Source organism: Trachurus japonicus, chromosome 19 (assembly GCF_045865225.1).
Source record: "Trachurus japonicus isolate A0001 chromosome 19, Traja_1.0".
NCBI classification, from domain to species: Eukaryota; Metazoa; Chordata; class Actinopteri; order Carangiformes; family Carangidae; genus Trachurus; species Trachurus japonicus.
In genome coordinates, this window is record NC_140925.1 from 25847708 (window position 1) to 25991886 (window position 144179).

At 41.6% G+C, this 144179-nt stretch overlaps 3 protein-coding genes across 5 annotated transcripts in view; all 3 read right to left on the reverse strand.

Moving 5' to 3' along the window:
- aclyb (ATP citrate lyase b) overlaps positions 1–4282 on the reverse strand; it is a 22510-nt gene extending 18228 nt beyond the window's left edge. For all 3 annotated transcript variants that reach the window (XM_085761979.1, XM_085761978.1, XM_085761977.1), the window contains exons 1-3: positions 4110–4282; positions 925–1106; positions 354–476 (exon numbers count right to left, since the gene is read on the reverse strand). In XM_085761979.1, the coding sequence (XP_085618105.1) occupies positions 354–476; positions 925–1083 (282 nt within the window). In that variant the 5' untranslated portion in view covers positions 1084–1106; positions 4110–4282. The remainder of the gene's footprint in view (positions 1–353; positions 477–924; positions 1107–4109) is intronic.
- An 869-nt stretch (positions 4283–5151) lies between these two features.
- LOC146968203 (dnaJ homolog subfamily C member 7-like) lies at positions 5152–14998 on the reverse strand. The gene is made up of 14 exons (XM_085762319.1): positions 14902–14998; positions 11967–12055; positions 11504–11628; positions 10276–10389; positions 10038–10112; positions 9639–9757; positions 9354–9507; positions 8909–9073; positions 8646–8737; positions 8470–8543; positions 8228–8374; positions 7971–8126; positions 6679–6768; positions 5152–6564 (listed from the first exon to the last, which is right to left on the reverse strand). Exons 1-14 carry the CDS (start codon positions 14970–14972, stop codon positions 6527–6529), a joined length of 1509 nt encoding a protein of 502 aa, XP_085618445.1. The 5' UTR covers positions 14973–14998; the 3' UTR covers positions 5152–6526.
- Positions 14999–16558: 1560 nt separating this feature from the next.
- LOC146968204 (zinc finger protein 385B-like) lies at positions 16559–106769 on the reverse strand. Its single transcript, XM_085761461.1, has 8 exons — positions 106478–106769; positions 32644–32798; positions 31014–31121; positions 26243–26426; positions 21253–21618; positions 20919–21121; positions 20695–20793; positions 16559–17016 (listed from the first exon to the last, which is right to left on the reverse strand). The coding sequence occupies exons 1-8, from the start codon at positions 106767–106769 to the stop codon at positions 16786–16788; spliced, it is 1638 nt and encodes a 545-aa protein (XP_085617587.1). The 3' UTR covers positions 16559–16785.
- Between the last annotated feature and the right edge of the window lie 37410 nt (positions 106770–144179).

Here is a 144179-nt window from a genome sequence, read left to right on the forward strand (position 1 = left end):
GGAGAATTAAAAATTAACATCCATAGTTTAGTAAATACTGCAATAAAATGTAATTATTCAAAAAAGACTAGCGGTTCTGTGCAAAATACAGCAACTCATTTCACTAAGTCACTTCACTAAATCTGCCAAATAAAAAAAATTAACCAACTTTTACAATATTCCTGTTAGATATAACAACAACCTGATTAGGGATCAAACTGGAACACTTCCTTATAAGCATCATAAACCTCTTGCTTGCATTGATGTCTGATTAACATTCAAGCTGTACTGACTTCTGGGATCATATTTCATCAAAGTACTGCTGTATCGTTTTGGGTCTAAACGGTCACTCAGAGAGATTACAGTCGACTCACAGTGGTCTCCCTCATGAGGTGGGCTTTGAGCCACTCCTGGACTCCCTGCAGGTCCACGTTGATGCCCACCAGCCCCTGCTTCCCACGCCGCTTGATCAGCTGATCTGGTTTGACCACCAGCTTCTGCAGGCGGAGCAAGTTGCAGACAGATGAATTACAAAAGCTGATTTGCACCAGCACTTGGTTTAACAAGTCAAACTAAAAAAAATATGACAACTTTCTATGCGCAGGTTTTAGTTTCTGGTGAAGTTTTTTTTTAACTTAATTTTTTTTTTTTTTCACACTGGTAACATGACAAATCCGTAATCAAGACTTGTGTAATAAAGCAGTACGATAAAATAATAATAGAACATAGGATCAATGACATAGATTTAAGTGAGAAAAAGACAAGAAAAATAAAGGAAAATAAATAATTGAATATAATAATGACATGAAATAATGGTAATATTGTTAATAATAATTGTAATAATTTGAATAAATGAATGAATGAATAAATAAATAAGTAAATCAAATAAAAAAAGAGAGAGAGAGATCTTTCTGGTGAGTTTTAATAGGGACAGAGTAGCTATACCTCTGTGAGCAGCCACGGATGCTCCTGGGTGAGGCGGTCCCAGTCGGTCTCCGGGGTAACAGTGGCATAGCGGAAGCGGTTCTGCACGGCCGCTGTGGTGCAGATAAACTTATACAAGAACTCCTTCCCTGTCTGCTCTGAGATGGCTTTCGCCGACATGGCAGCGCTGGCTGGAACAGGACCTGCAGGAGATGGAGTCAGTGTGTTTACTTCAGAGTCAGCAGCACATGATCAAAACAAAAAAAAGGCTAATGGTTAGGTTAGCATGTGTGTTTTGACCAAGTAGAAACTGCAGTCTACTGATTTTGAGTGGCAGTGGGGATTGAGCTCTAGTCTGGTCCAGATTTTTTTTTTTTTTAAAAGCATGCATACTCCATGATGTGATATACTATCATCATCATCAGACCAGTGTTTTGTGTTATCCAATCTAAAAAAAGAAAAACATCTGGTTTCTGTACAGGATTTGTATCACTGGGTACAAGTAATTGATTAAATGTGTTTTAAATCAATACTTCAAAACCGTCACACAGTAATATCAGACCAATTGCTGCTAATCTAATGCTGGACACGTTTTACTGAATTCTTTTACTTTGTGATGTCTTGCCAGCTAATCTGCATCTGAGATTTTGACAGTGACAAATCCATTGCTGCAAAGTACTCTAAGATAAACTTTAAAGCCCCAGTGTGTAACTTATTTGGCTTTTTATTAGCAAAAATCAAATATTGCTTTCATAAAGACGTATTTCACTGAAATGGAATCACACCCGCATACAAATGAAAGCACTTGTTTACATAGACGCTTGTTTATCCTGTTACATGCAGCGTCTGTTGTCTGCCTGACGTCTGCCCCATTTCACATGAACACAACATCAAGAATACACGTACTGATATGCAACCACACCACTAGATGGGGGGAATTCCTACATATTATACCTTTAAAAGCAAAGCATTCACCATCAGTTGCATTGGCCACATATTTATCCAGTACACTTGACAGTCAATAACATTTGCTATGGTTAGTGGCCATGCTGTGCTACAGTACTTCTACACAATAGGCTTGTTAGAAATTCAAAACAGACAAAGAAAGAGATTATTATTATGCTTTTGAAACCTGAAAATGGCCCCATCTTAAAACTTCAACATCCTTTGGGGGATAATATAGTGTGCACTATGCATCCACATCCTTGACTTGTTTCTCTGTTCTGACTGACAAACCTAGCCACTGGAAAATGTACAGATTAAACCGTGATACTGAGGTTTGAGGTTTGTGTACATGACAAGACGACAGCTCAATCTTTGTTCCAAACCCTAGAAACCTGAGATCCACATTAAAAATAAACCCATTTGTACCAGCTGTAACACTCATGTTTATCAATTGAGCTGTGGATTGGTGTCACCTGTTACGCTTTAATAGAGGAGGAGGTGGAAATCCTTTTGAAACATGTTTCATCTTAAAATATCTTAAACATCCTGTCAATCACAGGGCCCCACCTTACATCTTTAGGTTGTGTACACACACTCCTTCAGTCAACAAACATTTGTTGAACAGGTGGGAAAAAAAAGCAGAGCAGAGAAAAAGGCCAATCCCATAATGTGTATTCAGAGCAAATATGTAGCTAGATTGATGATTGAGTTTTATGGAAGATTATTCTACAGCTTGTAATAATGGCTAATTATTTGAGTTGTGTTATGTAAAATATGCCAAGTTTGCGCTTTAGCTTTTCTTCTTTTCTGACATTCTACACTTGAGAGAGTCTTTGTTTTTCTCAGGGTTGTGAAAATACACAGCTTAGTAATATATAGGAAACAAGATATGATCCACAGACAAGAATCTCTCCTAGAGTCCTACTACGATATCTATCCTCCTAATGCAGTGACTCCGATATAAAAAACAGTAAAAGTATCAAAGCTAAGAATCTCACAACACATGCATCTGAGACAAGTGTCAACATAAAGACAACCGGTTGAGCCAATAGCTGTGACATTCCTGTTTTAAACATTGCAGCATGTGGTCAGACCTGCTCAGCTAACCATGGACTGCCAATGATGCATCGCCAACACAGGAATACACCCACTTGGTTGTCAGTCATATCTCTTTTGGCCAGGTGATGAAAGAGTACTGACTGGTTGGTAATATGGGACCCAGACCGTACAGGTGAATGAAATACCTTTACGGCCGTCTAACACAAGCCAAACAGAGATAACAGTCAGCTTGGATAACTGCATCTTATCTACTGCTGATAACATTATGGTTTTCTCTCCAGCTTCTGAAATGAAAACAGTGACTTTTTTTGTTATCGGCATCACTTCTGCAAGAGGTCCGTGATCTCCCCTGGTTGTTTGGCTTATCCTGCAGCCTAGCCTATACCCTGTCATGCTTTCAGAGGCAGATGTCCCAGCATTTATCCTGCCATAATCCACGGGTCCAGTCCATTGTTTGAGGCCATCAAGCCGTGAAAATTTGTGTCACTACACGGCTCTCGGAGATGAAGGAAGCTGGATTTAGAGGCTGGAGCTCCACAGGGGCCCAGTAAAGGGGAGGGAGGAGGTGGTTGGGTGGGCACTGCTTCAGACACAGCGGCTGTTTGATGAACTCAGCACGCTACATCTACATCATGTGCGTCAGGGCCGAGGTCAAGTCAAATCAAGTCAAGTCAATGAAGCTCCTGTACCAGCCACCAACCACCACACCCACTCCTCCTGCACGCTGCAGCCTCAACTAGCCTGTCAGGCAAGTTCAATAATAACTTCAGCTTTGCTTTCGATAGGTTAAATAAAAGTACACTGTGTCACACACAGATGCAGGAGGTACAGTATAAGCAAGAAGGGAGGGAGGGGGGAGACACACACGAGGGGACGCACGCCGAGTCAGACGTTGCTTTTTGCGGATGATGTGCGGCGAAATTAGCCTGTAGGTGCTGGAGCTTTGCCAGTCAGTTAGTCATTATCTCATTGGTCATTAATATTTCAAAGACTTAACGGCTGAAAAAGCAGTCAGTAGTTATTATTATTGTTATTATTACATACTCTTGACTCTAGCAGGGGCAGCAGCATCTCATATCCGCTAACCTGACTGGCTGTGGCGGCTAGCTGCTGTAGCCTAGCTAACCTAACTGACTGGGAACCAGAGAGAGAGAAAAGCTGAATAACGCTCATGTCAACGGTAACTAGGGGAAAGCTGTTACCTTTCGTCAGTGAATGCAGCGGCCCTCTTCAAATACGGAGGGAGTCGGTCCTGGTAAGAAGTGACACGGCTTAATAAATAGGAGCAACTTCTTCTGCTGCTTCTTCTTGTCTTTTTACCGGAGTCTACTCCTGCCAGTCGCCACCTCACTCTCCTCCTGTCGCACCATAATCTGACGACCGATTACACGTCTATGCAGTTCGCTGATTGGCTGCCGGACGGTCACGTGTTAGTTAACGCCCACTGCTGATTTATAATAAGAAGCCACATACAATAAATCATCACCAAACCCTTAAAATCTGGGACATTAAAAAGCGTTGACACATTGTAATAAATAAAAAAAATAAACATAAAAATAAACAAACAAATAAAATGTCCTTAACCTGTTAGCCATTTCATTTAAAAACATGTATTTTAGACGATTTACTTTGAATAAAGCCTTGAAAAAAAAAAACATAAATTCAAGGAAACAATGAAAAATGCTAAAAATTGTTGAAACATTACTCTTACATTTATGCAGTGGAAAAAGTAGTCAATGCCTTGATTTAAGTTCCTCAAGTAGTCTAGTAGTATGTGTTAAAAGTACCTCAACCTCATGTGTTAAAAGTACCTCAAAAAGTGAGCAAAAAGTCATATGCTTGAGTAAATGTACATCAGTCTCATAAACACCCAACATGGATTTTCTTCAATTTTGTATTTTTCTGATTCTTCAAGAAGTCAGAAAAATACAAACAAATAAAAACAAAATTATAATTTTATGATGAAGTGCTGCTTTCAAATAATCTATAAGTCATCCTATATTTCTTTAGTGGTTTATTTTACAGGTAATGCATCAGAGCTATGGAATAGCAATGCATTTTGTATAGAGAGAACTTTAAAATAACTAGTAACTATGGGTGTCAAACAAAGGCAACTGAGTATAAAATCCAAAATCTTACTCTGGTTATAAAGTATAATAAATAGAAACACTTGAAGTGCACTTAAGTACAGTCTACTACTAAATCCACTTTTTCCACAAAGAATTTAAGAGAAAAGTCCGACAGTACAGTAAAAGACGAGCCTTTATTTACGCAATAAGAAAAGCATGTCTTGTTAATACTGTGACAAGTTCTTAAAAATGATACACAGATCAGTGACAAAACAATGAACAGAAACTTCCAACCAACTATCAGTACCCCTTTGAACAGGTAGAATAAGAAGGAGAAGGGCTGTACTGACTCAACGTGCATGACAAGTACTGGTGGGTGACAGCTGGGTGTGACGCAATGATGACATGAAACTGAATTTCTCTGATGGCAGATGGGATGAAGAATTTACTTGCAATTTACTGGCCTTGCATTAAAAAGAGTTTCATATGAAAATGAAAAGTGGCTATACAAGGTTGACTGTTGCCATTTCGCAATAGGATGTGGCTTGCTCTATAGCTCGTTACGCAGGTTTCACTGTGAGGTGTTAGCTGATCTGCTCACTCTGGTAAGGCACCACTTTGAATTTGAAAGGGACAGTAGGACAGATGAGTGATTGGTGCTTTCAACAGAGGACAATCTGTAGGTGTGTGTGTGCTGATTTTGGCCTGTTTCATAAAAATTAAACTTGTACAATCTGAGAGATGCAGATGCAGAAAACATGTACGAATGGGTTTCTTAAAAAAAAAAAAAACGAGGAAGACGAAGACAATGGCAAAAATCTGCTGCATACAATCCAGAATACACAGTACAATAAATATAAATAGACTGAGGGAAGACCGAGGAAATAAAAGTTATGGACACAAAATGCTGTACATTCTAATCAAATATATAACGCAGCATGGAGAAGAGGAGAAGAAACAAAAGCCCAGCAAGTTGATTCTATATTTGGCAAGTGAGCCAATAAAACCTGGACACACATTTGCAAGAGACCAGTGTTGTCCTCAACAGGCTGTCCTGAGGTCAGTTATGACATTGAACTACTACAGTACATTGACTCGTGCTCAATAGACCTGCTGTCCCTGGAGAACCTTAAACTATATGTTTGAGTTATGTATTCCTTAAGATAGTCAACCATGATGCTTATGTTACTTCTGATCATATTTAGGAAGTCTGAGGCAGTTTGACAAGATTTTGATTTGAATTGAATTAGAAATAAGGTTTTTGGCAACAAGGTCATGCGCTGAATCAGCTGTTCCAAACCTATTTCAAAGTATTTCCTATACGCTATCTTCATTGTTATTCATAACAAAAGCCTCTGAATTATCCTTCCCGGTGTTTGTTAGCATCAACGTAAGGAGTAAATTTAGTAGTGGGTGTGATCATCAGAAATCTCTTGAAAGAAAATTTGTTGGGAGATTTTGCAGGGAGTATGAGCATCACAAGGTGACTGTGGGTCCAACTTGATTTTGTCCTCTGCAGGGCTGCCATTTTCCCACGTGGTCCTCGGGTTTTAGCCAAATTGAAAGAAGAAATTTCCAGGTCCGGAGTCTTGAAAAAAGCGAGAGAAAAATAAATTAATATGATGCACGTTCTCAGGTTGATTCCACCATGTATAAAACAACAAACTTTAAGGTGTCTGAAAGTGAGATAATTCAAACACACCTCCTGGGCTGTTATCAAAGCTAAATCCTCCTCCTCCACCACCACCATGACCGCCGAAGAAAGCCCTGAAGATGTTGTTAGCATCAAAATCTAGAGAGAAAGCAAAGAAAACCAAACATCATGGGATTAGCAGGTGATGGGAAAAAAAACAAGCAGCAAATCTCACGCATGTGCACAAACATCAACAGAGCCACTGGGAGCTACTGCTACAACAAGGCTAAAAACAGAGATCAAATTCATTTTTTCTGAACAACTTTTCATGTGGCGGCTTCAGGACACTTGGGTCAGTACAGACGAGCAGTATGGAGGTATCTGGATGTTTCATAGTCTGTGTTTTGGACGATTCAAAAGTGAGCTCTATCCGCTGCCATTATATGAAAATCCATTCCCCCTGGAACTCCAAAAGCGTTTTGATAACTCTGTAAGTTCGCCAAACCCTTCCTTGGCATGACGGTGATTAGATGATTGGTGAATTATCGATTTTGGGTGAAGTATCCCTTTAACTTCTAAAACACAAGTGTTTATACAAAGAAAAAAAGAAAGAGCTCATTAACTTTAATATAGTGTGTAACACTGATAAACCACTATGTCACAGTAAAGATAGAAAACAGATAATATTAGGTTTGTACTGTTTTCACAGGCCAAATTAAATCTTGTGAGATGCAGAGACTGTAAATGGAGCAGCAAGTTTGATTTGTTTTTTTAATCAGTTGCTTATAATAAAGTAAAACATTTTGCAGTCAAGAAGTTTTTTTTAAACTTTGGCGCCCCCTGGAGACAGAAGATCTTCTGATTTTGTACAGACTGTCAGAGGTTGCATGGGGACAAGGGCCACATTCAGTTCCAACGCGCTTGTTTTTACAGCAGAAATTCTTGACTTGTCATCGTAGGAGAGGCTCAGGTGCTAGTAACAACATTTACTATGGCCCTGTGTCCCTGAAAACTAAAATGAAACTAAGCCAGCATGTGCACTACCATCACCATGAAACTGTGATGTTTTGTTTTCATGTGTTTTCCCAACTTTGACATATAAAAACTAAATAATACAGCGTGTTAAAAAACAACTTTCACCATGCTTAAGGCATACTTCTCATGTGTGACTAGATTCAGTTCGAAGGCTGTAAATCTGCTATGACAAATGTTAATGTGTTAATAATTATGAGGTTTCAAGAAAAACACATGATCAAGCTGGCCACAGTTCCTACCATAATCTGCTCTCTTCTGTCCCACTAATGATCTGCGGGCTGAACGTAAAGACAGCCGAGGACAAAAAAACACTCAAAAGTGTTTACCTCCACCATCGAAGCAGCTGTCATCTTCCAGGTCGTGCCCGCTGTCATAACGCATCTTCTTCTTTGGGTCAGAGAGGACAGTGAACGCCTCTCCCACCTCCTTAAATTTCTTTTCCTCCTCTTTCTGCACTTCTGGAGTCGCTGCACTGTGGCGATCTGCAACATAATGATACAATACAGAGAGAGATCTTAAGTTTTACAAGCCATCAAATATAATCAAAACTTGTGTTGTGTTTAAAAAAAACAAAAAGGGTTACCTGGGTGATGCATGAGGGCTCGTTTGCGGTACGCTTTTTTGATCTCATCCTCTGTTGCGTTCTTGCCGACCCCGAGCACTTTGTAGTAATCTTTCCTCTTGCTCTTCTTCAGCTGCAGCTGTGCGTTTTTCAGCAAATGCTTGTGATCTTAAGAAACAAAAACAAAACCCGAGCCACCTGAGTGTGTGTGTAAAAATGACCAGCTAATGAATCAACTCAATAATATAAAGACAGCAGCTTACCCGACGTTTTTTCTGTCTGGTAAACTTTTTCATAATCCCGTACTGCCTCTTCATACTGCTCTGTGTCCATGTAACTGCACGGGGTCACACAAAGTCAGGTCACACACTGCACAGCGCTGAACAATAAAAACACTCACATTAGGGGGAATTGTTCTCATGATGCGTGCGGAGCGTACCACTGAGCTCTTCTTAAGTAGGCCTTGATGTACGTGTCATCTAGTTTGATTGCACTGGTGCAGTCTTCAATGGCTTGATTCAGTTTCTTCAGCTGTTGATGAGGGAGAATCAATGACAGAGAAATGAGTGGAGACAATGAGCTGGAGGATCCAAGTGCAATGCACGGCTGCTATTTTTAAGCAAGTAATCAGACTGTATTATTGTTTGTGTGACACTTTGCTCACTGAGCCCATTTCAGAATATAGCAGCATGTAGCTTTTACCTTTGCTCCTGCTGTAGCTCTGTTGCAGTAGAGTTTAGCGTTGGTCTTGATGTTGTTGGGGTCTATCGTCAGGGCCTCAGTGTACAGCTGGTAGGCAGCTTCATAGTTGTTGTTCTTGAAAGCCTGGTTGCCCTCATCCTTCTTGGCTTTTAAGGCTTTAGCATTCTGATTTAGGAAGAGACCAAACCCCAGTGTCACTTTTTAAACATTTAGTCAAGCTTGAAAGTAAAATGTAAACCAAAAAGATAAGCATTTATATCTATTATATTAGAGCATGTCTCGAACCATTGGTTTATCGACTGTGACCTTGAACTGTGACACGATTTGGCAAGTAAGTCGAGTTATTTTACATGTTTTATTTCAAATCACAAGGAACTGCTATACAAAAATCCTGTTTGTCAATCTGAAGCTTAGTCAACCACACTAGATAGGCAGAAAGGCTTACCCTGCAGGCTAGCCGGGCCTTTTCATGGTCAGGTGCCATGCGCAGAGCTTGTACAAAGAACTGCACAGCTTTATCAATGCAGTCCTCATAGTACAGGCAGAGACCCCGGACGTACAGCGCGTCTGCGTTAGTGGAATCCATACGCAGGATATCACTGCAAGAGAAAATGTTGTTTTAAGATCTGGTGTGAAAATCTCTTCTTCTTGATACGCATTAATGATAGAGGGGAGAGTTATAACATAATCATAATCAGTTACTTCATAATAAAAGCTCAACTCTCTCTACCTTGCCACAGACTGAGCTTCAGGGTAACGTCCCAGCAGAGCCAGACACTCCGCCTTGAGGATTTTGAAGCGGTGGCAGGCAGAAGCCACACCTAAGGCTCGGTCCATACAGTACACCACCTGGATCAGGAAAAGAGTCACATGTTGACTATACACTCCAGCTACACTCCATCATTACACTTAGGCATGAGAGAAACAAAAATAATTGCAGTTTGTGGCTGATTTCATTGATAATTTTCCTCTCAAAATATTTTGTATTCACTGATGATTTCTACAAATGGCTAATGACTAACAGCCACGAAAACTATCCCAGCCAGACATGACTCATAGATGAGCTAAGACAGGGAGTGCCTATTGTATTGCAGGTTGGTGGAAAAAAAAGAGAATGGTTGTACAATACCTTTCTGAAATCCCGCTTTTCAAAGCCGAAATCTGCCATTCGCTCGTATTCCAGCAGAGTCGATGCGTTCTTATTCTAAAAAGGAAACAACAGTCATTTCTAAGTATCGTCTTTTGAATGCAGCACAACGAGTATGAAGTTACTGTCATGTAAATTATGTTCTGAGACTTCGCTCACTAAATAACTCAAATATTTATTTTAAAAAACAGAATTTAAAAAATGTTTGGGTGGTTCTCACCTCCTGCTGGGCCTCTCTGTTGCTGGGCTCCAGCTCCAAAACCTTCAGAAAGCAGCGACTGGCCGCCATGGCGTTTCCCAAAGAAAGGTGGCATTTACCCTCACGCAGATGCCCCTGTGGGACGGACAGAGCACCAATCCATGTGTAAAAAACATTGTTTAACTCTACATTGTTAAAGGGATAGTTCAACATTTTGGCAAATTGGCCCATTGCCATAATCGCTATAGTCATAGCAGTAGGTTCATTACCTTTAATTGTAGGTGTAAGCTATTTTCAGTACGGCGGAGCGCAGCAGCTGGCTGCTCAGAGCTACGCTATGGAGGCTAACGGAATTTCTTGGTTTCCCTCATTAAACTCATCAAATTCAACATCCCAAAACTCCACAGCGCTTTTGTAGACAAGTTGTGACCTGCACAACCACCACGCTATGAGATAATGACGGAACGATACGAAACGGAGCCGTTTTCGAGGTAAATTCATACAAAACCGCTGATGCGCGTTGCGTTCAGGGACAGTTTTTCAGCAAGCAGTCTCCGTATTTACCCTGTATTTACCTCAAAAACGGCTCCGTTTCGTATCGTTCCGTCATTATCTCATAGCGTGGTGGTTGTGCAGGTCACAACTTGTCTACAAAAGCGCTGTGGAGTTTTGGGATGTTGAATTTGATGAGTTTAATGAGGGAAACCAAGAAATTCCGTTAGCCTCCATAGCGTAGCTCTGAGCAGCCAGCTGCTGCGCTCCGCCGTACTGAAAATAGCTTACACCTACAATTAAAGGTAATGAACCTACTGCTATGACTATAGCGATTATGGCAATGGGCCAATTTGCCAAAATGTTGAACTATCCCTTTAAGCTCTACGTGTCAAATTCTATTCTGCAAGTACAACCAGGGTTTGAGGACAAGTATGCAGGGCTGAGAATGAAGACAGTGTTTCCCACAGGTTTGCAAGGATACTGTGGCGGTAGCGGATCGTCCAACGGGGGTAGGGTGGGGATCGTGCACTGCTGTTATGCATGCGTGCTTCTCTGTGTGTGTGAGAGAGAATGCCAAAACGGAGCGGCACTACGCGGAGATGAATGGATGGAACGATATTGCGTTGATAGAAAAAAAAGCAGAATCAATTTGTGGCGCTTGGTCTTGGTTCTGTGGCGCTGCACCACACATTGGTCTATGAATGGGAAACACTGGAAGATGATGCTCTTGATTTGAGGATCTCTCCAAACTGACCTTCATGAAACAGTCATCCAGCCGCACAGCCTGCTGGGAGTCTTCGAGGGCCTCTCGGAAGCGACAGAGCATCATGAGGGTGGCTGCCCTGTTGCCATAATAACTTGCGTTTTTGGGGCAAGCATCTTTAGATGAAAGGAAAAAAAACAGACACATGCAAACTGAGGTGTGGGTAGAAACTACAGAGGATAGTATCAACAGTACAGATGTGCTTCCAATATACTGCAAATGTACAGTTATTTATTGGAAAATGCATTGGTTTGGGAGGGAATGGCTCAATTACTAATGGAAATTTCACTTTAATTTCATTAGTTAAGTCATTTGTTTTGCTGATTTGTTGGGAGATGTACAGCAGGTTAACATTCCCCAGCAGAAGAAAATGAACAGACTGTTCACTGAGTGTTGTGTAAAACCATAAAACCACAGAGAAAAATAAAATAAAATCACTGAGTGGCTGTCTCACCGATGGCCTTGGTGTAGTAGTTGAAAGCCTCAGAGTAATCTTTCTTGCTGTAGAGTGCATTTCCTTGCTCTTTGAAGCCTTCAGCCTGACTGGAAAGAGGGAAAAACACAAAGCAGTGTCAAAGTGGAGGGAGTACTTTACAAAAGATAAAGCAAATGAACTGATTCTGGGAATAAGAGTATGTCTGAAGGCCGTGGTATGTTACACCTGGAACTGGGACAGCCCAGCAGGGTACACACAGTCCTGAGAGCTCCAGGACTAAACATAGCAGTGAAATTCACCTGCTGCAGTGTAGACATGCCAAGAGCTAAAGGGTACATCATCCTCCTTCACGTAAGGAAGACACGACTGTTGTGCTGCTCTCGGTAGGAAGTGTCTACATTCATGCCACACCCAGAACAGAAACTCAGTAGGAATCTCTTCCTTTAATGTCACTAACTAGTAAGAAGAAGAAAAAAACTTGCCCAGGTAAGTCAGTGATAAAAAAGGGTGTGTGTGTGGGGGGGGGTACAGTAGAGGCTTATGTGTCCTTCACCAGAACTTCTCAAACTTTTTTACATCAAGGACCCTAAACTGACACATATTCACTGGACAAAGTTTTGAAACAAAAACCAGAAATACACAAATATTTAAGACTGAATAACATTACTTTGTTTTAGTTTACTTTTTTATGATTGTTCAAATTAGGGCCAATGGCGTGAATTTTTGGAAAAAAATTGAGAAAATTCTAGAAAAAAGGGGTAAAATTTCAAGAAAAAGTTGGGGACCCCCTTGAACCGTCTCACCCCAGACCCACTTTGAGAACCACTGTCCTACAGTACACCATGATGCAAAAACCAAACTAGACTAAACCATGACACACTGCCTGATTAATACACAGCATCTCTGATAAGGCCGCCACAGCTGAGCTAATCGTTTGTCTGCGGGCTGATCGATATCTAAACTTTGCCACCCTCTTCAGCTTTAAGCAAACCAACACTTCTTAATCAGCAGATGCCTCTTGTAAGCAACAAACTCAAATTGTTTAAGTGTTTTTAAATGGGCTGAAGTAGCTCTAACCTGCATCTCCAATGTGCTTTCATCGATTAGACTCCATTACACAAGGGGTTCAAATACTTTACCTTGCAGAGATTTGTTCCTGCCTATGGTGTTTTCAATATGAACAAGTAAAACACAATGATTTGAATGTTATTCACCTAGGCTATAATATTGAACTTATAAGAAATAAAATGTCTAAAAAACAGGCTATCTGTCCCCCCTTGAATGCGTCAGCACTGTAGTTTACCAGAAGTAGTAAAAAGGATTTGATCCAGTTTCGTGCCAAGTTTTTGGGATATGACCTTAGTCATCTTCAATCATGTCTTAAGTTATAAAACAAAACAAAAGTGACAGCCCCTCCGAAACTCGCTGTGTCTGCAAAACAATGTCAGAAAAACACTGATTTTGAACATGGTCCTATGTGATCACCTCATTCGATCACCTGACTTGTTTCTTTTCTGAGCTATCAAGCTGTCTGAGAAACATGCTCACCCTCCTTTCCCATCCTTTCTATGGTGTTGTGTACAAAGATGTGGTAATTCAGATTTCTGAATCAGCTCGTCTGCGTGACAGAACATATCTCTGTTGTGTACAGTAAATCTACATCTACATCAGTGTTTCAGGTATCCACATTCTTGAAACACTGCATCAGGGCAAAAATAAACAAAAGATGATGAAAATTCCTGAAATCATCATTTCATTCTCCATTATGTCAGATTTCAGGACCTTATTATCTCTGATGATGAATTTGAATCTCTCTTGAATATGATTTAAACATTGTTCAGGTCACCAAACTTCAGAATTATGATTCTTCTGCAACGGATGATGATGACACCATGAATTTTCAGATCTATTTTAGCACAGACACAATAACTGCATTCCTCTGTAATCCCATTGTGATCCTATTGAGACATTAACAACGCCCTTTACTCTGCTATATTGAATAAATGAGATGCCAAAAAATAAAGTATCTTCTTAGGGACCTGGAAGGCTCTAATATTAATCTATATTGATTATAGACACTAAGATTTTAGCCAAGTGACTATTAAAATTATGTTTTACATATCCAATGATATTACATTCCTTTGGACCATGTCTGTTAAAATTTCATTTATACGATGACGTGATACCGAGCTGTTTCATTTACATTAGCTACTGCAGCTAGCTATATCCGCTGGACGTTCATCTGTTTTTGGCTTAAATAATTGAAAATATCGTGTCTTGCCAGGAACTCATCATTTAAAACGGATAGGATTTATTTATTTATTTAGATGTTTGGGAAGTTGTAACTTCACCCGAGAGCCGTGTCTCCAGGCTGGTTCAGGGTTGTTAGCTGCCTTGTCTCTGTCTTTATGGAAGTTTCTCGAAAAGAGGGACAAGAGACATTGACCGCTGAAAATACAGAAATACACTGTTGTGATGGTTTATTCAGAAATGTAATAATAATAATATTTTTTTTTAAAGTGTACGTACACAAACAGATAAATTAACCCATGGCTATCTGACTGCGTTTCAAGATATAACAGTTTTAGGATATCCGTAACGGAGCATGTGTCGGTGCCGCAAGATATCACTTGTTTCGAAAAGCGATACTGTTCCGTTCGTTTTTTAAGGTCCACAATAAACTATTTAATTAAAACATATAACACCCTAAATAACCCCATCGCCTGCCGTTTATGTAAATCACTACAATAAAAGAATTAACAGATGGGTAACTAACACGCTGCTGCTGCCGTTTCTCTCCCGGTAAAGCTAAGCTAGCCCGTTAGCTCGTCTCCGGGCTGACCCGTGTTGTCGTTTCCGAGCCGTGTCAGCGAGCCAAAGGTCCAATTCAGTCGGTTTATTTTCGATATATACGCGCAGCACAATTAAACCAAACAGAAAATCATGTGTTTACCGCTCCAGGTCATCCTGATCGTGGATTTGAGGCTCTGTTTCCACCGGCACGTCGATGTCAACAGCTGCCATTTTTCTGGGAAAGGACGAACGCGGACGGACGTCACATCCGGAAGCAGTATTTATTTATTTATTTATTTGTTTGTTACTAGGTCACTGGGGAAATTAATCAGTGAGGCTTTTCTACATCTGTGACATTTTACTCGATTTATTTATGTCAACCTCAATTTAAATTAATGTCTAAGAATAACTTACATTATCATTTCATCGTGATTGTTATGAAAAGATGATCATTAATGATCATTCATTTTATTCCTTTTTTCCTCTTTTTTTTTTTTTTGCTATACTGTTATAAAATGCGTGCAAGTGTAATAAAAATACTGGCATCATCCCTTTTCATCTTTCATCTTGTGTTATGAATACCTTATTCTTGTTTGAAAACTGTCTCTAGAGGGCACCAGAGTATCACAACTTAGGCCTTATATCTTCTGTGAGGGGCGTTAAGCACTGACTTTATTTTTTTATTTAGGCTACCCCTGGTTTGTCACATCCCTTGGGCAGCTGTTGGTGGTTATTAGTGCTATGGAGGCTTCAGATAAACTCAGTGTTTCATCACTCACACATAGAACTCATAGACATGATAACTAGAGAAAAAAACACCACAATCGTGTAAAAAAGACAGTACTATTTATAAGCTCATGTAGAATACAGTATTGACATTTTAGCACATAATAATTTACATTATTGCAGTTGATGCACAGTTACACTAATCATTAATTTTTACCAGATGACACTTCAAAAATACATATTGCTTAGGATGAGACAGCACGATCAGGTGGGAGAAGGATTTCTCAAAGAAAGAATAGGTTTTTTTTTAAATAGAACTCTATAAAAAAGAAACATGTATTATAAAGACACATTTGAAAATGTAGTTTCATTTTTTTTTAAACTTTGAACAACAGCACAAATCCGCCTGTCTCTTCATATTGCACAAACAGCATCAAGCTGTCTTAACTTATTTATCTAACCATCACCTGAAGATGTTACAATGGCTCATGTCAAACAAATGCAAGTTTCATAACGTTAAATGAACTCACTCATTGTATGTAAATCTGTCAACATATAGCAAGTATTCTTGGCATCATTGTCATAGTGGTGGTTGATTGTCACCTCATAACACAGAGAGCAAGAGATAATAAACAATAAGAGAAAAGGCATCTACATAAGACAGTAGTTGATGAACCATGTTTGTTAAGATGTTACATTGTCGACAATCCAAAGTTATGGATCTTCTTTGTCTTTTCACAGGTGGAGGGCATGATATGGATGTAGCTATTCTCACTGGAGATTAACATGATCTGTATTTTCCTCATTTTGATTTGGTTATGAAAACAAACACAGGGGTGAAGTTTTGTGCTTGTTCTCCCAGAGTACAACTAGAAAGCTCTCAAACTTAAAAAAAAAAGATTTTGGCAACAAACACTTAAGTAACATTTTCACACCCTAGTGTATTTAGTCTATTATTGTCTTAAATTAAACTAAAGATGCTTGTCCTTATGGCTTCCAGAGGGGTCCTGACCCCAGGGAACATGCACTCAACAGTTTGTTGAGAGGAAACAGCTGAGCGATGGTCTGTCTGTCTTTTATTTTTATTTTTTTAGGGAGTAAGACACTGGTCAGTCAGCGCTGATATCTCAATCCACACCAGGGGATTGTGCGTACTGTTCTCATGTCTTGAACCTGCCAAGCTTAACATGCCGATATGCTTCCCTTGCTGTTGCTGCATAGTGTCCTGTTGTCACTGAGGGGTTCCCCTGCTTTTGTCCAGCTTTGGCTAGGTTAGGTCCACTCTACTGTGAGTCCTCCAGCCTCGTTTGGCTCATTGCTAGTAAGGAGAGAAGATAATGGGTGCATGTGTGGCCCTCAGAGGCCCCGGGGCGGGCCTGAAGAGCGTGGGGCTGATCAGAGGACCCTGGATGATGGCCGTGGGACCGGGCGGGAGGCGGAGCGCCAGTGGTCCGGGTGCCATGGTGCACAAGGCAGCTGGATTGAGGGGGCTGGTCAGGAAACCTGCTGGCAGGGCCTTGGACAGCTGCTTCTGCAGGGCCATCTTAGTCTGACACACAAAAACAAAATATCTACTCATTCAAAATCTACCAAAAACAAGAGATGAATAGTTTCTTAGAGACCAGGCACAGCTTACCATTTGCATCTACTGAGTATGTACATATGCTCTGTTTGTAGGTGTTCTTTAATGACAATGTACAACATGGACAAAAATAAAAGCGCTCAAGAGTGTGTGTGTGTGTGTGTGTGTGTGTGTGTGTGTGTGTGTGTGTGTGTGTGTGTGTGTATGCCGGTACAATCGTGTCATATTACGTGCGCACCTATCAACTGGACGTGTCACACCCGCGTGCTTTGACGCCTGTGCAGCAGACAGCGCCTGACGTGTAATGTAGTTTCCTCATTGACTTATAATGGCCCCCCGTTCACGCGCACGTTCACGCGTGATGACTGCTGCACGCCTGTAATCACACTACGCGTAGTGACCACGTGTTATGACGAGTGGATTGTGCCAAATCAAGGATTACCTATGACGAGTAGATTGTGCCAAATCAAGGATTACCAGGAGAAGGAGAAGGAGCAACCTCCCCTCCCGTCGCCGTCAGAACGTGTGGATTTTTGAATGGGAGTGGATGGGACAGCAGATGAGAGACCAGCGGCGACGTCACGGCGAGTGCACTGAAGGCGTATGTTAGAATTACCAACAAATTTACGCCTGCTCTGGACGTCTGAACTAAGTACGTCGTCACCACTAACGTGTGAAACGACGTGTGAAACTAACGTCGCCACCATTGACGTGTGAAACACACGTCGTCGCTACTACGCCGTCGTCAGACTGCAGTGAAGTTAGTTTTAAGTTGGATATTTGACAGACATTCGCTCCTTCTCAATACATTAAAAATTCATAGAAAATATAAGATGTGTTCAAATACAATAAAAACAGGTGTGTGTCATAGAGGAGGCTTAGCTCTACCATCCTGTGTTGATTTTGAGTCAACAGGTCACATGACCTGGGAGTTATTGAGCTCTAATGCTCATATTTACAGTATAAAATAAATCAAAAATCCATATAAAATATTAAATGTGTTTAAATGCAATAAAAACAGGTGTGTGTCATAGAGGAGGCTTAGCTCTACCATCCTGTGTTGATTTTGAGCCAACAGGTCACATGACCTGGGAGTTATTGAGCTCTAATGCTCATTACTGTATAAAATATATTAAAAATTCATTTAAAATAGTAAATATGTTTAAATGCAATAAAAACAGGTGTGTGTCATAGAGGAGGCTCACCTCTGCCATTCTGTGTTGATTTTGAGCCAACAGGTCACATGAATTTTTTATATATTTTATACAGTAAATATTAGGGGTGTCAACAATAATCGATTCGGCGATGCATTGCAATGCGGGACATGCACGATTCAGCATCGATGCGGCAACGTGCCATAATCGATTATGTCACTGTTTATTTTCTGGCCTCAAATAAAGTTGTGAAGTTTCAATTACCTCCGGGGGCGTTTCCGGAGCAACGACATGCGCAGCCTGTAGCTACCATAATACATCCATGGTAGCTACATGCTAAGCGGCAGCACCAGCAGTAAGTGTTGCCGCTGGCTTTCTTTTTCCTTTTTTTTTTTTCACCCGCGGTCGGGTTGAGAATTAATTAATTAACGCTCGTGAGTCCGGCCGTGTTGGGTCCGAGATTCAACAAGCCGGTCGGGTTTTACCGTTACTACAGGTAGTATGCCCGTTTATCACCAATTAACACAGTAGAGGAGGGGGAGTGACTGAGCTCAGGCTGGGTGGGGGGGTCTCTGATGCAGAGAGAGAGAGACCTGCCGTGCCGTGTAAAAACCATAGACTGTAAAAAGAATGGACGTAGCGTCCGTGACGTCACCCATTGGTTTGGGGGAGTCTGTTTTGTGCCGCTACTACGGGGGTTTGAACCGCGCCATGTTGGATTCTACTTGCCATATTTGGAGCGGTGCGGCCGTTGGCCGGCCGAGAGCCCGCCCACTGGCCTCGAAGCAGCGGCCTCCGGACCTGTCACTCAACGGTTCTGCGCCCTAATTGGCCAGAACTTTAAACCTAATAATAGTAAAACGGTAGAGTTTAAAAAAAATTCACCCCCCTCAGAGTGTGTGCGGGGGTAGAAACTATCGGTTGAGACCAAAAAAATGAAATGTACCAGGCTGTAAATATGTTTTTTTAAGCTGTAAAATCGGCTATTTTAACATGGGGCTCAGTTGGAGTTGCTCCCTTCTGGAGCCAGCCCCCAGCGACAGCCGAGGGGATTGCAGCTTTTTGAACGCGGAAGTGAGCTTCACTTCTCAGACCGACAACTGCCCCCTTGGTAAAAACAACCACAACAGAAAGTGTCACGACTTCCTGTATTGGGCCCTTCAAAATAAAAGCCCCGTAGTCTTTCATAGAGTTAAGTCATTGATTTTGAGTTAAAGACACAGCTCCAAAGGTTTGTTTGTTTTTTCCTGCGACCAATCGACCAATGAAATTTTGGTCGGCTAATTTTTGGGGGCAGCCCTAGAAGTGATTTATGTTTTCTTTTTCAGGTTTGAAAATCCCATATCCAATACCTGTACCATTCAATTTTATTTTATTTTATGACATTTATGTCAAAGATACAGGAGAGTGATAATACATAGCAGCCGATAAAATCTGTTGTTCAATATTTCATGACTGATGAAAAATTTGCCGTGTTGTGTGCAGTAGAATTTTGATGCATTGCAATGCATCGCAATGCATCGTAGAATCGAGTCGAATCGAATCGTTACCTGCTGAATCGTAATCGAATCGAATCGTGAGGGCAGTGCCAATGCACACCCCTAGTAAATATGGGCGTTAGAGCTCAATAACTCCTAGGTCATGTGACCTGTTGACTCAAAATCAACACAGGACAGAAGATCCAAGTCTCCTCTATGACACTCACCTGTTTTAATAGCATTTAAACACAAATAATATTTTATATGAATTTTGTATGTATTTTATACAGTAAATATGAGCATTATAGCACAATAACTCCTAGGTCATATGACCTGTTGACTCAAAATCAACACAGGATTGTAGAGCTAAGCCTCCTCTATGACACACACCTGTTTTTATTGTATTTGAACACATCTTATATTTTCTATGAATTTTTAATGTATTGAGAAAGGGCGAATGTCTGTCAAATATCCAACTTAAAACTAACTTCACTGCAGTCTGACGACGGCGTAGTAGCGACGACGTGTGTTTCACACGTTTGTGGTGGCGACGTACTTAGTTCAGACGTCCAGAGCAGGCGTAAATTTGTTGGTAATTCTAACATACGCCGCCGTCACGTCGCCGCCGTCACACGTTCCTTCAGTGCACTCGCCGTGACGTCGCCGCCGGTCTCTCATCTGCTGTCCCATCCACTCCCATTCAAAAATCCACACGTTCTGACGGCGACGGGAGGGGAGGTTGCTCCTTCTCCTTCTCCTGGTAATCCTTGATTTGGCACAATACACTCGCCATAGTCACGCGTGAAATACAACCTGCGCGTAACAACGCACGCACGCACGCACGCGTAACAAAGTAACCATGCGTGCACACACACGTCGCTGCGCGTCTTTCCGGTTGTTTTGGCTTTGATTTCACCTCATAGTATGTGTGTGTGTGTGTGTGTGTGTGTGTGTGTGTGGGTGTGTGTGTGTGTGTGTGTGTGTGTGTGTGTGTGTGTGACACAAATTCTTACCGCTAAGATAGCACTGGGCTGTAGTTTATTATAGGGGGTGAACTTTGCCTTGACAGGCTTCCCAGCCAAACGCTCCTTGTGTCTCCTGCTGTTCATGTGCTGAGAGAACAGATAGGAACAGACAGATCAGCTCTACAGTCAGGACATATTCTACTCTCTACAACATAAAATTTGTGTGGCAGTAAAATAAGTCGCATTCATTTTATTTGCATAAACCTGCACACCTGCTTGAGCTGTGTCTCTGAGTTGACGGACACTTGGCACAATTCACAGCGAAAGGGCTGGCTGGACACGCCAACCACCGCTCTGGTCTTGCTGCCCATTCGCTGCTTAATCCTGCAGGTGGTTCTGGGCAACGATGTCATCTTGACCCTGCGCTGTGAGTGGCTGCATTTCTGACCGTCCAGCATCTGTTTGTGCTTTGAGCCTGATCCAGCCAATCAGAGAAAAGGGGGAAAATGTCAAAAAGTTGTAGTATAATTTCTAAAAATTCCAGCAAGGATCAAAGTGGCACATAAATGTAAACTTTAGTCATATGGTATCAAATAGTATACATACCACTACAATGAGCCTCCAACTGGGAACTGGAGTTGACCGTCACTTTGCACGTAGGACAATGGAGATGTTGTTTTTTGTTGCTCTTTGCCGCCTTGGCCTCGTCCACTTTCACTACGTCCTCCTCGCCTCCTATGGAGCTTTCCTGGTGATGGGAGCACGGGGCTGGACCGGTGGCCGTGCTGCACCCTTCGACGGGCGGACTCTCTGAGGCCAGATCAGAGCCAGGGGAGACCTGTGGGGACAGCTGAGGGGAGCAAAGCAAGGACGAGTCGGTGGAGGAAGGCTGCAAGGAAGGGGTGGCTGCCAGTGAACTCCCCTGGGCGTTGTCAGTCTGCTGCTGTGCAGGTTGAGAAGAGGTGCTTGGTCCTGAGGAGAGAGATAACACAGAGATTTATACATGACACTGTGGCACTACATTATATAATATTAGAATATGGTGTATATCTTATATGAATAAGGACATATACCTGTTAGGGACCGTTCGTTATTTATGGAATGGGCCACCGGAGGAAAATGGGGGGGGGGTCATGTCATAATATTCTTTGTTGAGGGGTGGGTCCACAAAAAAAAAAAGGTCAGTGAGGGGGGGTCATTCAACATTTTGTCTGGAGGACACTGCAATGCCCGCAGAAAACAAAAACAAAACAAAAACGGGACATTTCAAAGCTGCAAGCACTGATGACAATGAGAGCAACGGCCCCCGAATCACAACGTTATTTTATATTGCCCTGATCTGCCCTGAGTTGGTTTCGAACCCGGGTCTCCCGCACCGCAGGCGACGATGCTAACCGCTTCGCCAAGAACTCAATGAGGATTCTGCCCGCGGCTTAGCACATGTTTTATGGCTGAGTGAGTTTAACTTCAGTACCATACAGAGGCTACGCTGCCTGCCTGCCTCATTGCGTAACTCTACATAGTCTGAGCAGCACGTACGTTCACGTTGCTTTTGTGAATTGTAAACAAACAGACGGCCCCTCGGTTTTAGCGTCCAGCAGTTTAGCGGCTAATTCAACTGCAGTGATGGATAACTGTACCAGAGACAACTTCATGAACTACATTTGAGGAATAAACGGCAGCTTTTACCTGACGGGAGACCGACGCCTGAGCTACGGTAGCTAACAGCTAGCTGGTTTTACGTACTTTCGCTCTCTCTCTCTTTCCCTCTCTTTCTTACACACACACACACACACACACACACACACACACACACACACACACACACACACACACACACACACACACACACACACACACAGTTGTCTGTCATATCTGTCGTAAACCTTGTAATAATACGTTGTTGTTGAGTACGGTTCACATTATTGTTGCTTCGGTTTGAGTGTGGATTAATTGTTAATGGCTTGTTGTGTAATGTGAGCTGGTCCAAAATCGCGATTCTGTTATTGATGAGTTGGGTTTTAATAACAGCTGATAAATGGCATGGATTGATGAGAAGGTGTTGCACATAGTTGTCAAAATGAAATAATGTAGTGTCACGCGCTACGTGATGCTATGTCACGTGTCGATGGCTGGGGGGGGGCGGGTCATGTATCTTTTGATAAGGCTTAATGCAGGGTCATGTTAAAATTTACTGACTCCGACAGGGGGGTCATGTAAAAAAAAAAAAGTCCTGTGAATCCCTCCGGTGGCACTGATGATAAATAACGAACAGTCCCTTAATGGAAAGTTTTCTTATTTTCAGACAGAAACGTATAGAAAAAAAAAAAAAAAACCCTAACCCACCTAAAGTAATGATCCAGCAGCTGTTATCTCATCTTAGCATAAAAACTACTTTAAGCCTGGTTTTATGTAAATATAGGAGTTAGGGTTGCTGGGTGTAGCACCTCTGTTTTCTTACTGTATGTTAGTGATGTTATTTCTTTTGGCCACTTAGGTCAAGCCTCCACTTATGGGTGCCAACAGGGGGCGTACTTCCTTTTACCATAATTACATTACATCTACATCATAGTGTGTAATATAGTGTTATATGTTATTAAATGTTTATGCCCTGATCATAAATGTGAAATAGTGGGACTATTTGGGAAGTTATTTTTTAGATATCCACATATAGTTGTTAGGTAAGGTTTGATTGTTTTTTAGCTTTCTTTCTCCTTACTTTTGACATGCGTGGTCAACTGCAACATATAATTGCCAGTAGCCTAAAAATACATCTGTAAACACACTTTTATGATATCATCATGGCAGCATAAGGTTTCTATACAGTCAAGTTAAAAAAAAACTGCAGTGACAAATGCAAGAGAAGGAATGTCACTTATTTCCCCCTCTGCTCCTGACCTACCTGTCTTGTTTTTTTGTTCAGTTTCTGCGAAATAACCTTTTTTTTTTCTCTCATCATCAACATATTATTCTTTTCTGCTCTATAATCTCTCTTTAATTTTCATATCTTTTCTTTCTTTTTTCTGCCATCTCAATCATTTCTCCTCCATCTTTCTTTCCCTCTGTCATTTGTTCGCTCCCTCTGCTGAAGCTCCCTCTGTCACCATCAATCAACAACCATGGCAACTGCCGAATGTAACAAGCTTATCATTATGTGGTTAGAGGGAAATTGATAGGTGCTGGAGGAAAATGGGAGGGGGAGATCAATAATGAAAAGGAAAGCTAGACAGAATAGAGAAAAGGAAAATGGCAACATTTTTTAGTCAGGCAGAATGAGACGCTGAGTGACAAATGACTGGAGGAGAGTAAAAGAGACCAAAGTCATCAAAGTTTTACAGCAGTTCCTTTGAAGGAAGGGTTGCTTAAGAATATGGAAAAGATTCAGGGCCAAGGGTGTGTGTGTCCTTGATTTTTGTCTGGAAATTTGGATATTTTTCTAAGCTGAAGTAGTGGATGGTGTAGGTTTTATATATGTTGGGTTCTCTAGGCTTTCTCCTGATAATTAAAGCAGAAGTAAGTGGCATGTTTGTGTTAATATAAGTCTTAAATAGCTCTATCTTCTGACAGCAATCACTTATATAGTAGAGTGTTTGGTCTGAAACACGGGTCTGTCAGTCACTCTGCTCTGCTGTAAGCCGAGGAGAAAACTTTCCTTGTATCCTACAACCTTTATCCAATGAGGAGAGAGAACGGCATAAAGGGGCGGTCCTCTCTGTGTGCAGCCAAGGGATGCGCGTGAATGTGGTGACGTAGGGACGAGGGCGGGGACTGCTAACTCCATCGGCTGACAAAGCCAAAACCACCGGATCGCTTACTTCTGCTTTAATAATAGTAGTGTGAATATGGTCAATGGCATATCCTAATCCTAGAGCATATCTTTGTTTTTGTATATTAATAAATAATTGCTGTTAATGTACACTTGCACAAAAGGGTTGAATAAGATGGATAAGATATGAATTCAGGCCTGAGGGGATCTTTTATCATGGGTTTAATTTCACTTCATATAAAAAGAACATTTAATATGAGCAATTATGGATGGCGATAAACATTAAGGACAGCCATGTTGTGTTGTGACACTAATTACTCCATAAGAGTGAACCTGAACTGTTTACATCTATAATTTAATTTTAAACTATTATTAAACTACTGAGCTCATCAACACGTTCCTAAACCCTCAGAGCTCCGGGGGGGGGGCGTGACTGAGATGCCAAGGCGGATGCCAGGCTGCGTCAGGTGGCAGATTCTGGGAAGTCGAAGTCACCTTTCTCCAAAATTAACCCTGAATATTAATTTTATTTTAATGTCAGCTACATGACCTTTTAAAATAAACATCAAATTCCCTTTCAAAGTGATAGATTTCTTAAATTAAATCCTGCAATTCTGTGAATATTTTGCACGTAGTTTTGTACAAAAGCAAGCTGCAGTGAACACAACTGTGCTGAGGACCCTGACCCTGTCTGAAGTCTCTTTTGTCTTGTGCAGCACCAAAGTAAGCCACTTGGAAAGCTTCTGTCACACTTGGCTCAAAGAAGAGAAAAATAATTGGCATCAATTTTGTTGATTGATTAGTATTGAAGGAGAACAAATATCCGCTTGTTCCAACATTTCAATTGCTAGGAAATGAAGTTTAACATCTTGTACTGAAAATCTAAAGACATTTTAACATTACTTTGTTTTTATTTTTCATAGTCTAAACATTTAATTGAAATTATTTGTTTATATCATGTATGTAGAACTATAAAAACTTGGAGATAAATTCTAGTACTACCAACATTTAAAGTTCAATATCTATGCTTACTATGAATCTATAAAAAAAATTGCAACTGGAAACAAAATGGGTTGGATTCATGTGTTTCTGTGTTATTCTTAGCTGCTGTCATAATAGCCACTGCTAATGGCTACACTAAGGCTCTCCTCTGGTCGTCTGTGCTTCCACCCCTTCTCTCCTTTAATCTGCTGCTGTCAAGTCTCAGTTTGACGTGAATCAAGAAGGCACACACGACTTCTGCCCCTTTCCTATAATTTCATACACTCTCTGGCATGTCGATTAGCAAAGTGACGGGGTGGTGCGTGGCGCAGTGGTTAAAGCGGCCGCCCCATGTAGAGGCTACAGTCCTCAACGCAGACCTTTCCTGCATGTCATTCCCCCTCTCTCTGCCTCCCCCTTTCCTGTCTATCTATACTGTGGACTATCAAATTAAAAAAAAGGCAAAAAAAAAAAATTTGCCAAGTGACAACATATCTCATGGTAGGAACATGGAGCTGCAAGTGGGGTTTGCGTTGAGCTGCTGTTGATTTACAAGCAATGTCTAAATCAAAGGAAGCAACCCCTCCACGTCCATCATCAGATTTCAGACTTCAGATATCAGACTTCTCTTTTTTTAAGTGTTTTAAGGCTTCTCATCTTGCAGAAAGTCTTTGCTTGATGGGAGTAATTACCTATCTGACAGAGCCAATGATAGCAGGACAGGTAATGGCTGGTAATTAGTCATCTGAGTGACAGCAACCAAGCCTTAGTGCTTATGTCTCTCCAATTACCACTAATTACTCAGAGGATAGAGAGAGAGGCTGCTTTTAAAATAAGAAAGATTTATACCTTTTTTGTCTTTCACATGCGAGTCAGCTGGCACTGCTCCTCCTCCCATCATCCCTCTCTCCCTCTCTCTGTCTTTTCCTGCTGTGGACGGACTGGGTCCATTCTTCTGCCGGTTCCTCTGGGTCTCCAAGGCCTTTAGCTTGCGAGCGTGCTTGTGACCTTTGTAGTGGGCCTCAGCCTGGGTCTGCCCATCACATGCACACACACATACACAAATATGTACAAGCAGGCAGAACAAGCAGAGAGGAAAGTCAATGTTGACTATATGCTCTCGATAAATGATTAGATTAAAGTGATTAAATGGACAGCATGAAATCAGTTAACTGTAATCTTTCCGTCTGTTCTATCTCTCTGGCTTCTCATGCTTCTATGGAGTTGGGGAAAAATTATGAGACTGAGCATTTGACTCGCAGGAAGAGTCACCATTTCAATCATCATTGCCATCGTCATGGCTGTGCACAAATGAGCATCAGTCGGACTCATGGCATCTCGTGACCATCCTCTGAGCTCGCTGGCTCATCTTTCCACTGATTTGTTCTGACACAAAATGGCCCGTGTCCATTCTGCTGTAACACAAAATGACCTCTGTGCCTTCCTCTGCGAGAGCAAACACATTTGTGGCAGCATGACGGCAGATGCATCCAGATTTGGATTCCAAAAAAGAAAAAAAAAAGGCCTCTGAAAGACTGGAGATAAAGCAAGACGTGCTCTACAGTGGAAGATAAGCTTCCAGCGAAAACAAGTGCACCACCAGTGAAACAAAACAGCTGAAGCACAACACCATTATCTGTGAATCCATACACACACTGGGTTTTTTTTTTCCATTAAAAAAAACATAAAATCTTTACATTTTGTATGCACCACATAGCTTTTGGACACAAACAGCAATACAATAAATAATACTGATTGATTTGTTTCTCATTTTCCACAATTTTTCATATTTAATATGCTACAACAGTTGTTTTCACTCATTATCTTTATAATTATTTATTCTGTAACCTGTAACTTGCGTTAGCTATCATGTAACATGTATCATGTATCATGTCTGCTTTGACAAAAAAATGTTTGAAAGACTGATTAGACCTCACAGACATGAGGGTAAATAGTCCTTGATCACAACCACCTTTTTGACCTACCATAGTAGGAAAGGCACTGGTGTTATTAATAAGACTAACTAAGGACCCTAAATGTAATTCAGCCTTCATTAATTTTATTCATTACACCTGTGCTTCTCCTACTGTGACATGTCGCAGTGTCCTCTGTAAAAAGTTCTTTAGAGCTTCAGCAAACTACTCACCACATCAAGAACAGGCAGAAATCATAAAGGACATAAGGCTGCTGATATTCTGTATTTTTCTTATTGTCAACAAATACCATGAAAAGACCAAATGTGTAGCTAAACCCTTACAGAGCTGACTCCTCTGAGATGTAGACTGTCATTATTTTCCAGATATTAGTACAAATACATACAGTAAGTGACCCATGTTGCATTGGGTGACATGCTTTTGCAGTGGCTAATTGGTGTTCAAATGGACATGCACTGCACTGGTGTGGTAAATACTCACTAGAGCACTAAATGAGTATTATTCTGCACCAGGAATAGACCCTGATGAATGGTGTTCTTACTTACGTTTAATCTAAAAACATGACAGTGATGAAGTTATTTAGCCCCTTTTAAAAATCCAATTGAGAACAGTATTTGTGAGACATTTTTAATCTTCAGCAGGCATGAATGGGCTCGAGGCTGGAAGAACTGACACTTCACTGGATTTGTTCGTTTCATGGGATTTATTAAAAAACAAGAAAAATCTAAAAACATCACCAGCCTTATTCTTTAACAGCACACATTTCTGCCTTTCTGTACATATAAGATACAAGTGCACTCCCTAAATCAACAGATAGTCTGTGTTTGGAACAGTGTAACAAGACGTTAAGTGTCTGGCTTCACACGAGGCTGTTAGATAATTTGTCACTGCTCAAATTATCCATTCCAGTTTCCTGGCACACACTGTACAGCCCCTGCTAATGCACATAAAACATGTGTGTGTGTGTGTGTGTGTGTGTGTGTGTGTGTGTGTGTGTGTAGCGGTGATCTTTTAGTGGCTGTGCGCATCAAGTGGAGCGGATAAAAGTCTCTCCGTAGTCACTTTGCATAAAGCACGGCCTGCCACACAAACAGAACGTGCCCACTGGGTCAGAGTGGTGGAGGGGCGCGACCCCTTTGGCTACGTTGAATGTCAGTGCACACCAACCATTCAGCGTGATTTGTAACTGCTATCATCTGCATACTACCAAACTATCTGGCATGCCAGTGTAGTATGGGTTTACTATGTTCCACCATAGTAACTTAAAAAAAAAACAGACAAACAGAACAAGAACAAAAAAAAACCCTCAGTTAAAGACGCCTGAAGGCGACTGACCTCTGCTGACCTCTGTTCAAGCAGCTTTATGCATCCTCTCACCACTGATGCCCCAACGCTTCAGCGACTGCCCTCCACAAAAGGGCAATAGAATTAGAATATCAGGAGTGACAACCCCCTTCAGGGTCGACTTTCATGCTTTATCAGTGAGTTTACAGCCTTAAAGGAATAATTGGGAATTTTTGTAGTCTATTTTTCTCTGATGCACAACTTACTGTAGCAGTATATATGTTCCAGTTACGGAAACCTATATATCAATATACAGTATCGAGTAACTGTCAAGTCATCAAGTTTTGTCTTTATACTGAACAAACAGCTTCAGCTTTCCATCAGAGTCAGATTCACAACCTCATACACTTCTCCAGCCACAGCTCAGAAAATGTTACAGCACTATATCACTGCTGACTTTAGTGTAGGGGGCAGTGAAAGTGACTTATTATAACTATATTTAGTTGTTACATCTAATGCATTACATCCAGCAGATATGAATCTCCATCAGCTTTTAATTTGAGCTATGACTTGGGCCACATGATAAATGTAAATCCAACATTCACTCTCCTTTTCTCTGTCTCTGTTAAAGGGATAGTTCACCCAAAATTCAAATTTCTCATTATCTACTCACCCTCATGTCGACTAAGAGCTGTGAGAATTTTCAGAGTCCTCCGTGCCTTCTCTGAGTTACGGGGGGGTCCGCGCAGCAGTATTTGTCCATATAATGGTTGTCAATGGATACCAACTTTCTTCGTCCAAAAAGACACACCAAAAAACATCCAAATACCTCCATACTGCTCGTATGTAATGTCCCTCTGGTATTGAAGCCCCAACATGAGAAATTGTTCCGCCGGTCATTGCACTGACACAGGAAGAGCAGTGAACCAAGACAATGGGAGCTTCCGCTACAACCAAGCTTGAAATATAGACTTACTTAATTTTTTTCGGAACAATTTCTCATGTCGGGGCTTCAATACAAGAGGGACATTACAGACGAGCACTATGGAGGTATTTTGTGTCTTTTTGTGTCTTTTTGGACAAAGAAAGTTGAAATTTGAATTTTGGGTGAACTATCCCTTTAACTGTATAATCAAGCAGATTACAGTCTTTTCAGTGGAATCAGCTGCCTGTGGCTGAAATGATGCTGAGAAAGCAGAGAGACTGAAACTAAAATAGTTAAAGTTATGGACTGTATTTCATCAAAACATTGAGATGAAAGATGCTAAAACATTCATTTTTTTTGGAGGAATATTGATTTGGACAGATTACTTATGCTCATGGCATCAATTCATAATAATCCTTCACTGATGGACTCAACATAAACAACTGTAAACTAAAATAACTAGTTACAATAAACGGTTATCAAAGAGTTTTAGCTGAAGCTGCATTTCCAGTCCGTGACACTGAAACCCACACACCGCACAAGCAGTGAGAAGAAAACACAAATAGACTTCAAACTTTCTGAACTATTCCTTTAACCAAATTTCTTTGTGGGGTGCAAATTCCAGTGGCTCAGTGCTGCCCCCTGTTGGGACCTGATACCTGCCTCCAACCTGGCATCCACCTCCTGGGTCAAGCAGCTCTCAGCTCAGCTGCAGGCACAGAGAGGGAGGAGGAGAGAAGCTGTTAGCTAAGAACCAGACTCATACGTCCACCAGAGCAGAAGAAGAGAAAGAGACAGATGAGGAAGTCAAAGTAGGATAATGGTTGTGCACCAGTGTCCTGCCTCCTTTAGGTTTCACAACTCACACAAAGAAGAGTCATTGTCATTCTGCAAGGTTCCTCCTGACAATATAAATGCAAATATGTATAAACAAACTCCATGGGAACGGGAGCCAAAATGAATATGAAGAGAGAGGTGTGATAAGGAGAAAAAAAACCCAGAGAATTAGCTGACTGGTTTCCTTTTAAGAGGCCAGTGGTCGATTAAAAAAACAGAGGTGGTGGAAGTATACTGACTGGACTGATAAGAAGAATAGCCTGTCCAAGGTTGATTTGAGACCAGCAGTATTTAAACATTTTAAATGTGGTTCAAATAGCCTATAGGGTGTCTGACTGCAGAAATAACGATAAGACCATCAGGCAGAAATGGCTTTAAGCAAGCATCAAGAGGCTGTGTGAGGGTCAGAGTGTTTAACACTTGGTAAAGAGAGACAATGTTGATTCATTATTTCTTTCACTTTGTTGTATGAAAACGTCTCATGAGTTGATTTAATTACATTCTGGTGACAAAAACATATAAATGTAGTTTCCCTCCTTTCATAAAAAAACACAAATCCAGGCCAGTTTTTGAGATTGTGTTCAGTCCAGTAGCCTACTACAGACAATATGACGTCAGTTGTTGAAAGTGTCTGACTTACAGTGGAGTTGAAGCGCAGGTGACAGATGTTACAGGAGATGATGGGTTTCTTCTTGGGCGGGGCCATGCCAAAGGTGTGGTTGATCACCGCCTTCTGCACTGGGTCCATCTACGAGGAGAAACACACACACACAGGAATATGTGAGTCTCTCTTGTTTCCTTGGGTTGACCTCGCAGAATATTCAGAATTAAGTTTGTGATACATTGTGGATTATAGTGTAAATAGGTAATTTATTCAAGCACAAATGCCATAAGAGAAAATGGCATGTAACACAAATGCTCTCCCTCGGTAAATCCATATACATACATATCATACACATATTGATGTTTTTGACATTATTTCCCTCATAAAGTTCAAGGCAGATATATTTGACCCCACAAAACCATATGTGCACTGGTTAGAACATGTGTGTGATTTCCCATTAGATCATTAAAGTGTTATAAAGTCCTGCTATAGTTTCTGAGTGGTGTGTTTAAATATTTTGCTAAATTCCACGCTGAAAGAAAACATGTTAACTATTCACCCAATAAAAGGACTGAAGTAAAATCATGTTGTTTCAGTATAGAGACACTTATTTCATGCACAATTATATTTAAGGCAAATTGCTCCCTGTAACTGCTCCTTACCAGAATCTATTGTTCATGCAGACCAGGTTTTATTAATTCACTGAATTGCAAAATTCATTTTGCTTTGTTGCATTGTATTGGATTAGCAGAGACTCATCTGAATAGTCATCTTCAAGTTAGTGAGTTGGCCCCGAATCAGCACAGATACACAAACTAATTATCCAAACTTCACCCCCCATGTTCAAGTCAGTGAGGAACAACTTCTAAGAGCTGATTACTTGATTAAATAAGCTTTGAGTCATCCTATGATGGAACAGATCATCACATCGAGGTCTTTGCTGATGAGGAAATTGCAGCTCATTTCACACTTTTTAAAAGCACATTTTTCTGGTCATTTTTTTAATTCATATTTCTAATCCCTACAGTGCAGCAGTGTTAGCTGACTCATATTCTTAGCTTTAGGTGTCAGACAGGATTTTTTCCCCCCCCAGCCTCCCACATACCATGATGCATCGAGTATCTCCAATTCGTCCCATTAAGGGTTAAAGTTAAAAGTAGATTATGAGTGTCTGCTGCTTCACCATTTAGAGACCATATATATACAGAGAAGTGTTATATTTGGGATGCCATGATCATATGTTTTACCGCTGATCAGAGATAAGCAATATAGAGATTCTGCCAATGGAGTTGTGAAATGTTTTCCTAAACAACACGACTGCCAAGTGCACATACCGAGAATAGTAAAGTTGTTTATATAACACATGCTTCACAGTTTATTATTCCCCCCTCAGTTTATCTTTGACTGTTTGACTCTTTTTTTCTTCAGAAAACTATTTTTTATTATCTATTTCCTGCCTCATCATTTTGATCAAGTTGACAGCCACTGGTTTTGAAGACATCATAAGAGACTTCTAGTTGATTTGAACTTATATTACTTTTAACACACATTTGCCAACTTTAGTTCAACCTTGCATTGCCTTAAGACAGAAAAATGTTCCGTTTCTGTTTGGGGGTTGGAGATATTTTCCCGCTGTAGCCTCCTCCTGATGTGTGTGGCATCTCACCGTGTTGAAATTGGGGAAGAGGCTGAGCGGCGAGGAGCCATTGACTCGGAGCGACAGGAAATGCTCCAGCTGGGCGTGGGTCTGCGGCTGGAGGGCTCGGCCCGGCAGAGGCAGGGACCCCAGGAGCGGGTGGACTTGACTCTGGGACAGTGCACCTACAGCAGAGACAATCACAAGCACATAAACACATCTATGTGACAACTGTTTCCTCAGTTGTCTTAAATCGAAAGAAGCTAAAAAATATTTTGTGGAAAGCCACCGAAGCCACACATGCTCACACAGAAACATGAATACAAGAAGACTCCAGCACATATGAAATGAAGACTTGCTCCTACAGCGAATGATTCACTCAGAAAAGCTTTAATTTCTTTGCTAATAGCAGGAGATAAATGATGAGAGCCTTTGTGTGGCCTTTTCCTGCTTCACAAGGCCATAGTTTATCTTGACAAATGTCTCTGGCCTTCAAACACAGCACCACTTACACAGTGTGTAACTGTGTTGTTCGATTTTCTCACTCAGATGAAGAGTGACGGAAATTTCACTGAGGGTTGAGGTGAGTTGATGGTACCCTTACCAGTATTTATTTATTCCTTTTTGCACCAATTTTCTACCGCATGCATAATAATTTTGGTTGCTCTGAATGCTTTCAGACCACTCATGCTTTAAAAAGCAGCCATGGCACTGACCTTTGTCTAGACCCAAAGTAAACATTAGTGTGCTCACATTAAAATTTGCACTGTCTTACGTACGTAAATGGAGATTAGAGAATATCTGTAATGCCTGCACTGAAAGTCCTGAGGTTAAGTGTAAAAGGTCAGAATACAATAATAAAATAAGTAATAATCAAATAATAGCTCTGGATCAGGTTTATATGTGCATGCTACCTCACTTTAAACACACACTGACTTTTTTAAATCAGACTTATATTTATAATCGGTTGCATATCAGCAGTTGTTTATTTATGAGTGCTTTTGTTAATAAGGAAGTTATAGTTAAAGCTGTAGCACTATGATTTATCTGATGTTAATACTTATGAGACCTGTAGTAATAGTTTTCATCAGTATTTTCATTTGATGGGTTGTGGCTGTGCTGACTTTTCCTCTGTTTAATATAATTACCTTTTCTTTTGTTTCTGCAGGTGATTCTACATTTCCCTGAATGACAAAGAAAGCCTTGAAAATGAAAATCCACTTTTCATATTCATTTCAGTTGTGCCCGTACAGCTGGAAGGCTGCACGCTGCAGTAAAAATCATGAATGTGTACATGTCTGTTGAATGTCTAAATTATGAGCAGCTGACTTCAAAGAAGAAAAACGTAATTCAAAGTTAAGTATTTTTCAGTTTTTTGCTGCCGACACACCATTTTCGCTGTGGTTTGAATATCTTGAGGTAAAATATAACAAAGTCAGGGATGTTACATTAAAAACAGCCATCTGTGTTTATGTAATGTAATATCAGGAGTTTGTCATTCAAGTGAAAGACAGAGTTAGACTTGGTATGGATTAAAAATGCGCGACTGGAGAGGGTGGAGGGAGGTTTGGCCTGAGCTGGGTGGAAATTGTCACGAGGAGGTTGATGAAATGGCTGAAGGGAGAACTGGCTGGTAGGTGGCTTCTCCTGGATAGAAAAACTGAATGAAATGAACTGATGATGGAGGATAAAGAGAGATGATTCACTAACTGGCTTCAGGAGAGAAAGGCTATGTGGGTCATATTCAAAAGTTATCTCTTTTGGATTAAGATAACAAATAACATTGCATACAAATTGCAATTATCAAAACATATAGAGTGAAGGACTGTGGCAGCATATAGTGGCAAAATATACCATGAAGTGTAACACTGGACAGAGAGTGAATCATTACTGATGTTATGACTTCACCAACAAGAGAACCATTTTCCCTCAAATTTTCTGCTTTTATGTTGTGGATTTCATGTTTTATCTCTGAGGAAGAGGCAGGTTTGAAAGCCCTTGAGCAGCAGCATGTTTTTACTAATCTTGTTCCTTATTCAAAATGGTTGTTGAAGCCTGAGCAGAGGAGAGAGACAGAACAGAGAGGAGGGAATTGAAAAGAAACAACAATCTTTTCAGATTCAAAACATGCTCAAAGATGTTTGATTGACAGCGCTAAATGTAATTTTACCAACAACACAATAAGATGTCAGAGAGATTTGTTTAATTCTTCACATGCAGGTGACCCAGTGTTTACTACAGGAGAGAGTCAGCAGAGCAGCAACAGTGTAACACACCACAGCACATCTTGTTTTACTTTGCCTACAGCTACAAAATGCCTCGAGGTACTTTTTTTTCTGACAGTGAATGTAACAAAAATGTAAAAGCTTGGTATTATTTCTTTTAAACCTCTGTTAGAGTAATCCAAGCATCCAATGCCTCACACGGAAGTGAAAAATGGAAATTAATTTTGGATTATCAAACACAAGTCTACAGCCGCATTATAGCAGCTCTGTGAGGCTGAGTGTTATTGCTAATTTCCAGTCCGCCAACAAGACAACGCTGCCTCAAATAGATGAACTACTAAAATAAAATTAGTTCAACAAGCAAACAAACACTGAAAATCCTAACACTTTAGAAAACTGCTAAAGGCCTGAATATGAAAAGGAATGAAAATAAAGAGTCCTCTGTAGTTGAGGAATAAAAACATTTTAAAATAGGTGGCAGCCAGCACTAAAAGCGAATAATTTTTTAGCTTAATAAAACCACATTATTGAAGATTTCATAATTTATTGTCTTGTCTTTTTTAGCAGAGTTTATTCTATTTATTCAAAGAATTTACACCTACTCCAGTTTACTCCACAAGTGTTTAGATTAGCATTTGCAATGAGAAGCAGTGATTATAATTATTACTGTTTATTTAATCCTGCATGTGTAATGTGCTCAGACCTCCCTGGTAAACACACAAACGCAAAAACACACACACAAGTAACACGTGTTCACTGATTGAATTTGTTTTTGATGAATTTCATTCTCATTTAAACGCCCAACCAGGACTGTTGATGTACTACTGATGCCAATACAGTCTATTGAAATTGTGTTACACTGAATCAAGAGCCAACGACAGAGTAGCGAGAAATGAAAGTGAGAGAGACATTGAGAGACATTTGCAGGCTGATGAGTTTTTTTTTTTTTTTACCCTCTACTAGGCTGATGTGCTTAATCTGCTGTCAGTATGACTTTTGGGGACATTGATTCCCTCTTCTACACAAATCTGAAATTGATCTCATTAATCTCCTACGCACATATTCACAAAACACATCAGGGTGAGACGTTTAATTAACTGCATTTTGCTCTGAACAAACTGGAAACTGACATCGTCTGTGAAAATGTATCCAACATCTGGAGACAAGAGGAACCCGGGTCTGACACGACTGTACCTTTCAAGTTACCACTTTCTACATCTATTCTTTAAGCGTTACTAAAGCTTCAGTCAAAAGAAGACTGGCTAAATCTGTAGTTATATTAGTTTCACCCAACCATGCTAGGAATGTGTTAACAAGCAGGCTTTGATTAGTTTTTATAAATAGTCACTCATCACTTTAAAACTTCATCAGCTCACAGTCATGAACTCGATTAGAGCATCCACAAGCCAAAAGGAAAAAACATTCAACTCAGAGATTAAGTTAACCATCTAAAATCTACAGTAAACCCAGAGAGCATTTTTCTAATAGACCACCATTTCAAAAACTGTTTACAAGCTACACCAGACTTTAAATTACTTTTTGTGAAGATACTCTATTAGGCGATATGCATATTTTGCATTTGTAAGTTTTTACCAGAGCCTAGAAGATTGAGACCTTTTTTTTCTCCCATAGAAAACTTTCTTTGTTTTATGTGCCAGCCAGATGAGCAATTTTCATTCAAATGATACCTTGTACATCCATGGCAGCAAAAATCATTTCAATGCAGTGGCTACGCCAGGTAGGTACCTCTGCATTCATCATGTGATCCACATTACATCCACGGATGGAAAGTAGCTAGTAAGCTAAATCCGGTACAAGGCATCTCTTCTCATTTCGAGACTAATGTTATTTTGCACATTGTCCCTGATACAAATTAAGGCCTATCCGAAAAAACAATTAAACCATCCACAATCTATTTTGAAAAGGATGAGCTCTAAAAGTGATTGGTTTGGTCCAGTAACACTGTGTTTGATTATTTGATCCATTCATGTGTGTGGGAAACCGGCTCAGCCAGTGGAAATCTGATGTAAATGTTCTCAACTGGCTCCTCTGAGCGCGGCCCTTCATTGTGCATCCTCAGGGCTGTGGAGGCTTTTTGGTAAATGCACCATATGAGCAGCTTTTCCCACCGTCCCCCCCCACTTCCCCATAATGAATCCGAGGCCCTGTCCGTGAACGCATCCTGTCAAGCTTCATGTTCTTGCCCTGCACAAATGTTGTAAAATGTTTTTGTTTTTTTTTTACTTTCTTTTTAATTTTCATTTTGCGACAGCAAGACAAGCCCATCAAAGAAATAGCACAAACTCACAGCCTTCCGCTGTCACAAAGCACGACATACAGAGAGAGAAAAAAAAGGAATGTGGGTGTGGGGGGCGGGGGGCATTATCTTAATTTACACCAATACTTATTATTGATGGCCACTCGCAACCAAAAATCATACTCAGGGGGGTCCACTCTTTAACAAATTCAACAACAGGAACAATTGATAACAGTTTCTCATACCACATTGCTAATGTAGGCGGGTGCACCTCAAGCCAAACATGCAGAATTGAAAGGTGTGCGGCATACAACATAATGTTCAACAATTTGACAGTTTGAACAGACAAAGACAAAAGATCGATACCAAGAATACACTGTTTAGGATCCATTACCATTTTAATGCCAAGGAACTTCTCTGTCTCTGTTTGGACAGTAGATCAGAATATTTTAATCAATGGACATGACCACATTAAATGAAAATAAGTGCCCGATTGTTTTTGACACTTCCTGCATGCTCCAGAACATGAGTCATCATATTTGCTACGTATTTCAGGAGTCACATGCAGTTTATTAATTATCTTATATTGTGTTTCATGTGATTTGTCTGATCTAGTAATTTTCTTGGCATTATATAAAACCTTACGCCAGGTCTGATCATCTAGGTGGACACCAAAGTCTTTTTCCCAACTGTTTTTGATATTAATTATAGTCCCATCATTCATAAGCAACTGATTGTATATATAAGTAATCACTTTCTTATTCATTGTTGCTGCTTTCATGATGAGGCTATCAAGAACATTCAGCTTACTACCACTTTTGTAATATGAAATTGAGTTTAAATAACTCCTCATTTGTAGGTAATGATAAAATTGAGTTAAACTCTTCTTGTAGTTGCTGAAAAGACTTTAGTGCATCACCTGTATACATGCGACCAATTTTTGTAATACCAGTGGTCTTCCAATCTCTGTATCCCACATCTGCACAAGAATTTTCAAAGTCAGGGTTATTCGCAATGGGTGCTAAGAATGAATATTGATTTACTCCAAAGTATTTACGTATGCTAATCAAAGACTTGCATATATGTGTAGCTATTTAATTTTCCTTCATCTTAGTTTGCAACTTCCTAGTACATACAAATGGAAGGTCTGCTATTGACACATTATCTAATCCTATACTACTTTCCAGATCTATAAAGGAAAACTGACTATCTTTTACCCAATCTGTGAGAAATCTTAAAGCAGAAGTAAGCGGAATATTTGTGTTAATATAAGTCTTAAATAGTTCTATCTTCCGACGGCAATCACTTATATAGAGTGTTTGGTCCGAAACACGGGTCTCTCAGTCACTCTGCTCTGCTGTAAGCCGAGGAGAAAACTTCTTGTATACTTCCTTGTATCCTACAACCTTTATCCAATGAGGAGAGAGAACGGCATGAAGGGCTGTGTGTGCAGCCAAGGGATGCGCGTGAATGTGGTGACGTAGGGACGAGGACCAATAGATCCATGACGAGGACGGGGGCTGCTAACTAATGAAGTTAGCCAAAACGACCGGATCGCTTACTTCTGCTTCAATTGTGAGGCCCAATGATAATAAATCAAATTAGGTAAGGCTAAGCCACCATTTTTTTATGGGAGATTGTAGCTTTTGCAGCTTCAACCTAGGACGCTTATTTTTCCAAACAAATCTACGAATTGCATTGTGTATTGATTTAAACAGTTTTAACGGAATATAGGTAGGTAGCATCTGGATTGGATACAATAATCGTGGCAAAACATTCATTTTAATAATTGCAATTCGACCTAGTAAAGACACTGGTAAATTCACCCATCTTTGAAGGTCTGATTTGATTTTAGTAACTAGAGGTAAAAAAATTAAATTTAGTTAAATCAGAGAGATTGGGCTGAAAGAAAATCCCAAAATATTTAAATCCGTTATTGGTCACCTTAAAAGGCAAATATTCTTAAACACTAGTGGTAAGAGGTAAGGCCAGGGACTTATCATAATTTATTTTATATCCAGAAATGGTACTAAATTGATCTATGATCTTAATTAAAGCTGGTATGGATTTAGATGGTTCCTTCATAATTAAAAGTACAGTATCATCTGCATATAACGGAATTGTATGTGTTCTGATATTAGTTTGGATGCCCTTCACCTGATCACTTACTCTTACAGTCTCAGCTAAAGACTCTATGACCAGAGCATAAAGTAAGGGAGACAGTGGACAGCCTTGTTTTGTGCCTCTCTCTAAGGAAAACATCTGGGAGGACAATACAGCAGCTTGTGGAGTTGCATAGGGCAATTTGACCCAATGTGTCTGAAGTGCTACCAAAAGAGAATTCATTGAGTGTTCTAAATAGATAATTCCATTCTACTCGATCATAAGCTTTTTCAGCATCTCGTGTAACTATTACCACATTGTTCATGTTAAATCTTGAATACTACATAATGCCCAGTAATCGTCTAATATTTGTGTATGAATGAAGATTTTGGACAAAACCAGTTTGGCCTGTGTCCACTCATTTGGGCAGTACTAACTTAGGTCTTACTGCCAAAATATTGGCCAATATTTTAGAATCTATATGTAACCGGGTGGTTATTTGTTGTGTGAATATATATGTTGTGTTCTCCTTCTGTGTCCCTCAGTCTTTGATGCTGCAGCAGGTCTGGCGCCTTGCGTCAGGTGTGTGGTCACGCCCCTTACCGGCACCTGTAGTGCGGAGTCGCTCATTGGCTGTTAATGCGGACCTGTTTAAATAGCCCCCGTTGTTGTTCAGTTGCCCTCTTGTAATGGTAAATTTCAATATTCCTTTGGTTTAATCACTTGTGACGTCCCTACCCCCTGCTTTCCTCCCAAGGTATCAGAACTCCTTTGTTTGTTACCCATTTGTGTATTCTAATGTCTAGCCCTCTAAACATGTAACCCTGCAGGATGCCCCAGGTGTGAAAATACACCCTCGGGGGTCGGTGCCAATACCTCCAACAGACAAAGAGCATTGAAAACACACTGTCTGAGTATTGGACCGGCCCCTGCAGCAGACAAAGGGGTGTGGCATACCTGAGGAGGTGTTTCCTCAGGTATAAGTGTTTCCGTTGCCCCATTGTCTTGTTCTTTTCATCAACATCACCCACTCGGGTCGAATGGACCTTTCCTTGCAAGGAAATAAAATCATGATGGCCGGCCAAGTCTCTATTTCATTTTTCACCAGCAACAGCAACAGAAAATTTCCACGACAATTTGGGGGCTCGGTCCGGGATTCCTCGTGCAATCGTCTGGGATGGACGGCTGGCAGCGACAGGCCAGCCTGGAAAGAGAAAAGTTTTCCAGCCTCCAAACCTCAAAAAGAGGGGAGGGCTGCTACTGTCGTCCTGGATCGTTGCCGCTGGAATTCTGCGAACTAAGTCAGGGAAATTTATCTGGTGAGCACTGAAATATTGACATTCTTTATTCTTTTCCTTTAAATTTGGGTTTTAATTTGACATAATATTTCTAACTTTCATTTTATCCACAATTGTGTCTAATCGGTGATCCAGGGTCAAAGTTTAAATACTTTGGGTACTTTTTTTATTGCTGATATAGCATAAATTAAGGGGTTTCGCTTTTATCACTTGTGCGGGCTATACAATATTTTATTATATTGATATACACATCGAAGTGGTCCTTACAGAGACGTCTGTATTGAGTGTTTATCGTGCACGAGCTCCACTGGTATGGGGAGTAAAGTCTCGGTTGAGACAGGGCCTCCGGAGAGTCCGGTTGTGGATATTATGAGAACAAAAGAAATGTGGGAACTAAAATTTTAAATATTTGAATGTTTGTACAGCTGAGATTCCCAGTAGGGGGATCCCTTGGTTTTTAGAAGAATACTGCTATTGAAGAAAATATTAACGGTAACAAAAAGTGAAATGAGGAAAAAGTCTGTAAATCATGAAGTGTTAAAAGAATGTTTACAGATGGCGAAAGCAACACAAGAATTGCTTTAAAAAAAAAAAAAATAATAAAAAAGGGAAAATTTTGAAAAAGAAAGAAAAATGCAACTCACACTAACACTACAGCACCAAGCTCGTAGAGTTCCTTTTCTTTGTTTCCACAGTTGACAGCTTTGAAGCTGGATCCAGACCTCAACGGCCATCCACCATCATCCCTCAGCTCCACCGTCATACAACTCTGCAACACCCAGCAAGGGAAACGGACTCCACCACGCCACAACAAAGAAGCTCAACAAGCTCAGGAGCAGCCCATTCTGATGTGCCTGTTCCATCATCTTCTCCAATTGCACACAGACTACACCATTCCAATCAAGATATAGCCTTCAACATGCCCATGGTTGAAGAGTCAGGACCAGAAGGTACAACAATGGTTTTCTGTGTATGGACTATGGACATCAACACAGTCTGGAAACATGGACAACTCAGTCATGGACACAAAAAGAAAGGACACAGGAACTCAGGAAGAAAAGTTCCCAGTGACGCCTGTATCATTGTCGCCAACATGGACATTGGATACGTAACTGTCCCCTAAGAACATCATCAACTCCAGCAAACAAACATAGACTGAGGATGATCGGGGATGGTCGGAGGGGAATGGATCCTTGCTGACAAGCTTAACCAACCTGTGAAATCTGAGAAAGGTACTGCACCACATTCACACACACCATAGAGTGTATAGATTATACACATAGCTACAAATTGTGTTTGAACACTGACACTAGTTATGAAAGAACTGAGCAAAAATTATGTGTTGTGTTCATCAGGTCAAAATAGTTAGAGATACTATGGGCCAAAGTCAAATTTCAAACATGCATTCATGCCCTCTGAAAACTACCCAATTAACCTGATGGGGAGATACTTGATGTGCAAATTAGGCCTTTGTCTGGTCTCAACCCCAGATGTAGCAAAACAAACTGATCTAATTTGGAGCCAAATGTTTTTCACACTACTTTGTTCACCACACCCTAGACCTGCAGTATGCATATCAATGGAAATTGCAACCCTTAACGGCCTTTTCCAAGCTTGTTACAGAAGCCAGAAAAACAGTTTTGACACCAGAGGAACTGCATTGAACCTCTTGTGTCACCAGGACCTGATGAGACATTTGAAAAAGGTTGGTTGGGAAAGAGAGTTGATACTGGAGCACACATCTACCGGACAACACAGATGTGTTTTATCATTCTCTCTCACACCAATTCAATTTTGACATGTACACCACAGACCATTTGATTCTATACATTTTGCAATTAGAGAGAAGATTGGGACCCATTTAAGAAAAACAATGTAAGCGCGCAGCCAATTGGCAAGAAAACATCTGATCAATCTAGAGCTATTCTTAAGAATTTAACATCTGTTGTGCACACTCAAAGAAAATCCAGCTGGTACCTAAAACACTTTTTAGGTTTGTTTGTTTGTTTGTATGTTTGTTTGTTTGTTTGTTTGCATGTTTGTGTGTTTGTATGTTTGTTTTTGTCTGAAACAAGTTAAAACTATTTCAGCCCTACAGGAGGTCCTTAAGACACTGTGGGTTGTCAGTCACTATGATGTTTGGCCTCATATGAACCTATTGTGATCACTCCAAAATCAAGAAGCTATCGATTTACATAATGCCAGTCTTTGAGTCTTTTAAAGCAGTAGGAGTAATTGTTCCCTGTAAAGACTCCCCAGTTGGCACACCTTTGTTCACCTCTCCACAACACGATGACTAAAATTTGACACTGTACTTTTAGAAATGTCCAACATTACTGTCATAAGATGCAATATTTTTAACCCTATCACTCTTTCCCCCGCAAGAACATAACTGAATTGCTATCTTCCAACAGGTTGACTCCTGACTGGACCGACAAGAATAACCATTAACAAACTAACAAACTAACTAACTATCTAACCTGATTTGGTTCTTTCTTTTGGATAGATCTGTTTAAGTTCACTCTCCTCTTACTATTTTACTCCCACTTTGCTAATGTGACACATGGGTAAAACCATGTGTCAAAAGGGGGGATATTGGATGTGTATGTTTTGTTTTATACAACAGATGCAGCAAGTGAAAATCAGCCTTTTCACGACCAGCGTCCACACCACTCCATGATTTCCAGCTGTGAAGATGGTCACTGCAGGAAGGAGCCAACAAAGGAACCAGCTGTGAACCAGAGCAACACAAAGAGGAACTCCATGGAATCAACAAGGACCATCCAGACGCATAGGTCCTTCTCCATCACACCTAAGACCCATCCAGCACATCTGAGGAGCAACACAGGCCTGATGGCCCAGAAGACGAAGAACCTCATTGAAGCAACTTCACCTACCAACAGAGCTGAGGAGCAATGCAGAACCAACGGCCGATAAGAAAATGACAGACTTCCTTTAGAACACAACCATCAAGAGATCAGAAGAACAGTGCAAGCATAGATATGATGCCCAAAGAATACATCCAAGAGGATTACATCAAAATTTTACTGCACCAAGAGACACACAACCCCAACTCATGAACCATTGTCCTCAACAACCAAAATCCCACTGTCATGTGTGCAGAAGAACTCCTACCTTTACCATACTTCAACTCCATCCATGAACATTCTGCCAGCCCAAACTCACCACAATTAAGAAATTGTACCCAACCTGAACCATGGTCAGGCACTGTTCCATATTTCTACCTTAAAGACATTTGTTCGGTGGAGGAACCAGCAACAACTCTCCTTGCCCCTTTCCACTCCCTTTTTCACTCCTCTCTGAAGAACACCTAGACAAGATTTGTTGGTGCCCTCAGACACCAAACTACAGAGCCGCATAGACAATTGAGAATCTTGAGAACTCTACAGAAGGCATGCCCCTGCTTTCACAAGCAATGACTGCAATAAAGTTCAAGATGTTACAGAATCGTGTTACACATAACTACGTTCTGACTACATCAGGAAACATCACTATCATCAATGGACTGAATATTACATGTTTATTCAAGTTAACAATGTAACTTGACATGAGACAACATATGACGTGTGACAATATTACAGTCGATTACATAACTTAGACACCACAAATTCATTTGGAAGGTTGACAAGTCAAGTTTCAGTAGACTGTCTAACATTTTGAATTTGTACTGCTTGTTTTGGTAATTACTTGTTTTGTCAGTACGAATTTCAAATCTTTACATTTGAGAACCACATTTTAGATAACCTTCTATTATAGACAACCCTACCCCTCAATGTAGAACAACTTGTTTAGAACATGTTTAGAATTGACATAATTGTTTTCTTTACCCTAATCGTTTTATTGTAACTGATACCTGTTTTTCCTGACTATGATTTCTTACTTTTTCAACTTTTTCCTTTTTCTAGCAACTGTAATGACGATTAAGTTGTGACTTTTTCTTGTGTGATTAATGAATAATCAAAAGGAGGAATTGTAATGGTAAATTTCAATATTCCTTTGGTTTAATCACTTGTGACGTCCCTACCCCCTGCTTTCCTCCCAAGGTATCAGAACTCCTTTGTTTGTTACCCATTTGTGTATTCTAATGTCTAGACCTCTAAACATGTAACCCTGCAGGATGCCCCAGGTGTGAAAATACACCCTCGGGGGTCGGTGCCAATACCTCCAACAGACAAAGAGCATTGAAAACACACTGTCTGAGTATTGGACCGGCCCCTGCAGCAGACAAAGGGGTGTGGCATACCTGAGGAGGTGTTTCCTCAGGTATAAGTGTTTCCGTTGCCCCATTGTCTTGTTCTTTTCATCAACATCACCCACTCGGGTCGAATGGACCTTTCCTTGCAAGGAAATAAAATCATGATGGCCGGCCAAGTCTCTATTTCATTTTTCACCAGCAACAGCAACAGAAAATTTCCACGACACTCTCTCTCCTCGCCTGCGTAGGCCCGACAAACGGCTCCTCCGAGCCGCGGTCTACCGGCGCCATATGTGCCGGGGTGTTGGTTCTCCAAGTATATAGCGCAGTCTCAGAATGCTGAATTAAGCAATATCACACGAGAGGGAGTGCTGTTGTACTGTATATCAGCACGGGTGTGATTCGGTCGCAGGCCGCTGTAGTAGCAGCAGAGAGATGGGGCAGCTCCTGTATGGGGAGCGTGGCTCTGACTTAGCTCCTGTCCAGCTGAACAGCGGAGTGATACAGATGTAGCCACCTAGAAGTTCCCCCTGGTCCCTGGTGGGACCACTGTGGGACCGTGATGGGTCCGTGGCGGGTCCGTGACAGGCTCCCGCTTGGCCCGTGGCGATAATGTAATCCCCCGCGATGACGTAGCGAACGCAGCCACGACTGTTAACGCCCCTCTGCAGCCCGTGTGAAAATCAGCTGCAGTACTCATTTGTCCACGGGGAGGAGCAGTGATTTTGACCCGAGTTAATCTGTCAATCACTTTTCCTCCTCCTTTCTTTTTTCCCTCAGATGAATTGCTATAATTGCCTCCAAAACAGGCGATCTATAAGTAGCTTCAAAGATTAATAAACACCGACAGAGCACAAATAAAATATCATTCGCAGTTTACCTGTCTACAGATTTTGCATTCTAGTAAATGTTTGCCTTTTGGTGGTTTTAATGTTAACACTGAAGCATACGGTGCGCAAATAAACCCTAACCAATAAATAAACAACATGCCAACGTGTCTGTGAATATACACGCATGAGATTGTGTATAAAATTAAAGTGTGGTCCTAAGTTACCGTCCTTACTTGCCCTATTCAAATAAGAGTAAAGAGGAATAATTGTGAGGATTTTTGTGTAATAAATTAATCTTAGTAAATATTTACAAGCCCCTCTTTCAGTTTTTGCCAGTCGGCAACCATGAAATCTGCTGTGCTCACTCACTCCCGATCCGCAAATAAAGTTGGTAATCTTATATGAAAAATAAAAACTAGTGAAGAAAATATACAGATGTGGAAAAACGAATTAAAATACTGTAGCCTAATAATTTCTAGTGACCACAGCGCGTCACGCCTCAGAACAAAACAGGCCACAGGACTGAATTTGATTGTAATATTTAAAGCAGATGTAGCAGCCGATTGTCAAACAAATAAAAGTATCAAATCAAACTTCAAATTATACTAATCAAAGGGCCACTGTTGCACCATGGGTTGTGGTGTACGCGGATGGGAAAAACATAATGTCCAAACAAATGTCCAGTTTCAACAAAAAACGTGGTTTATTTAACCAAACAGCGAGCAAACAAAGAACAAAGAAAATTCCTGTGCCTCTCCCGCTCCGGTAAAAAACCATTTGCCCACCCAGGTGCATGCTGATCCCTTACCGACAGCCTACCTATATAACTTCAGGTGCCCCCCCTACCGTGCCCAAATGAAACAAAACACAACTAATAAACAAGAAACACCTAAAGTAAACAAATAATAAACTAGAATACTAATAGAAATGTAATCATAATGAAATCAAGCAAATTGATTGAGAATAACCAAAACTAAATACTCACTAAACAAAATAATAAACTAAACAGCACTAAATACTACAAATAAATAAATAGCTCCAACACTCCGGCTCCTAATTGTGCATTAAATCACAATTACTTTAATTTATCAAAGGAGCTATTCCCTCCACCCAATCTATGACTAGAAATAGTTCATGCATTAGCTTCAGTTCACTTTCTTCTTTATGATGAACCTGAAACAACAAAAAGAGAGAGAGAGAGAAAGAGGGAGAGAGTGAGAGGGAGAGAGAGAAAGAGAGTCCATGGTGTCACATTCCTGCTTCCAATAGCAGGCAGAGCTTCGTCACTGGCCTCTCCAGAATGCTGGTCCTGGTCTGAAGGCGCACAGAGCGTACCAGGCCCTTTGCATCTGCTCTCACATCCAAGATTTTCCCCATCAGCCAAGATCCTCTTGGAGCTGCAGCGTCTGCAATGAGGACGATGTCTCCAGGAATGAGATTTCTCCTTGGTCTTGTCCATTTCTGTCTCTCTTGCATCATTGGTAAGTATTCAGAAATCCATCTCTTCCAAAACAGTTCTGCCATGTATTGTATTTGCTTCCACCTTTTCCTGATGTACAAATCACTGCGATCAAACAGTCCTGGTGGCATGATTGGCTTGCCCTTTAACATCAGAATGTGGTTAGGTGTGAGTGCCTCCAGGTCGTCCGGGTCATCAGAGACTTTAGTGATGGGTCTGTCATTCAATATGGCCTCAGCCTCACAAAAAACAGTTTGGAGCCCTTCATCATCCAGAATTTGCTGTTTGAGAACTGAAGTCAGAACACTTTTCACAGAACGAATCAGGCGCTCCCAAACACCACCATGATGGGAGGCTGCTGGTGTGTTAAAGCTCCATTTTATGCCATCCTGGACCAGCGCTCTCTGAATTTTGCCATGATTTAAACCAGCCAGACTTTCCTTCAGCTCCCGGTTAGCTCCAACAAAGTTTGTGCCGTTATCAGACCTGATGGTGGAGACTGGGCCTCGTCTACAGATGAACCTCCGGACAGCATTTATACAGGAATCTGTATCCAACGTATGTGCCACCTCCAAATGCACAGCACGGCTAGTCAGACAGGTGAAAAGCACTCCATACCTTTTGAGAAGACTTCTGCCTCTTTTAACCTCAATGGGCCCGAAATAGTCAACTCCAACATCTGTGAAAGGGGCTCTATCAGGCACCACTCTTTCCTCAGGCAAGTCCGCCATCTTCTGTTCAATGAGTTTCCCTCTGTTGCGTCTGCAAACAACACAGTCAGATATAACTTTCCTTGCAGCAGAGTTTGCATTGATGATCCAGTACCTCTGCCGCAGCCTGGACAGCATGTGATTTCTTCTTGCATGTCCCAGTTGATGATGAATATGACGCAGAATCAGTACGGATACATGCAAATCTTTGGACAAAATGACTGGATGTTTGGACTCTGTTGGTAATGCTGCTTTATCCAGCCGACCACCTACTCTGAGGATTCCATTATCCATCACCGGATCCAGTCTGTACAGAGGACTCCCCTTTGCAACATTTTTACAGCCATTCTTCAGTGAGGAAATTTCAGCTTTAAATTTGTGTTCTTGTACATACTGAATGACTGACTGTTCTGCTTTTTCCAGATCTTCAGGAGTCAAGATTTGTCTTTTGAGTGTGGCTTTAAAGCTCTTAATTTTCCTTTTCACTTCCTGTTCTTTTGGCTCCAGCTTGTCCTGGCGGAGATCTTTAGAGGCACACAGCTCCTTTCTCTTCTGTCCCAATAACACAAGAGTTCTCTTGACCTTCAGCAACCAGGCAACAGACCTTTTTAGTCTCGTCCAGGATGAAAAGTAACAGAGCAGGCGATCTGTGGCACTTTCAGAATCCACAACAACAGAATTTACAGTCAACTCCCTTTTGACCTCTGGGTCATCTGCAGGAATCATATGAAGATCAGCATCCAATTTAGGCCAAACCTCCTTTGGCTCACAGAGAAACTTCGGCCCATTTATCCATCTCCTGCCTGTCAGGAAATTCTCTGCCGTCATTCCTCTTGATGCATCATCTGCCGGATTCTCCTTAGAACAAACATATCTCCACTGATCAGTATCTGATGCTCCTCTGATGAAGGAAACTCTGTTTGCCACGAAAGTTTGGAATCGTCTGGTTTCATTACAGATGTATTTAAGAACAGTTGTGCTGTCGGTCCAGAAAACTGACTTTTCCAGCTTAAGTTGCAACTCCTTCTGAAGCATCTTGTCAACTCGAACTGCAAGAACTGCTGCTGTGAGTTCCAGTCGAGGAATTGTTGTCTGCTTAAGTGGAGCAACTCTGGCCTTTCCCAACAGAAATGAAACCTGAACGCTGTCATCCTTTTCCAGTCTCAAATAGGACACTGTTCCATATCCAACTTGGCTGGCATCAGAGAAGTGGTGAAGCTGTGCAGTGGCAGGGTCTCCAAAGTCTCTGGGTTTCATACAGCGATCCACATTGAATTCAGCCACCTTCTGAAGATCCTCCAACCACTCAAACCACTTCTTGGAGAGAGAATGGGGAATAGCTTCATCCCACCCCAAGCTTCTCCTACAAAGCTCCTGTAACAACAGCTTGGCTGGAATGGTGAATGGGGACAAAAAACCTAAGGGGTCATAAAGTGAGCTGACCACTGACAAAATACCTCTTCTAGTCTGTGGCTGTTCTTGCACTGAGGTTCTAAACTTGAATTTGTCAGTTTCAATGCACCACTGTAGCCCCAAAGCTCGCTCCATCGGAAGCTGGTCCACATCCAAATCCAGCTCCATCACTTCCTTTGCTCTGCAGTCTTCAGCAATTGACAGCAGCACTGTTCGGCTGTTGCTGATCCATTTGGAAAGATTAAATCCTCCTTTGTGACAAAGCGCAGTCACATCCTTGACCACTTGCACTGCCTCCTCCTCTGAGGCCACTGATTTCAAGCAATCATCGACATAAAAATTACACTTTACTGTATTGACCACTTCATGAGGGAAATGTTCGGCATTGTCATCTGCTGTTCTCCTCAATGCGTAATTTGCACAGCTAGGTGACGACACAGCTCCAAACAAATGAACTTTCATACGATGTTCCACTGGAGCCTGTGAAACGTCTCCCCCAGGCCACCAGAGAAAGCGGAGAAAGTTGATGTGCTTTTCAGAAACATGAACTTGGTGATACATAGCTTGGATGTCGGCCATTACTGCAACGGGCTCTTGTCTAAATCGAACAAGGACTCCAACTAGAGAGTTGGTCAAGTCAGGGCCCTGTAAAAGCTGACAGTTCAGTGACGTCCCTTTGTATGCTGCTCCACAGTCAAAAACAACTCGCAGCTTGCCTTTTCTGGGATGATAAACCCCGTGATGAGGGATATACCATACATTTCCATCACTCTGTTTAAGTTGATCAGAAGGCACCACTTCAGCATATCCTTGAGCCACCATGTTGTTTAAAAATGTGATGTACTCTCCTTTAAATTGACCATTCTTGGCAAACTTTCTTTTCAGGCTCTGGAGGCGCTGTTCTGCAACATGACGATTATTTGGCAAGAGAGGGTTTTCCTGCCTGAAGGGTAAGTCAATGCAGTAATGGCTTCCAATTAACTTTGTGGTGTTATTCATAACATTCATAAACTTGACATCCTCTCTGGACATTTCAATCTGTTCATCTGATGACCTCTCATTAAAATCATGGTTAAACTGTTTAACCAGCATTTCTTGAAGATGTTCAACAGAGATCCGGTTGGATGTTACAGCAGAGCAGTCACTTTTATTCTTGTTGCTCCCACCACGAAGTGGACCATTAATGACCCAACCGACCCTGGTTCTGACAGCATAAGGTCCTTCATCCTGGCTGTTTATGAGCTCCCAAGGCTCCATCACTTTTGGTGCATCAGTTCCAATGAGCAGATCAACACCTTCGTCAATGTCATGAAGTTGAACATCCTTGAGATACGACCACTGATCAACGTCCTCTTGTCGTGGAATATTGAGTGATGAGACAGGCATATCCTTTTGTGTCAAAACATCAGGTAACTCAATAAAGTCATTCATATTCAGACCAGACACTTCCAGACCTGACAACACATGAGCATTTACTATCTTCCTTTGACCCATTGTTCTTAACAGAATACTTGTCCTTTTCCCTCTTACATTCAATTTTCTTGCCAAGCTCTCCGTACAAAATGTTCCTGAGCTCCCAGGATCCAAAAAGGCATACGTCTGCACAGTTTTGTTGCTCCTCTGACTCTTGGCTTTGACTGCAACAATAGAAAAAATGGAGACATCTTCATGACCGGCCCCAATATGGCCACAGGTCTGAAACACTGCAGGTGAAACATTTGAAGAGCTCACAGACTGTTGATCAGAGGGTGTTCCTTTATCCTGCCGCTCTATGTGAAGGACACTTGGGTGCTTTTGGTGACACACGTTGCAATCCAAACGACTCCTGCAGTATTTGCTAGTGTGGCCTTTTTTCAGGCAACCAAAACAGATTCCTTTTTCTTTAATGAAATTAATCTTGTCCCTGTGTACTTTCATCTTGAACTGTGAGCATTGGTCCATTGAATGATTAACTTGTGAACAGAACAGGCAGTTGAGAGTGGAGGACTTGATCTTGTTTCCTGTATGTTGAGTTATGACATGGAGTCATAACTCAACAACAACATTTACTGTAGTGACGTTAGTAGCAAAGCTGCTTCCCTTTTTCCTTTGTTTGAAGTGACTAACAGTGGAAGCTTTGGAGTTGGTGAGCTGTGGGTCTTGAATGTTGCCAAAAACTGGATCTGAAGCAATTTTGACTTGTCTTTCAATAAAACCTACAAGATCAGCGAACATTGCTCTGTTACCTCTTCGTTCTTGCAGATCACACGCAACGTTTCTCCATCTTTCCCTTAACTTGTAAGGAAGTTTCAAAATGATGCTCCTCATGTTAGATGGTAAGTCCAGCTCTTTCATGTGCATCAGTTGCTCTGTTAAATTTGAACATCCACGTAGAAACAAAGAAAATGATTGCAACCCTTTAATGTCCTCACTTTTTACAGGTGTCCAGGTAAGTATTTTTTCCATGTATGCAGCTGCAATTTTGTGTTCATTTCCAAAGTGCTCTGCAAGAAGACTCTTGGCTCGGTGGTATCCCTGCTCTGAAGGCAAATGCTGACAACTGTGCACCAGGTCTTTTGGCTGCCCCCTGGTGTACTGTTCAAGAAAGTGCAAACAGTCACTCCAATTGTCTGTTTTCTCCTCCACTCCATTTTCAAAAGCTCTGATGAAAGACCTGTATTGGAGTGGGTCTCCATCAAAAACAGGGATATTCCTAGATGGGAGGTTAGAGCACAGATTTTGTTGGACAAGCAACGCAGCAATGTCATTTTGTCTTTGCATGATGTTAACAATGTCATTTTGATAATTGTCAGTCAGAGCAGTTTGATGGTGAGCATGTCCCATTTGAGTTCCATTTACATTTTGCATCACATGAACTGGAGCTTCAACCTTTAATGTCATTTCATCCATTTGTTTCATCTGTTTTTGTTTAGGCTTAACAACTGGTGGTTGGAGTTCAGGAGCAGACAAACCAAGAGCATGATATTTTTTATTCATTTTTTCAGGCACAAAGGTGTTGGCATGGGGATTTAATTCACTCGCACCATGAGATTTGTTCCTTTCAACATAAGAGTTCATGCCGTTTGAATGTTTTGAGCCACACTGTGAACTGATTTCCAAGACTTGAAGCTTTGCCTTTGTTGCTGCCAGTTCCGTTTCAAGCTCAAGTTGCTCCTTTTCTCTCCTCAGTTTTTCCTGTTGCGCTTCTATTTGATGTTTCCTTTTTTGCGCAGCGATGCGCTCCACAAGCGCTGCCTTATCGGCCTCAGCTTTGATGCGTGCAGATGATGTTGATGAACTCCGTGATAGTCGGGAGTGTGATCTTAGAGAACTTGCTTTTACACTTGCAACATTGGAGGCACTATCTTCAGGATGTATTTCATCAGCAACACATTGATAATCAGGATCGTCTTTATTTGTTTCAACATATGGATGACCCACATCAAAGAGCCAGCCTTTTACGTTGTCAGTGAAATCACAAAACATTGTCATTTTTTCCAAGAAGTATTTACTTTGCCTTTCAACTTCATCTTTGGGCAAAGGTAGACTCATAAAAGATGTATGGGTTTCATTTGCGTCTTGGTAACATTGCATGAACACAGCAAGCTCATTCTTTACTGAATCAACGTTTTGTATTGATGCCATCAACGCACTTATATGTTCCATGCATCTTTTAGCTTGTTTGCATTTTGCACTCCTTTTTTCCTGGTACCTTGTCACACTGTATTCCATTCCTTTAGAAGACATTTTAACAACTCTTTTTGATGACGGCTCTTCAGCCTCCGTTGCAACAACATCAGACATTTTTCCGTTTCTTTTAATTGCTTTCTTTCCTTTTTGTTTATTACACCAATGACAGTCCACAAACGCACACAAGAGCAGGTTGCAAACACACGATGCTTATTGACCAACAGATCCTCTTCATCAAACAAACACACACTGCGGCCGGCTTTTTATGAATGAATGAATGCGCCGTGGCCGTGCGTAAAAGTAGACATGTAGCGATTCAACCATGCACTCATTGAACTCCATGTATTGTGAGATACTGTGTCAAACTCCACTCGTTTGGCCGTTTTCCATTACAGCTTTTTACAGTTTTATCACATACCAGTTTCTTTGAGAAGGTTGAACGTCTTGTCGATCTGGGCCAGAAGCAGCATGCGCGCCGTGGCTGAGTCCAAAAGGTGATTAAAGCAGATATCAGTGGAATGTTTTTGTTAATATAAGTCCTAAATAGTCCTATTTTCCGTCAGCAATCACTTACATGAAGTATTTCAGCCTAAACACGAGTCTCTCCGTCACTCTGCTCTGCTGTAACCCGAGGAGAAAATTTTCCTTGTGGGATACAAGTGTTATCCAATGAGGGGAGAGAACGGCATGAAGGGCTGTGTGTGCAGCCAAGGGATGCGCGTGAATGTGGTGACGTAGCACGAGGACCAATTGATGCCTGACAAGGGCGGGGGCTGCTAACTCATGGTGCGTTCAAGGAAACTCGTACTTTGTGTTTTTCCTTCCTGTGAAGTCATACCAGTTCGATCTGGTACGAGTTCACGGGTCGGAAGTTACGAGTGGCCGTTATAGGGAACTTTCACAGACAACAGGACGGTAAAAACACGAGCTACGGGTTACCTGGAACGCTACCAAGTCGTAGTTGTGACTTGAAGCTGTAACTTACGGTTTCAAAAGCCTGCCTTGAACACAGCATTAGCCGAAACGGCCGTGCCGATGATATCTGCTTTAAACAATCTCTGCTTTCCATTCGTCCATAATGCGCACAATGCAACAAGTCCAGTGTTGAAGCTTATTTCCTTTGAGTCCAAGGGCAGGTTTTTTACTTATGTAGCAGCCGATTGTCAAACAAATAAAAGTATCAAATCAAACTTCAAATTATACTAATCAAAGGGCCACTGTTGCACCATGGGTTGTGGTGTACGCGGATGGGAAAAACATAATGTCCAAACAAATGTCCAGTTTCAACAAAAAACGTGGTTTATTTAACCAAACAGCGAGCAAACAAAGAACAAAGAAAATTCCTGTGCCTCTCCCGCTCCGGTAAAAAACCATTTGCCCACCCAGGTGCATGCTGGTCCCTTACCGACAGCCTACCTATATAACTTCAGGTGCCCCCCCTACCGTGCCCAAATGAAACAAAACACAACTAATAAACAAGAAACACCTAAAGTAAACAAATAATAAACTAGAATACTAATAGAAATGTAATCATAATGAAATCAAGCAAATTGATTGAGAATAACCTAAACTAAATACTCTCTAAACAAAATAATAAACTAAGCCTTTTAAAATCCAGCCTATTTTTTAGGCCTTTTCTCGAAAATTGCATATCCATAATAAAATGAGTATATCTCTGCAACCACAAGGTCTATTTGAATACTTTTGGTGTCATAGTAAAGGGAAAAAAATGAGGAATTGCTGAAATGTGTAAATTTCAGTATATCTGTTACTGGTGAAGAGTAAATGAAGATGACACACAGAAAAAAATTAATAAAATTAATATTCGCCTAAAAAAAAAATCATATTTTTGATGAGTGCCCTTTAGAATAATGCTGATGAACCTCAAACTCTCTATAAAATCATTGTACAACATGTGAACATTGTCTCTGCAGTGGTTGATTCTGATTAATTGAAGCAGGACAAAATTATTGAGATTTTACTACAAAATATCCAGGCAAACTTTCCAAAATGTCCATTTTTGGCACAGCTTGGAACCACCTGCTACTATAAACTATTGTTTAATCTTTATTTTCACACAATTTGGATAAACTAACTGAAAATAAATCTACTGGAACCGATTGGAAATAACTAACATAAGTGGATTCAGTCTCTCTGCGTACTGCTGCACTCTCAGAGCAGCTTCTGGGTGGGTTTGGCTTTCAGCCTCTATCTCTGCAGCGCAGTGGTCGATTCGAGTGAGGGGCGGCTCATTTTAACCAATAGAGAGAGAGGAATGACGCTAGACCCAGGTCGATGTGATTGGCCGCACTGGCAGCCATGTGACAGCCATGAACCAGTCAGATCAGCAGATCCACGTGCAGGCCAACGTGGGGTTGTATGCGCGCGCACCAGGCTTCCGTGTAGGGTCCTAGCGCCGTCGGGTTTCGGCCCGGCTAGTTCAGATGTACACACTAGGCAGAGTTCAACTGGAAATATTGTGGATTTACCCATAACACAACCTTTTCACGGCAAAACAGCAAAGGTAAGAGCAAATGTACGACCATGTTTTGGCCACGCAGTGTCTGTTTTTGCTCGACTTTGCTGGTTGTTGTCTTCTCCCTCTGCCGTGCTGCTGCTAGCTGCTGTGTTAGCTGCTGTTGCTGGGGGACGCCCCGATGTTCACGTTCAGATGAGAGGTCGCTGATGTGTTTTGCATTATGTACAGTTGTATACGAGCCAGAAATGTGGCGACTGGGTCCACATAGAGGTGCTTTATGAAGTTTGATGTCTAGTTGTTTGTTTGAGTAGTGTTTGGGCTGTGTTTGGGTCATATAAACATGGTTTTTACACGTTGTAGCCCAGCTTCTGCTGTTTAATTTGACGTATAATATGACCATATTCTTTCATAATCAGTGCAGTGGGGGCTTTGTTATTGTTATGCATGTCTTCAAGTCCCCCATATGGGGGACTCTGGATTACAGGAGGCTAAACAGCACTAAATACTACAAATAAATAAATAGCTCCAACAGCAGATATCAGTGGAATGTTTTTGTTAATATAAGTCCTAAATAGTCCTATTTTCCGTCAGCAATCACTTACATGAAGTATTTCAGCCTAAACACGAGTCTCTCCGTCACTCTGCTCTGCTGTAACCCGAGGAGAAAATTTTCCTTGTGGGATACAAGTGTTATCCAATGAGGGGAGAGAACGGCATGAAGGGCTGTGTGTGCAGCCAAGGGATGCGCGTGAATGTGGTGACGTAGCACGAGGACCAATTGATGCCTGACAAGGGCGGGGGCTGCTAACTCATGGTGCGTTCAAGGAAACTCGTACTTTGTGTTTTTCCTTCCTGTGAAGTCATACCAGTTCGATCTGGTACGAGTTCACGGGTCGGAAGTTACGAGTGGCCGTTATAGGGAACTTTCACAGACAACAGGACGGTAAAAACACGAGCTACGGGTTACCTGGAACGCTACCAAGTCGTAGTTGTGACTTGAAGCTGTAACTTACGGTTTCAAAAGCCTGCCTTGAACACAGCATTAGCCGAAACGGCCGTGCCACTGATATCTGCTTTAATCTGTCGAGTTTACGTGACCCGGAAGTTTGGCGATATCAAAGAGACGCAGTCAGAAGGATCATTAACTTTTTATAATATTAATCTATATGCGGATCGAGAGTATACAATATATGTCCAAAAGACTTTGTCCCGTCGTCACGACGTGAGGGAGGAAGGTTCGGGTGGTGTCAGCTCCACATCTGTCAGCAGCTGCTCCAAACAGACACGTCACTAACTTTAATTTGAAGTGACAGATTAGAAATTGATTTTGTTAACAGTGACACCCTGGGGTGCCGTCTGACTGCATCAAGGGTGCCGTGAAAAAATACCTCTTCTGACATTAATAGAATAGCCTACATTCTCTTTACATAAATGCAAAGGGTCCGTGTCCCACCGGGGGAACTGCCCATTGGTCCGACCTCCCATTGGTTCGACCTCCCGTTACTCCGACAAAATCAACCACAAGTCGGACCAATAGGAGGTCGAACCAATGGGTGGTCCCGTTAGTTCGAACTGTCATCGCTACTTTGTGACAAGCTCTTCCATTGATAGGAGCATGCAGCTTTCTCTCTCTCTCTCTCTACGCACATCACACACATACGGCCCAGAATATCACCATATTCAGTCAGAGAGCCAGCCAGATCATGTCAGATCGCGCACAACCATCATAAATGCTGATCAAGATGTGTAAACTGATAATCAAAGCCCCCCCTCCCAGAGCACAGAGTAAAAGAAATACACTTTTTTTTCTCTCCCCCCCTCCGCTCGAGCGTGGCTGAACCTGACCGGCTTGAGCTCACTTCACGGGCGCGAGCCTGCTGCAGCCGCCGCTCCTGCTGACAGCAGACTGAGAGAGAGAGAGAGAAAAAAAGTAAATTTCGCTTTGGTTAGGTTCAGGCAATGAAGAAAGGAGTTGGTTAAGTTTAGTAAAAACAGCAGGTAGAGGCTAGACAGGCTGGAAGCATAATGGGGTCATTCTATGAAAATGGTAGCTTTTTGAACAGCAATTTCATGTTTCATTTGTATTATTTTTTTAACAACTTAAACATGGTCACATAACAGTTAACCACTTGCCATTATAAATCAACATAAATTACAGCTTAATGTATTTTAATATTTCTATTATATTATATTAAAAAAAATGCTAATGGTGGTTGGTGTTAATGATCGTCACTGGTGTTACCCACTGGTCACTGGTGTTACTAACGAAAACTGGTGTTACTAACTAGAACAGTAACACCAGTGACAGTAACACCAGTGACAAATGGACAGACAAGATGGCCTATTCAAGATGGTGGACATTGCAGGCAAAACCACACTTCTTAACTTGTAAATATATCAGCTTATCATACAATTTTATCAATTATTTTAATAAAATTTCCTTTCCCCTTACTATAAACACTGTAACACCAGTGACGCATCTTAAGTCCTCACATGAAATTACTCGTTAAATCTTAACATTATCAACATATGAAGAGAAGGTGCTGACTAACTATGTGCTCTTCAAAATGGACACACCTCCAATTAACTCTTGACCCCAGAAGATGTTTGCAGAGATGAAGTAGTTTTTCAAAATAAAGGGTTTTACAAATAGTAACACCAGTGACATGAAATCAAGGGACAGCTATTTTTTGTAAATTATTTAAATTATTTATTGATATTTTCATTATTTTAAGTATTATACTAAATAGCTATAACACTTTCCTTTGTATTATAATCTTTAAAACAGGAGAAAAACATTTATTTAAATTCAAAATATGTCACTGAACCATGACTCCTTACCCGAGGGACAAGCCAAATTCATGTCACTAACAAGATTTTCAAGATATATTTTAAAATAAATGTGCATTATAACTGTCTTATGCATGGTTTAATAACAAGAAAACACTTTAATTACAAAAAAACATGTATATTTTGTGTCATTGTTGAACACTTTTGAGCGCTTTTCCTGGTGAATAATGTAGGGACAGGAAAGCGACCATTTCTATAGAATGACCCAATGAGCGTTATATGTTATTAATATGAAGTGCTTGTTTTGCAGTTAATTATGCACATGATCCGTTTGATCCCAGAAAGGAAAAAAGGATCAATGCGCAGCCTCCGTTTCCTTTCTGATTGCGTCCGTCTGTCTGTTCGGAGTGGGAGAGAGAGACAGAGAACCCAATCCACCTGTCTGTAATGTAAGTTTGATTTGATATGAGTGTCAAGGTTTAATTACGGACACTAATGAGCGTGCAGCAGTGCGTAAAAGTCGTGCGTAATGACAGCTCCTCGTTGGTGAAACACAATAAACTGCACCTCTTCTTCCACGTGTGTCTTATTGACAGGTGGAGCCTATATGAATAATGATAGAAATGCATAGTGAACGGTAAGAATGGAGAGTTTGACTAATAACTAGTCCAGTTCGATCTAATGAGGACCTCCCATTAGTTCCAACTCTCATTACTCCGATTGTCGGACCAATGGGAGTTCGAACCAATGGGAGGTCGAACTAATGGGAGGTCGGACTAATGGGAGGTCGGAAAGGTTTTTCTAATTTAATGAGAAACAATGCCCAGGTCAGCAATGCATGACAATAAACATGTGGTTCATTTGTCCCCTCAAGTTACATAAACCAACACAGCGTGGACACACACAACTCCGGTGGCGCCGGTGACGTGTAGAAAAGCGAAAAAAGTGTTTCCATTACACTTTTGCGATACACGTTTGAATCGATACGTCTCAAAAACCACCTCATGAGAGCGTAAAAACTTTGTAGCGATATTTGAGAGTTTTTTCGAAATGTAGGTGTTTCCATTACCAGTTTTTAATTTCGATATTTAGGTTTTGCGCATTTCAATGGGTAATGGATGCAAGTGATGCAGAGCCAGGTGACAATACATGTGGACAAAGCCACTTATTGCCCAGACAGGGTGAACATTGAGTCCCAACCAAAAAACACGCCATTCTCCATGACTGGTATCACTAGTAGTAATAGTAGGCCTATACATATTGGTCCCAATAATATTCTCTCCGGTCCAGCTCTCACAGAAGATGTAATTTCCCTCCTTACACAATTGGAATACTTCTGGAAGTTTGTGTCTGAACATATGATTTAAGCTCTGACGACAAACACAAATGATGTTCAAAGTTGAACAGCCAGCTGCATTGCAGGATTGCATGATTTGTGTGACAATAGGTGACCAATAGATGGCCCATTAGTGCGAACAAAGGACTGGGCAATGATGATGCTAATTCCCTAGTCGAAGGCATGCACTGAATACTTGCAACTGCAAACATCTTCCAAAAGGCTTTCATCACTCCCTTAGTTTTTCCTCTTTAAATGTAGATTCACAGTAAATAAATTGTGATTTAAAAAAATTGACAGTATGTATTATTAGCTACAAGTTTACAACAGTTTATTTCCCGATTAAACAGTGGCCAGCGCATCTCCAGTAGCTAGGTCTGTTATAATTTCACTTCTTAAATCAAACATGTACTCGTGGTTCTATGACTTATGTGACTTTCCACTCACCGCCAGAGGCAGTGCTTTAAATGCCGCCTCTGGCGATATGTACTGTATTCTGTGAGAGAAGCGCCATCTCCTGGTCATGTCATGTATTTCATTGAATGGGTGGAGTTCCAGTAAAAACTAGTCACACCCAGGAAAAGGAGGGGGTCACTCCAGCTGCTGGGACTTTGCTGGAGCTCAGCTGGAACTCTCATGGGAACTGCATAGCAGCTGCATGGCAGCTGCATGGACTTTGATGTGGCTCCCACTGTAATGTCTGTGAAAAGTCGCAGTGCTGTTATACTGTATATCAGCACTCATGGAACGTCTCTTGTCCAATCAAATTGCTCGGTTGGGACCGGTCGGAACTAACTGTTGTATAAAGTGTTATAAGGTGCAGTGTTGACAATTATCTGTTGTAGGTTGGCGTGTATGCTGAGATGGTGGATGTGTGTGTGTCCCCTTCGGTTAGCCACCGCTGCCGCCTCTAGCTTCTGACGGCTACATTATTTATTGGTGCAGGCTACAGCCCGCCATGCAGGTAAACAGTGCCACAAGTCTTACGTTATTGTGTCTGCTAATGTAGCTTCTATGTATTTATTTACATCTGGCTCTGTTTCTTTGTTTAAAGCCTGGCTGGCGTTAAGCTGTTGTGCCCTGCCTTGCCTCTTGCCTTTTATCTCCACGTTTTGTTTCTTTTTGTTTGCCTTGCTCATAGTTACTGCTCTGCCTTCGTCAGACGCTCGTTTTAAAGTAGTGTACTGTAGTTCAAGACTGACTGACCGCGACTCCTTAGTGGGGGGTGGGAAGTAAGCACAGCTTTGAGGACCTGCAGAAGTTATGCATGTAGCATTATGGTTTTTGTTTTCTTTTGTGTTGATTTGAGTTCGTTTTTGTGTATATAAGATATTTTGTTTGGTTTCTTTTCTCTTAGTTTATTTATGCAGTGACCTCAGCAGTTCTCTCATCCTGACTTAAGCTGAGTCGGTGGTACAGATTAATATTGTGCTCTTTGGAAATAAAAATAACTATAATTGTTTTTTTTACAGAAGATACTTAAATAAATTAATGCTTCCATTTGTGACTAAATAAAACTTGTTAAACTTTTTCTATAACCATGCCTGTATTCATTTGTGTAGCCTACCTACCTGTGCATGGGTTGTTTTTGGGAAACCCTCTGAGAAAGTAAAGTTTGAAAAAGAGTAAATTCTTTAGGTGCAAGTCCTAAGGTGGCGTTGTTGGTGAAATTCTCTAGATCTGCCACTCGCAGACCGGCGGCATATCTTTTACTTCGTTTCGTTTACCGCCCCCCGCCACATATAGAGGGATTATATGTTTACCAACAAGTCTGGATGCGTGCGCAACCTGACTGCAGAAAGAACCGGTTGTCATGGTTACCTCTATGGATCTAGTGCAAGGGCGCCGGAATGGGGGGGGGCAAGGGGCCATTGGCCCCCCCACTTTACGCCCCTGCCCTGCCCTGCCGGTCGCTGATCACCATAGGCCGCTATCCCGGTTTCAATAATTCCCCCGGTCCCACCCACATCAAATGAAATAAACCAATAAAACATAGGCTAGAAGAATCTTTCATTTTAAATCAAATCTAATGCTACTGTAGTGAGGGAGTGACGTGGGGCGGAGGAACTCCCCGGAGTGGGGGCAATCAAGGGCTGATGCAGTTCACCTGGGAGGGGGAGGAGACCCACCGGGGTCAGCGGCTGGGAAGAAAAGAGGCGGTGGAGAGAGCGCCTGGAGGAAGAGACGGGAGGACATGAGAGCCGTCGGCCTGAGCTTTTTGGGAGCCAGTGGCACTGTGGCGGGTGGGTGCTGTTGGCAGCTTATAGTGCTGCCGGCAGTGAAGACAGCTGAGTAGGGGAGTTCGTCGTGTCGATCAGTCCTGTATCAAGAGGGGAGGCCAGAAACCTCCTTTAGGTAGCGAGGGACCGGGAAGTAGCCGTGCCTTACCTGTGCTCTCATGCAAGCAGCCACATCAGTGACGCCGACTACGCTGAACGACTCCACGCCTGCCAGCTGAGCAGCCTCTTCTCCGGTGCACAGCCCAGTTCCATTGCCTAGGCCCCACGGGGGGGTCTCGTCACCAGACCGGGGCAGGATAAGTCCATTATTTTAATGATTTCCATATATACTTACTGGTAGTCTTGTCAGTTAATGTCCGAGTGTTATATGATTTCCCTCTTAAAGAAAGGTTTTTAATTAACTGACGTCAGTGTGCCAGCGGCCCCGTTAAGGGCAGCTCATTAGTCTTGCAGCGCTCTATCTCCCCCTAGTGTTAAGAGTGGGGTTCGACCCTTTATGTTGTAGTGGTCCCTAAGGAGCCAGTGTGATTTTGAGCTCCCATTGTGTGTAGTGTGATACCTGTTCTAGTTGCTGTGCAGTGATTTGTGTGCAGTGTCCCTTTTTGGGTGTGTTCTCTTGTGTGCAGTGTTGGTGTCGCCGGATGGTGGAGTTACCTGCCTCACCTGCTGGAGCTATGAATGAATGAATGAATGAAAATGTGTTTATTTCGGTCAGGTCATTCAAAGTTAAAAGTCCAACAAAACAAAACAAAAATCAACTCAACTAGAAAAGAGCAGACCGAAAAGGAATAGGCTGAAGCTCTCGCTTATTTTCGCCTACCCTTCTTACATGATCAACTTCATCAGATCACATCATTCAAAACATCAAACAGAAATAATATTGTTTTGCACAATATCCCAAAAACATAATACCATAATAGTGTCAGTTACGTCAACCACAACTCTCATATTTACCAAATACCTTTTTCTTGAACAAACGTTTGAATTCATACATTGACCGGCACATTTTCAGATCATCGTCTAGTGCATTCCATATATTTACACCCCTTACAGAAATACACTGATCTTTTATTTTAGTCCTGGACTTTGTTTTTTCCATCATACGTTTCCCTCGGAGCTCATATTTACATTCCCTTTTTTTAAACATGATTACAATTTTACAAGGTAACAAGTTGTTAAATACTTTGTACATTATCAATGCTATTTTATAATCCACTAAATCCATAAATTTGAAGGCTCTTAATTTAATAAATAATTCATTTGATGGTTGTCTATAATTTGACTTAGTGATAATCCTTACAGCTCTTTTTTGAAGAATAAAGATCGGTTTAGTATGGGTAGGATATGCATTCCCCCATATTTCTAGACAGTACGTTATGTAAGGAACAAACATTGTACAATACAGAATATACAAAGCACGCTGGTTCAACATATCTTTTACCTTGTATAATATAGCGATTGATTTAGCTAATTTAGATTTGACATGATTAATATGCATTTTCCAATTCAGTTTATGGTCCATAATAACACCTAAAAATTTTGTTTCAAACACCCTTTCAATTTCTGTATCCTCTATTCTCAATTTAACTACTGTATCTGTTTTACGGTTCCCAAAAATCATAAATTTTGTTTTACTTGCACATCTGCCTTCATTGGCCTGCTGGATGCAAACGTCCCTAACTTAAAAATTAATTGGAAATAAAGATTGTCTATTTTTATACATATCAGTCTGTGGTGGGTGCTCTCTGACCTCTAATACCGGACCAGACCGGGTTAACAAAGGTGGTGGCAGCTTGACGCTACTCTAAACATCTTAAACAACAAAATTTATTACACTACTCTGCCTGTAGTGCAGCCCAGTAGCTAAATAGTCCCAATTCAAGTCTCTCTGGCCATATGGTGCCCACGTGAATGCACAGCTGAGCGGAGCTTCTCCAGCTTCCGTCGTCCTCCCTCCGCTTGTCACCTTCACCTTCGTCACCTTCTCATCCTGTAGGCTTCATCCACAAACACTGTGGACCAAGTGCACCATCTCAGAAAGTGCAACTTCTGCTCTGCCGGTGAGCGAAGGGAAGTTTACTTTGAAAAAATGCGAGGAAAATATGAATTAGGCTGACGTAATAGCCCAGTTCAGCTTTGGTGATATGCCTGTTGTTATTATCAATTCCAGGTGTTTTACGGTTGTTTCACCTGGAGATGACGTAGCCTACACACCCACAGAGACAGACAGGTGATGAACCGGACTACAGCGGCGAGAGATTTATGACGTTACGTACAGTAATGCAGTAATCAATATTAACGAGGGCGAGTATGGTGACTGCCTATTTCCAGCATGTCACTGTCTGTTTACAGAATCAACATCTAGTTTATTCCTTAAGTTGTGAAGTGTGGAGCGGTCGAGCGGACCTGCTGCTGACAGATGTGCAGTTGACAGTGACAGACATGTCTAACCAGCTGATCCTCCCTCGCGCACGTCCTGAGGACGGGACAAAGTCTCCTGGATATTATTTTTTCTTTTCCTTTATTCATTTCTAACTGGCTCGTTTTGCCAGTAAAAACCATAACTTGTGAGAAAAAGAAGAAATGCGCGAAAACAACAAAATGGAAACATTGTAATAACTCCTGTGACCACAGCTGGCCGAGTGGTCTAACAGCTGTCCATATGAGGCGAGCACAGTCACGGACTGGAGACAAAGTTATTTAGCTACATAAAGTCCAAACGTCTGTCTTAGCAGGCGTTGACCTTAAGCATTGTTCCTATTATTAAAACATGAATGACAAGAATAAGAGGTGAAAAGTAGCCGCTGCAGACTGATGCGCCACAGACCTGAGTGCTCATAAACTGTTACACTAGGCTACTTCGGCTTTTACAAAGGCTGATTTTCTGCTTGATCCATGATGGTAAATTTACCTACAGAAAAACTAAATGCATGGTAAAAGTAACATTACTAATATTTTAGAGATCTCAAATTCACAAATAATGTTTTCTATTATTAAAATTCTGATTAAAATTTGGGTCAGGTCGGACCACGGGCTTCTTTTATTTATTTATTTTTTATTTTTGCCGTGGTCCAGCCGAGAGACTGCTCGTGAGTCCGGCTGCATCAGGTCCAGGCTTCAACACCTGGATCGGACCGGGTCGAGTCTTTGAGAACCTAGCAGTTTATAGAAACTGCTCAAACGGGCTTTAAGAGGTGTATTCACAGCATTTTATTTACTCAAACCTGCAGCCAGACCAGCACAGGAGACCGGAGTACAGGGCTTTCTTTTTTTTCTAAATTACGGTAGGCATGACGCTGGCGGAGGGGGGGGGGGGGTTACGCATTATGGCCGGACGCTACAATATGACTATTGCACCGACATTGAGTGTGTAAATCTATGCCCTGTAACAACCCAACCTCCATGCCCCCCCCCACCTCTAAAATGAATCCGACGCCGCTGACGTCAGTGACGTAGGCGTATAATCCCTCTATATTTTGAATTGATAAAGGTCTATATGAGGAGGGGTTATCCGGGTCTTTCTGTTCTTTTCGGTATTACCTTAACAGTGGCAAAATGCATAAAATGTTTTAAACTGTGATGGCTACATGTGCAGCAGCAGCAACAGCATGAGCCTACAGCTAAATCACTGATTCCCAACCCTTTTTTGGCTCCCGACCCCATTTTGACATCACAAATTTCTGACAACCCCGCCGTGATCATGTGCAGTCACGTGATCACAGCTGTCAATCAAGATGTGCCAGCTCAGATATTTTTAAATGCTGCATTTTATTTGAACTCGATTTATATTTGAGAAAGTGAAAGTATAGAATACAGTTGTTTTAAGATTGTCTGTGGTGTTTTTAATCATAATTTAAAAAAGAATAGTAATCAGTTAACAAAACATTTTTATCAGTATTTTTTTTTTTCAGTTAGCCTACTAGACATTTCAGGTGACCCCATTTGAATTCCAGGTGGTCCCGACCCCAAAGTTGAAAAACACTGAACTAAATGAATGCAGTGAGCATCCTCACCAGACGGCGGTCACCTGGCACTGACCAGTTTATTAGATTAATGTGTATTATCATGATGTCTTACTGTAAGTAAAATAAGGTGATGTCAACTTCTAATGTTATAATAATAAACTCTTTGGGATAAGGAGTGTAAAACTTTCAAAAAGACGCTAGTGTTAGCCTTAACGCTGACTGCATCCAGGACTAGCTCCCACTGACTTAAGGATAACCTGTACCAACTGATTTCAATAAAATCTTTCTAGGCTGTGGAGAGCAGTAAGCTAGTTAACTGCACAACATGATAACTATTCAGGTTATTGGCACACAAACACGCTGTTTTCTTGTCTGTAACAACATCTATTGCACGTCTGTCCGTCCTGGGTGAGGGATCCCTCCTCTGTTGCTCACCCTGAGGTTTCTCCGATTTTTCCCTGAAATCCAGAGTCCCCCATTTGGGGGACTTGAAGACATGCATAACAATAACAGAGCCCCCAGTGCACTGATTATGAAAGAATATGGTCATATTATATGTCAAATTAAACAGCAGAAGCTGGGCTACAACGTGTAAAAACCATGTTTATATGACCCAAACACAGCCCAAACACTACTCAAACAAACAACTAGACATCAAACTTCATAAAGCACCTCTGTGTGGACCCAGTCGCCACATTTCTGGCTCGTATACTACTGTACATTATGCAAAACACATCAGCGACCTCTCATCTGAATGTAAACATCGGGGCGTCCCTCAACAACCGCGGCTAACACAGCAGCTAGCAGCAGCACGGCAGAGGGAGAAGACAACAACCAGCAAAGTCGAGCAAACACAGACGCTGCGTGGCCAAAACATGCTCGTACATTTGCTCTTACCTTTGCTGTTTTGCCGTGAAAAGGTTGTGTTATGGGTAAATCCACAATATTTCCAGTTGAACTCTGCCTAGTGTTTACATCTGAATCAGCCGGGCCGAAACCCGACGGCTCTAGGACCCTGCACGGAGCCTGACGGAGCGCATACAACCCCACGTTGGCCTGCACGTGGATCTGCTGATCTGATTGGTTCATGGCTGTCACATGGCTGCCAGTGCGGCCAATCACATCGACCTGGGTCTAGCGTCATTCTCTGCTCTCTATTGGTTAAAATGAGCCGCCACTCACTCGAATCGACCACTCCGCTGCAGAGATAGAGGCTGAAAGCCAAACCCACCCAAATAAGCTGCAGAGTGCAGCAGGGCGCAGAGACACTGAATCCACTATGTTAGTTATTTCCAATCGGTTCCAGTAGATTTATTTTCAGTTAGTTTATCCAAATTGTGTGAAAATAAAGATTAAACAATAGTTTATAGTAGCAGGTGGTTCCAAGCTGTGCCAAAAATGGACATTTTGGAAAGTTCGCCTGGATATTTTGTAGTAAAATCTCAATCATTTTGTCCTGCTTCAATTAATCAGAATCAACCACTGCAGAGACAATGTTCACATGTTGTACAATGATTTTATAGAGAGTTTGAGCTTCATCAGCATTATTCTAAAGGGCACTCATCAAAAATATGATTTTTTTTTTTAGGCGAATATTAATTTTATTAATTTTTTTCTGTGTGTTATCTTCATTTACTCTTCACCAGTAACAGATATACTGAAATTTACACATTTCAGCAATTCCTCATTTTTTTCCCTTTACTATGACACCAAAAGTATTCAAATAGACCTTGTGGTTGCAGAGATATACTCATTTTATTATGGATATGCAATTTTCAAGAAAAGGCCTAAAAAATAGGCTGGATTTTTAAAAGGGTTTCCATGGAGTTTTTCCTCAGTCGATGTGAGGGTCTAAGGACAGAGGATGTTGTTACGATGCCATGTAAAGCCCTTTGAGACAAACTGTTTGTAAAAACGGGCTATACAAATAAAATTGCCTTGCCTTGCCTTGCCTTGTTTAAATGCATTACATTTGCTCTCATCAAACAGAAAACAGTCTAAACCAGAGGTCTTCAACAGGGGGTCCGCTACCCCTAGGGGGTCCGCGGAGGTACTGTAGGGGGGTCGCGAAAGTTTTGGTTGAGGGAAAAAAAATATGAAAAAAGATATGGAAGTTATGAAAAAAAGATCCATTGTGAATATAGGGGTGTTCCCTGCTGCTGAACATCTGATTTTTTACATAAAAGTCCTTTGTTTCCCTATAATATAGGTGTCAGGCGAGACTTTGTATTGTATCTGATACAAGCTCAGCTCCGGTGACCACGGTGCTGACGATTGGGGGTGAGTTGCGAGCGTCATATGTCTTGGTAGAGCACGGCCGCTGCAGCGACCCTCAGACAGTCCCATCGCTGCTTGTCAATCCCCCCTCTCACTTTCTCTCCGCGCCCCCGTCTCTCTCCAGCTGCCCTTTCAAAATAAAGGCATAAAAAGCCAGAGAAAAAAAACAAAGTAGGGGAAACACTGCTTTGTTTTCTCTGTCTTTTTTATGGTTTAGTCTTGTAATTCTTTCATTGGTGCAGCGTTCAGTTACCACGAGCGTAGTTGTGCCCTGTTGTGATCATAGATGGCATGGCATATATTTTTTATGTAAGTCCCTTCGAAATATAAAGAGTCCCATGACCAGCCAAACTCCTAAAAAAAAACCAGGGCCGTTGCTAGGAATCCTGGGCCCCCTGAAAGTATACTAAAGTGGGCCCCTGCCCCCTGACTTTTCCACTTTTTTTCATAGACTACATATCTATTATCATTTCTTATTTAGCCTACTTTGTTTAGATGCTAATGCAGCATTACTATGAGTATTAGTCAGGGTCTTATGCAGAATAATTCAGTCATACAAAGATTAGACTACTGGGGTTTTTGTGGGCCCTACTGGGCGCTGGGCCCCTAGAATTATCATCACCTTTCTCCCCTATACAACGGCCCTGTATGGCACTACAGGACCAGTTAAATATAAAACACAATTTTATACAATATATATTAAGTAGGGGGTCCCCGCTCCATCTCTCCATCAGTTTGGGGGTCCTTGGCCTGGAAAACGTTGAAGACCCCTGGTCTAAACAGAGAGTTGCGCTTGTGTCACTTCTGATTTCTCCCCACACTGTGAGTATTATTCATATTCCACACATTAAAATGAGCCAGTTCCCACTCTCTAATCTGTATCCACTTTCTTTTTCCATACAGGAAGATAGCTTCTTTCATGGAGGCTGGGGGTGTAGGTCACAGCAACCAACCTTCCCTTATTGAGAAGGGATAAAAGATTATGAGCTGGAGAAATTATAGCACCTTAGAAAAAACTGGGGGGAAAGCTTAATCTCTATTATTCTCAGGATTAGTCTCTGGGTGACTCAACATCACAGCAATCGCAGAGGGAGAGAAATGGCATCTTTCCATGAAGTGTGGGAAAAAAAAGGGGGGGGGGGGCTTTCATAGCTGCGAATCAGAGGATAGGCTGCTTTGGCTCGTTTCATGGTGAATGCGTTTCCTAGGATCATCTGTCTGAACCAGCAGGCTCTCTCTCTCTCTGTCTTCAGCCTGAATCGTGGTGGTGTGGAGGCATGCTCTCATTTCTGACACCTACCAGCCTCCCATGATGAGCCTCCTCTGTGTGGCGTTAATGTTTTGTAACATTAACATCTGAATTAGTGCTTTTTCTTCATTTCACTGGATATGATGGGAAATGGTTTTGCAACAATACACTGACTGACTGAATTAAGGGTGGGAGCAGAGTGACTAAGACGGTCTGGTGTGGTGGAGGCGATTCTATAGCAAGTCAAAATACAGAAGGGAAACTTCAGGAGAGTGCAGATTATTTTACTCCTATGGGAAAATGTTCATATTATTATAGACATTATTCAAGCTTTAATTCTCAAACCAAGCTCAGTTTGGCCTCCATAAGCCAAAAGGACTGAATCACCTTGACCTCCAGTTCCTCTTTTATTCCCTCTTCAATCAAGTCAAGGTTTATTATATTCATTCATTTGCCTTTTTTGTAACCTCCAAATGGGACAAATGAACAGTAGCTATATAACATCTTGTTTAACCTATAGTGATTAACAACATTGCTCCTTTTTTGTCTCCTCAATTTAGAGAAACACATGTGGAAATGTATTTATATAATATCTGGTGTTGACATCAGGTCCTTAACACATCATAAATCTGAATATAGGCCCAAGGTGCCATTTTAACGGCCTGTTGAGATGGTTTATATTAGCACTTTACAAAGAGCCTCTAATCAAATCTCCTTATATTTTACAACCCACAGCTGTAAATAATATATAATAATACGAGATTTTATTACAGAGACAGAGTGAGTATTTCAGGCACATGGTATGTTGTGTTACTGATAGCATACTGTGTCTAGAATAAGATATTACATTGATTAAAATGCCATCAAACTCTCAAAATACTGTTATGACAACCACATCACCATCTACATCACACACTGCTGATGCTGCTTTTCTACTCAATCGTCCTTCACTGTAGTTTTTGATACGTAACAAAAAGCCATTCAGTGTATATGGTGCAGATCAGAAAATCCTACTCACTCTATCTTTAACTAACACTAATCTTTCTATTTGCAGTATAGCACTCAGTCATAACAAATGGTTTAATCAAATAGGAAGGATTAAGCGTTGAGGAATGTGGAATTTAAATACTAAAAAATGCAGCCTCTGTTGACAAGGCTTGCAAAACACCAATGTCAAATAATGAAAACTGAATGGTGTGTTTTCCACTCCACAATGGCATGAAGCTCACAGTTTTTCTGAGTCATAAAACAGAAGTGGTTAGTGCACTGCTGCTTTTGCAGCAATGATGATGCCATTCATTGCTTACACAACAAGCAGAGAGCTAGGCATTTATGATGAGCTCTGGTGGATGAATTAGCATCCATTAAAACTGCCATTGACAGCTCCACTAAGGTCTCTCCACTGGAAACAAAAAGGTGGAGAGTGAGGGTCTAATTTCCATGATAGCTGAAAATGCTGCCCCCGCCTTACACTGTGTGGTCTTTAAATAAATCATCTTTATTGTGACAAGGTACATTTAGGCCACGATTGGCAGCCAACAGGCAAATTCTCCCGCTGGCTGTCACTGTGTATTTAAACTCACACAGTCGCAGCTGGCAGAGCCAGAGGCTTCGTGAGAATTTCTACCTGCAGGGCACCATCCAGTCCAGATCAGGCTCCCCACGGTAATCTGTCCTACTTTCAACTGGAGTGTGTTGGGCCCCATTTTCACCCTGGGGTCTGTAAACTTCTATTGAATTTGTTCAATGTGAGATCCAGGACTGGTGTCCTCTGGTTGAGGAAAAATCACAGGAAACTGTTGTTACTCTGCAAAGGACACAAGCAGCAGCAGCAGCAGCAGCAGCAGCATTATCCACACACATTTAACTAAATATTATAAAGAGATTGAGAATTCATCTTGTTTTCACTGTCTTTTCTGCTACGCTGCTGGAACAAAACAACAGACCAAGTGTAGGTTAATGCTGTCTCACTCACTACAGGAGGCTGCCAGTTTCCAAAAGGCACCAGTTATAGCTTAAAGCAGAGGTCTTCAACAGGGGGTCCGTGACCCCTAGGGGGTCCGCGGAGGTACTGCAGGGGGGTCGCGAAAGTTTTGGTTGAGGGAAAAAAGATATGAAAGTTATGAAAAAAAGATCCATTGTGAATATAGGGATGTTCCCTGCTGCTGAACATCAGATTTTTTCATTGAAGTCCTTTGTTTTCCTATAGGTGTCAGGGAGCCTTTGTATTGTATCTGATACAAACACGGCGCACCATCTCTCTCGCTCACTCCCCCCCTCCGACCCCCCTCTAAAATCAGTCCCATCGCGGGCGCGCGCACACACACACACCACTGTCAATGGTGCTGTGACACTCAGTCCCTGAACCGTCGGCTACACAACACAACGATGGGACTTTAGTTTTCATTCTCCATACACACTCGTTAATTAACAGCACACACTCATACGACGGGGACATTTACACGCCGCCACGTCTGCTCATAGCGCAGCAGTAATGAAGCAGCGTCAGGCCGTGACACTGTCACTGAAATGCTCTGTGCAACCGAGACATGACATGGCGGGGCCGGGCCCGGTGTAAATGTTCCCAGAATCAGCTCCGGTGACCGCGGCGCTGACGATTGGGGGTGAGTCGCGAGTCTTGGTAGAGCACGGCCGCTGCAGCGACCCTCGGACAGTCCCATTGCTGCATGTCAATCCCCCCTCTCACTTTCTCTCCGCGCCCCCGTCTCTCTCCAGCTGCCCTTTCAAAATAAATGCATAAAAAGCCAGAGAAAAAAACAAAGTAGGGGGCTTTGTTTTCTCTGTCTTTTTATGGTTTAGTCATGAAATTCTTTCATTGGTGCAGTAGCAGCGTTCAGTTACCGAGCGTAGTTGTGACCTGTTGTGATCATAGATGACATGGCATATATTTTTTATCTAAGTCCCTTTGAAATATAGGAGTCCCATGACCAGCCAAACTCCTAAAAGCGTGATTTATAGTCCAGAATATACTTTTAGCATATGGCAACAGGGCCGTTGCTAGGAATTCTGGGCCCCCTGAAAGAATATTAAAGTGGGCCCCTGCCACCTGACTTTTCCACTTTTTTTCATCGACTACGTTTGTATTATCATTTTTTATTTAGCCTACTTTGTTTTGATGCTAATGCAGCATTACTATGAGTATCAGTCAGGGTCTTATGCAGAATAATTCAGTCATACAAAGATTAGACTACTGGGGTTTTTGTGGGCCCTACTGGGTGCTGGGCCCCTAGAATTATCATCACCTTTTTCCCCTATACAACAGCCCTGTATGGCACTACAGGACCAGTTAAATATAAAACACCATTTTATACAATATATATATAAGTAGGGGGTCCCCGCTCCATCTCTCCATCACTTTGGGGGTCCTTGGCCTGGAAAACGTTGAAGACCCCTGGCTTAAAGTCTTTTCAGTTTAACATTAAAAAAAAAAAAACCTGCTCTGTCTGCTACACTAGAGAAAGTAATATCCTTGGTATGTTCTGGTGAAGCAACGTTTGAGTTACTGTCACTATCATTCATTTCCATATCATGTTTATGCCAAGAGGATGTCTTTTGAAAACAGGTTTAACAAATCAAATTTAATGCACGTGACATATTCAGAATGAACACTTTGTGATTCTGAATGTTTTTTAGCGTTTGTAAAGGGACAAACAAACAGTGAAAGGTAAAGCTGATCTGCAGGGAAATGAGAATAAATACTCTATCAGAGCTGCTCAGACAGAGCACTGTTTGTTGTGTTGTGTGTTTGTTTCCTTTATCAACCCTCTGCCCTTCCACTGCTTTATGCGTGTCTGTATCAAGCACACTTAAAACAAACTGCCACCATCTGCTTGAATTGAGATAAGCCGGAGTGCAATCAGGCCTGCTGAGCAGCAGTCAGCAGATGTGCAGCACATACTTATTGATATTTAAAGTCTGTGTGCGGCTTTATCCGCCTCATGAACTTAGTAATTAGCAGCTTTCTGTATCAATGCCCCCTTTCTGAGCTGCAATGAAGCTGGCTGGCTGCCTGGTGAGGTGAATTTGAAGGATCATACATTAGTGCCATCTGAGACAAGAGCTGCAAGATACGTTGTGTTTATCAGGGCTATACATTTTAGCATCTGTAGTTTTATCACAGAGATAGGGGAGTGCAGTTTTAAGAGATCTCATAGTTCGATGAAGAAGAAGAAGAAGAAGAAGAAGAAGAAGAAAAGTTTATCTCGTATTCTAGGGGATGATAGTTAGGCATCTTTTTTTTGAGTTGGCTTTATGAGTGTGCTTCCTTTTTGAAAAATATATATTTGTAGGCCAATCCGGAGATTAGCAACAAGCCAGTGTGTGGGTAACACCACCACCACTTTATATACCTCACTGCAGCTAACATAATCGCATACCTTGTTGTGAGGTGCAGGGATCCTATGGAGAGTACTTGAATTTGTAGTCTTTTTTTTTGGGGGGGGCTGCATATTTCAGCAGGTTAAGCATTTTCTGCTTGATTTTCAAGGCATGTTGCCGGAACTGGGAGGCACAATATTTTCGTTCAGTCAGCACTTCAGCAAAATACCTAAACGTGAATGCATTTTGCTGACGGATTCAGAATGTGCAGTTCGAGTGTGTGTGTGTGTGTGTGTGTGTGTGTCACTGTATGTGTGCTCGCCTGTCATTGTGAGTGTGTGTTTTCAAATTGAAGCATGTGCCACGTTTGAGCCATTTCAGAGTCTCTGTAACAAATGACTTCAATCATTTGTCACCACTCCAAAGAGAGATTAAGAAAACACAGAAATTGTCCTCAGTCAGCAGCTGGTCATGAGGAGGGAGCAAAGAGTGAAAAGCCCACTTCACTTCACGGGTGTCAAAACTTAGCAATAGTCCGGACACAACCAGGGAGAGATGTTATTACACTTTTCCCTCACAGTTTATGTAGACGGCAAAGGTTCAGACAGAGAAACACAACTTCAGTTTAAAGGACATGAGAGAGCCAGTGTCCTCAAGAGTCCATCGCCCAGTGGAAGTGACACAGAAAAAACCTGCAACAACTGAACACTGTCATTTTGCCATGAGCGCTGGATGACTGGGCCTTATTTAGGCAAGTTGTTTGGCTTTGTTGTTGTTGAACTGGGTCTCCTTCCTTCGTATGGCAGGACACTGGATTTTGTCATGTAGGCCTAAGTGTAAATGAAAATCAAACAGAAAGCTGATATTGTAGCAGTCTAAAAACTGTACAGATTCACTGTTCATCTTGGAGCTTGAATGTGTAGCTAGTGAAAGTGAATATGATGCCAATCTGCCTAGTGGTTTCAGATTGTGTTCAAATATTTTGGCCTCTCTGAACCCATGAACAATCTGCCAATTTCAAGGAAATGTGGGTTTTATGTTTACTGTAAGACAATGTTGTCATGAACCACAGTGAAATTTTGACAAAATTGTGCTGCTTACTATGTTGCCACATCTTCATGACAAATGGACGGACAGCAGCTGAAAACAGCCAAAATACTATACCAATGACTGGCATCATTTTATTTCAGTGTCATATACAGCAGTGGTTCTTGTAATATTCTCAGGTAATACGATTTCCGACCGGTCCCTGAAGTATACATGAATGTGATTGGCACATGTGATGTGTGTGTGTTTACTTCCCAGTTTACTGCAGACAGGGATGTAGACTGCTGTGTGTTCCCGAAAGTAGTTAGCAGCATGTCGTGTGTGTTGGCTCAATTTATATTACACAGTACAGAACAAGACATGGTGTCAGAGTAAAAGGAAAGAAAAGCTTGGAGTTGATGTTTTCTGGTCCGTTTAAGAAGAAAGGAGAAGACGAAAAATGCAGCTACCTTCTCATTTGGGTCGGCGAAAGAGGCCGGGACATATACAACACATGGACACTTACAGACGACGAACGAAAGGTACTGAATATGTACTATGAGCGCTATGAAGCATACGTCATGCCAAAGTCAAACATCATATTTGCTCGTTATAAATTCCACAAAAAAGTCCAAGGAGCTAATGAGCCATTTGAACAGTTTTTGACGGATTTGAGACTGCTTGTGAAGGACTGTAATTATGCAAATCACCCATAAAGGAGTGCTAACCAACTTGCCAAGCAGTTGTCAACCTCTTGGCGAAGCGGTTAGCATCGTCGCCTGCCGTGTAGGGTGAAAACTGTCTTAACACTGAATGTTTGCCTTTTACTGAGTTTGATATTGTGCCTTACTGACTAACAAACAAAACAGAGCGCCATTGTCTCACTGACTGATGAGATAAGGCTGAACCATATCTCATCAGAACTAACACTGAACATATATTCTCCACTTTGACATTACTGATCAACACTGAATATATCACTGATAATTGTTTTATTAGATTGGGCACTTACACATTTTACCCAATTAAACAAGTTAATCCTGTGTGTGGTCACTGGTGTGAAACATTTGCCTTTATGTACCTGTTTATGCATTCACTTTAAGTAGTAGTAGAGTTTAGCCTTGTGTTTTAACTAACCTGTTGTGCCTTATGTTTTTTACTAACCCATTGAGTTTAAAGATAACTGAAACTTGTAAGCAAACCATATAGATGTATGTTGAGTCTGATTCAAAATGCAATGAATACCAGTAACCTGTTTGATCATTCAGAGGTAAACTGAGAGCACACAGAGCCACAGTGAAAGCAAAACATCTCCAAGGCCAAAGGGAGGAGAGGATGAGAGGCGTGTGGCCCGCTGAATTGACCCTTTGTTGGCCTTCTGATTGGTCTGCTGTTCCACCAATCAGAGCGCTTCTCCCCAGGGACGTGCACATGACTATAGAGGGGCAGGGGCTCAACATCAGAAAAGGGCAGTATGTACATTTTTTTCAGGCCAATAATAATATCAAAATAAATAAATTAAAATAAATTACAGTCACTATTTAGTCGGTAGAGAAAGCCTGCATGCCTTCAGGACCGCAGTCAACACGCTGGACCAATTTCCCAACTTCCCGAAACAGAGTAATGACTTCTGAACTGGTAGGCTAAGGCTAATATGGTATTGGGTGCACATTAACATTGCAGAAAAAAAAATCATGTGAGTGCAAGTGCAAAATAGAAGTAGGCTAAGCCTACAGGCTACAACACAAAACCAAGAAATGACTACTGTGACTGCTGCTGTGCATATTTCAGAACAGCAGCAATATTTACAACAGCAAAGTCACAATTACCAGTAACTCAATATCTGGAAACAAATTCAAATAGTCAGTGAAATCAAGCTGAGTGAGTGATTCCTCCTGTTGCTGCTGTTGTTCACTACATTCAGGTGATGTTAGACAGAGGACGAGGTGGGGCTTAACTCTTAACAAGCAGTCAGCTAAACAAACACAAATGAGCGCTTTTCTGAAATGACTCATATTAAGCTTGTTGAATAAGTGGACGGCGACTTGTCAGAACCGACAAGGAAGTTATGGTGGTGGATTTATAATAACTCACAAGATTCGACACAAGTCGCTCCACTGTCACGTCTCATCTATGTGCGGCACACACAGAGTTATCGATGAGGCAGTGGACGTGCATGTGAGGGAGCGCGCACAGCCCCCCCCCCGGAGCAGCAGCGGACAACACACACACCAACGTACACAATACCGTGTATATTACAAGGAAATGCGTAGGCTACGGTAGATAACCGTGGCATTTTTACAGCGCGGTTGTTTACATCCTCATGCACAACAGGAATGCATTTATTTAAAAAGAAAACATAAAATAAGGGCACTTTTTAATAGGCTACAAGGCAAAAAGGGCAGGGGCTCAAGCACCCTTTGGGCCCTATGTGTGCACGTGCCTGCTTCTCCCCATGTCACGTGATGCGCAACATTCTAAGGTTGGACAACTCTGGCATGAAACCCTATGAAATGAGATAGGTAGACAGCAAGTTTTTCGGCAAAAACTACTTTATAATTTTTCAATATGGTTCAAATGTGCCTGGGGTTCCTGCAATAGCGACTCACGATATCTGGAACGTATTCCTGGAGTCATTTTTATCCCATTCTCCAAACACAAGACATCAATAAACATACTTAGCCTATGTAGGCTACTACATATTACCTTAACCTTCTGTTATGTATTTAGTTGAGCTTAATAATAGGGTTTGGGGGTGGTCCACAAGGGGGAGCTGTAGGCATAGGTCAGGGGTTAATTGCATAGTTTTGTTTGTTGTTGTTGTGCAGTCCTCATGAGAAGTGAGCCTGTTTTTCCCGGGGAGCATACGTCAGTCCGACTGCCCACAAGTCCGACGGCTCATTTCTCCGACTACCCATTCTACAGTGTTGAGGTTAGGTTTAGGGTAAGGTTAAGGGTTAGGGCTACTTAAGTCGGAGAAGTGGGAGGTCGGACTGATGACGCAAAAATAAAGAAATGTATGGTCGGAGTCGGAGAAATGGGTGGTCGGAGAAATGGGTAGTCGGACAGACGTCATGCGCCCGTTTTTCCCTGGTTGTACTTTGTGCTATTGAAGCTCATTCATCCTCCAGTCCACTCTCTGGTCGTGTTCATAAACAGAGAAGATCTAATACCTTCAAAGTTATCTAGCAAACGTAACATTACCGCTACTAATGTCTTTTGAACTTTGTGAAGTTTTACGAGGAGAAACGGGAGATCGGCGGAGATTAAGCGTTAGCTTGTAGCTAACGTTAGCTAGCGTCGTTAGCTACTAGCTAGTGAGTGACCAAAACAATGATTTTTCCCCATTTTTCGGAAAAGTCAGGTAATGCCCGTTCAATCGCTATTGAGTCACGTCTGTCCTCTATCATGGACACTATTTTTCTGATGTATAAGTTAATTCAAATTTTCCTTACAAGCAATTTAAAGTCCCTGGAAAGTGAAATTGGAGTTTTGTTTCAAAATATATTAAAAGTGTTTGAAATGTATTGATAAAAACATGCAAAAAGACCCATTTTTGTGCAGTGCTTAATTTTAGAGGTTAGGGTTTCACAGTTTCACTCTGCTTCAGTGGTCTTTGTTTTTAAGGGCAGGCTTACAGAGGGGGACGCCGTGACGCACTGGCGTCCCTACTTTCATAACTCCTCCCATGTGCACAGTAATATTAAATACTTCAAGAATGCCAACGAGCGTCTGCTGCCACTACCCCTAGAGCTACCAGCGCCGCCGGAGCTACCAGTCCATTAGCTTGGTCTCTGTCTTAATAAAATGTAATGCAAACTTATCAGGTCATTGTAAAACATTTATTTATTGATGTATATGTGGTGTTATTTGAACCTATACAGATCCCAGAGGCAGCGCTGCTCTTATGTGAAACATGAAGCTCCACTTTTAATTCAAACAAACTAATGAGACTGCCACCGTGGGACCAGCCGGCGCTCGGTGGCAAAACTCTAAAAGCTAAAACAGCCACAGTCCAGGTGAACCTCTGCAGCGTCCGTCCCACAGCTCACCGACACAGCAACGGCTACACCGGCAACAAAACCGTGGGCCGCCGCCGTCAGCAGACGAATCTCCGCTTGCCCTGATAGCGTTAGCTCGGCAGCTAGCACTAGGCCCGTCGTCCTGTGCTGACGGTGGCGGCCCTCATTGTTGTTGTGGTGTAGCCTTCAAGGCTCCCGCTGCTGTGGTGGTGAGCCGTGGGTCCGATGCTGCAGTGGCTCGGGACCATGGAGGCTCGGGGTGAACGAACGGGGCTAGCCGCCGAGCTAACGGTTAGCGCCGGGCTAGTCGAGCTAACGCGTTAGCGCCGGGCTATTAGCCGCCGAGCTAACGCTATCAGGGTAGCGGAGATCCGTGTGCCCCCAGCATATTTCCCTCACTGCTCAGTGTGTATCCGAGACATTCAGATAAGAGCTGGACTCAGACTCAGGCTCAAGCCTGTAGCTGCTCAGGTACGATGTGACAGTTAGCAGTAGGCCATTTGATTGACAGTTGAAACTTGATGAAGCTCAGCAAGTGGGCGGGGCTTATGTGCCTGCAGCAGACATCCAGAGCTGCGAGAACTGCCTCATTTAGTCATGATTTTAAAACCTAATTTCACCTACTAAATGAATTTTTCTAGCATCCAAAATTGGCAGGATGGTTAATAGGACCATACCTGTCAAGTATCCCGTTTTGGCCGGGAAAGTCCCGTATTTTACCCCTCTTTCCCGCCGTCCTCCCGCATTAGTATTTTCCCGTAAATCTCCCGTATTTTAACCCGCGTTATTAAAAAATAATAATACCCCGGGCCAGTCCCGGCGGCACCCCGGACTGGACGCTGCTATTTCATTTGGGTTTTGGTTTTTACCTCGGAGTGGCCAACTCTCTATTAATCCTATCTTGGTTAGCGACGATGAGCGTGCTCGTCGTCACTATGTGCGAGTACCAGTCTATGGCGAGTACACAGCCCAAAGCCTACATCACCGCGGCACTGACTGAGGTCCTGCCCATCAAGCTTGTAACGGGTCGACCTGCGGTTGTTGCAAAAAGAAAAAAAAAAGACTCGTATTTTCGCGCGGCTCGAACCAGCGCGTCCACACCGGTCGAGTTGTGTCGTCCATGCTCACTTAACCCAAAAGAACAGCCAGGCAGCCCAGTCCAGAGAGCAACAGAGAGGGACAGCAAAGTAACAGGTGTGTGTGTCTGTGTCTGTAGCCTACCTGCTGTAAAAGACAGGGTAATTCTATAACAATAGAAGGCTGAAAATCCCTGGACATATCTGCTCCAGTTATTCAGCAGTATAAAGCTAAAGCATGTGTGGGCCTTCTGTCATATAGATATCTGACAGTAGCTCCAGCTATCAAAATACAGATGAGAATAGGGCAGACGTTGTGGAAGAAGACAGTGTGGCCTGAAATAGCTTCATGGTGAAGCAGAGGAAAGGGGGCCTTGAAAGGCCGGTCCAGGCCAAAAGATTTAAAAAAAAATGAGTTTTGTTTTTGCCCACCAGCCACAGCTCCACACTAAACCAGTTCTGAGTTCAGTTTCATACACTTAAGCCATTCTTGCAGTTACAATGATAGGAACCTCAGTCAGTACTGAATCTGCTTTAAAAGAAAAAAAAAATGAAGCAATGTTGTCTTTTCCCTCTGTTTCTCCTCAGAGTACACCAGAATGCCTCATTTATGTGTTAGAAAAAAAACAAACAAACATTATTGTTGTTGTGACTATTGAGGTCAGGCACACCTGGATTAATCAGTTTGTCCAATAATGGCAGACGGGCTGGCTGAAGATCAGGAAGTAGTGCAGCTGTGCATAAAGCCAGTGATTTTAGCTTTCTTGTCTTAAAATGTAAGGGATACTGGAGCTTGGTTGGGGTGGCAGCACTGTTCGCGGCGGGTGCCGGAAAATTTCCCTTATTTTCAAATCCAAAACTTGACAGGTATGAATAGGACATATGTCTGGGATGTGATTAACTCAGAAAACGAATCCAGTGTCACTTTTCAGGGACTTTAAATCTGCCTAATTTTCAATGGTTTCCAATGGGAGTTAACCCTTCGGTGACCATTGTTTGTCCAACCTAGCAACAGTAACCGTGGGGGGCGGGGCCTTGACAAAGGGTCAATTAAGCATTGTGAGGAAGAGCTTTAATGGTCTGTATTATCTGCCCTGACCCCTCAGACACCTGGGATGGAAAGTTATGTCAGAGTAGAGGGTTTGTTGTGTTTCAGGCCCAGAGGTTCGTGTGCTGGGAAGATGGGACCAACCTGTGCCAGCCATAGGGGTGTAAAGGTATACCGTACTTCGGTATACCGCGGTGTTGTAAAGCCACGGTGGTGATACCGTGAGATTTCCAAGCTCACGGTGACGGTAACGTTAATTAATTAATTATTTTAATATTATGCGGCGCTGCCGGCGCACTTACACGTCGGGAACTCAAAACATTTCACTCCACATTCACACGCAAGTCGGCTGGAAATAGCTCGCTCCTTCGTTGGTTTCTCTTTTTTTCCCTCTCACTGTGATGGTAATTAATTAATTATTTTAATATTATGCGGCGCCGGCGCAACTCCACACGCTGGGAACTCAAAACATTTCACTTCACATTCACATGCAAGTCGGCCGGAAATAGCTCGCTCCTTCGTTGGTTTCTCTTTTTTTTCCCCTCTCCGGAGCTCCCCCACAGTTCTGGCAGCCTGACCGGTCTCTCTGCACTGCGGCGCCGCGGAGCTCCAGGCCCCGGTCTTTCTGCTCCTCTTCCCCAGACACAGCACCCTGTGGCCGGTCACCCAGCGCGAGGAGTCTCCCTGTAGCATGAGGCTGTGCTAACGGCTGCTAATGGCGGCGCTGCTCGTACCAGCGGTCGCCCGCCGCGGTCCCGTTGCCGGGGACGGTGACGACAGCAACTGGCATCGCCTCATTACCTTTTACAGTCTATGCTCATTACCGGCAGCTGGTGCACAGCGGCGGCATCGGGACTGGCGCCGCCGATATTAGTAGGCTAGCACCGAGCACAGCCTCATGCTACAGGGAGACTCTTAGCGCTGGGTGACCCAGGACAGGGTCCTGTGTCTGGGGGAGAGGAGCAGGAAGAGTCGGTGCAGAGAGACCCGGTCAGGCTGGGGGGCGACCGCCATTCCGAAGGACCGCCATTCCGACGGTCTGCCAGTCCGAAAATTCCCGAAGGTCCGTCATTTCGAACTTCCCGAGGGGCCGCCGTTCCGAATGTGTTTTATTTTGAAAATTGACCGGATTCTCTCGTGGTTTGACTTCCTGCCCGGCTTGACACGATGCGCCGCGGTCACAGCGCCCGACCGGCCCCTCCCCCTCCCCCTCCCCCTCCCCCTCCGCCTCCGCCTCCAAAGTTTCACCCAGGTGCGAGTCTGATGCATTACATCCATGGTCTGATGCAGCCGCGGCACTCCTGCTGAAAATAAATGTCCTTGCTCTGTGCTTTGGTTAGGTTTAGGCAATGTAGAAAGGAGTTGGTTAAGTTTAGTAAAAAGGTTAGGTAGAGGCCAATAAAATCGCAGTTAATTTGTTTCTCCCCCGGGAGTCGAACCCTGATCCACTGCGTCAAAAGCAGATGCTCTGACCACTACGCTACCACCGCAATTAGGCTTGTTTATTCCGTGCCGTAAACCATTCAAGATTTTTTCAGGTTCGGAATGGCACCCTTTCTTTCAGGTTCATAATGGCACCCTTTTCCCATAAATAATTAAGGGTCGGCATTCCGACAAATTAAAGTAAACGTTCGGAGTGGCGGCCCTTCGGAATGGCACCCTGGAACCGGTCAGGCTGCTGCAGCAGCGGTGCTGAGTTTATGTTCAGGTAATCTTTGGTGTTATTGTGGAAGTTGTGACTGTGAATATGACATTTTACTCCGCATTCAAAGCCGCGTTTGGTGTCTGCAGGCAGCAGGCTTGGTGCTTGCTCCGCTCTGCTCTGTGAGGGGGGGGGGGGGGGGGTGGCATACGAGCTGGGAGGGGCGGGGGTGTGTGAGAGGTGCTTTTTTCAAATTTTTCTCATCCTCTTTCAAATCGTAGACCATATACGTATTACCAAATATAAGTTGTATTACTTTACATAAAGCATGTACTTTAATTTTAATACCGTCACCGTGAAATACCGCGGTATACTGTACTAATACCGTTACCGTACCTTACTGTAAAATCCCATACCGTTACACCCCTAGCCAGCCAGAGGGCACCAACGAAGGGAGGGCTAAGTCTAAACCACAGCCACTCCCCACCTGTTTTTTGACCAATAAGAGTTAATTACACACACATAGTACGAAGTATTAAGAATTAATGTAACGCCTTTGTCTGGGGCAGATGCAAATTGCAGATGACAGAGAATTCTGGCTCTCTTGGGATGGTGGTTGCAGCTAACTGCTTGCAGACTGCGATTTCCTGAACAGGAGAGTTTCTTGTATCTGATTCCTTTGATGATCCAATTTAATAAATAGTTGACTGGAACGTCGTTGTTTGTCCTCTCTTGGAATAAACAAACACGCAATGTCAGTTTTCCTGTTTTTTCATCCTGACAGGTTCGAACCCCACCTAGGGCAGGCCGTGAGAAACACAACGCAGAGGGCCAGATATGACATCGGCTACACAAACAACGAGGAAATGGTGAGAGACTGCGTCGTGTTTGGGATCCATTTACCTAAAGTAAGAGAAAAGCTACTGCATGTCGGTTCCGACTTGACGTTGGATAAAGCTATAGACATTGTCAGGTCTCATGATATGGCCCAAGCACAGCTCAAGACTATAGCTAGCGGCAACAGCGGCCTGCAGGAGCAGACTGTCCATGCTATTGGTCACCACTATTAAAGGAAGACAGCTTGGAAAATGCGACAAGGCAACAGGAAATATGGAGCACCTACAGACCTGTTGGGGACAGAGAGCGTCATAAAACCTGTGGCTACTGCGGAAACAAGCCTCATGGAGCAAAAGACAGCTGTCCGGCAAAAGGTAAACAGTGCAAAATATGCAGCAAATGGAATTATTTTGCAAAAGTATGCCGCTCAAAGCAAAATAAAGGAGTGCACACTGTAAGTGAAATTGACTCACTCACATACTTTAATTTCAACATGTTTCAGCAGGGGTTTATTGCACAGAAAAAAGCTATTCTTGAATGCTGTGTTTCATATTTTTCTTAAAAGAAGGGGGATGTAATATTCTCAGGTAATACGATTTCTGACCGGTCCCTGAAGTATACATGAATGTGATTGGCACATGTGACGTGTGTGTGTTTACTGCACTTTACTGCAGACAGGGATGCAGAAATTTTTTTCCCAGTATGGCCACGCCAAGACCCGCCTTACTCGGCCTCTGATTGGCTTATCACGATGCCCTCTACTCTGCCGGTTGGGTTTAGGTAGAGCACTGGAAAAGAGAGTAACGACCAAGGGGGGAGTTGTGGGTTGTCCAAGTGAAGACCACTTCCGCGTTCAAAAAGCTGCAGTTCCCGTCTGGCCTCTGGGGGCTTGGACCAGAAGGGAGCAACTCCAATTGAGTCCCATGTTAAAATAGCCGACTTTACAGCTTAAAAAAACATATTCACAGCCTGGTACATTTTATTTTTTTGGTCTCTACCAATAGTTTCCACCTCCGTGAACACTGCGGGGGGGGGGGTGAATTTTTTTGTACCACAACCGTTTTAGTATTGTTTAGGCTTCAAATTTGTGCATAAATTACGTTGAGTGACAGGTTCACAGACAGTTTACCGGCTGTTAATTGGTTGCTTCGAGTTGAGTGGGCGGGTTCTCAGCCAGCTAACCGCCGCACCTCTCCAAATATGGCAAGTAGACTCCACCTAAAATCCAAGATGGCGCAGTTCAAATCCCCGTAGTAGAGGCACAAAACAGACTCCCCCAAACCAATGGGTGACGTCACAGGTGCTACGTCCATTCTTTTTACAGTCTATGGTAACGACACGCATTGGTCCAATGGAATGGCCTCCTGATGGCGGAATATGGGTATTGCAAAAGCGCCCAAGAACTGACATCTCTGCATTGTAAAAAAAAAAAAACAGTTGTCTACATTAATGTTTCAATCTACATTTTGTAATAAACAAATTATAAGTATAATTTGATATGACCAAGACACCTAAAAACAAAAACACGGCCATTTTCATCAATTTACAAGCAAGTGGGCAACACACATACATTGGAGTGAATGAGTTTTCTGGGCTCTTTTGTAATACCCATATCCTGCCACTCGGGGCGCAAAACCCTTACCACGGGAGTCAATGGTGGTGTCGTTACTCTCTTTTCCAGTGCTCTAGGTTTAGGTATGAAGAAGGTTAAGGTTAGGGTAAGATGCAGGTAGGCTAGCCTTGCAGAGGTCAGCCAATCAGAGGCAGAGTAAGGCGGGTCTTGGCGTGGCCATGCTGGGGAAAAAAATATCGCGACAGGGATGTAGACTGCTGTGTGTTCCCGAAGTGGTGAATAAAAAAAGTAGTTAGCAGCACGTTGTGTGTTGGCTCAACTTATATTAGGCTACACAGTACAGAACAAGACAGTTCTCAACCTTTTTGAGTCGCGACCCCCAATTTAACATGCACTGCTGCCCCCCCCCCCCACACACACACACACACATACACACGTCACACGCCGGTGTGAACGCATGATGGATAAAGCGCTGTCCGCAGTGTTTTTTGCCTTTTAAGTTCTTGCTCCCTGCCCCATGCGGTGTCCACACACCCGGGCTGGTTTATGTGGGACCTGTCTGCGCAGGAGGGAGTGGAGCAACCATCCACAGAAAAGGGGAATGATAAGAAAAGTTTTTCTAATTTATTAAGAAACAATGCCCAGGTCAGCAATGCATGCCAAGAAACATGTGGTTCATTTGTCCCCTCCAGTCACATTAACCAACACAACTGGACACACACAACTCAACTGACGTGTAAATGCAAAGTGTTTCAATAGCACTTTTACGATACACGTTTATATCGATAACGTCTGAAAAACCACCTCATGAGAGCGTAAAAATGTTTTAGCGATATTTGAGACTTTTTTCAAAGTTAAGGTGTCTCCATTAGGTTTTTACCAGAATCTCACGCGCAGACCAGAACCATACATACACCGCTTGATGCAATGAATTTTGGACAAACAATGAAGCAAAAAAACAACTAAAACAACTCTCTGTTTGAAATTAAGTAATTCAATATTAATGTAACGACTTTTACTGTTATAATGTTTAAGTAGCCTAATGCTTAAGTTTAAGTTCTGCGATTTCAGACTGTCTGTGAACGCCTATGGCCCTATGTGGTGATGAGGTGAGAGAGAGAGTAGAGAGAGAGCTGTGTCTGAGTGAAATGAGAAAGGCAGACATGAGACTCGTGGACAGGTTCGTTGTTGTTGTTTTGGTGTAGTTACGGCCGACAGTAACTGGTCAACCGCTCGTCGCCCTATTAACGTCCGGTCGGACGCTACATTAATTAATTAATTAATTAATTAATTAATTTTGCATATTTATATTTTTCCAAAATGATCATCTCGCAACCCCAACTGGGGTCGGGACCCCAAGGTTGAGAATGGCTGATATACAGTATAGAGAATCTATAAAAACATAATATACAGGAAAGAATAATGCATATAAATAGCTAAATTAGGTACGTGAACGGCAGGTGGCCCGGGTAGAGCAGGTGCTTCAACACTCCCCATACTGGAGCTGTTTGAACAGGTAGCATTATACAGTCTGATGGCTGTTGACTTAATGCAGTGCCTCAGAAAGCCGAGCTCGCACCTTGAGAGGACGGGAATAATTGTTTTTTTATCCCAACACAGTGTGACCTGTGAGCGCAGAGTGTTAAAGAGTCTGTTCCATGTTTGAGAGCCCTTACAGTATATTCAGGAGTGATTACGCACAAAGACTGTGGAAAAATACAAGCGTGTGTGAATCTGCCTGGGTTGGTAACTTATATATGAAGGTGCATTAAAAATGTGTGTGCGCTGCCGGGCTTACAGAGCTTATGTGCGCACAGTCGGTACAGTGGTTTTGGGAGAGAGAACAGAAATGGTCAGATTCAAGGTTAGCTGAACATTTTTTACCAAAACCCTAAAAGCTAATTTAATTCCACTTCTCACTGATGCCATAAAAGCATTGGAAAACTTTGAATGACTAAAATAAGATAATAGAATAAATACGCTTTTGGCTACTGCAAATTAAACTGCAAACCATGAAATGGTCATATTGATCATGTGGGATTTGTGTAATAATTAACCAGTCGCCTGTATAACAAAAAAAAAAAAAGAAATTGTGCAAGAGCTGTATAAATCATCTCTCTTCAACGTTACTGCTACTCCATATGACCATATGACTGACCTTGAGGTATGGTATCTGGGTGATGAAAGACGCAGGTCCAAGTTCTCACAATAATCAAAGTTGCCCCGTCCTAATCTGTACGTGTCTACTCTGCATCTCCATCATTCTTTCTCTGTGTAATGTTACTTTCCCAGCCCATAATCCAGAAGTTATTATATGGAAAAGATGAATAAATCTAATTTTACTCAAACCACAGAGGCCCCACAGCAGGTGTAGTAATCTCTAAGGCTTTAGAAGGTTTTAGCGTCCTCCCTGAGAGCCCACATGTCCTCCTCAGGCCCCTGACACCGCCTCAGTCCCGGTGGCATTAGTCTTACGCTGGACTGTAGCAGGTCTCTGGTCACCAGATATCTCCAGGCTGCATGAGCTTTTGGCAAATCCAGAAAATAAAAAGAAATCCATGGCATGTGTCTAAACCATTAAAATTACTTAAAGCAGAAGTAAGTGGTCCGGTCGTTTTCGCTAATGCTGCGTTCCAGGCAGGCTTTTGAAATCGTAAATTACAGCTACAAGTCACAACTTACGACTTTGTAGCGTTCCAGGCAACCCACTTGTGTTTTTCCGACCTGTTTTACCGGTGAAAGTCACTATAACGGCCACTCGTAACTTCCGACCGGTGAACTCGTACCAGATCGAACTGGTACGACTTCACGGTCGGAAAAATACGAGTTTCCTTGAACGCACCATAACAGTCCTCGTCCCTACGTCGCCACATTCACGGCGTCCCTTGGCTGCACACACAGCCCTGCATGCCGTTCTCTCTCCTCATTGGATAAAAACTGTAGGATACGATAAATGTTTTCTCCTCGGCTCAGAGCAGAGCAGAGTGACTGACAGACCCGTTTTTTCGGTCCAAACACTCTATGTAAGTGATTGCTGTCGGAAGATATAACTATTTAAGACTTATATTAACACAAATATATCACTTACTTCTGCTTTAATGTAGTAGGTATTGGCATGCTGGCTGCATTCCCAGGATACGTTTGGAAAAAATTTCGTGCCCTCATTTTGATGCAGGATGTGAGTCATTCTAAGCTTCAACATGCACAGCGAGAAGTTTGAGATCACTTGGAAAAACAACAACACATAAATGCTTATGTCTTTCTAATGATTTTATAAATTCTGATTTTACTGGTTTGATGAATTATAAATTGAAAAGCCTTGAAAAGATTGAAAAGAACCATCCCAAAGTTTTCCCCACACTCAACCAACAAACTACCAAAGCCACAATAGCCACACACTGCAAGCTTAAGAAATTAGTGGTGCCTAAAATGAACAATAACACTCCCCACAATCACATCACATTTTTGGAGCCACAACTTGTTTTTGGATTGGACTAGGTGTAGATTAAGGCCAGTCTATAAATTGCATGGTTTGAACAGGGGCAAACGCTTGTAATATAGCGCATGTTCTCTTAAGTGACAGAAACCTGTGTGTGGGATTTGTGTGTGTGTGTGTGTGTGTGTGTGTGTATGAGAGAGAGAGAGCTCCCACAGTCATTAACAGTCAAGCTAATCAAACTCACATTGTCAACACTCTACAATGACTGATTGGGCCTGTCAGTCTCTGTTAGCACGGCTGAGGTTAAGGAGGGCGCAGACTCTGCAGCACCAGCCAAACATTTGGAATAAGACTCACTAAATTAGACGGCTTGCCACATTTTTCTATTCATACTGTATCGAAATGAGTTTCTGAGAAGTCACAAGGATTTGGGAAACGAACAGGATGTGTTCAAATGAAAATACACAGTACACATCATCCACATGTGACACACATGTCCCTATCTACAAGATGACATGAAGGTGTAATGCCAGGGTGGTGGTGGTGGATACAAATTCACTTTTGATTTCAACACGGTGGCTTCAACTGTCGATGCAAAGATGAGGTCATTGCATCTCTCTTTACCCTTCACATTCAACCTTTACATTAGCCAGAGATGTATTCAGTTTAAAATAGTAATTTTCACATGGTGCCTGAATAATATAATATAATATAGAGTCTAATTTGTTGTTGTTGCAGATACGATTAATACAGTTCGTATTTGTTACAAATCTCTAGTAATGAAAATGTATGATTACAACAATCTACTCACTAATCATCTCATTGGTCACATTTGTACAGCTTATTGTTGTAATTATCATCCATCAGCCAATCATACGACAACAATACAGGTCAGGAACTCCACTTAATATTCACATCAAAAAATGGGGAAATTTGTGATCCCTGACGAATTAGTATAAAAGATAACATAATGCACTGGATGTCAACATGAACCAGAATCTATCAGGTACATCTTGTCAAATCCATACCTCCAAGAACTGAGACTGCCATCTTGGATTTGTATGGTGTACCTAATAAATTGCTCACAAACTGCTACATTCTCTGAATTGAAGCAGAATCGAAGCTGTGAAATTGAGTTGGCGTGTCAAAATGTATTTGCGCTGAGCTTAAGAACTTGACTTTGCTCTGGTGATGGATGTCTTCAAGAACTGCAGTGACACAAATAAATTAAAATGCTCTCACCGACACAAGGCACCCAGTTAAAGTACAGCAGACTAATTAAATTTGTTCTCTAAGATAATCTGCGCTATCAGTATTGCAATTAAAGCCATACTCTGCCATCTTCATTACCCTTCGATTGGGATAATGAGTCATTATAGCTGCTGGATAGAAAGCATGAGCCCCAACAGGAAAATCAATGGTCCCTTCTAAACTGACTCATAAACTTTCAGGCTCCTACGACGTTTGAAAAACTTTTCCAAATTGTCCCTAACCATGCCAACAGACAGATCAGTGCCTCATAGCTAGCAGGATGGGTATCATAACAGCATGTTAGACTAGCATGGGTGCTATTTGTAAATGATTTAAAGAGGAACTATGCAGGATTTTTTAGCTTAACTCTGCTACATGTTTACCTTAATTAAACAGCTTTGGAGTAATTGCGATGGTTTAATAAATGACATGTAACTTGTTACTGGGAGAATAGAGGCTCTCTGCCTTCCAAATGCATGTCACTTATTGCGTCTCTTGGCTGAAAAACAACTTTGCAAGATCAGCACCGCCACCTCAGCGTCCCAGCTCTCGTCTCTGCGCAGCGTGACACAAACGTGCCCCTTAACCCATGACCTCTTGTTATACACGGTGTAACATTCTAAGTGATATATAACGTTATCTATCGCTCTATTGATTGATTTCTCGCTGGCTTCACTGTAAACAAATGCACATAGCCAGCAAAACAGCAGAAAAGGGCTTGCATATGGTAGTTCCCCTTTAAGGTCAAAGTAAAGTGATTTACTTAAAACTATATCCTATCTTTCTCAGAGGTCTAGTTTTGTAGGTTGATATGTATACTTTAAAATGAAATAAATAAAGATAATGACTTCATCAGGTTACCTAAAGGAAATATTTCTGGCTGATAGAAGGTTTGACAGACATTAGTAAAGACCGGGAGAAAAAAAAAGCACAACCAAAACAGAACACTTCATCATGTCAAGCAATCACGGAGGCAATTTGTAACCTGCAGCAGGTTATTCTGGGCTGATCAGATAACTATCATTTGTAGCAATTTAAAGCAATTCCCTGGTGTTTTTAAACCTCTGATACCTAGTAAATAATTTGTATGTGTGTGGGTGGTAAATTGGATTTCTGGATTTTATTTTTATGACATTGCGCCGTACAGTTTTGTGCAAAACAGGATTGTAGTCAGCAGCAGACACGTGACTCATCTGCTTTAAAAGGAAATGAAAACAGGTAAGAAAACCAGCCTGTGTTACTGTAATATACTATACATTTCCTGCTTCCCTTCTTTGAATGCATATTTTCAGCATTTGTTAGCTGACAGTAGAGTGCAACAGAAAACATGTGGGAGGGGGAACAAGGGGGGCTGACAAGTGAACTCACACCTAAAGAACATGCCCCAAAGCTCTGGAATAAATTATTTTTTAATGTCAGAAAGACTTAATTTGTTACCGTTTGAAAATCTTACACGTTTTCATCATTTTAATGTTTTATTCTTCTGTCCCATTTATAGTTACAGTGATCCCGTGTTTTACTGTCTTACCTGCTTTATCACGTTAGTTCTGCGTTTTTGTGTTTCCACCCATACTCTTGAAATGTCGTGTTTCTGAAAAGATCCCCCCACCAGACTTGAGCCAAGAAGGTGGCAATCAAATCTTAAGGCGTCTTACATCGCTGAGCGCAGTTAATTTCCAGCTGAGGTGCAATTGTGCCGTGCGCCTCTGATCACGTAATTACAAAAAGCAGCCACCATGTCGTACTGTAGGTGACTGCTATTTGCACATAGAAACATACATGGACACAGAGCCCCCAGTGTGCATTATTACACTGCTGTGCTCCTATTGTGATTTATTATAATTATTTCACCCCATTTAGTTTAGTAGCTAAAGACTCAACACTTGCAACTCCATCTGCTAGTTTCCTCTGTCTCTTATTTTTCTGGTTCTTTCTGTATAGACAAAGGCCAGAGAGAAAGACATCAGTCTCACAACTGGGGAATATGTTCTTTATGCAAGGGTTTTCTCACAGTGTCACATCTCTTACATATTATACCGAACAAAGAATGAGATTCATATACATAGCCTGTCACTGCAGCTTGGGAGCAGTGCTCTTGACGAGGGGTGGAGGGGTGGGGACAGCTGCAGCATGGCCACCAGGCAAAACTCTACAGTTATCTCCTCTCCAACTGTTTCCCTTTGATCTCTCTAATCTGCCATTTAAAGAAGAAAGCAACCCGAGCTGCCACACATACACTTCTTAGTATTTCCATCCAGACACCACATTGCACCGTGCATGTGTGTTTCCATGAGCTATTCGTACAATCATACAATGTATATACATATTTATACTATAAATCTCTGATTTAGGTTAACTCCATGAGATGAGAAATGTCATGGATTTCACATCCTTGTTATATATAAAACCTATAAGGATTAACGTCTTTCTGTGTTTATGCAAAATTAAGAGTGAAACATATCTAGGGCTGCAGCTAAAGTGTATTTATGTTATTGACTATCCTGCTGATTGATTGTTTTGTCTAAAAAGATGTCAGAAAAGAGTAAAAACTGCCCCCAAGAGGCCATAATGAGATGTGTAAATTCTCTCTTTATAAACAAAAAACATACAACAGAGAAAATAGCATATACAATTACAAAGCTGATTTGTCTCCATAAAACTAATCATCTAATGATTTTAACTCTTGTTTCAGCTTTAATTCATGCACATTTGTAATTAGAGGTCAAACTAAGTAACTGGAGAGTGGTACTTTTCATGCATGTACTACTAATTTGTGCTGGCAAAATGAGAGAGCATCACTTGGCAAAACTGAGACGATGCTAAATTTAAAAACTCTAAATGCAATAAGCATTTTGTCGCCTTTAAAAAAACAAACACAAATGACTAAAAATCCCCACACTGCCTTTATCTTTAACAGGCTCCAATTATGCAAGCTAATCTGGGCATATTTCCCTGGGGAGGCAAAGACATAATTGCCAGCAATCTACCAAGTGATATCAGTGCTGTTCTTGTGTGGCTTAAAAATGACTTGACACATCTGGGGAATGCCAGTGTTGTATCGGTCTGAACTCCACACTTGGCTTCATCAAAAGGGCTGAATTAGAAAAACAAACAGGCCGAGGACTCATTGTGGATGCAGAGGAAGTGAAAGAGAAAAGAGAGAGAGAGAGAGCGTAAGAGAGAGGGGGAGAGAGAGATGGAAACGAACCAGCTCTGTACAATATCAACATCCCACATCATCATCATCATCATCATCTTCTTCTCCTTCTACTTCTTCCTCTTAGCTCTGTTTTCTATTCAGGGTTCACACCTGCATGCTCCCTTAAGGACACTCAAATGTAATTTCCTTCCTGGCGTTACTTGACAACAATAGGCATCATTTATCTGTTTCTGTTCCGCTTAAACATGCAGCCGTTGCTGTGTTACTCCCGTTAGTTATTAACATCGTGGACATGAGAGAAAAACATTTAAAAAGCTGTCAAACCACATCCCAACCATGCGCCTCATGGTGAGGTTATAGACACTGCTGTGATTCATTCTACAGTTCCCAGTGTTTGTGGTGAGCGATTGAAAATATTTCTACACCTCTTTCAAATAGGTTGAGTCACAAACCTACCTGAGTCACTCACGAAGCACAAAGTCATTGTTTCTATAGCCGCCATTTGAGTGTGACTGATATAATTACTGTCGTAATCAAAGAGCAGGTGTTTAGTGTTCAGCCTGAGAAACCTGGATAATATGAGCTGTGTGTTCAATAGGCATGTTCATTTACAGCATGTCGTATGTTTTGACCTCCATATATCTGCAATTATAATTATGTGTAATATTAAATCTGATGGATCACATAAGCAGCTGAAGTGGCTATAATGTGGCAGGAGTTGAGCTGCAGATGCCAGAGAAGTGACTGTGTAATTGCCTCTGCACGATAAACACGGTGGCCTCCAGTACCAATTACAGGTTAACTGAAATACAGTAGAAGTAGAGAAACAACCATGTCCATTAGAAAATATGTTTGTGTACATCAGACAGTAGCAAATTTGTTTTAATGGAAACAAATCAATTGAATCCCATTTTCTATTAATATGATGAGGAGGTGTTCATTTACAGACTGGACAAGTTGCATGTTATTAACACATCGCTGTTTATTTACATTTAATCAAATACCAATGTGCTTGTAGCATTAACTGAATTATCAATTAATGTGTAGATGCAAACTCCAACTCTGATACTGAATGCTTTATAGACCAACCATCCACTGTCCACATGAAGCTCCTCCTGGTGAGTCCCATTTGTGGATCAAATATATTAACTGCATTAATAACAGCTTAGCTGCAAATGGAGACAGGATTTAGAGGAGGCTGATGAAGTCAGCAGAAAGTTGACTGACACTTGAAACAGAAATATCCCACACAAAGGTTTTTCAAATATTAATCATCATATACTAGTGGCTGTAGCTGCTTCTTATAACATTCATCACCTAATTAAATACTTGAAATTGACAGAGAATAGATCAATCCTAATAGGCAGGTCTGTAGCTTTAACCCTGCAAATATATACTATTTCTTATGCAAAGTCATGATCATTTTGCATCTGTTTTAATACATTATCAGTTTTTAAGAAAAGGAACTACTTCATATTCATGCAAAGAAGGTTAATGCACTATAATGAGTTGCAAAATTCAAAATCATAGCAGCTTAGCATATTAATTGTACAGCTGTTTCACCATTCAGTGCTGATTTAAATTATTTGAGATTAAGCAGCCAAAAGTGTGCAGCTCTACTCAAGTGTTTGTTTCAATGAGCAGGTGGGAGAGATTATTGTTCGACTAATAGTTTGCTCATTTTCCCGACTAATCTTTCGATGATTACTCTGTTGATGCTGCAGAGCAGAGTTGTGATTCTGGCTTCTGTGTTTCCCCGTCATGGTGCAGCATGATTCAAACAGGAAACTTTATGGATGAATGAGGCATCTTACGGCTCGGTATGACAAATATCCCCTGGGTTGCAAATAATGTATTACACTGCAATGGTCTTGGCATTAGCACTAAATTAGCACCAAATATCAACTAGTTTCAGTTTCAAGGTGAATGTTTCAGAAACAAAGCTGTTGAAGGGTTGTATTTAAAGGGACAACGAGGAGTTTCTCCAGCGGCAGAATGAAAAATTCCGCGACAATAAAAAAGTCTCATATTAATGTGGATGAATCTACGTTACCCACACTTGTTAATGGGCCCATTTTCGATAAATATATAGTTTTGTCTCTATCGTTATTTTGTTATTATTAGTGGTGGCGGAAATGCTGGGCGAGCCGACCAGCGTTTCTTTACTTTTGGTTTCGCGGCGAGTCATGAGAATAACGCCACCGAATCGCTGTTTATGGTCGGAACTACGACGGTATGTGATCGTCTTCCAACCTCTGACTTTAATTCTTGATGAATGAAAACATGAGTCTGTCTTGTGCCGGTCAAAGAATTTCATGGTGCGCGTGGAGGCTCATAAATGTAGTGTGAAAACACTTCGCTTTTCCAAAACTCCTCGTTGTCCCTTTAAATGAGATTTTTTGAAAGTATTTTACAGTTGTTGTTTTTTTAAGTTTGCCAACAATTTGTTTCTATTTTTTCAAGAATGTTGCTGCTTAAAATTAAAGATATTCAGAGGTTCTGATATATTCTAACGGACCATAATGCCGCTGTATACAGGAGGCAGTGGTGAAACAATTTAGTTTACTTAGACGGTACTGTTAAATTCTCAGTACTCTATTACATGTCACAACATTTTAAATTATTTTACATCTCTGAATTCAGGGTGACAACTAATCCAATAAGTTAAATGTATTCTGTATGAGTTTCAGAGTTATAGTAGCCTGACGGAAGAGGGTTTTATACTAAATTATTGTGGACACACATGAGAGCACATGCGGGCAATACAATTGTTTCATACAATGGGAAAGAAGAAGATTGCAAACTGGTGGTAAAAATGTTAGTTTTAAATTTTAGCCAAAAGTTGGTTTAAGAGCGTACACCACCTTTTATGGGCTTTAAGGATATGATTTATTTTTGTGACAAAAACACAGGTTTTGTCCGTTCACAAGAAAACACGACAGTGCAGATTAAGTTTAAATGTACAAAGTGGGCTCAACCTTTACCATGTAGAAAACACAATTGTATGTGCTGAATGTAAAGCCTGACATTGACATGCAGTAAAATGCTGTTTACTTGTTATCAGATGAGTAATAAATAACTTGTATAATAATATGTAACCAATGCAGAATGCGCCTTGTAAATAGTAGGGGAGACTGGGGACAGTTGCAACAAGGGACGGTTGCAACAAGCCTTATTTCTCCAATCAGAAACATGCTAGAGTGATGACACTCACACTGCACATTCAGTTAGACCCCCTACCCACCACTAATAGAAAAGACATATTCAGCATCTGCTCCTGCTTGTACTGAGACAAAGTTGTTTTAAGGGTATGAAAGTAGCTTTTTTCATGAGCTGTATTTTTGTCATACTGTCCTGACCTTTTGTATGAATTAATCCAAACCTACCTAGTTTGAATCACTGTTTTGTTGACTATCAAATGACATGGTTAATATGTGTCAGTGTCATTGTGTCTAGCTAGTATATGATGTTTTGTCATGGCTGACAGGGTGGGGACGGTTGCAACAACTGCCATTTGAATATGGAAGCACTATGCAAATGCAAATGTATAAAATGAAACATTTTTAGCTTAAAATAGGCACAATATATCTATTTTTTTCCCTCGTGATGAACAGAACAGCCAATTATATTAAACCATGAGAGACAAAGATTTCAAAAATAATTCTCCAGATAACTTCCTATAATGAAATATGCAGTTTGTAGTTGTATCTTATTATATGGGACAGACGTAGCCACATATATTTTCCTTTGAAAATTAGAGAAAAGTACATTTATTTGATGTCATACAGTGAATAAATCATCCAAAAGTAGAGTACATGTTTATAAAAGTTTCTTGTATTGCAAATAGTTCCATTCTTCTTGTCTCACACTGAGCTATTGAGTTTTATTACCACTGTTACCTCTGCACATTGACTCAAGGGCTATGTTCCACGCAAAACAAAACTTCAACTGTTCTCTGATAAATATTACTAAATAACAAAATAATACTATAGTATTATTGTAAGACAATGCATATTTTAGGAATACTATGCTTATTGAGACAAAAATCAAAAGTTAATTAGTGAAATTTAATGTATATTTAATATGTTGCAACCGTCCCTTATCCGTGTTGCAACCGTCCCCACGTTTGGGGTCAGTTGCAACGTCTGGATTCTTCCATTCAAATGAATATTGTGATTGATGTGTCATATGTAACCATCTTTAAATGGTATGACTAATTAGCTGACAAATGTATGTTTAATCTATAAAAGTTTGGTGAGCCTAGTCCAAATAGTCTCCGAGTAACTGAGAAAAATGTAAAATGTGTTGCAACTGTCCCCAGTCTCCCCTATTTTAAGTGTATGATTATTTAAGTGAGAGAATTCTGACTTTAGAAAAGTCTTTCAGCTTTCAGATAAACTTTTTTTTTTTCAAGAATGAAAGTTGTTGAAGTGGAAGGTTTTCACTGAAAACTTGACTCAGCCTCACACACCCATGTTGCTCCAGAGTTGTGGAGGCAACACAGAGGCTTTGCATGCATCACTGGGGAGGGCTGGCCTTCAGTGCATTGTTATTCATTCCACAGTCACTATAATCACCTCAAATAAACACAATTATTCACACAGCCTCTACCCTGAAAACCTGGCCTCAAATGTCATACAAATGTTATTCGGACACACACTCACACACGTACACATGCACGCACACAGCTTGTGTCTGCCCTGTGTGCTCCTTGCTGGCTCCTTGTCCACTTGAATAAGTGTGGTGTGGAAGCACAACACTGACAAATCCTGACAGTTTTACACTTGATTTCAGGCTGCTGCATTCAAATGAAAGAGCAGGGAGACGGCCTGGAGCACAACGATTGCATGTCGGCTCCACACAGCATGCTTTCATCTGGCTGGGAGCCGACTAAACATTGGTTATTTACCTCTATTTAGCTATACGCACTCTGTATGTGTAGTTAGCTACGTACGTTACTAGGGAAAGGACAGGGAGAACAGGATTTAATTTTATGGTCACTACACTTTCTGAATAAATCCTAACATATAGATGTATATAGATATATTCTACATGTTATCTCAAGAAGTGACATTTTCACTCAGACAAATCCATTGTTGTTCATATTTGTTTTCATGTCTGATCATGTGACTCTGCCTCAGATGCAGAATAATGACTCATATTCTTGCTAACACAACCCCAGTGGACTGCCATGTAGAAAACGACAAGTGGTCCATATCCCTGGGTAACATGTGACCTGTTTAGATGACACAGCCACTGGGGAATACTGTAAAACAGGTGTCTGCTTTAATGTCATCATGTCATCATTCAATGATCATTCCCTAAAGGATTTAGTGCAGACTCAAAAAAAGAGGAAATGGTCACCGAGCCAGCATCGCCCCTCTTTTTTTCTGTGTCTGCATGTCTGTCTGCAGCCTACCCTCTCTCCTGCAGGCCCTCAGACTGTGCAGAAGTATCATTAATGACAGATCAAGTGACATCTTAAAAAATCTGCTCAGCAGCCTCTGCAATGTGAAATGAGGCCAAGCAGCACAAAACTCCAGCTGATAAATGTCCTATTTCAAAGTGTAAAATCAGCATGCATGTGCTTTAATGGCGCTTCCTGTGGTACCATGCATCTACTGTGTGTGTTGGAATAGAAAAGAAGCAACAATTCAACCTTCAGAGAAGCATTCAATCTGCAGCGAAGCTCAATTTGAGAATTTTTTTGATTTTCCATTAGTGAGAGGAAGCTTTGTTCCACGGAGAAGAGAGGCTGAATTTTCTTTTCCAGATGGAAAATTGTTACAGGAAATAACATTAAATTTCAGGTTTGACTCGGGATGTTTGAAAAGTCAAATCAGAGAGGAACTGAATTACAGGAAGTAATATCACATCAGATGAATCTGAAAATTTCTGCCAGATCGGTGTAATTCAAGTCAGTTCAGTTCAGTTCAGTTCAGTTCAGTTCAGTGAACCTTATTTGGTCCCAAGGGGCAATTTAAAAGACGTGTAGACTTTAGATTAAACAGAAATACACCAGGAAGAACTCACAACTAGAGTGAGACAAACTTACCACATTAAAAAAAAGAGACAAATCAATGACAAGCTAGTAACTAAGCTACAATGTTTCAGCAGCTGGCCTTTCCCTCACTACTGCTCCATATCGCAAAAATATTCGACACATTATTAGCCATGTGAAATAAAATAAAATCTACTCTCAAATAAATATTCCTTTGTTTAGGAAGGGAGATGAATGTTAGGCATCGACTCTGGTTACAGAAGCATAAACAAAGAAAGAGCCATGAGAGCTTTTCAGCTTCTTGTAAGGTCACATGGTTTTGCCACAATTGTTCAAATGAATGAACGTCATGTCAAAGAAACCACATGGGAGGGAGGTTCACTAACACACAAATACATTTTCACAACAATTATCATTATTTAACACTACAAATTGAAACCGTTCTCCCTTTCTCTAAATCTATATCTCATACTGAAGGTCCTGAATGATGAGACATTAACTTGCATGTGAAGCTAGATTCATTCCTACGTGCAGGGAAACACAGTATTTTCTTTTGACCTGACCTTGAAATTTAGAGGTGATGACTGAGGGAATACAAGATGATACAATTTCCAGCTCTGATTTGTGCCACATTGAGCGATATATAAATAATACTAGGTCAAAAACCTCATTAGATTTCCATCATGACTTCTACTATAAAGTTACTCTAGTTACTCCAACATGAGACTGACATGTTAAATTGCTGTTTTAAAGGGTGCATGTCCTCCAAAGTATTCTGATTCTGATTCTGAAATGTCTTAACTCTTCTTTTTTTTTTTTGCATGTGCATCCACAAGTGTGCATGTAAACAAATGCACATGCTTCTGGAAATGAGGAAAGCCCTGAACTGAAACGACTCAGCAGGTCCAGAAGTGGAAAGTGCTTTGCTTCGTTCTCTTGAGAACCACCCCACCCTGTTTTCATTTGAGCAATCACTTCATGAAGCTAAATAAAGGGAATGCTAGTTCAGCTGTTGGAAGGGAACAGGTATTATTAGGCTGGTTTCATCGCAGCACAGACCAACAGTCACCTTAATTGACTTGGCCCGTCCTCCTGTGCTCCTCTCCACTGTGAAATGGGAAACAGGCAGAAAACAGTTTGAGACATTGTACACAAACTTGACAATTTTATGTAGGAATTTTCCATCCTATTTGTTTACAAGGTTTAACTGAAGATCTGTTTGGCCGCTATTTTCTACCAGTTGAATCCTGCAATGAGCGGTTTACTTTTCAACAATGTTTTTCCCCCTGTACCTCAACTTTTATTTCTTTGCAGGTTTTCATTTGCATGTGGACATTTAGGGTTTACAGACTATTTATGGGATTCGGATTTGGAAATTTGGATCTTATCATTTTTCAAGTACACACATTTCTATTAACTAGATATTTAATGATTAGTTGATTAATTGACAAAATATCACCCTTCCACTATTCCTCTAACTCATTAATCATTTTATTTTTTGGATATTAGGATTTCTCACTTTTTTTGGAGGCATGTGTGTGAGATTTACTGGATATGGGAACAAACAAGACATTTGAAGATATCCTTTTGGATTTTTGGAGCCTTGAATATGACAAAGTACTGACAGTCTGTGTGTTCAAAAGTACAATTATTTTTCTGTCTGTGCAGTTTTTACCCCCAAATAAACCATTTCATGGCTAATTTTAGGACTAGGCAGTTGTTTGCTGTGCTGCTCAGTTTGGCTGTGGTATATTGTCAATTTCACAACAACCCAAACAAAAGGGGTCAAATCCTGTAGGGTTCATTTAACCGGTTCAAACATGGCAGGTGTGAAATCACTGTGCCCCATGGTGAGGAAACAAGAGGCTCTTCACCCTGAGGGACCGACACAAGCTGCCCACGACTGAGTCTCATCCCAACTATCATAATGGATGAGAAGGCTCTGACATTGTGGCCTGCAGGAGGTCGGGTGTTCAAACTCTGTCAGCGCTGATATTTTTGATGTACACGTATAAACTTGGGAAGAGTACATTATGAAAAATTATGCACAGTTTTGTGCAACAAAGACATTTGCATTGCTGTTGGATTTGTTCGCAGTACAAATTTGGAATAGTACAGTATGGAAGTATTCCCAACACAATCTGGTCTCTTGTTTTAGAGAAATGTGTCAGTAAGGGCAACATTTCATCTGAACAAACTGCTCCCTGCTGTCTAGCTCACAAACTGGAGCAAAATGGAGGTCACATTAAAGAGCAACTAAACCCCTAAACCACTTTTTTCTGCTGAAAACAAATAAAAAAAGAAGGAAAAACCTTTCTCAGTATGTTACAGTAATCCACTGATTTCATTTTACAGATAGCAGAAATGATCTGTCAGATACATTCACACAGGGCAAATTATCTACTGTTGCTATCAGACATTAACTTTGTCCCAGTTTCAGACTAAACTACACTGAAACACAGTTGTGTTCACATGGGGGGAATTACAGAAGAATACATTGAAGTCAGTCAGTATGCACAGCACTAAAAACTTTATGGCTCCAGGTGAAGTTGACAAGGAAATTTAATATTTTAATTCAAACAGATGTGTATCATAATAACTAAGTCAAGGGCAATGACAACAATTATTTTCAGTTGATCTGTCACTTATTTTTTGTTGGAATATTGTTCAGTTTTGATCGACTGGTTAACGATTATGTCAATAAAATATTAGGTGACATCTTCAAATCTCATGTCCAAAACCATCAACCATCCAAGACACAAAGATATTAAAAACAGAGTAACAGAAAATAAAAATAAAAGTAAATGGTACATTTGCACATGTTAGGACCAGTACTGTATATAATTAGATTTTAAAATGTCTTCCTTAATTATTTAATCCAATTATCCAATAACCTATAGCTCAGTAGACCCTTTTTTAAAGGCTTGATTTGTCAGAAAAAACATGGGTGAAACTAAGTGAGTGTTGTTGTTTTTTGTGTTGTTGCTGTTTTGGTATGTTGATGTGTGAGTTTGTTCTGTCTGGTTACTGTGTACTGGTGTGAAATAAAACACTTAATAATAATAATAATTGGGCTGACGATGTGCTTAGTAGCAACAGGTGTCCCATAATCAATCATCAACTCCACCTGTGCTTTTCCTGTTCTGGTTTGGTTGGTTTGTTCTGAACCAAAACCTCTACTCTTTTTTGAATGGCCTATTCTGATTTTAACCCTAAAACTCAATTGGGTATTTTTCACAGGAGACATTTCTGCTTGTAATAGTATGAAAAACACAGATTTACTAGTCGTAACAATGCCTCTGACAGAAAACCATGACAGTGCGGCCCTGAAACTGAAGCCGCTGGGTGGGATTGAGCCATTATTTATTCCATTATTCATCAAATCGGTGATTTTTCCTACTTTAAATGCCATAATGTTCTACCTTAAAAAAGCCAAATCAAAATAGACTTAAAATCGTTGCAAACACAAAGTGATGAATGCATGTACAGTGAGCTGATTTTGTTGTGTACAGTTGCACAAATGCAGTCAGAGTAGTAGGAGCAGGAGTGGATGAAGGGGATGAATTCAGATTCATCCTCTCACGTAGACTCACCGCTCATTTCTATTCACCTGAATAGAAGGACGCAGCATTCACACAGGTGTCCGCTCCACACCAGAAACACAGTCAAGTCAACAGCTGACCCAGATGTCCATAAATGTGTGATAACAAATAATGACCTTGCAAACACACACACACACACACACACACACACACACACACACACACACACACACACACACTGTTCTGGATCAGTCTCACACTTTTAAGTATGAATGATGATCTGCAGGGTCTATTATCTGACACAAAAAAGTCAATAACATTTTGATGATAACAAAATGAGGTTGAAATGAGGGAGAAATTAAACATTGGCTATACTATTATTTTAATTTCATGCACTGAGTTAGACTGAAGCAGCCAAATATGCGTGCTGAGCCTACGGAGAGAGAGAGCCTCATAAATCAACATTAAAAAGTGCCATCTTATTGGCCAGTTGTAGATCTGAGTGCTGACTGATGAAGCTGGTCAGCGCAGCAGAGTGACACAGGTGGCGGTGAGTGAAGGTGATTAATGGTCCTTCATCGAAACAGGTGTGCAGAAAATGCATGGTTATGTAAATAAACATCTGACTAAACAAGGTGTGTTAGCTCTCTGCTGAGTGAAGACTGAAACTATTTCAACACTTTTTTTGCCTATAGCAGCACAACTCTGCTGCTGGAGAGCCTGTATTTGCAGTATAGCTACTTAGTACAGTAGCCTATACGCCAAGTGTTTCTGACAGGTAGTGTAGTTTTTTTTTTAAACATTTCTTTCCAGTTTAAATGTAGCCTTAGGTTGTAACAACTTCACGTGATACAGTGTAAACACCAGAGCTCACATCTGGCTCTATTAGCAGGTATTACATATTCTTGATGTCACAAACGGTAAGAATCAAACACAAGACAGAAGCTGTTTCTACCAGAAGTTCACAATTTTCTGTTTTATGTTCTGATTTGTTGATTAAACTGTGTTTCAGGCTGTTTATCAAGCAAATATTAAGTTACGACTCTTTCAGTAAGAAGCAGTGAGGGACGGTTGTTCCTCTCCAGTAATAACTGTTTAACTGTCAGGATTTTCAGAGTAACACGCCATCACTTGATCTTTTTCACAGTGGACATTTAACTTGTCATCAGATGAATAACACAGGTGTAATTAATAACATAAATGGTGGCTCTGTCCCATTTAGGTGCTCCACATCCAGACCTCTGGTGTTGTGCTTGATGTCTCACTGGCGTGGCTCAGTGGGACGGATGTAATAGAGCCATCAGTCATTTTTATCAGTTTTTTTTGTTTTTTTTCCTCCTTTGACAAGTGAAAATGAGGGGAAATTCATGCAGGGACTGTCTGACCTCATTACTGTAAAGTGTCTAAAAAAATGAGAGTCTGCTGAAGCTCACCAAAAGTACTGTCGTAGGTTTGTTTACATCAAGTGTAATCACAACTAGAAAATTTCCTCTCGGGAAATTTTGAATGGGCCACGGGGCTACTGCCGGTTGTGCCATCTCTGTCAACATGGGAATCAAACCCACGATCTTAAGGTCAAGACAGAGCTGATCAGACAGACACATGATCATCTTTCTATAAGCACTGATATGGAGGAGCTGTAACCACATTAGGTTAACTGTGTGTGTGTGTGTGTGTGTGTGTGTGTGTGTGTTTATCTTGTGTAATAGGGCCAGGACTCAATTAAAACAATTAATCTAATTAATTAGAGGCTTTGTAATTAATTAATCGCAATTAATTGCATTTTAATCGCATATAAATATTTGACCTGAGAACAGTGAGAAGCATTTTTTTCACATGGATTTTAGTATACCATTGAATGACTGAATAGCTTAAGCAACAAAACATTGTTTTTTTTTTCAAGGTGGTACTTAAAGGTTGAATATGTAGAATATTTATTAAAAGCTATATTTTTTCAAAAATAATACATCCATGGGGCCTTTAGAGGGGTACAGAATGAAAGTATTGCTTTTCCATAAAAAATTTTTTTTTAGTCTGAATTATTATTTTTAATATTTTTGACGGGCTCGACAATGACTTTCTGTCAACGTTCTGTTTACATTCGTACCTGCCCGTAGCCGACATGTGGCTCAATTCTCCGCTGTTTTCCTGCCTCCACTCTCCCTGTAACACGCTACAAGTCATTCATTCTGCTGTTAATGACGGTAAAAATGAAACATGAGGTAAATATCCTGCTTAGCTCTCCTCCTCTGCTGTCCTCTGTTCAGAGCGGAGTCCCTAGCAACGGCCCGTTTTACCTAGCAACGGTCTGGCAATCGACTGCTGGAATTCTTTTGCTGTTGTTTTTCTTGTCATTCTACATAGTCAACCTTTAACCAAGACCAACATGCAAATTATCGATTAATTCATTAATCGATATTTGATACAGATTTAAATGGTCTTTCCTGCCAATACACTATGATGATTACTGTAGTATTTAACTAGGCTACATAAATCACAGTAGCATAAACTGATTTGTTGAACGGACCAGGTGATGGGCTGACTGGTCCTGTCTAACTTCTGTGTACTGGGTGCCATTGTGCAGGGTGTTAAGGCAGCCTTCCTCCACTGCAGTCCCTATGGTCCTGGACCCTCTGGCTGGTGGAGTGGGCTGCTTTCAGCTGGGGGGGACTCTATCAGCTGCTCCCACGAGAGGCATTTGACGCATTTGACACCAACAAGGTTTAACTTTAAAACCAGATTAAATCATGGTTTAAGTTTAAATTCTGTTGCACGTTAACTGTGTTTTAATCACATGAAGGTGTGTGTGTGTTTGTGCGTGTGTGTGTGTGACTGTAATCACATGAAGCTGGCTCTAGAGTCTGTGTGTGTGTGTGTGTGTGTGTGTGTGTGTGTGTGTGACTGACTTGACACATAGTTAGTTAGTAGCTGCATCCTGTGTCAGTCTGATTTAGCTGTGTCTCTGTTTATAAACATTTAAACGAGCGCCAGGTGGATTGTTTATGAAGTTAACGAGCCCCTGCAGGCTGAGACAGACAGAAACGTGGAGAAAAAGAGCCATTTTCTGCCTCTGCGCCGGTCTCACATTTAGGCCTAGCATGACAAAACGGTAACTCCTATCAGAACAAAACACAGATCAACGTTGCTCTAAGGACTTACTGAAAATTTCGGTACGATTTGGTGTTTCTACAGTAAATATTTTGGCGACGCTGGCAGTTTTAAAACATCAGGCCGTTCTGCTTCTCTCAGAAAATATTTGTATTGGACTCAATGAGGAGCAGAGACAGACGTGGCCGCACTTAGAGGCTCAGAGTTTAAATTCTGTAAGTCTCTCTGATATTTTGAGCAGATTAAGAGATCGAGGATGAGCTCGTCTACAAACGTGCCGGAAATTATGTGTGTAGAGTGTAAATTGTGGCCGTTTGGAGTTTGGATAGAGAAAAAATCTGGAGTTTTTCTGGCATCTCTCCCACTCTAACCGATGACGTCACGCACTCTGACACGAACATTCCGTGCAATACACACCCATTATGTAATATATAAGGGATAATGTATAGTTCGGAGGTTGTTATGGAGAAATAAACCCCGACAGGTTGTATGGAACCCCGACGCGAAAAAATCATGTGTGTAGAGTGTAAATTGTGGCCGGGCCGAGTGTGGAAAGAGAAAAAATCTGGAGTTTTTCTGGGCTTTCTCCCACTCTAACCGATGATGTCACCCACTCTGACACGAACATTCCGTGCAATACACACCCATTATAATCTCATAATTTCCCCAAAAATGATCATGGTCATAGATCAGGGATTGATCAAAAACTGTATGACCTATCAAAACGTGGAGTAATATGACAATACACAAGACTTGTGTCTACTGTTTAAAGTTTAAATGGAGTCTCTAGGTGAAAGTATGCCTGAGCAGTAGACGTTTGTTAAACTCCAATGATTGGTCTTTTTCACTCTTTTTTTTTCACCCGTCCCATTGACTTCAATGCAAAATTTTGCGCAGTTTTTCGCGACTTACATTGCGAAAAATTCGTAAACTGTTGAGAAAAGTAATAGCACACCAATCCCGATCAAACCGCACTGGTCCCTGCAGCTATTTCATAGCTGTAGGGATCAGTGCCCGGTGCGATGGCCCGTGGCCCTAATAACAACTAACTGCTGCACAGCTGAATAAACACAACTCTTTTATTCACTGCAGAGCGATTATTTTTGTAAGTTTAATTTGTTCTCTTGTCTGCACCTTTCTTATCAACAGCTTTACTTACCAACAGAAAACTTTTAGGAGGCAGCGCTGTGTCTTTGCCCTGCTCATCTTGTGTTGTGTTGTTTTGTGTTCAGGTCTCAAGTTGAATTCAGGAAATTGAACTAAATAAAGATGAGTGTGTCCCTACCTGTGCTGACGGCCTTGGCGAGTCTGCGCAGCCTCCTCTGGTGCGTCTTCCCCCGGTAGTGGATCTGGGCCTGGGCGCTGGAGTTGAGCTGTATGTTGCACACCTGGCACATTGTGGCGCTGCTGCTGCTGCTGCTGTTGCTCTGACGTCGCTCCCGTTTGGCCCTGTGCCCCGCTCCCACCTTCTTTTCCTCTTCATCCTCCTCTTCTTCCTCTTCTTCCCCCTCCTGCCCCTCCTGATTCTTGCGGGCAGGGCTGCTGTCCAGCCAGCTGGGGCTCTTGGGACGTTTCATATCTGGATGAAGGTTAAAAAAAGACCAAAAAAAAAAAGCTCATTAATGAAAAGATTGATTACAGATTACCTGATTAGACAAAGGTTATGTAATCAAAAGTGTTGAAAATTCATGTGGATATTGACATTTCATGAAATGTGTGTTATGTAGGTTGCTGAAGCCTCCACAGGGGGGCAACAGAGCAGCATCAACTCCATTCAGAGAAGTATTGGGTCTTTTTCTTTGGTGTGATTCAAACTGCATTTTTACATTCACTACCATTGCAGAGGCTGAGAGTCAGACAAAAAGAACAGTTATCACTTGGATTCATCCACATCCTTTGACCAGAGCGTTCACTATCAGCATGTAGAAATTTCAATATGACCAAATGCATGTGTCAGAAATCTTTGACATCCCATTAAAGGGCTTGAATTAGACATCCATTAGCTGAAATGAACGGCCTTATCGCTGACACACATCACAGCATTACGACAGTCTGTAGATAAGCATCATGTTCCAGCGTCTCTCTATTTATCAGATAACAAAAGCTGGTTCCCGGGAGGAAAACAAAGCGACATGTTTCTTTGTGAGAGCTCGCAGCCATAATATCTGTAATGGCTGAGCAGTTATGGCAAAACGACAGCATAAATCAAGCTGTGGCAATGGCAATGGAAATGTCACCTAAAGTCGAACTGAATTCTTTGTTTTGGTGCTGTTCATATGATAATGGCATCAATTAAGTCCTCATTGTGTTGGACGTTTTATCCTCTGCCTAGCTGAAGGTATCCACCCCACCACTGGCGCCGCCGCCGCCGCTGCCGCCGCTGCCGCCGCTGCCACTGCCACTGCCAAACAGACACAATCATTTGTAAAATCTTTGCCATTCTAAAAATTCAATTTGAGCGGTGTAAAGATGAAAGTGGAATGGAAATGTGTTCACTGGAATTCATCAGCCTCCGACCAGGCACATGGACTTCAAAGCTGCAGCCCATCACCACAATTATTTGAATGTAAGTCTGGCAGGGGATCAGTTACTGCCGGTGAATCAGGTTGGAGGAGTAAGGAGGGTTTCAGCACAACCAGGTGTTCACCCAAACCTGGACCACAACACAACAAAACACAACCACACCTAAGACACACACAAAGTGACAGAAATTAGAAAAAAATGCACATTTCAGAAAGCTTGTAAATCATGGCTTATGAATACTATACACATCAAAATATTGAATAAGATTTACATGACATATGCATAAACATTTGAGTTTGACACAGAACAGTTCACAACAAATCAAACAAAAAACACGTCGAATAGATCAATCAATTATTAACTCACCATTTAATGACAGGAAACGTATAGAAAAGAATTGCCTTAAAAATTTGAATTTTATGAGCATACCTTGTTTTAAAATCTCAATCATCATCATTAAGTGGGTTGACATTGAAGTGCCACTGAATGCACACAGTACTATAACAAAGAGCACTAAATACATTTATGTTTGACAAAATACAGAGAAAATCCCAATATTCAAAATCTATATCAGATTCCAGTCTGATATAAAAAGCCCCCCAAAAATTAATGTTGCTCAAATCGACCCCTTCAGATTCAGATGATATAATTCAAAATATAAGATTCTGTCATGATAACTGAAATCTGTTCGTAGATTAATGTACTATAACATAACTACACTGGTCCATTATCAATTTATTTTTTTCTGATTTGTTTACTTCCATATCTCCAATGAATGCAGGTGCACACATCCCTTTTTAAAATATCAGGAGACATTTGTTATTTCCAACAAGCTGCAGAGCTGCAACAGAAACATGCTGCATGCTGCTCCGACTGTCTGAGGTACAACATGTGTCTCAGTTCTGTTGGAGTTTTACTCTCACCTGCAAAGTCAGTTTGACTTCTCTGTGTCACTGTATATATTTATTTTGTACACAGGTCTCTCTTGACAACTAGACCCTGATCTCAATTAGACATCCTGTTTAAGTAAAGGATTTAAGTAAAGTAAATAAGTAAATACTATGTGCTATTAGTAGCTGATACTTTACCTTCTATTATGAAATAGGCAAATGTCATATCCCATGATGTATATTGCCTTATTAGTCCAGGCAATCTAGATCATTTTGGACCCAAAAATAGAACTAATTGCAGAAACAGAATGTTTTTCACCATACATCATTTCTTTGAGGTGTCCAGAACAACATACTAAAAGTCCTAAGAAATCCTAGTTGGGGAAATATGTTTAAAGCAGAACAATGCAAGTCGGCCGGAAATAGCTCGCTCCTTCGTTGGTTTCTCTTTTTTTCCCTCTCCGGAGCTCCCCCACAGTTCTGGTAGGCACATGTCACTGTCGTAAAAAAAAAAAAAAAACTCGCCGCCACCACCTCCGCCCCCTACACGTGCTTGTGTTTACTGCTGTTTGCTAAGCCCTGCTAACACCGAGCTAATGCTAACACGGAGCTAACGGAGCTAATGCTAACACGGAGCTAACGCTAGCACAGAGCTAACGCTAATACAGCCACACACAGGCACAAAGACACAGACATACACACAGATGAATAAATGTTCCAAAACGCGAAGATGTGTGTGTGTGTCATGATGTATTACATTATCTTATAAAAGACCCATGGTGTGTGTGTCTGTGTTAGCATTAGCTCCCCGTTAGCCACAAGCTGAACTTCCTCAGTACAAACATTTCATGTTTCCATGGTTTCCTCCGACTTTCCGAACTCAAACCAATCACGATTCATGACATGCATGACGTCATATGCGTTCTTATCTCGTACTGCCGTAAGGCAGTTTCTCGCGATACTTCTATCCATTGACGAGATTTGTGACACCGAGACGGACGACTGATCTTGCAAGTGCGGTTTTCAGCCAGTGGGGGGGGTGAGCGCATTGGCCTAGACCCCATTCACCTCATAACAGGTCGCTCTACCATCACAGTGACTCTGAGCCACAATAATTACAGCCCAAATCCTGCATAGTTCTGCTTTAATTCTCATTGATTTACTGTATATATAAAGTCTATGGTGCCAATAAGGCCAGACAGTAGAGGTCTTCGGAAAAAACCGACAACCCGAAAACCCGAGGTTCCGACCCGACCCGGAACCGGTGGAGTTTGCCTCGGGTCTCGGGGCTCTTATTGTGAAAGGCCGGGTCCTACAGTACCCGAGAGGACCCGGCGATTGGCTGTCACAGCTGTCAATCACCCCCGCCCTCCCCCTTCCGTCCAATGCGAGGCTGCGAGCTGCCTGTCAGTGCCCGATCCGTACCCGGAACACGATCCGTTCCAGACACTTCTGCGCATGCGCACGCACATGCGCACTTTCCCCCTTCTTTTAGTTTACGGCAGACACCGTGGATATGGATGAAAACAGAGATGTTCTATGAGGAAAAACACAAGCACGTCGCAACGAATTCCCCTCTGTTCTATTTCTGATTAAATTAAATGTAATGTAGACCGATCAGTTAATTGTAAAACATGTATTTATTGATGTAAATGTGGTGATTTCTGCACATACAGGCAGCAGCAAGTCAGCACTGCTCCTCTGACCAGCACACACCTGAAGCTTCACTTTTCATTTACACAAACTAATCAATGTGTGACCGGTTGATCCCCTCAGCCGGCCGGCTGCTGCCTCTGAGATGAGCCGAGCAGCAAGCTAGCTCCCGGTGGGTACTCCCAGGTGGCTGCTCCCAGGTAGCTGTGCACTTCTCCCAAAACCTCGGAGCAAACTTCCAAACAGACGTCAGTTGGATAAACTGACCACAGAATAGGATAAACTGTGACTTTTTCGCATGAAAAAATATTTAAAATTAATAAAGTGACATTTAACAACGCTACGGCGGACTTTTAGCTGCTCTACTGCTAGGCTATCAGTTAGCATAGCTTTGAAGCTAATGCCGTAAAACGGCGCAGAAGTCTGGAACGGATCGTGTTCCGGGTACGGATCAGGCACTGACACTGCCTGTGTGACTTATGTCACGTGATCAAAACAACTACACGACTCTTATGATGACGTCAAAGGTGACAGTTCAAGCAAAAGTTAGAGCCTAGGTCAGGACTCGGGGCAGTTAAAAAGTTTGTTTATTAAGGTAACGTTATGGTTAATGGTTCAAAATAGTTAAAGGTTTATATGTAAGATTACCAGAACAACAACAGAAAAAGAATTCCAGCAGTCGATTGCCAGACCGTTGCTAGGTAAAACGGGCCGTTGCTAGGGACTCCGCTCTGATCAGAGGACAGCAGAGGAGGAGAACTATGCAGGATATTTAGCCTACCTTATGTTTCATTTTTACCGTCATTAACAGCATAATAAGTGACTTGTAGCGTGATACAGGGAGAGTGGAGGCTCTCTGCCTTCCACACCGCTGCTGAAAACCAAACCTGCGCTCAGAGCCTCCGCTGTCACTGCTCTTGTCAAGTTGAAAAAAAAAAAAAAAAAAGGAGCTCGCTGGCACCGAGAGTCTGCGACAGTGTTTATGACAGATAAGACTACACAAATACACCCATCTTAACATGTATATGATAATCCATTGATCCACCGATTGATTATTATTTTCTTTTTGAAAAAATATAGCTTTTAATAAATATTCTACATATTCAACCTTTAAATAATCGAGTTGCCGTAGCGTGTTGTTACCGCGGTATGCTCCGCAAAGCACATGGAAACTCCAAAATAACGTTAATTAAACAAGAGGAAATGACTGGTGGATTGGTGTTAGCAATGGCTAAGAAGAAGGATTACAGTACATGACCATCTAAACAAGAAAATGACGACGTGGATTTATTTCTGTTTACATCACTTTATGGCCAGGGGGGGCTGGCAGCGGCCGCAGCCGGAACCAGGTAGAAGAAGACTACGTTTAGGTAAGAAACAGAAAGTAAAAACAAGTCTTATTTAACGCTAGACAACTTGTATTAAATCAAAAAGCAACTCGGGCATTTCGGGTCCACGGGTTTTTAAGGGTTCGGCTCGGGTTCGGAACTCATATTTACAATAATAGCTCGGGGCCAGTCGGGTCCGGGTCCAATTTTCACGGGTCCATTTCGGCTCGGAACTCATATTTACAATAATAGCTCGGGGCCAGTCGGCTCCGGGTCCAATTTTCACGGGTCCATTTGGGTTTGGGTCCGTCAAATTGGACCCGTGAAGACCTCTACCAGACAGCCATACACCCCAATGGGGCTTTTTTTCCCCCCCTTTACTCCTACCACAATGAAACTTCACATAATGGAAGTATACATGAAAAGTAAAATTTTTTGTATTACAAGTTTCTTGGAAAATTAATTTGAATATGCAGATGAGCTCAACATTAATTGAGTTATGAAGCCATAAAGCCGCAAGCAGCAAAGACAGGGGCCAAATAACTAAGTTCTTATGCTGCCTTCACATGGAGTCCGGTAAACGGCAGACGGCATGCCGGACTCCATGTTAGTGGATGAGAGAATGACGGTAAAACTTGGGGGAGCACGGCAAAAAATACCGTGGACGGCAACGGCAAACGGCAATGCCGTCCCGAGTTCAAATATTTTAACTTTTGCCGTCCTCAACTGAACATGACGTGTGAGTACGAGTATGTTGACGTTGCCATAGCAACATGGTGACGCGTCTTGCCGTTGTGCCGTGCCGTCCGACAGCTTGTTTGTTTTTACCGTTCTGTCCAGCAGCATTTGCCGTTTACCGCCTGCCGTTTACCGGACTCCATGTGAACGCAGCATTAGTCCCGCTCATATGTTGTTGAACATAACAGCATAACATAACATCACACACAGTCATTGAAACGACTTTAATGTATTCTGACTTTCTTCTGATGTTCTCTGCAAATTGGGGGAAAGTCATTAGGTAAGGCTTGTTTGCTAATAAAAAGTGGATTTAGAAAGCAACTGGAGACAAGACTGTGCAATCAATTCTTAAAGCAGAAGTAAGCGATCCGGTCGTTTTGGCTAATGCTGCGTTCCAGGCAGGCTTTTGAAACCGTAAATTACAGCTTCAAGTCACGACTTACGACTTTGTAGCGTTCCAGGCAACCCGCAACTCGCGTTTCTCCGACCTGTTTTACCTGTGAAAGTCACTATAACGCCCACTCGTAACTTCCGACCCGTGAACTCGTACCAGATCGAACTGGTACGACTTCACAGGTCGGAAAAACACGAGTTACGAGTTGCCTACCATAACTTCTTGTCAGCCGACGGAGTTAGCAGCCCCCGCCCTCGTCATGGATCTATTGGTCCTCGTCCCTACGTCACCACATTCACGCGCATCCCTTGGCTGCACACACAGAGAGGACCGCCCCTTTATGCCATTCTCTCTCCTCATTGGATAAAACTTGTAGGATACGAGAAAAGTTTTCTCCTCGGCTCAGAGCAGAGCAGAGTGACTGAGAGACCCGTGTTTCGGTCCAAACACTCTATGTAAGTGATTGCTGTCGGAAGATATAACTATTTAAGACTTATATTAACACAAAAATATCGCTTACTTCTGCTTTAAGGTCAGTATGTCTTTTTGTGGCAACTAGTGTGGCAAGTGACTTCAGATTGTATGCATAGGTTAACTTACTGAATGGACATGAATGTTAGTTTAATTTTCAAGAAACTTGTAATACAAAAAATTTTACTTTTCATGTATACTTTCATTCTGATAGGAGTAAAGGGGAGAAAAAAAGTCTATTCGGGTGTATTTGGGGCATATTTGATTAGTGTATGGCTCATTTGCATATTCAAATTTATTTTAAAAGAAACTTGTAATACAAAAAATGTTACATTTCATGAATACTTTCATTGTGTAAAGTTTCATTGTGATAGCAGTAAAGGAAAAAAATAGCCCCATTGGGGTGTATGGCTGTCTGGCCTTATTGGCACCATAGACAAATATAAATCAATCTTGGATTGATGAGTATTAAACATATTTCCCCAACTAGGATTTCTTAGGACTTTTAGTATGTTGTTCTGGACACCTCAAAGAAATGATGTATGGTGAAAAACATTCTGTTAAAATTAGTCTGTCGGAAAACGCTATTTTGCCTGGACTATATGTTATCATTTCCTTTTGGCAGAGAGGTCAGAATAGCTTTTCAAAAAAACATGTGTTTGCAAATGACCATCACAAAATAAAAAGCCCTCTGGATCGTGGCCCTGTTTTCAGGCCAAATCAAACTCAGTTCAGATGTTCATGCTGGCTAATGTCTAATACTGTACATTGATGCCACTGGTGTGTAAACCCTCTTCCTTCACACGAGAAACACTCAAGCTGCTCCACTTACTTGTCTTCATGTAGCCAGCTGGAGTTGGCACCTGACAGCCCCATTACTAAACAACTTTTAACAGGTTGCCGGCAGCCAGCAGCTGCTGGTTTTTGCTGACGCTCTGTACCACAGCCAGGGCTGCCCTGTTTGGCACCTGAACGGGCAGCTGGGAGCAGCCCAGTCTTCCACTACGGACCAAATGGTTAAAGTGACCGGTGCTGCACAGATTAAGCTGTGGCACCTGCAGCTGAGGGTCTGCTGAGTTATGAGTCGAGAGTGAAACCCCATCAAAGCAGCATCATTTGTTTTCATTGGAGTATTTTAATTTTTAATGCTCAGCAGCTCTACAGGGTAAAGCGAAGTATTAACACTTACTTAACGATCTACAAGAAACAAACAGGACAGAGTTGCTTTTTGTCTTCAATAATCACATGGGCAATGTAAAAGTTGACCATGTCATTGTTCCGGTTTATCCAACCAAAACCTGCAGTTATACTTTCTCTAACATAGATTGACCAAATCATTGAAGAGGAAAAAACTAATCTTATCAACATTAACCAGAACTAGCACAAGACTGAGTGATACCTGCAGTACCCATCACAATATATCGCTATCAAGATTACACAGCATCATTTATCTAATTGTGAGTAACACAACTTTTTGCATCATTTCAGTGATGAAACTAAAAATATATAAAGCAAAATTTGCTGAGATGTATCATGCCAACATTTTTTCTTACACAGGCCTTGACACCTTGCAGGGTGCAGGTGTGAATTTTCAATTGTTAACCTTTTTGGTGTCGAAATGAAACAATAAAAGAAGCTGTAACATTGTACTTGGTAAGAATTTAAATAGTGCTAGATTTGTTTCTCTGGAAGGATGGTAGTGAGTCATGGGTCGACAGTTAGCTGGTTTTCATGCTAACTTTGGTTGAATAAAAGATGTGATAGACAAGTTATCATTATGAGTTTTTGGTGAGTAAAGGAGTTAAAGTAAAGTCTGATGTTGAATTCACAGTGTTTCCCCTTGACCGGTAAGTAAACAATTCTGAATGCTAATGCTGTAGCGACAGCAAAACTTACAAATAGCTCTGTTAAAGAACAAAAGAAAGAATTCAAGAGCACAACTGGACCGAAATAATTTTTTTTTTTTGAAAGAAGAAAACCAAACACACACATAACAAAGCACAATTTGGAAAAAATAAACATGAAGAAAACAAGACCTACTGGAGTGTGGTAATGAGCTAATCAGCAAAGTCTCCAAACACCACCAGCACAAAAATCTACATATCAGTCCAAATCCTAATGGTTTGTACACAATCTGAAGGGCATCATGGTCAAATTTTGATGATGTAAAGTACAGCAGAATGAGTATTATCCATGCAAGAGACATGAGCTCTGTCTAGTAGATCTTTATGTATCATGGAAAAATTCTTGTTTGTTCAACATGATACAGAGAGCTCTGAGGGGAGTTCAAGCATCAAACCCAGTACCTTTATCTGTGCTGTATCGGGCGTGCGTCCTCTTGTGAAACTATCTGGCCCCAGCTGCTCTTTAAATACCAGCACTCATCAGCCCGTCTGGCTGTTGGTGGAGGATCAGGAAAACTACTTCAGAGCCAATAATATAAAGCACAAGTCATAAAGGCTGCATTATGTTACTCCCTCTGACAGGACGCCCCTTGTACTGTAAAGCTCAAAATCGTAAACAAATCTGGAGAAGTGAGTTTGCCCTGACCGGATACAGTTAGCCATAGTAAACATTTTTAGTCCTATCACTGTGTTATTGCTGCCACGCTGCGTCCTGTAAAAAGGATTCCAGCTAATGGTTCTTGTCATCACCCAATCTATCAAGACAGTAGATATAAAAAACCAAATAGTTCACCTGCCTGTACGTCTCATGTCTTTGTTTACCACTCCCATAACTTTCTGTGGTCAACATCTTTTCTTTATGGGCGAACATAACTGCATGGAAATCACCTGTCAACTTCATAAACTACTCTATCAGGAGACTCACTTGTACCTAATGTTCTCCACATGGGTGTCCACATAAAAGGGCCGATTATTAATTTTATGGCCCTGGTGATAAACTTTTTTTGTGGTAGATTTAAAGGACAACCTCAAGTCTGAGCCTGGAATAAATCTAATGCCGACACCTCCCAGATTCTCAATGGTTGGTGGAGTTAAAGGAGAATCCCAGTCATTTTTTAAGTTTTTTTTTTTTTTTTTTTGGCATTTTTGCCTTTATTTGATAGCACACAGATAGACAGGAAAGGGGGAGGCAGAGAGAGGGGGAATGACATGCAGGAAAGGTCTGCCCGACGCAGGATTCGAACCAGGGACGCCTGCGTTGAGGACTGTAGCCTCTATATGGGGCGGCCGCTCTAACCACTGCGCCACGCACCGCCCCTATCCCGGTAATTTTTGACCCCAATCGTTGTCATTACCATAACATGGCCGTAGCATCCGTGACGTCACCCATTGGTTTTGGGGAGTCGTTTTTGTGACTCAAATATGGCGGCCTGAACAGTGCCATGTTGGATTTTGGTGGGCGTGTACTTTCCATATTTGGAGGAGAGGCGGTAACTGAGAACCCGTCCACTGGTCTCGAAGCAACTGCCAAACTGAGCTTTGCTCCCCCCAACACTGGGGGCCCTAGTCTCATAGACCGGGCGAAGTCTAACCTCAGCGCAGCTTCGCCACGTCAACTAGGCGTGTCCAGGTCCATTTCGCAAGTTTGGTGGGTCGTGCAGTCAGACTTACGCCAGCGTAAACCCTCCCCTCGTCCCTCCTAACGGCGCAAACGGTGAAGAGGGAGGAGACAGGGCGGGAGGGAGACAGGAGGAGGAGAGAAAGGCGTGGAGTGGGTTTGACACAGCCGAGTCAGATCTTCACCAATCAAATGAGCTCCTCTCCTCACCTTTAACTGCGCGGCGGGCGATGCGCGCTGCAAGTTTGTCATTTTATACTTGGACATGGACGGAGGAGACAGCGACGCCAGAGGCCGAACCTCTCCCAGGAGGAAACAGCTGTTTTGGTCTGGAGGTCCGAGCTCAGAGTGACCAATAATGAGTTTACTAATATACTTAACCAGGATTGATCTGATACACTGAGAACCAGTGCTCAGTGTAAGAAACAACAACTAATACACTAATAAAGAAACTCACATTTATTCAAACCCTGTGTAAGCAAGATGAGAGGTGTAGGCTACACTAATCACAATATAAACAAACACCATGCTGGATGAAATCAGCGTAAAGGACGCGCTCTCTCTCTCTCTCTCTCTCTCTCTGTCCTCCTCTCTCTCTCTCTCTCTGTCCGTCTCTTTTTTTCTCTTTTTTTTCTGTGATAGAGATGCTGAGTATACTGTAGTAGGCTATATACTGACTATCTGATACCGAGGCTGTTGTGGTGGACTAAGAGAGATGAAGATTTGTGTTTTGTTTTTCATTACGGCTGCGTGATGCGGTCGCTCGCGCTAATGAATTAATAAGTAAATAAATAAATAAAGCGATCATCACAAGGGCAGAGTGCATATCTCAACACGGCAGCGACATGCAGTCATCCACCCTCAGTCCTGCTTTTGGGACATCCACAGCTGCTTTTCAGTGCCAGTTCGTCCCTGCTGTGTTAATTCAGGTGGAGTTTCCATTACGCGTGCCACAGCCTTTGATCTCTGCTTTGATCTGACGTCAGATGTGACGGGACAATCTATATAGATATAAATTCACGTGTTGATTCCATTAGTTGCATTAAATAGTGGTTATTGTGGATATTTATTGCATTGAAATGTGTCTGGAACTGTGGAGATCTGCCTGTGAGGTCTTGGTGACGTGTGTGCACTGCAGGTCAGTCAGCCAAACTTCCACTGCGCCTGCTGCGCTCCGCCCTGCGCTGAGAGTAGACCTGGTTGGAGGTGGCGAGCTTTCAGCGCAACCTCGGCGGGACATTTTCGCACAAAACTTCCACTGCACCAAGCTGAATCTGTGACGCCTCCCCCTGCTGCGCGGCCACGCCTATCTCAGCGCAGCGCGATCTACCAATCTTCCAATCTGACTTTGCACTAGGCTGCGCTGGTCGAAACTTGCATTAGACCAGCTGCGTTACCTTGCACCACCTGTGCTGCGCCAAGAAACTAGGGCCCTATGTGACCATCAGGACAACAATTTAGGGATTCTCCTTGTGTGAATTTCAGTCTGAAAGGGAAACAGAAAGTCACACACTACCAGTCTAATTTGAAACTACTTATGCTGGCTTTAGTGCTACGTCTTTATCAAAGCCTCCATGAAGGTCATCTTAATGCGAAGCTGGCAGAGGCTAACAGCTAGCAGCAGCAGCAGCAGCAGCAGCAGCAGCAGCAGCTCAATCCGGTCCAGCCAAGTGGATACTGAGCTGACAGGCAGCAATAAAACTTGCAACCTGTTCAGCCCGTTTCCCCCCCAAGCTGCTTTGCCCATCTGTATGATGTGCTTGCCTGCCTTGATGTGCTGTTGTTTCACGCTGGGGGCAAATTTGTTTATCACTGAGCTTTGACAAATGAGGGATTTCTTCTGGAAGAGTTTTGGCACGGTGAAGTCCAAAAGAGTTACTCACAGTCGTTGTTTTGACTTGTGTTCGGAAAAACATCTCCTTCTGTTTTTAAATAACATTAATTACATGATAAAATGACTTGTCAGCATGTAGATCATTGTCCTATAATTTCTCAAGGGGACACAGTACACCATCGCACTTCTCTATATTTAGCTGCACTTAATTCCCACAGCAACAGTATATCTATTACACTATAAAGGCTATGAGGCTATGCAATGTTTTTTGTTCTCTAACTGTACACTCTGCCATCTGTCTCTATACAATCAAAGTCCGTTGAATTATTATTAATCATACTCAACTTCAAGGCAGACTAAGAATATACAGTATTTCAGAGAACCCTGTGTTTAGACCGGCACTTCCACTCCCTTCAAGGCTATTAATTCATCTGAACCTGTGATATTTCACAGCTCCGTCTGCGTGATCTAGGAAACTCCTCTGAATGAATAGGTCTAATCCAGATGTGTTAAAAATGTGGGCCTTGCCTACAACAACTCTACAAAAGGCAGCTGTTAATGGGATGTTTTGGCAATACTCTTATGCTCTTTCAAAAATGGCTTTGCTCCAGAGGCCGAGGCCAAGATGAGTTCCCTCGCTGCCACACCTGTCATCACTGTTCCATTACGTCGACAGCAGACGACAGCAGATTACGCGTTTGGCCCGACATGAAAAAACTGGATAGAGAAGGAATATGAGTAATAATCTTTCTGTTTGTAGTGGGATATATTTACCAAGTGTGTGTCTTACGTGTAAAAAAAAAAGAAAAGAAAAAAAAAGAAATCTGATCACGGCTACAAACTCTAAATGCTCCACACACAAAAAGGCAGCACCTACAGTATACAGTTCTTTTGAATCTTCAAGTTAATTACAGCTGTGTCGCTAGGCAACCCCGCACATCCCATGTGAAGACGAATTTGAACCTTTTCCACACAAATTGCAGCTCAATTATGCTGCAATTTATGCGGTGAAAGAGAAAGAAATGGACGAAATGCCACATTTTACAGAGTTGTGGGTGTGGAACTGTGCAACACACACGGTCTGCAGAAAGATAAAAGTGAGTGAATGTATTGATTTCTAATCTAATCTGTAATGATGATGAGCTATTTTATGGAATAATAATCCGATACAAGGTGAAATCTTCACATTTGCTCATATTTTTTTTATCTGTAACACTGACAAAACCAATTCCAGCAAAAAAAATTGCTATGATTATAGTTGCTGTTGTTGCTCTGGGTGGTGATGATTTTCTGGTGATGCTGTTACATGCTGTCAACTACAAAGTGTAATGTGGACTCAAATCCAGACTGAAGAGACAATGCTGTCCCCTAGAAACTACATTTATATTCTACTAATTTGCTTTCCCAATTACCTTTGTAGGAAAACATTAAAATGTTACTAATGTTGGTCTCATGCTTGGACGCTTTTTTAATATCTAACCCGTACCTCATCCTTTCGTTAACCTTGACCAAAGGCTGTGAGAGACAGGGGCTTAAAAGAGGTTTAGTTTATCCTGAATCACAGCGGGGGTGAACAACAGGCAATCAGCCAGTAGAGGTGAAAAAATAAAAAATAAATCCCCAAAAAAGGAAGAAGCTGAGCAAACACCCCCAAAAAGCATTAATGATAAACTTGTGGGATGGCAAACAAAAAGAAAATACACAATCTGACACAGGCACTACTAGTTTTGGTCTGGTAGAACATTGCATGTTAGAACTGTAGGAATAATAGGTAGATACGTAGAAAATGAAATAGGCCTACCTTAAACTGTATTATATCCATCATTTTCTGATAATCAACAACTGATTAATCACTTCACTGTTAGTTGGACAGAACAAACACTTTGGAGAAAATGACTTACACACTTTTACGGACAAAATAATCAATTGAGATAAAATAATAAATGACTGAATAAATGAGAAATTAACTGATCCTAAGCTGTAGCTCTGACATCAGTGTACAATGAGTGGATATAATAGTGTCCTCTTGATGAGGACAATACACATTACTTAACATTAGAAGTTGGTTAATAACAAACTTTTATGCCCCTTTCAAGTTAAGTGCACCTTGTTAGACTGTGGTGAAATAAAAGCAGCTCTTAGTTGTGTGTGGATGTTCCTCTGAGCGGTGTTAAATGAGGATGATGAAGATCTCTACTTGGAAAGCTCAAAGAGAAGCATGACTCACCTTGAAATCTCAGTGAGGTATAGTTGCACACATGCAGACACACACACACACACACACACACACACACACACACACACACACACACATGTGCATTCAACACATTAACAATAGCAAGCACACAGTGTGCCACACTCACACACACACACTCATACACACACTGTACACACTGTATAAATGTGTACCATAGAGATACAACTGTGTTAGCATACATAATCCCACAGCATGAGTGTGTGTCAGATCTCTATGACAAGGTCATTTGCAAATGTTCCACTCATATAATGCAGTGATTCACTCTGTTAGGTAAGTGAGTGGGAGCTGTTAAGAGGGTGCATATATTTAGTCTCTACATTTCCCTTGGACTCAGCTGGTACTGGGAACATGGGACAACGACACCTCATATATACATATAGTTGTACAAAGGCAGTGACGTTATATGTCTATTATTTTGTAAGTTCAACAAACCATAAAATAATGAAGCACGGACAACACTGTGACCCAGAATAAGGCAACAAATGTTGTGTATGATGAAAAAGAAACAAATTTTAAAGATTTTTTTGTTCAAAATTTTAATTTTGATACTTTTACTCTGCATTTGTCATTCAAGCTACTAAATACATAGTCAGCAATAACTTATTATACAACATGTTGTAGATGACTCAAAGACTATTTAGCAAAAAACGGGATTGGATTAACTAAATTAAAACCTTATTTCTAAAGTTGACTAATGCCTGTACTGGCCTGGCATCTATCTTATAGACACCTCACTGCAATTGACCAGATAATACACACACACTCACACAAGCACCCCAACTATTGACCGAGTGTGGATAGCTAATGGACTTGCACTTATATAGTCTTAGTGTCCACAAAGTGTTGCCACCCATTCACTCACACCTTCATATATCACACCCACGAGACACCCACAGCCTTTAGGTGCAACGTGCAATTCAGTACCTTGCTCAAGGACACTTCCTCACATGACCTTGAACTGAGGATCCAATCATTGACCTTCTAATTACAAGACAACCCACTCTACCTCCTGAGTATATTGTGGATCCACTATTACAGCAGGAAATCCAGTTTTTGGACCCTAATGCTGCACCACTGGTCTCCCTCTGTTGCAAAGAGACACCTGAGGGTCCACAAGTCTCATCTGGGTTAAAGGGACAACGAGGAGTTTCTATTTGGTTATAAAAAAGTCTCACCTTAATGTGGATGAATCTATGCTACCCACACTTGTTAATGGGCCCATTTTCGATAAATATATCGTTTTGTCTCTATTGTTATTTTGTTATTATTAGTGGTGGCAGAAATGCTGGTCGAGCCGACCAGCGTTTCTTTACTTTCGGTTTCGTGGCCAGTCATGAGAACGCCGCCGAATCGCCGTTTATGGTCGGAACTACAATGGTATCTGATCGTCTTTGAACCTCTGACTTTAATTCTTGATGAATGAAAACATGAGTCTGTCTTGCGCCGGTCAAAGAATTTCACGGTGCGCGCGGAGGCTCATAAATGTAGTGTGAAAACGCTTTGCTTTTCCAAAACTCCTCGTTGTCCCTTTAAAGAGGAAACACTGCAAGATATTTAGGAGGCTCTCTGCCCTCCCTCCAGCGTCTCTTGGCTGAAAATCAACCTTGCAAGATCAGCGCCTCCGACCCGGTGTCCCAGCTCTGGCCTCGGCAGCACTACAACACAAACACAACCCATAATCTGTAATCTCTCTTGTTTATGACAGATAAGACGACACACATATACACATCGTAAAACGTATATGATATATAACATTATCCACATGAAAAGCCACACTTTAGCTCCAACAAACATTTGATCAGACGTCCATGCACTACTTGAAAGAAGACAAGAGTGTTCAGGTGTCGGACAACAAAATGTGACCACACACTCATGAGCTTTGTTGCAGTTTACTGTAGGAAAGAGTCAAAATCCTTAAGAAAAATAGTGAGGTTTATCTAGTTAAATATATCAGGGTAAATTTAAAGGTTCAAAGTTTTACTACAACACCAGCAGGAAACGTTGAACCTTGGGTGGTGGACAGCCTTGTCATCCTCATCACTACCACGGATACAGGCATGTGCATCCTAAAAATCCTTTGATAGCCCACAGGTCCACGATGGCAAGGCCCGGTGTTGGAAAGATACACAAGCGCTTTTTCTCTGTCTCTCTCTCACACACACACACACACACACACACACACACAACACCACTCTGTAGCTAGAGATTAGGTCCAATGTTAAACAAAGAGGCAGTGCAGGTTTCCGACATGCCAGCTCTTTAATTAGACTGCTGGTATCTGAGGATACAGATACCATAGTACACACACCGACGCACACACACACAGGAGAGGTATAGAACATAATTGAGAATAATATGTAAATAAATTATTTGGTCGTTTTGAACATGTACACACAAACTCAAGCTAATTGTTTATCTGTAGAGTGTTTGTTGCAGTGAGATGGTGAGACAGGCAGATACAGTAGGAAGTGGAGCAGCCAATCAGCTGTCACCTTCTCTGATGTGTCGTGAGCCTACGAAGACCAGACAGCCCTCGCATGCCTCTGTGGGTAAGTAGCCTGATACAGTATTTGCCAACACAGGCCGCTCAAACAATCCAACAGGCTCGCTGAACATTAAATTCAATAGTCACTAAATTAATTATGCAATGACTGACAACTGCTGTCTGCTCCGTCTCTTACTCCTACTCATTTCTGTTTAATATTTTCTTTCCTTTCTGTCTCTACTCTTAAAATGTTAAACTTATGTATTGGTGCTCACTGTGTGATAACTCATATCATTTAGGGCTTACTACTTTCATACACAGTGTTATTGTCAATGGGTAGGCAGTTTTAAAGGGACAACGAGGAGTTTTGGAAAGCTAAGTGTTTTTAAACTGCATTTCCCATGAGCCTCCGCGTGCATGGTGAAATTCTTGGACATCTTGCCAAGAATGTTTTCATTCATCAAGAATGAAAGTCAGAGGTTCAAAGACGATCAGATACCATCGTAGTTCCGACCATAAACGGCGATTCGGCGGCGTTATTCTCATGATTCGCCGGGCAGCGTCCGCGAAACCGAAAGTAAAGAAACGCTGGTCGGCTCGCCCAGCATTTCCACCTAATAAAAATAACAAAATAACGATAGAGACAAAACAATATATTTATCAAAAATGGACCCATTAACAAGTGTGGGTAGCGTAGATTCATCCAAATTAATATGAGACTTTTTTATTCTTGTGGAATTTTTGGTTCTGCCGATGTAGAAACTCCTCGTTGTCCCTTTAAATTTGATTTCATGTTGCTGCTTTTGTAATTGCGTTCTTAACCCATCTGGGGCACCATACATTTGACATTTACCTGAATTTCAAACAAAAGTAATGGTTGACGCCTGCAAGCGGCAACAGTTTTCTTTAAAGCAGAAGTAAGCGATCCGGTGGTTTTGGCTAACTTCCTGTCAGCTGATGGAGTTAGCAGTCCCCGCCCTCGTCCCTACGTCACCACATTCACACGCATCGTCCTCAGTCTATGCAACTGCCCCCTTGTCTTGCACACACAGAGAGGACGGTCCCTTTATGCTGTTCTCTCTCCTCATTGGATAAAGGTTGTAGGATACAAGGAAAGTTTTCTCCTCGGCTTACAGCAGAGCAGAGTGACTGACAGACCCGTGTTTCGGACTAAACACTCTATATAAGTGATTGCTGTCGGAAGATAGAACAATTTAAGACTCATATTAACACAAATATTCTGCTTACTTCTGCTTTAATAATCAGACAGATTGGGATTTATGATATATGATGATGTACAATAATTAGCTGGAATCAGGAAATCAAAAAAATATGAAAATGACTGATTGATTGACTGTGGCTCTACAAAAATCGTGTGATGAGTTAACAGTTGTGTGTGATGTCACAAGTGTAACAGTTTACAAAGGGACAGATTGTGGATGCACATGTCCCCGTCTGACCTTTAACCTTGATGTTGGAGAAGCATCTTCCTTCTGAAAGGCCCATCCCAAAGGCAAGACATCAAAATCATTAATCCTAGTGGCCTTTTGTATACAAAATGATCAGTCAATCAATTGAAAAACTAATCTGCTGTCAAGTCAATAATGAAAGAAATCTTAAACCCTATAAATATTCAATCCACTTTTTTTTTTATCATAATACAGTGCTTTACAAAAGAGCATATTTTCAATTACCCCCATGTCACTGCTATTTTATCATTTATCTTAAATGTTATTACTGTGGTGAACAAAACTAGGAGCAATCACAACACATTGATATATACAGTATATGACATCTTGGCACACATTGTTTCGTAATCTGAGAAACCCAGAATGCTCATTTAAAATAAATCCCTGTCCTTGCACTTAATCTACTTTCAGCAAAAAACCTTGATAGATTCACATTCAGTGTCCATGTAAACACTGCTGAGGTAAACCACAGCCACGTCCAACAAAATGTAATCTGCTTCACCCAGGTGGAGTCAGTGAAACTTAATGCCGAGCTGACAGACTAGTTTTCCTGTTGTAAGGAGACAGAAGAAACTCACCAGAGAACTTATCTGTCATCACGGTGTTGTTACCAGAAGGTTAATGAGCTCATTTATTACACGTTATCGGACGTTATGCACATTATATCACTAATGGTCTGAAAATCACAAGACTTGAAATTTGCTTGAGTGAATCGTCACAGTGAAAATCATGTCTGTTTATATTTCATCATCAGTTTCATCGTTCATGTCGTTGCAGGTGCAGCAACTTTCACACAATATGATATAACACTGAGGACGATAAAAGCAAACATGATGATTCACTGTGTTTCAAATTTCAAACATAGTTTATTTTGATTAAAAAAAAATTGAATATAAATTAATTAGTATAAACTAGCCAGTGGTTTCATGTAAACAAGGTAAACAAACAAAAACACTTTAATCGGCCATGAACATGAACAGTGACTGTATACTTGTGCTGGGGACCCTTATTTCATGTCATCACCTCATGTCTCCTCCCTTTTGACTTTGTAATGGATTTAAAAGCCCTAAATACTTTGTTTGAAATGGTGCAAATCAGTTAAAATGTATTTATTACGTAATTATAAATAGTGGGATAGGCCTTCATTGAAATGCAGTGTTCTTTTTAAGGAGGTTATTATTTCATTGTATTTCATATTCATTGAGGTTTTTCAACCCAGTGACAGGACACAAGGGATAAAAGAGTGGACACTTCAATGTGACTAAAAACCCTTGGTAAGCATTCAGCTCTGGGATATAAAAAAAAATTGGAGGACATCAAGCCAAGGACGAGGAATGGTGCAGCAGGAAAGGGGAGAGGAGAGGAGAGGAGAGGAGAGGAGAGGAGAGGAGAGGAGAGGAGAGGAGAGGAGAGGAGAGGAGAGGAGAGGAGAGGAGAGGAGAGGAGGATGTCTAAACTAAAACTAAACCCCTAAAACTAAATGGGGCAGAGGAGCTCACTCAAATTGGGCTTTTTTCCTAAAAGGCTACACACAAACTAAAGACAGTAGGTAGACTGACCTACACACTAGATGGACAGATGATGATGGAAACTATGAGCAAAAATCAGGTTAGGCCAAATGGGAAAACTGGGACATTGGGGGAAACTTGGGAAGGACATTCCTTTTTTTTATCTGGAGGGAGAGACTGCTCTCCAACCAAGGGCGACAGCAATTGTGGGCATCTGTCATCGGCCATCTGGGACGACCTTAAGGCTGCTGTGGGGACCATAGCAAATGTGACCTGAGCACGGACGACTGTAGTGTACTGAAATCATGCAAACAGAAGGGAAAAAAGGACATTTACTGTGCAGCATTTAAACAAATACTTCTTGGTGAAGCAAGTAATTCATTCAGCGTTTACTTCAAAATACTGTGTATATGTGCTCAGGTTGGGAGTATAGTTTGACATTAACTTAATTTTAGGTTTGTGTCTGTGTTCATTTTAGATGAGCTATTATTTATGACATATCTCAATGCAAAAATGATAGCATGACCAGTTGTTTACATTTTGGACATTTTTCTGAACACAAGTGGTCAGAATATTGATTTTCTCATCTAAACCTTGGTAATAAAGCAAAAATATTTCTTTAAACCAACTGATATTTCTTATTTTTGTTGCAACAATAACCACTAAACGGCGCTGTCATTTTGAATTACATACACTATGGTCATTTTGCTAATACCAAAGCAAACCAAAGTGATTTTATACTAAATAATCAATGTTTTGATGATGACCAAATTCAAGATTTCATTGCTTAGCCTTCAACAAACTGTATGTCAGCATATGGTTTAAATGGACTAAATATAGCAGGTTTCAAAGACCTTACAGGCAGTTTGAGGGACATACAGATATGGCGAGAATGCTGATTACAATGAGATGGATTAGTCGGGACAACTGTGCTGCTTTTCTGACAGAGAGATGTGGGCTGTTAAAGGGATCGGCCTGCAGTCAGCTGTAATCCTCCTCTTCCTTCCCTCCACGCTCAAAACAACACTTGACCCAATTCTCTTTAATAGTTTTAGATACATTCAGCGAATGGGAGCTTATTGCAAGAATTTTCACGGCTAAGGGATGCCAAGAAAATGTGTGAATCTGTGCAGGATGTGGTATATGTCAGTGAAAATCAAGCTATTATGCTTTCTATGCTATCCATCCTGCCAACGACAGAGAACTGAACATGGTTTCTGTACCTCAAGATGATTTTCAAGGGTTGCTGTTGTGTTATTATGATGTAGATTTTTCTACAAGCTATAGGTCCTATGTGGTTTGTTCATATTTAAATTACATTGACGGTGAAATTCAAAGCCTTTTAATAAACTTTATTCAACTTATTCTTCATCTTACTTGGTTTATTTGCTTGCTGAAGAACATTTAATTTATTTTACGATTACAATTACTAATCGTAAAACTTTACTAAATTAAACTTTATTACCCACTGAGTGGAAATTCCTCTTTGTTTTTTTGGTAGGTGACAGGCAAATAAGTACAATCTCTGTTGTTACTGCATTTCAGTCCCATGTTGTTGGATCTTAGAAACTGCAAGGTACTTACACTGCAGTCATTTCAGCCTCATTTAGGAGTTATTTAATTAACTTATGGCGCATTTCCACTAGCACGGCTCGGCTCGATACGGCTCGGCACGGCACGGCACGGCTCGGTTTGGTTGTGTTTCCATTACAACTGAGTATCACTAGTGCCGCCGTGACGTCATTTACACGGCGCCGAGCAACGCTCTAAACTCTGTAAATATATAACTTTAGCAACATTTGAAACATTTTCAGGCGAGAAAGTAGTCGTTTAGATCCCCAACGTGTTGAAAATCTGACAAAATACCAGCTGTTTACAATTGTGTTTCAACGAAGTCGGCGTTACTAAAGCTAGCCGTAGTGTGCAACGCACTTCCGGTTATATTCACAAAATAAAATACCCGTTGCCTTTTATCATAAGGAAAGCCATTACGATAGAATTGGTGCTTTTACTTTGTAAACAGGAAGTGAACCTACCCTCGCTGTAGCTAGCTTTAAACCGCCGTTTTGACTGCTCTCGTCCCGTTAACGGCATTTAACCGTTCAATATGCCTTACCGGAGAGTCTTGCCAGCTCTGAGATCGGCCTGGTTCATTGTAAAACATTTATTTATTGATGTAAATGTGGTGTTTTCTGTGCGTAGGCTGACCCCAAGGCAGTGCTGCTCTTCTTTCTAACCACAAACAAACTGCTGCTACAGCCACAATTGTTAGATTTCATCAATGAGACCAACATAAGAGTTTAACCAGCCGGCGGTAAACCTCTTAAAAGCCATCGGGGAAGTTAATTAGCGGTCTGTTCTCCTCGGGGTGACGGTGGTAGGCTGGCCGGCGGAGCACGTCAGGAGCCGGGCTGCTGCCTCTGTGGTGTCGCGGTCGCTGCTCGGACCTGGAGCTTCACTTCTCCGAAAAACATCGGGGCAAACTTCTAAACAGCCGTCGTTTGGATAAACTAACCGCACATGGGGATCTAAACAGTTACTTTCTCGCATGAAAAAATATTAAAACTTAATAAAGTCACGTAATAACAGAGCCAGTCTCAATATTAGAAATTCTCTGGTAATAACAGCTTCAGCAGGAACATTTCTGTTGTCGGTCGTCGCTTCCAGTGACGACACTCATCGGCCAATCAGTGGAAGGCAGTCGGCTGACGTCACGTTTTAGTAACGCTTCGGCTCGCTTGGAACCAGGGCTGAGTTGATACCAAAAGTGTACCTGGTTGCAGGTACTACGTGCTAGTGGAAACACGCAAATAGCGCGCCGAGCCGAGCCGTACCGAGCCGAGCCGTGCTAGTGGAAATGCGCCATTAGTGTCAATTGATTGTCGCCAGTTCAGTTAGCTTCCTCTGCCCATTCTGCCAGTAGATTTTCTTGTTTCTTTAATGCGATTCCTCCAAACTCCAAAGTTTTTTAAGTCATAAATTAAGAGTGTGGAAAAAGTCAAAAAATTTAAATGGATTTTATATGTTTACAAAAAGAAAAAGAGAGGTATGCTGGAAACTACAAACGCACAAACATGTGACGTATAAACATTCTGACCTTCAAGGCATGTAAACTAACAGCAGGTTGTATATACACAAAAACTGGACAATCTATATGATGAATTATCTTCTGGGACGGCATGAAAACAGTTCCAAGTGATATTTATGAAGATGAAGGTCATTATTCAAAGGTTTTCTGTTACAGTCAGTCTTTACAAGCCCATCTTCTTTAAGTATTTCTTGGTGAATGGTTGTTCTCTCTCCTCATTGGATAAAGGTTGTAGGATACAAGGAAAGTTTTCTCCTCGGCTTACAGCAGAGCAGAGTGACTGACAGACCCGTGTTTCAGACCAAACACTCTATATAAGTGATTGCTGTCGGAAGATAGAACTATTTAAGACTTATATTAACACAAACATTCGCGCTTACTTCTGCTTTAACTGTCAAGGTAAGTGTGTTGTTTGGTCCATTATTATTCTTTATTACATATATTTTGAAAAATAACCTTGGATACAAACGTGGCATTGGAAATGACTCTACGATTTATTTGAAGAACATGAACAAAAGTCTATTTAACTCTCTTGGCCTTGACACAAGTGTGTAAATATGCTTTTAGATATATGGGACCCTGATAGTGAGCGGTGAGCACGATTTCTGCCTCTCGCTTTGGGCTTTGTGCACCTGATAGCTTTCAGATCAGTAACTGCATGACACTGATAATACAGGCTGAGGCAAGGACTCGTGACTTTTCAATAACAGCGACGTGTACCTTATCTCAGCCTGCCTCTCCATTTCTTTAAGCTCTGGCACCAAGTTATATTCCCACTGTTTTGAGAACTTCAGCAAAATGCTAAATATGTTTATGCTAAATGATGGCGTGCCAAGCAGAAAATCCTTCCATTTGGAGAGGAAACGTATGCTTTCCATGTGGAGTGATAGCAGGAGGTGGGAGGAGGGAAGCATGGGGGCAGGGATGACTAATGTGGATGACTAAGAGATGTGCTCAGGCCGCTTTTCCATGTCATTTGTCTAGGCCATGTCTAGCGCATCAGTTGATAAATATATATTGTGTGGAGCTGAGACCCCTGTGTAGCGATAGTATTTTTCATTTCCATTTTTTCCATCTTTTATTTTAAACGGATGGCACTGAGTGAGCAAAGAACAACAAGAGATACTTAAAATATATTTCACTGTTCACAGCATAGTCACTCAATGTTTTTCTCTGGGCGAGGAAAACAAAACACAGGAATGTAGATCCTACAAACCGCACAGAAGCCGTCACCTTCTCGCATTCTGCACCTGACCACTATTTTCATTAATAACAATAATCACTTCATTAGTGTATAATCAATCTCTAAGTCAATAAAATGTCAAATCCACACATTGGACATAACTGGAACTCAGGAATTGCTTAATAAATAACCTAAATGATTACTTCATAAACAAAACTGTAATCAATAAATTGTCTGTTGATCTATATAAAAAACTATTGCAGCCAACGTCATCATATTATAAAAGCTCAAGTCAATCAGTTGATAATCCATTATATCACCAAAAAACTTTAAGTTGTATCTATTGTTGCTTTTTCATATTTAATACTGTATGGTGCAGCTCAGAGCCACTTGACCCAGACAAAATGTTTTCCTTGAAAAATTAATAAACTATGATTGACTGGGTTTCCCCAAACATGGACTGGCTATTTGAAACTGCCCATCACCTCATATTGTAAATTAAAACCATTAATGCAAAACATATTGATTACTCAGGATACTGCTGCTTATGTATATGGTTAGTTATACGAGAAAAGATGTGCGTATGACTACCTGCATTACCAATTATCCAAACAAACTTTAGATTAAATTACTTTTCAATGCAGTGAGAATCTCTGAGGTATCTAATCACAATGGTTAAGAAATTCAATGCCGTTTTATTTCTGGTGCAAATCATCCCAACGTTGACAGACAACTGCTGATAAGATCGCTGCTCTGTCTCTCGCTCCAATTCCTCTAATCATCCATCCTATGAGTTCTTATCTGTGCTGACTCCTATTAAAAACCTAACAGGCTAAATTGGATGGACTTTTAATTAGCTGCACTCCCCAGGTAAAATGGGTTTAATTGCCTGAATTATCTTACCGCCTCCTTATGGCAACAGGGTAAGAAATAGCACCTGAAAAGCTTTTCCATCAAATAAGCCAGTTAGTTAAATCAGTTTGAATCACAACATTACCAGTCTATACAAGAAAAGAGTTTGTCTGTTTTATCCAAATAGCATCATCACGATGATTCATTCTGATGTAGTTAGTCATTTGGCACACAAGATGATTATGGGACCAACTGGGTGAAAGTACCACTGATTAAAAAACAGGGACTACAAATTACCACTTACATTTGAGTTACTGTAACATCAACCCTCATGATGATCAAATATAAACTTTGAGGGCCCTAGTTTCTTGGCGCAGCGCAGGTGGCGCAAGGTAATGCAGCTGGTCTAATGCAAGTTTCGACCAGCGCAGCCTAGCGCAAAGTCAGATTGGAAGATTGGCAGATCGCGCTGCGCTGAGATAGGCGTGGCTGCGCAGCAGGGGGAGGCGTCACAGATTCAGCTTGGTGCAGTGGAAGTTTTGTGCGAAAATGTCCCGCCGAGGTTGCGCTGAAAGCTCGCCACCTCCAACCAGGTCTACTCTCAGCGCAGGGCGGAGCGCAGCAGGTGCAGTGGAAGTTTGGCTGACTGACCTGCAGTGTACACACGTCACCAAGACCTCACAGGCAGATCTCCACAGTTCCAGACACTTTTCAATGCAATAAATATCCACAATAACCACTATAATGCAACTAACGGAATCAACACGTGAATTTATATCTATATAGATTGTCCCGTCACATCTGACGTCAGATCAAAGCAGAGATCAAAGGCTGTCGGTGCGTAAAGGAAACTCCACCTGAATTAACACAGCAGGGACGAACTGGCACTGAAAAGCAGCTGTGGATGTCCCAAGCAGGACTGTGAGGGTGGATGACTGCATGTCGCTGCCGTGTTGAGATACCACTCTGCCCTTGTGATGATCCCCTTTATTTATTTATTTATTTACTTATTAATTCATTAGCGCGTGCGACCGCATCACGCAGCCGTAATGAAAAACAAAACACAAATCATTATCTCTCTTAGTCCACCACAACAGCCTCGGTATCAGATAGTCAGTATATAGCCTACTACAGTATACTCAGCATCTCATCACAGAGAAAAAAGAGAAAAAAAGAGACGGACAGAGAGAGAGAGAGAGAGGAGGACAGAGAGAGAGAGAGAGAGAGGAGGACAGAGAGAGAGGGAGAGAGAGAGAGAGAGAGAGAGCGTCCTTTACGCTGATTTCATGGTGTTTGTTCATGTTGTGATTAGTGTAGCCTACACCTCTCATCTTGCTTACACAGGGTTTGAATAAATGTGAGTTTCTTTATTAGTTTATTAGTTGTTGTTTCTTACATTGGGCAGGGGTTCTCAGTGTATCAGATCAATCCTGGTTAAGTATATTAGTAAACTCATTATTCGGTCACTCTGAGCTCGGACCTCCGGACCAAAACAGCTGTTTCCTCCTGGGAGAGGTTCGGCCTCTGGTGTCGCTGTTTCCTCCGTCCATGTCCAAGTATAAAATGACAAACTTGCAGCGCGCATCACCCGCCGCGCAGTTAAAGGTGAGGAGAGGAGCTCATTTGATTGGTGAAGATCTGACTCGGCTGTATCAAACCCACTCCACGCCTTTCTCTCCTCCTCCTGTCTCCCTCCCGCCCTCTCTCCTCCCTCTTCACCGTTTGCGCCGGTGGGAGGGACGAGGGGAGGGCTTGCGCTGGTCTAAGTCTGACTGCGCGGCCCACCAATCTTGCGAAATGGACCTGGGCCACACCCCGTTGCCGTGGCGAAGCTGCGCTGATGTTAGACTTCACCTGGTCTAAGAAACTAGGGCCCTGAGTAACTCGGTCATAAGCTCGTGTCATGAGGTAACTAACGCAAAACACATGGCCATAACCCTTGTCTGTCTTTTATTTTGGTGTCAGTGAGCAATAGTCAGAATAAAATAAAATAAAAATAAAAAACAGCTGACTGCATCTGGAAACAACAGTAGGGGAAATAAAACGGCACAGCTACAGGCTGTGAAATGATGACAATAAGATGAAAGATGTTAAAACAATCACACATAGCTTGAGGGAACCTCAGACTGCAGAGTTCAACTCTCTTCTATAGCTTCATCACTACAAGTCACCACTTTTGAATATGTAACAAACTGTAAAATATTTTTTAAAGTTTCCTGTATTTCACTATTTTCTCTGGGACATTAGGTAAAAATAAAATATCAAAACATGACCAAGGCCAAACTAATGACCTAACTTTCACTTGATAATGATACCTGCGATGCTGTATAGTTGTTATATTACTATGACTATTTTGCTTTGGCACTCAAGCGAATAACTACTGAACAAAAAACAGTAATTTACACTCTTCTGTAGAAAAGCCCAAATATTAACTGTTATATTCCTGTTGTAATTCTGATAATGAGCCAAGCTACAGTACAGAGTCATGAGTGAAAAGCTCCACAGACATCGACACAGCAACAGACTGTTAATACACTCAACCAAACAGAGGGAGCAAGAAAATGGAAAACATCAGCGACATTTATTATCAAGCCTTGTTAATAAATGAGACCTTTGTGTCACAGTGAGCCATCATGGACATGAAAACGCTGGAATAAAAATTGTGCAAGAAATTTTAGTCAGTTGACCCATGATCCTAACTTGTTAGCGGACAGAACAGTCCAGGCTTTACCGTCAGTGTCCTGTGATTCAGCTGTGAATTGAATCGGACAGCACTATACAAGCTGCACCGTCTCGCCATAATGGCTCCTTCAATTAACGACTATTTAATTTGGCCTGCTTGACTGGTCTTTGTGTTCAGCAGTAATGGCCATTAGAGGGAATATAACCCCATTTAATGGAAGAACAAAGCAAAATTATTACAGAATAAAAGGCTGCGTGACACATCAGGTGCAAAGTTAAGTTATCTGATGCAAAAAAAATGCTCCTTTTCTTCCCCTCAACAAAAGAGGTTTCCAATTTCATCAGCTGTGTGACTGAATCTAGTTTAACTGTAGGGCATAAGGACTATTTTCTCTCTCTCTGTGTCTGAGGGAAACTAAATACATCTTCTAATTAACACCATTAGCCTGAAGTATGCATCTATATATAGATAAATGAGCTTGTCTTCATATGTATGTCAATATAAAGGATAAGTAAACCAACAAAACTTCAGCACAATTAGTCAACTCCAAAACAAACAGGCACAACAATGCTGTCTTGTATATAATGGTGTCAACAAGCTCTAATTATCCCAAAGGGAGGGAAATATTCAATGGGAGACAACTCAGAAACACCCTGTTGAGGTGTAAAACTACAGAAAGGTAGCCTAATGGACAGAAGTTCTGGTTTAGACATTGAAATTTTATACATAGTTGCCTTGCAGTTCATCCTCATTTTGAAATATGAAGGTGAAGTATTTTCAAATCCTGGAGTAGAGCACTGGCCATAACCGACCAATGAATGAACACACTGCAGCAGATTACACAACTTCACACAACTCTGGTCTGTACAGCACTGTAAATAGTGTTCAGTTTAACTGGTACTAACATGACAGCATATAGCTACCTTCCTACCTTAGCTACCTTATTTTTCATACTGCAGTTATGTGGTGCAAGAGTATAAATATAGTGCCTCCTTTTCTATTCACTGAATTAAGAATCAATACTAAACTGAATCATGACCCAGAATCAGAGTTGAAATCACAAGATTTCCTGCTGAGGATTTGATTCTCTGAGTGAAATGTTGATGTAAAATGTAAAAAACGGAAACAGCATTAGTCACAAGAATTTCTGAATCTGTTTCTCTGTGAAGTCAAAAGGCTTTCAGGGTTTCCCTCAGAAAATTGTTCGGTGAAGATGGTAGGCCAATTTCTTTGAGACAGGTAGGTGGGTGTACAAATCTATATGCATTACACACACAAAGAGAAATATTTTCGCACTGCTGCCTGCTGTGTCAAATCTGTACCTGCAATCCAGCCACAGAGGAATGGAGAAGTAATGGTCCATACAAAAATTCAACTTCCCACACAGCCCACGAGGTGTCTGTCCATTTCTCTGTCCATATACCACGAGGACTCAAAGAACTCTTTCTGCACCCATGAAAAATTCGACATGGCTCACTGACATGATCTAACAAAAATCTAATTTGCGTTCCTAAATGCATGTTTGTGTTAATAAATGCAGCTAAAAGTGACACATGCTGCTTAATTCACCAGCCAGCAGCATTTTGGAAATTCTGTGGCAGCTGTATGTGAGTGGCATTTGACAACTGCACGTTTGCTTTCAAAAAAAAAAAAAGAAAAAAAAAAGGAGGGGAGGCGGGGAAATCAAGGGACTCTCTGTGCTGTGTGTATAGTGTGTATTTTAGCACCCTGTGTGTTGATATTACATGACATGATGACAAGAGGTCCTTTTTAAAAGACACACAGCAGCCTGCTTGTGTGAGAGGAAATAAGGTTTTTTTTGTGCATGTGTGTGTTAAGTTTGTACTTTGCAAGAATCACTGCGTTTGTGTATTTTTCCTTCCAGTCAGAATTAATGTTGATTTATCTTGAGGTAGATTCAGAAGAACGAAATCTTACACAAATACGTTTATGTTTTTCCCTGATGATCCAACCTCAGGGAGGATGATTCATACTGTCAGTGTAGAGATGCATGAGCCGAGAAAACTACTTACTGTGGGTGTAACCAAACATTTGACTGTGTCTTATAGACTGCCTGCCTGTCCCTCTTCAGCTTTCTGTTTATTATGGCCTGGTATTGACCAGCTCATCTTGTGTCATTACATGTCATGTATTGATCGTTTTTGTGGGCATTTTGACATTTTCACGGCACCCTGAAGGATTGTTTTCTCCACCCTGAGCTCCAGCTGACAGCGTTGTGTTGAGGTGGGGGGATCAGGAGAGAGTCGGGGAGGTGGCTCTGCCCTGTCTTCACCTCTAAGCAGCCAAATAAAGATCACAGTTATCAGTCCAGAGGCAGGTTTAAGCTGCCACAGTGAAGGAGAGTGTCATCTGACTTGTAATGACACAGCCCGAGAGCCATTACATCTTTGATGGGAGACTTAAGCAGAAATCCATTTCAGTGTGTCTGGGGAGAGACAGGCTCAGAGGAGGTGGAGGGCTGTGGGGTGTTTGGGAAGAGCAATCTGTTGTGAGTCTGTTGTGATAAGGTGTATGCTGCACATGCAATTTACTGGTGGAAGCTTCCAGTGAGGATGACCGTGGTACGTAAATTCACCCACGGTCCATTTCAAATTAGTCCTGATAATACATGCACGGGAAGAAAAGAGATGCGTTTTTTTCTAAAAAAATCTCGTATTTATCGTCTTTTTTTTTTCCTGCTACGGTCGGCAGAGAGAATGTGTGTTAACAACACAGGCAGGGGGTGGAGCAATAAAATCCTGGGCAGAAAATGGCTGCTGTAGAGAACTGTGGTGAACGCATGAAGACAGTCTTTCTCTTGCTTACATTTTACACCACTGCTCTTTGTATATATTTTGCATACGAAAAACTGCCCCCAACAGAGCTGACAATAAGTCGACTGACAGAATCAGAATCTGCTATTTGTGTAAAATAACAAATAATTTAAGGCTTATCAAAAATGAGGATTTTATGCTTACACATTATTTTAAATTAAATATCTTAGGGGCTTAGATTGTTGGTCTGAAATAAACAATAAAAACAGTTTGAAGACAGATTCTACAAATCTGTAATGATAATTTCAACATTTTTTTATTTTATAGATCAAACAATTAAAGCAGAAGTAAGCGATCCAGTCGTTTTGGCCTTTATGCCGTTCTCTCTCCTCATTGGATAAAGGTTGTAGGATACAAGGAAAGTTTTCTCCTCGGCTTACAGCAGAGTAGAGTGACTGACAGACCCGTGTTTCAGACCAAACACTCTATATAAGTGATTGCTGTCGGAAGATAGAACTATTTAAGACTTATATTAACACAAACATTCCGCTTACTTCTGCTTTTATTGAGAAAATAATTAGTTGCACCCCTACTGTTCAAAAAGCGAGGGCATAATGCATACATATTTTCTAAGATACAACTTCAGATTATAACCAAATAACCATAATCTTTGATGTAACAATAAAACACCTTGTTTACACCTGAAAACAACATATAAGATAATAATAATATTTCTTTAAGTCAAACAGAGAAATGAATCCCACAGACTACAACAGTGAGAGGAGCTCTGCAGGTCGATGCTATTGGTGGACCACCTAGACTGATTTAAGACCTGTGGTCCTCGGAGCAGGTGGTACTTCCATCTGCACCTTTAAGAGGCTGGAGAATAACCCCTCTATCAACCATATGTGTAGAAAAGCAATTTACAGCTAAGGAGGTAAATATCTCAAATATGCTGAATTATTTCTGATCCACTGCTGTTCATCTAACCCCATCCCAAACGTAGCCCGTCCTCAGGGAAACCCAACAGTCACACAGCTGAGAAATACCCTCATAAAATAGCCACGTTTTATTGTTATAGATACTGTATGTTCTGAAAGAGGCTAGCTGCTGCAAGATAACACAGTTTTGAGTGAAACTAAAAGAAACAATGACTAAATCAGTAAGCAATAGCAATATGATAGTTTTAAGCCATATGAATCTTATGTTATCCCTGCAATGCCTTGGTCTGTATTTTGATGACATCACTTGATGTGTGATTGTGGAAACAAGACCATTTGATTTTATTCAGTGCTAACAACCTGTGACCTTCAATTCTCATTAGTCAGGAAGGAAAATAAGGTTATTACAGACACCAATAAACAGGCTAATATTGATAATTAAACTTGACAGTCAACTCTTTTAACAGATCTCATTCTGAGCATTCAGTTAGATTATTGTTTCAAGGACTGTAGGCTATAATATTACTAACATATTATTTCAATTGACTTTTTTTTTTTTTTTACCTAATAAGAGCTTTTATAAAAATGTATTCATTTCATGGCAATGTTGTGTAACATTTCCAGTTGGCCTACAGGGATATTTCTCTGTGACTACGTGCAGCCCAAATCATGAGAAGTGATCCTGAATATTTCCAGTGAATTCATCATAAAAACACACAGCCTATGATAAAAACACATTCGGGATGCCACACCCTGCTACAGCTGAATTGTATTTGGGAGTACCAACAGGATATCCCTATGTTAGGATAACATAGCGCAGACACAACTCTGGCTAATTATTGACAGACTGTCTTCCTGTAAAAAAGAAATAAAATAAAAAAGGTCATCTATGGGAGCAGCCATAGTAATTATGATTAGGGCAAACGAGGAAGTGGTGTGCTGTAGTATAAAGGGCAACAACGTTTGTGTTCGGATGAGGGTCAGCAAAACACAGAACTGTTCATTTCCCATGTGAAATGTCATTTCTTTGATCTGTAACTGTGTGTTTATTACAGAAACACACATAATGATGAAGGTCTGGTATGCTTGCTGTTGGTTAGTGTTAGAAAAGGAACAAAGGATCTATATGGTTGTCTAATCTCGAGGATTTGTGCCCTCATACTGTATAAAAACACTGAGAGCTATGGGCGTTGTCGAAAAATCTTTGCTTGGTCATGCCTGTGACAAAAAGCAATATTCCTCACATGTCAACAAAAAAAATGTTTTGTGGTTGATTGTTCAATCCTTGGTGGACTTTATCAGCAGGAGCCACAAGTCCATTGACAGTGAAGGGCTGGAGCTCAAGCTGCTCCCATCCCAATCTCGTTCCACATGATTATTCTCAATTTCACAGCTGATGGTTTTTACTGAGACAGACGGCAGCAGCCAAATGCCAAAGTACAGAGGAGAGCACCCTGAGGAGGAGGAGGAGAAAGTTAGAGAGGGAGGAAAAAAGATAGGCTGGTCACTCAACTTCATCACCAATGTTTGGGATAGAAGTAATCTGTGAATGTGACCTATTGCCAGGTGCAAGGTGGTGAGGGATGTGGGGTGCTGCTTGATTTTGTGGCTGATGGTTCAAGTCCATAATGTGAACATGAAGGAAAATAGAGCAGTGCTGGGCCTGCAGGTAGACATCAAAAGAAATGAAGGGAAAGCCTTCCACTCCTAACTCTGATGCAGTGTGAATTTTACACATCCTAACATGTCTGAACTCAAACTACCTGCATTATGATTAATCCTGTAGTTTATGATGAGTCGCTGTAAATTCTTATTAAATCTGCAGCCGCTACACACTTCAGTTCACAGTTGTTTAAAGCCCCAGTGTTTAACTTATTTGGCTTTTTATTGGCAAAAATCAAATATGTCTTTCATAAATATGTATTTCACTGAAGTGGAATCACACCCGCATACAAATGAAAGCTTTCTTGTACCTTACGGGGTGTTCCCACCAAACGCGATGAACGCGATTGAATCGCGCGTCAAATGAAATCGCGTCGCGCTAGACGCTCCAGTTTTGACGCTGGTTCAATATGCAAAAAACGCCTCGTCGCGGCATCGCGTCGCGCGACGAGCCCGCCCAAACAACAACATTTCTCCCACTATTTCATTCTCTGGCTGAGATAACCACCGTCGCTGCACTGTTCCTGTCCCTGTAGATGGGAGAGGAACAGCGGTGTGGGTCTCTGGCTGCAGGAGGAGGAGGAGGAGACGGCTCCGTGAACTACTGTGTGACTGACCGCCTGTTGAGTGCTTTGGGACGGGGCGGCCGGCTCGCAGCGCCCGCTGGTTGAAAACAGCAGTGATAACGGGCTTTCAGGTCCGAATCTCCAAATCAGAAACGTTTGTAACAGCACCGGCAAAGCAACAGTGAAGAGCTGTGGCTTTGCAGCAGCTAATGGGGATCTGAATAATAAACTAAACTAAACCAGAAAACTTCTAATATTGTCAATAGACTCGCTCTGACTAAACTGCCAAGGGAACACCAGTACGTCCGTACGTCAGCACGTTGGTGACGATCTCAAACCTGATAGGCTGTCGCGGCGCGTCTTCACGCGAATTCGCCGCAAAAGTTCAATTATTTGAACTCGAGCGATGAAGCGTCATCGCGCCGGGCGACGCGATGGAGGCGATTTTTCGCGGCCAACGCGTCCATCGCGTCGCGCTATCGCGTCCATCGCATCGCCCGGCGCGATGACGCGACTAATCGCGTGTTTGCATTGACTTTACATGTAATCTCGACGCGCGATGAAGCGTCATCGCGTTTGGTGGGAACACCCCGTTAGAATGAGTTGTTACAAGTCGTTACAAAAGTGGGCGACACACCGAACCGAGGCGGCCATGTTGCATTGCCATTTTTTACGTTGAGTGGCAGCGTGACCGTAGGTAACCACGGAAACTCAGCGGAGCTGTCGGCTCGGCCTGTTAAAACTGTCACCACTGTGTAGTGTGAGGAAGGACGGAGGCACTGGTGTTGCATTCAGGTGCAGACAGCCGTCGGCAAACCAACCGGATGTCATTTTACTCCACCAGAGAAAGACGGTAAAACGTGGGTCAGGTAAACAATACCACATCACCATGACAACATATTGTCACGCCTGTATTGTTTTGCCTGGTGCTGGCGGACCACTTGTTTACATAGAGGCTTGTTTATCCTGTTACATGCAGCGTCTGTTGTCTGTCTGACGTCTGCCCCATTTCATGTGAATGCAACATCAAGAATACGTTTCGATATGCAACCGCACCGCTAGACGGGGGGAATAACTACTATACCTTTAAGGAAAAACTGCATTTATATACTTGTGGCCTCTTTTATAGGAGTCACTTGTTCAGTGGGAAAGACAGCCAGAGACAGGGAATTAGATGACAATAACAAAGAGAGATCATCCTGTGATGGGATCACACCATCCGCGCCGCCCGTCTGCATCTTGACCCATGAGTACAGAGTAGTCATTACTACATTATTACCACCTGCGACAGTGTGGCTGGTATTGTTTTCACCTTGCGAGTCTGTGTGTGTCTTTGTGTGGGTGTCACTGTGGTAAATGTGGTTTCGGACACAGGAACACTATAGCAGGAGCTACCAACTAACACAGAGGCAGCAGTGACAATTTCAGTTAGTCACTGAAATAGCTTTTTTGACAACTTGATCAATGCTAAGCATGTTGATACTGAAAAAACTGCCTCAAAACAATCAAGTTTAAGGCTTTAATTACAACCTACTCTGAGTATTTACCTTCATTCCTGTTTCTCTAGTAGTTTTGTGAATTTTACCCAGTGCCTGTAGAGTGTGAGTCCAGCTGTGTACACACCTAAGAGCCCAACAGAATCACACCAGGTACTAAAAAAAAAAAATCTACAAACTCTCCCAGCCTCACACTGGAGGACTGCTAGTGAAAATTACAGCATCACTCTGGGGAGTGGGTAGTAGGAGGTGTAGGATTTGATGAATCAAGGACCTTTTGTTCACAGTGAAAATGACTGCTTGCATGCAGTTGGAAAGAACATCTCTTCTGTGATGCGACGGTGTTTGGCAGGCGGGCGGGCGTCATTTGGAGCCATAGGTTTGAAGCTGACGCAGAGGGGGATAGGGGAAGAGCAAGGTCATTTAAAGAGGATGCAGAAGATGATGATGTGGCCAGTTCTCAGTGTTTAAGTGGATCTTCTACACCTCAATTGAGAAGGAGCCGCGAATACGCCATGGCAACAACTGACAATGACTGCATGAGACACTCAATCTATAGCAGTATAGGCAGGTACACAGACCCACACCTGAAATCTGGCAAACAGTACTGACACATAAGAGGTATTTTATTTAAATACTCTATCCTGGGGTTGTTGGTGGCTATCCATTTGTGTATTTGTACAGTCGCACAGAAAATAACTCCCCCGCTGACACACATAAGCATCTGTCTAGTGTCTACATGCACACACATCCTGGCAGTCACACCCTGACTGGGATTCATGTGGGCAGCGAAACAGATCCTTAAACTCCAGGGTTTAAAAAACTACTCCATTCATTTACCCACTTAGCCGACTTAATACCTTTGACCTCCATTAACAGGATCACAGACTATTACATCCACTGATTTATAACTCTGGCAGTCAGTAGTTAAGGATGATGGCTGAACACATGCATGTATACGTAATAGGGATTTCACTTCTCATAAAGTTTTAACAATTTCAAATTGGAGACAATAACCATTACTTAAAGCAGATATCAGTGGAATGTTTTTGTTAATATAAGTCCTAAATAGTCCTATTTTCCGTCAGCAATCACTTACATGAAGTATTTCAGCCTAAACACGAGTCTCTCCGTCACTCTGCTCTGCTGTAACCCGAGGAGAAAATTTTCCTTGTGGGATACAAGTGTTATCCAATGAGGGGAGAGAACGGCATGAAGGGCTGTGTGTGCAGCCAAGGGATGCGCGTGAATGTGGTGACGTAGCACGAGGACCAATTGATGCCTGACAAGGGCGGGGGCTGCTAACTCATGGTGCGTTCAAGGAAACTCGTACTTTGTGTTTTTCCTTCCTGTGAAGTCATACCAGTTCGATCTGGTACGAGTTCACGGGTCGGAAGTTATGAGTGGCCGTTATAGGGAACTTTCACAGACAACAGGACGGTAAAAACACGAGCTACGGGTTACCTGGAACGCTACCAAGTCGTAGTTGTGACTTGAAGCTGTAACTTACGGTTTCAAAAGCCTGCCTTGAACACAGCATTAGCCGAAACGGCCGTGCCGCTGTTATCTGCTTTAACCTTTAAAATACAAATTGGTCTTGGCAGTTCCACCTTAGTATGTTTTGGTCTCTCAATCTTCACACAGTCTTGACAAATCAAGCTCCTAGTCTCAGTGCAAAGCAGTTTACTATTCACATATTACTGCAACAGCTGAATTTAGTCAGACTTGTCACTATGGCTCTTAAGAGTTTTCCCTACAATAGGGTCCTACAGCCCTATATGGCCTCTTCATGGCAAAAATTTAAAATAAAAAATAAAAAAAATAGATAGTTAACTTGTGTAACTTGTAACTTTGGTGCAGAATTACACTCATTTTGACTTCCAAGCAGTACAATTTTAAGAGTTAGCTTTTAAAGGACACTGCTAGCCTTTGTTTTCATTCAATTTTGGATGCACCATCTTAAGGTTTTTGCACAAATAGGCTATAAAGACAGGTAACCACCATAGACTGTGTATAAAACGGTAACCACATGTTACTCGTGTTTAAAAGTAGCTACAGTTGTATCACAACACAAGTAGGTTATAGGTTATTAAAAAAGTTAAGACATAATGTCTTGTGTGTTTAGCCTACTAGTCAGTGAACACATAGCCTTGTGTTTGCTGGTTTGTCACTGCGTAAGGAAAGAACAACTTATTTTTTATTTTTTTTACCTTAATAAAAAATAAATATTGAAGACACGTCTGGTCGAGAGACAAGCGCAGTCCACCTGTGTCTAACATTACACACAACAGCAACAACAGCCTCGACGCGTTTCTCCTACCTGGGTAAGACGTGTTCACGGCTCCTCCGGTGCTGCTGGCCATTTCCATTTCCAGCTGTCACTGAGCGCGAGCTCAACTGCAGGCGTCCTGGTCCCGCGACCGAGTCAGGAAAAGAGAAGCCACGCGGGGTAATGTGCGCGCGCTGTGCCACTGCCGCCGCCGACTGGGGGATGCCAAATCACTGCGCGTGAGGATGAGAGAGAGAGAGAGAGAGAGAGAGAGAGAGAGAGAGAGAGATGAAATCTGTCGGTGTTGTAAACAGAGCTGAAGCTGACATGAGTGTTTGAAAATGGATTCAACATCCATAACTTTTACAGCCACACAAAGGCGTGTGTGTGTGTGTGTGTGT

Excerpts from the sequence above, each read along its gene's own strand:
- LOC146968204 (XM_085761461.1), bottom strand. The coding sequence starts at position 106,769 with ATGAAACGTCCCAAGAGCCCCAGCTGGCTGGACAGCAGCCCTGCCCGC. Across the intron at positions 26,427-31,013 it reads ACCTGCGCTTCAACTCCACT|ACCCAGGCTGAGGCCCACTA; the intron begins GTAAGTCAGACA and ends TGTGATGGGCAG. Across the intron at positions 21,619-26,242 it reads GCATGTGAAAGACAAAAAAG|GACCAAGCACCTCTTCTCAA; the intron begins GTATAAATCTTT and ends CTCTCTCCTCAG.
- LOC146968203 (XM_085762319.1), bottom strand. The coding sequence starts at position 14,972 with ATGGCAGCTGTTGACATCGACGTGCCGGTGGAAACAGAGCCTCAAATC. Across the intron at positions 12,056-14,901 it reads GATCAGGATGACCTGGAGCG|TCAGGCTGAAGGCTTCAAAG; the intron begins GTAAACACATGA and ends CCCTCTTTCCAG. Across the intron at positions 10,113-10,275 it reads ACAGAGAGGCCCAGCAGGAG|AATAAGAACGCATCGACTCT; the intron begins GTGAGAACCACC and ends TTTCCTTTTTAG.